General features: G+C 39.7%; 1 protein-coding gene across 1 annotated transcript; it reads right to left on the reverse strand.

Annotated features, from left to right (window-relative positions):
• Window positions 1–660: 660 nt before the first annotated feature.
• Window positions 661–107,647, reverse strand: Asxl3 (ASXL transcriptional regulator 3). The gene is made up of 10 exons (XM_048442660.3): window positions 107,539–107,647; window positions 105,561–105,669; window positions 88,306–88,427; window positions 78,543–78,660; window positions 77,403–77,522; window positions 66,433–66,596; window positions 17,660–17,756; window positions 14,464–14,569; window positions 7,766–9,713; window positions 661–4,424 (listed from the first exon to the last, which is right to left on the reverse strand). The coding sequence occupies exons 1-10, from the start codon at window positions 107,614–107,616 to the stop codon at window positions 678–680; spliced, it is 6,609 nt and encodes a 2,202-aa protein (XP_048298617.3). The 5' UTR covers window positions 107,617–107,647; the 3' UTR covers window positions 661–677.
• Window positions 107,648–144,179: the final 36,532 nt, after the last annotated feature.

The following is a 144,179-nucleotide window of genomic DNA, read 5'->3' on the forward strand; positions in this document are numbered from 1 at the left end:
CAATTCATATTCAGCCACAATTTGCAAACAAAATCCAAAGCCAATTCAGGCTTTGAGAAATACCAGTCTCTGAGAAAGAGTAAGAAAGGAGGAAAGAGCTGGGACAGTGGACTCCACCGACACATCCTTCCTGCACCTTCTGTCATCAGGGTAAATAGAAAGAATCTTTAGGCTCCTGTTCCTACTATGACTCGAGCCACTGGGTACAGGTCGGCCCCACAGAATCATGGAAGAAATGCTTGCTGTGACATCCAATCTATGGAAAGACACCTGGCCAACTTAGGTCATGCTTGTCATAGATTTTCAACATCTGCAAATGGGGTGATTAGACAACTCAGGATGCCCTTTCTGTCTAGGCCTGGATTGAGATAGAAAAAAAAAAAAAGAAAGAAAGGAAAAAAAAGAAAAAGACTGAGGCAGTGACCGGTATACACAGACAAAAACACATCAAAGCTGTGAGCAGAGACTGGACAGGCAAAAGCCATTTGTGTGTGCTGCATCCTCCCCTGTATGAGACATGTGAGAAACTAATCAGCGAGAAGAAACAGAGGACTGGCTCCTCAATGAAATATGTCAGCACAGAAGCCAATGCCTTATTTGACTCCTTACTAATCAGGCTTTTTTTTTTTTTCATGTTAAAAATGGGGGGTGGGGCGCTGCATCTTTCACTCAGCTCTTTATCGGACAACCAGGCAAGCTACACAAAGTTTGGAAGGCCCTATGCAGTCGTCGTGGCAGAAGGCCCCGCAGCCTTTGCACACAATCATGGCTTTGAGCCTGCAAGAGCATTTCAGCTCTAACTCATCTGTGTTGCTATTGTCTGCAAAGTTCTGAACTGGCATCTGTGTGTTCTGACCGGCCAGGCCTGTGGTGGTGGCAGGGCTCGAGCCACTTCCCAGAATCCCAATGGACTTCTCAATGGCAGACGCTGCCCTTTTGAAACTTGTGCTCCCAAAGTGTATGGTCGGGTAACTTCCACAGAGCGGTTGCTGCTGGGGTACTGGTATTTTTTGAGCAGCTAATTGGGTGAAAGGCTTCTGAGGCTCAGAGAGCAAATAGGAAGAGAAATCTGCATTCTTTAATGCAAATGCCTTCAGCTGCTCTTTGACTTCATTCTGGTCATAGGGAACCTGCTTCATGCCCAGCTCACAGCTGCTGCTTAAACCTTCCTCAAAAGAAGGAGGTTCTGATTTGATATTGCTACAGATGCCGGTGGACTGGGGCCAACTAAGTCGCTTAGCGGCTTCCATGGTAACTGGTGGTTGCTTTTGATCGGATGGGACTTCTACAGTAGGGTGAGGTGGAGGTAGCGGAGGTGGTGGAGGGGGTGGTGGGGGCAAGGCCAAGGGTGGAGGGGGTGGTGGAGGAGGGGGTGGTGGGAGTGGCAGTGGAGGATGGACCACTGCCTTGCTTGGCATCGTGTGTGTGGTGCCTCCCCCGTCCTCGCCTTCCTTTATGGGCATGCTGGGGGACAGCATATTGGCTAGTCTTAGCTGGTGAGGTGCTGAAGTAAGGTTAACGTCTCCCAGTGCCTTTTGCTCAAGGTGTCTATTGAAGGCAAACGTATTGCAGCCCACTGGGGTCTTGGGAGAGGTCTGTAACAGAGCAGCAGTGGGAAGGGGTCCCCTGGCAGCCATGGGCATTTGGTAGAACTGCTGTCTGTGTGAGGTACTCGTGTCAGCATGGAAGCCATCATTTTTGTTCACATGGAACAGACTTGGTTGGAAGCTACACGCAGGCAACAGGCGTTTTTGTTGTTTGACCTCGGGGCTGGGCATGATCCTGTTGGCCATGGAGGACTTGCTAAGCCGTTCTTGCTTAAATGGTTGGCTGTGTCCTAGCTGACTCATGCCTGGACTGATGACGCAGGGTACCGCCTTGACGTCTGGCTCCATCGCCATCTTCCCTGGCTCACATTTAACTTGAGTGTGTTCTCCCACGGTCCTGGCTGCTCTCTTTTTGGGATGGTTTTCTCGTTTTCTCATGTGGAGCGGTGCTAGAGTCCCTGCCAAATAGCCTTTGCCGTCCGGATTTGGAGAGCTGGACGGCATTTCCACCACACTTCTCTCCAGCCCTGCCTTACCCACTGAGGTAGTTTGAAGGGGCAAAGGGAGCCTGTTGATTTCAAGCTTGGCTCCCAATCTTGGCTGTGGTAACACCTTTTCCAGAGGCAGGTTGCCCTGCAGCAACTGCGTCACCAGCGGGTTATTGGCTTCCACGGAGGACAGGCGGCAGCTTGAGCTGCCTGCACTAGGAAGTCTTTTCAGGGTGTCTGTAGCCAAGGAAATGGCCTCTTCCGCGGGGCTCGTGGCGGAAGGCTTCATGGCCTGTGTCTGTGGTCCACTAGCACTGTTTGTCATGTCTGTGGCTGGAGGAGGACGCTCTGGGCCAGGGAAGTCCTCGGTGTCCATTCTAAAACTCTTGTCTACTTCATGAGGTTCGGGCTTCACAGGAAGACTGACATTCGTGATGAGTGTCCTAGGGTGGAGCTCTGACACGTGGGCATAGTTGGCGTGCTCAGATTTGGCAGCCTTCAGCCCACTCTGCTCTGAATAGTCTTTCTGTTTACTTGAACCTGAGTGACTAACCACCGGCTGGCCCGTGTTTCTCATGGGGTCTTCACTCCAGCAAATCCGGTTTCCTGGATTATACTGATTGCCACAGGTTGTGTCTGCTTCACTCTTGAACGTACTTGAGTTTCGTGCCTGCTCAGCAAAGCTATGACTAGATGCAGTCACTTCATTTAGTTTATCAGGTAGAGCGATGGGCAGGTCCCTAAGACTGGTGCAAGCGGCCTGCAGTGTCTTACCGTCCTGTTTGGCTGTAGGTGTAGCAATGAAAACGGAACCATGGTCAACACTGTCACCTGTGACCTGCTCAGGTCTACTAATGACAGACACCTGCGGACATGCCACAGGCTGGACGGCTATGTCTGTCCTCACTGGCCTACTCTGGGGATCCATGCTTGCTTCTGCATTTCCAATGGAGACAGTCAGAGACAAATTGGAGGTCAGTGTCATGCTGTGGTCCACAATGACTTTACAGGGAATTGATCTGTTTGTGGTTGCTGGGGCAAAGCCCCCTGGTGGCTGCTGAGGTTTTCCAGAGTTGTCCGTCCTATTTCGAGGCCCTGAATTTTTGTCCAAGCTCTCCCCACTTGGTTTGGGAGCACTATCATAAGAGTTGAGAGGGAGCATGCTTCCTGAAAACATTGCGATGGGTGGGCGTGAAACCAGTGGATCCGAGACAGCCACTGAATCGCCACAGCTGAGGGCTGCTCGCATGCTGGCACTAATGGACACAGTGGCCTGTTCTTCACTCCCAGACATGGCTATCTTCTCAGAAGCAAATCTGTTACTAATCCCCGTGGGGGGAATCAAGACAGAGCTAGTGCAGAGATGGTTTGGCAGATTACTTGTAACAGTGGGAGCTGGCACAGAAGTGTACTGACCGGACACTAAGTTAGCAGCCTTGCTGCTGGGTACAAGCAGGGTCTTACCATCCATGGAGTTAGACCGTCCAGTACCTTCTGGAGCAGCTGGTATAGGAGTCCTGTCGATACATTTTGGTACAAGGGTTATGCATGGAGTGTCAGATCCCTGGATGGATTTCAACATGCTTATATTACAAGCAGAAATCGTACTGTTTGCACCGTCAACAGACATGAGGACAGAAGATTTGTCAACAGGACTCATAAACGGATGCTCTTTAATTGCTCCCGACACAGCAGTGCTGCAGACAGACATGGGGATGGGGTTGATGGGATTTTTATTAAGAAGCATGGGTACACTGCTATTTTCAGAAGAGGTAGATGAGACAATTTTCTCAGTTAAATGTGACACAGGTACGCTGTCATCAGAACTATGCACAGACAAGTCAGTGGCAGTGTCTGGAATCTGAGGTGGGTTCAGAGGCTGCTGTAATACAGTGGTGGTCTCCCGGAGGTGTGCGGCCTTGTTGCTAGGAGATCTGCAGTTGGGATTGATGATGATGACACCAGTGGAACCTTCCATTTTTGTTTCAGGGGTAGGAGAGGCTTCCATATTGAGAGCTTCTTCCTTGGAGTTGAGAGGAGGCAACCGGGTCTCCTTGGAGGTCTGGAAGAGGTGAACTCGGGCCTGATGCTTCGCCAAGAGCTTAGCTTTGGTCTGCTCTTTGATGTGGGCCAGCGTTCTTGCCTTCCCACCCTCTCCTGGGCTTCCCATGGCTCCTGAGACAATGCTGGCTGCAGCCGCAACCGCAGCAGCTGCAGCAGCCTCTCGCTGGGCACGAGCTTGTTGGGCACGGGCCTTGATGTCTGCAAGGGTCCTGGCTCCTGTGTTTCTACCACTGCTGACTGATGTGCTAGTGGATGCTCGGGACTCTGCTTTGGAGACTGGCTGGCTCTTGATGATGAAAGGTGGCCCAATTTTAGAAAGCTGTATCTGAAAGAAGAATGGAATGATACATAGTATTAGTATGCAACCAGAGAGGAGGACTGTGGGGTATGGTAACTCAATGGGAGGATGAGGACCATGGAGGCAGCTCATTGGGTAGAGTTCTTGTCTAGCATGCATGGAGTCCTGTGTTATGTCTCTGTAGTCCTAGCATTCAAGAAACAGAAGCAGGTGATTTTCTGTGACCTTGGAGCCAGCCTGGTCTAGACAACTAGTTCTAGGCTACACAGCGAGATTCAATCTCATCCTAGGCTATATATTGAGCTTAAAGCAGTCCTGGCCTCTATGAGAACATCTGCCTTCTAAAAAAGGTAGTTAGTCGATGGGGGTAAGCTGCATTAATTCATAATTTGGATTGAAATTAATATCTCAATGTCTGAATGCACATTTAGGATATTAAAGAAATAGTAAATGCAGTCTGAATGTGACAATGAAATTTTCATCTATGAAGACATCAACGAGTGACTTCATTTAGCAGGACTTAAGGAATCTTCCTACAGTCATATGCCAATAGAGCATATACCATGCCTCTTAGCATAAGATTAGCTTATACATGGGGGAAGCACACTTGTAAACAGGAGGACTCTGAGAGTCTGAGGCTAGCCTATGCTACATAGTGAGACCTGGGCAACATAGGGAGACACTGCCTCAAAACATAGATGATAGATAAATATATAGACAGACAGACAGACAGATAGATAGATATGAATGAGATAGGAGAGAGAGAGAGAGAGAGAGAGAGAGAAAAGACTTAGAGATACTTACCTTTAAAATTAGCTTCCCTGCTAGAGAAAAGCAAACCATCTGAGATGTTTTAATCTCTCTTCATTTAGTTCCAAAGAAAACAGCTCTGCCTGAGAAGCCTGAAGCCCACAGTGCTCACTTGGCTTTGTGTAAAGGTGGCTGTCCCCTGGAGGGTCATTGTGTACCTCAGTGGTTCCGGGATCGAGGGTGGCATGGTTTTGATGGACTATTATAACAGCTGGCAGGCTGGCTAACATGTGTGTAATAAGCATGCTATGGGAGCTTTTATAAACCAGTTATTTCACACATTCTCTGTATATAGACAGAGGACGCTGGGCTTGAGCTCTGTGCTGCTGCGGCTGTTTCATAAATGCAGGGGTGGAAGACTGACCACTTTTGTGTTTCAAAGAGAATACGAGTTGGGTGATTTAACACTGATCATCTACAGGTACACTGTGCCTGGCCCACTCTGCATTGCTTACCTAGTTTTGTTATTTAATAGGCTAAACATCCATTAACTCATTTGGGAGACACAGGCACTAACACGCAGCATCCCATGGTAAGGCTGTGATCATTAAGAAAATTAATCGATCATTAAGAAAATTCTCAGAGTCACTGTATTGGGGCTAGAAGGGCTCTGGTTTTTGCCTTCTTTTCAAATGTGGATGTTATCTGTCCAGTTGGATATTATTTGCCTGGGGATTTGACAGACAGTGACAGGGAGTCTGTGGACTTCCAATTCTGTGGTTCATAGGTATCTGCTCTGTGTCTTTCCCTTCCTCATTCCAGCAAGATTTTCTTAGGAAACTTTTATCTTTCTCCCAAACAGAAGCATATTGACATGGTAACTGTCTTTGTTTTTGAATTAATGGGAACCCGGTTGAGCTCTGTAAAATGTTGCCTTGATAAGTCTATATTTATATTTATCAAATACAGGCACAGGATCTTCCTACCTGGGATGCATTTCTGGACTTCTAGTAAAACATCTCTTTTCTCTGAGCAATTTCTCCAATCCATAGCCAAGAATCACCTATTTTCCAGAGTGATTACATTTTTTCATTCTTAATATTTCCCTTATTCTAAATAATTAAATATATTAATTGCTTCATCAAGAGATCATAGTCAAATACTAAGTATATCTTTAGTTTGCCTTTTTGAAGACATATATCATCTATCATGAATCAATCATATACCTACCTACTTCATCAATATATATGTTTACATAGAGAACATAGCATTTAGTTTTGATTAGAAAAATAGTATGGGTATATCTAAAAAATAGTTCCTCCAAAAAGTATATCTATGTTTTCTTCTCTAAATTTTAGAAATTAAACCGCAGACTGATTCATTAAGTGGCATTTACAGTAGCCTTTTTAATGTTTAGAATCTTATTTAATAGACATAGCTCTATTAAGTAGAATAACAACAACCACACTCTTAAAACTCAGGCTTGTAAAGATCCTGAATCACCTATAAAATAAGGTGTAACAGAGCAAAATAGGAGACTGGTACTTTTTAAAAGCTTAAGATGTTCTTAATTCTATAGCTACATGTGATGAAAAAATTATCCACTGTATAAACATAAACTTATATAGAAAAAAGCCACAAATAAATATAGCAAAGCAGAACCAAATTTCTAACAAGAGATTTCTTTTGAATCATCCTCAATTTTCAGTTTCCTTGCACACCTACAACTTACTTAACATATGTATTTTCTTAGAAGATTAACTGATCCAGGATAAAACAAATGTATCCAAACTAGGTTATCTGTCCAAAAAGCTTTATAACTTGGTGATGTCTGATACTTCTTTAATATCTCAGAAACTAAATCTTGGATTTCTTGGCACATCTACTGCATTCTCTCTCAGTTAATAAAGAAATTTTGTTAATTCATTTAGGTAATATTCAAAAATGTCCCACAGGACATGTTCCTTATCCTTGACAGTTGGGTACTGAATGTTTGTTGGACCTTCATCTTAGTCCTGGCCTGGTTTCTAACCCCTTCCCCAAACCTGTGGAACTTTAACATATCTTTCATGCTTTTCCATGTGTATCTTGAAACCCTCAAAAGTCTAGAACTCTCTATGTTGTGTGCAATCTCCTATGTCCTGCTGTTCTCCATAATGTTCTTAAATCCTGTTGCAAAATCATATGGATGGTTGAGATCGTCTTGCATGGGCTTAATGCAGTCTTTTTATGATTTAAAAAATGTGTGTGTGTGTGTGTGTGTGTGTGTGTGTGTGTGTGTGTGTGTGTGCCATATTGTGCTTGCAAGTACCATGAAGAGCAGAAGGCATTGGAGCCCCTGGAGCTAGAGCTATTGGGGATGTTGAGCTATCTAATACAGATTCTGGAACTGAACATGATGCTCTCTAAGAGCTGTAAGTGTTCTTAGCCACCAATCCATGTCCGAAGGATCCTCTATGCAGTTTTTAAAAGATAAGTTAATGTTGGAGTGGGTATGAATAGATTAGTTGAGTTTTCTATGTGAAGCCTAAAAAGGGAAATATCTAATTATTTTTTGAGAATTAGGTTTGTAAATAGGGGACCACATTTCCAGAACAGTCTGCTTTAAAATACCATACCTTGAGTGGGGGAACCCGAGGCTCCTCTCGTGGAGGCTGCTCCTTCTCAGGTGAACTGTTGGATGCTAGGCTTCGGGATGAGTGGTCCTCTTCTATCCTGGCTCTTTTCTCTTTACAGATTCCAAAGCTATGCTCCATCGTCTTCCTCTTTGATATCTCTGACTCTCTACTTTCCGTTCTTATCCCATCAGGTGACTTGGAGGGCTCTGATGTTTTGGAATTGTGTGAGGCCTCCAGTCTACTCAGTGTACTGGCCTGCTTATGTACTTTGCTTCTCGAGCCTTCTAAAAATGGAGTCTTATCTACTGATGGGACATACTGCTTATCCTGTAGTTTAGCTGGTGAAATCTCATTCCCCTTAGTCTCTGTCTCCTCAGGAAAGACAGGAACTTCTAACGGTGAGGACACCCCTTTCCTTTCAGTTCTTTGCAGGACACTGTGGTTTTTAATTTTCATCATTTCTGGAGAAGGAAGTTCTGGGATGGAAGGAGGGTAGAGCTTCTCCATTTCAATATGAGATTGACAAGGCGGCTGACTCAGAGGCTGGTTGTGCACCTCTTCAGGTGGAAGAGCTTCAGGCACGATGGAAGAACTCATGCTGATGGGTTCCAGGACGTTGGACAAAGGCGTAGGGTGGGAGATAACGTTCTCTCCCACGGGCTTGCTGGGGACAGAAGGTTCCTCCTTCTGTGGAGAGGGAGCTTCTTCAGATCCTGACGGTGACTTTCTCTGTTGATGCACTGCTCTTTCGTTCATGGAAGAGTTAGAAATTGGAGAAGTCTCTGCAGGAACAGGTAAACTGGATACAAAAGGCGTCTCAGAGGGAAGAAGCATGGAAGACACTGAAGAAGTTTCTGATGTCAGTGGCAAATCAGACATTGGAGATGCTTCTGATGTCAGAGGTAAGTTGGACACTGGGGAGGCCTCGGATGTCAGAGGCAAGTTCGACATAAGAGATGCTTCTGAGATTTCAGGTGAGGTGGCTAGTGGAGATGCTTCTGACATCAAAGACACATGAAGGCTTTCATCAGGAGGGTTTCTCTGGTTGTATTTATCTGTATTCTCAGTGCTGGACACCTCAGAACAGAACGTTGTTTCCAGAGAGGCTGGGGTGCATGACTCTTCAGACGCGGACTGTGTTTCCACACCTGGGGATGGAAGGCTGACACATGCTCCCTCCGGACTCTCAGAGGAGAAGGAAGTCTCAGAGACACAAGCGTTTTCTGAGAGCTGTTCTTCAGGGTCACTCTGGAGTTCCATGTCTACAGCAATTCCTTCATTTGGAAACTGGCTTTCCAGAGAAGATGGCCCTGCTCTCAGGGTTACAGTGCTGGTCTCTATGGCAGTCTCTTGTTCCTTCTGCTCAGGATCAAGGATATGAGGGATGGATGAAGTGCAAGGAACAAGAGAGTCACAGATTTCTAGTTGGTCAATAACAACTGACATTTCTTCCTGGGGACATTCCAATTTCTCATCTATCTTCACTTCAATATGAGGTAAAGCTTCTAAAATATCATTCATTACAACACAGGACTCCAAGTTATCTTCAGGGGCTGCCAACCGAGGCTCCTCACAAGAGGTGGCTGGACTTTCAGACTCCTCCGAAAACTCCGGCATGCTCTTAGGATTTTCATCTTGGCATTCACAGATACTTGTCTCTACCTCTTCTGCCACTTCCTCCTGAATCACAGACTCCTCGGGGATAAAGATGTCTTCCGCTTCTGTGATTACGTCCTTCCCTGGAACCTCTCGCAGCGGACAAACGGCAGTGCAGAAGCCAGGCTCCGAGGAAGCCGACCCTTTCATGATTTGGGGCTGCTGTTCTTCTAATGCAGTCTGTGCAGAAGCACCCGGAATACCAGAGTTCCCATGTGAGGAACACCCTTCAGCTCCATCATGGTTTGGTCCAGAAGTGAGCTTTATGGATTCTTCTCTGGACATGCCCAATCTGAGCAGAAATTAGAGATATCATTATACAGCCACAAAGCAAATGGCTTAGTCTGTAACTCTTATAAGTTCAGTATTCAATAAAGGTAAATGTGTCAACTTAATCATAAAACCACCTAGTCATATGATTAACTTATGGTAAAAAGTTCCTGACATAGCCTCAGTACTGCCTTTATAACTAAAAGAAGCTTCAGCAAACTAAGAAACGTAATTTCTGTTTTATAAGCAAAGAGTTATAAATCTTACCAAGTATCAATAAAGGGAATTTCAATGTTGCAAATAAAAATGAACCAGAAAATATGTACAGAGACTCAAAGAATAAATAAAAAACTAAGTGTTTTGAAGTCAGAAAGTAAAAAGATGTCTTTATAATAAAAAATTATAGAGACTTTAATGAATGTAATAGAAATAGTTAATATGAATGGGAGTTTAATGAAATATATCAAATTTTCAAATCAAAATTACTTTTAAAGATTAGATATCTTTAAAAATCTAAAGGGGAAGAGGAAGAGGAAGAAAGAAAAGGAGGGGAGAGGAGAACTTGAGGGAATGGGATGGTCGAGATGGAGGAAGGACAGAGATGAGAGCAAGGAAAGAGATATCTTGAATAAGGGAGCCATTATGGGGCTAGCAAGAAACCTGACATTGGAGAAATTTCCAAGAATCTACAAGGATGACCCTAGCTAAGACTCTAAGCAATAGAGAAGAGGGTGCTCATATTGACCTTGTATGTAGTCAGATTGATGGATATCTTAAATGTTACCATAGAACCTTTATCCAGCAACTGATGGAAACAGAGGCAGAGACCCACAGTGGAACACTGGGCCGAGCTCCCAAAGTCCAGTTGAAGAGTGGGAGGAATGAGAATATGAGGAGAGGTCAAGACCATGATGGGTACACCCACTGAAACAGTCTACCTGAGCTACTGGGAGTTCACCAACTCCAGTTTTACAGGCAAGGAATCATTATGGTACCAAACTGGACCCTCTGAATGTAGGTGGCAGTTGTATGTCTAGGGCAGACTATGGGGCCACTGACAATGGCACCAGGATTTATCCCTACTGCTTGTACTGGCTTTTGGGGAACCCAGTTTCTTTGGATGGATACCTTACTCAGCCTAGATACACTAGAGAGGGCCTTGGACCCTTCCCAGAGCAATATGCCTTACTCTCTCTGAGGAGTGGATGTGGTATGGTGTGGAAGGAGAGGTGAAGGATATGGGAGGAGGGGAGGGAACTGGAACTGGTATGTAAAATGAAAAAAGATGGTTTGTTTTCATTTTTTAAAATAAAATAAAATAAAGCAAAAAAATCTAAGAAATGCTACATGTTTCATTTCTATCCACGGGAGGTTTCCTCTCCTCTGAATAGAAATGGAGGAGGAGTGGATGCGGGTGACAGAGGGAGGCTGGAGGGAGAGGGGATGAAAGAGTGGAAGGAGGAGAAACAACAGTCAGGTTATAAAAAAATAAACAAAATAAAAAATGTTACCCAATGTTTATCTTAGCATCTAATCACATAATTAAATATGAAGAATAATAAAACATGGAGTTATTACAGATATTTTACCCAATGATACTTATGTCAATCAAGTGTGTGTGAATGCCGTACTATGAGCTATTCCATACAGGATAGAAGAGAAAAATCCCAAGATAACCAATCCTAACACTTGTTCCCAAGTCAAAGCTAAGTGGAATTCTAGTGAAGTTTGCAATGAGTCACTGTTTTCCTCATTTTAAAATGCAGCATCAGCAGCAGATGTTAGAGAAAGGCATTATAAATGAAACCAAATCGGGGTACAGGCAATGAAAAGGTTTGGATAGCAATATTCTCAGAAAAACTTAGGCCAATGAAAAGACAAACAGTGTCAGTCAACTGAAACGGGTCTGGTGTGACTGCAGATCTCTTTTACAGCAAGGAGCCTAAGGAGTGTAGGGATAATGAAATAAAAGAGGAAGCTTATGACATGTGTCAGTTATCCAAGATAAAATTAAGACACTAAAGAGCAAAGAACAAGCCAAGTGAGGTCATGGTGGAGGGAGTGAGGTCAACCAGCTGTTGCTCTACAGCAGTGGTTCTCAGCCTTCCCATTGCTACAACCCTTTCATGCAGTTCTTCATGTTGTGGTGACCTCAAACATAAAATTATTTTCATTACTGCTTCATAACTGTAATTTTGTTAATGTTATGAATAGTAATGTCAATATCTAAAATGCACACTATTTGATATGGAACCCTGTGAAAGGGTCATGCCCCACAGGTTGAGAACCACTAGTCTAGGGAAAGACCTTGTATTTCAGAGCATGATAAAGGCTCTGGGAAGTTGTTACTCGTGGTATGGCAATTGTTGACTTCGGCCTCTTCATCCATTGTTCTCGGGAATCTGGGAAGTACCAAAACTTCTTGGGGAAAAACGTGTATGTTTGTGAATTTTTATGAGAATTATTTATGGAATTCAACTTATGGAACTTTACTATATAAACTATAGTCTTACTTAGCTTCACTTTCCCTGCTATCTATCTAAGCTTTTATAATAACGACAAAGTAGAAGGTGGACTTCAGTCTTTTCCTTCACTTTTTTTAATGCTGACATCCTTTGGTATGACCTAGTTTCTAATACTGTGAATTTCTAGGTTCAACTCCTAGAGATGCTATATCAATCTATCTCAAGTGGATCTTGTAATCTGTGTGTATGTTTAAATTTTTCATTGCAGATTCTAATGTAGTTGGCTTAAGTGATTCTGTTGGTGATAACATATTAAGACATAGTGTTAGCCTGCCTCATTTTTGAGTTCTGAGAAAATATATTAATTATCTCTATTTAGTTTTGCTTGTTTGTATGTGAATCTAGGAATCCTTCTAGAGCAATCAAAGAAAGAGTCTTCATTAAGAATATTACTATTGAGGACAATTCACCAAAGCTGGCTCATGCTAAATTAGAAGCCATTTGTGTGTATATGAACATGTATATGTGTATGCTATGTTTCATGTAGGTGCAGTTGCATGTGTATACATGAGCACATCAGTGTGTGTGTGTTTGCAGAGATTACAGATCAAGCACCAGCATTATTCCTTAGATATTATTCACATTGGCATTATACTATTTACTTATTTATTTATTTAATTGTGTGTGTCTACATGTGAGTATGTATGTATACAGACATATGCGTAGAAGCCATATAACAGCACCTGATCTCTTGAAGCTGGAGCTATAGGTATTTTCAGGATGTTAAGATTGTCATGTGGGTATTAGGAGCCTCATGATTATACAGCAAATGCCCTTAAATGCTATCATCTATCTGCCTCCTGCCATTCATGTGTGTTTGTGTGTGTGTGTGTGTGTATGCATGCTACATGGTTTTTGATACAGGTCCTGTCACTAACCTTTGAGCTGATGAAACAGGTAAGGTCAGCTGACAAACTACCCCACCTTCCAGGTGCTGAGGTTGTAAATGTGCCATCATGCACACCTTCCACATTGGTTCACCTTTCACAGAGCTCGGTTGAGCCCCTCATGTTTGCCCAGGAAGCGCTTTATGATCAGGCCACCCACTTTGCACAGACACAGACCCTTTAAAGAGATTTCTTATGCAGAAAAGCTCAAGTGAGATTCCTAGGTTATTTTATTCACTGACTAGAGAAATTTATGAAATGAAATGGCACAGAAGACATTACCTGTGACCATCTCTCGCCTTTTATACAAGCATTAGTCAGCACAAGTTCCTCTACAAAGACCTGCAGCTACTACCAACAGCTTTTGGACCTCCTTTCCTTGAAACATGATTGTCTGAAACAGAGATTCTTCCCAAAGAATGTCTCTCTGCTAAGCAGGATGCAGAGGGGAAACTGTTTTTAGGTTAGTTCAGTTGCTACCATATATAAATGTGGTTACTACTGTGCATTTTTATAAAGAAGAGTGGCCAGGAAGATGATTCAGCAGAAAAAAGTCCTAGCCATACAACCACAATGACCAAAGATTGATCTTCAGAACCCATGCAAAAATCTGGGTAGAATGGGGTGCACATGTAATCCCTGAACTCCTACAGTGAGATGGGAGACAGACAGGAGACTCAACTGAAGGCTTTAGGCAGACTAGCCAGCCTGGAGTACATAATGCAATGGCAGAGACCCTAGGTCAACAAGCTGGAAAGTAAAAGCTAACTCTTGACAGAGGTTCTCTGACCTCTACACAGGTGTTATGCATGAAATTCCTGCATGCACACACACATCATACACAAATACATACAAAGTTTAAAAAATTAAATCAACTCACACACATATTCAAAATATCAAATAAAACCAGGCTACACAGATAAAGTAGAATATAATCCTTCAGGTTATTTCTAGCACAGACATACCACAATGGACATATAAAGTCAATATTTAGAAGGGACAAGTCTGAGAAGTAAATGTGTCTAAAATTACTTGTCTTTCCAATACTCATTAGTGAAAATATGTCGATAAAAACTAAGAGAATTTGATCAAAACCCACTTAAGACTTCTTTAGGATTCTATATATAATTTTTGGTATAAGATGAATTTTCATGAACATGCTATAAACCTTGAAAACCCATTTTTAAAATTTAAGTGCTGATATGCCACTATAATTTTACCTGCAATTTCATACACTGGGGGACCATTGCCTTTTATCACAGGTTTATTAAGTTTTACAGCGTATGGGGGTGCCATGTGAAGCAGAGAATTACATTTTCATTTCTTCTAAAAGAAATGAGAGAAAAGCTCTAGTACTTACCTTTCTCCATAAAACCTCTCAAAGAATTTTTCTTTCCAAGGTTCTGTTTTCTTTTCCTTCTCAATTTCTTGTCTTATTCGTAATTGCATTTCTGGGGTAAACTCTCCTGGTAAGAAATTGGCAATAAATTGAATTAAAATGATTACGTCTTCTGCCAATTCAAAAAGATCTCGTATCATTCATTTGAGTAAACTTCACTGAATATCAAAGGTAAGAAGTGCAGTGATCACATTTCTAATACTGTCCCTTTTATGAACATTGTACAAATGGTCATTTCACATTAGACCAGCTCCTAAATATTACATGCTATGGGCTGAAAATGTACACTGTCCTGAAGGAAATCATCTTGATGGAAGTAGAAGAGACATAATTGACTTTGAAATATTGTCAAAAGCCCTGTACAGGCCATAAGAATAATATATGCATTGGAAGCAGAGATAGGGCAGCACTTAATTTTTCCTAAGACAATTAAAGAGGATTACACTTAGAAGTTGATTTTTGAGTTCACTTGTAAAGGATGATCAGGCTTATGCAAGTGATTAGATCACAAGGCATGGAGACATGAATATGCATATTTATGTCCTTTCAAGTGGCCAATTCTGAGCAGAATATTGGATGATATTAAATAAGAAAGGAAGACTGGAGTCAATTACCCAATGCACATTCTAAAGGGGGAATCTGCATTTACCTCAGGAGACAGGAGCTCCTGATGGCATCCCAGGGCGGAAGAGCGCAGCCAGGTAAACAGGGTGGAAAGACAGGTGATAGGAAGGTGGGAAAATTGTAGGACTCCTGCCTGAACAGTATGGAGGGATCGATGCATGCCGGAAGTGGGCCAGCAATGGCCAGGATACCAATAGGTATGAGATGAAAAGTAGAGTTGCAGATACTATTAGAGTACCCAAGTGTGAGGGTGGGGGTGACAGTTTGGAGAGAGCAGAAGGAAAACCAGAAAAGTAAAGGGGAAACCCTAGGTTTATTACAGAGCATTTGGGCTGGGACCTAAGAGTGTGAGAAGCAAGCAAGCATGATCTGCAAATACTGGAAAACGATAAGGGTGAGGGACAGGGACCCATAAGAACTGGATGCTTACAGACAGTAGCATAAACCTAGGTGGTGAACAAGGCTGCCCGGAGGAAAGGTACTGCTCAAAAGAAAACCTTAGGTTGGAGGTCATCATTTCTTAGGAAAAAGGAGATTCAGATGGAAAGTGTGAGAGCGGGAAAATACAGGACCAGGAACAGTTTGAAATATACTATGAATACATAAGGTATGTTGCTTGATATGAAATAGGGTAAAAGTGTAAATTAAGGAGATTCAAATGCAGTTTGAAGAAATGAAGTGACACACGAGGACTGGGAGGAGGGTGTGAACTACAGCAATCAGAATTTGCTAGAAGTAGTGTGGGTATTCAAGAAGGCCAGCAACTGGGAGTGAGGGGCGTGAAGTGCTGCATTTCATGCTTTTAGTCTTTCCAAAACCCTGGGTTGACCTTAAAGGAAGGAAATGATGACAGAACCTTCAGGAAAAGGAATGTTAGTTTCCTTAGAATCCTGGAGATTTAGAAAATAAAATGGATTAAACTATGTCATAATTTCAAAGATATTATGTATCAAAATGAATATGAAATGTCTCTGATATATTACACATTATTTAAAAAATGCCTGATAATAAAAATGGCCAGTATCAATGAATTAGTGAACTTTAGAAAAGGGTGAAATTGCACTAAGTGAAAATGTATTTGCATTTCGGGGGGGAATAGGGGAACCATGGAAGTCAGAGAAAGACACAAAGCTCAGTACAGCATGTGAAGGTTCACTCTACAGTGTGTACTCTACAGAGTGTGTGTGCTCTACAGTGTATGCATGTTCTACAGAGTATACACTCTATAGTGTGTATACTCCAGAGTGTGTGCACTCACAGTGTGTGTAGTCTACAACGAGTTTATGCTATAGAGTGTACTGTACAGAGTGTGCTCTATGGAGTGTTTGCACTTACAGTGTGTGTACTCTACTGAGTATAGGTACTCTATAATCTATAAATTCTACATAGTGTGAGTACTCTACACAGTGTAATGTACAGAGTGTGCTCTACAGAGTGTGTGTGCACTCTACAGTGTGTGTATATTCTACAGTGTATGCTCTACTTAATATATGTACTCTATAGTCTGTAAATTCTACATAGTGTGTGTACTCTACACAGTGTACTGCACAGAGTGTGCTCTACAGAGTGTGTGCACTCTACAGTATGTATAATATGTGTACTCTACAGTTTGTATATTCCACATAGTATGTGTACTTTACACAGTGTACTCTAGAGTATTTTGCTTTTCAGAGTGTGTAAACTCTTGTATAGCATGCGATTTTTACCACAGTGTGTGTACTCTAGCCCAGTGTGTGTACTCTACTCTAAAACAGCATGTGTGCTCTAGTGTGTGTGTGTACTCTAACAGTGCACTACTAGCATGCGTGCTCTCATAGTGCATGTGCACTTTAGCATAGTATGTGTGCTCCAGTAGGGAACATATATTACATTCTAGCCTAGTGCATGTACTTCAACATAATCCATGTGCTCTAGCAGTGTGTTTGTGTGTGCATGTGTATTCTGACACAGTATATGCAGAACAGCACAGGAGTGTACTCTAACATAGTACATGTGCTCTAACAGAGCATGAGCACTCATGTGTATTCTAGTAGAACATGTCCACTGCAGCATAGTACAGGTGCTCTAGCAATGTGTGCACCCTAACACAGTGCATGTGTTTTAGCAGAGCGTGTGCACTCTAACACAGTACCTGTGCCCTAGCAGAGCATGTGTGCTCTAATATAGTACATGTGCCCTAGCAGAGCGTGTGCACTCTAACACAGTACATGTGCCTAGCAGAACGTGTGCACTCTAACACAGTACCTACACTCTAACACAGTACATGTGCCTAGCAGAACGTGTGCACTCTAACACAGCACCTACACTCTAACACAGTACATGTGCTAGCAGAACGTGTGCACTCTAACACAGCACCTACACTCTAACACAGAGCATGTGCCCCAGCAGAGCATGTGCGCTTTAGCACAGCACCTACAGTTTAACACAGTACATGTGCTCTAGCATCCACGTGAGGGCTGAAACATAGTACCTGTATCCTAACACAGTACAACTGCTATAGCATGTTGCATAATAATAAGATACTAAAATTTACCTTCTGCCAGTCGCTGTTTCCACCCTTGTGCTGCGTATGCAAAGAATTCATTATTTAGAGCTGAAGTACTGAGGCGTAAAATTCCATCACTTCCCATCTAGGAAATAAGTGGACAAAACAATAGTCCATCAGAAATAATTCAAAGTGAAAGCATGCAAAAGAGAAACAAAAACTGAGTAGTACTAAGAGGACATGTGTGTGTGTGTGTGTGTGTGTGTGTGTGTGTGTGTGTGTGTGTGTTAGTATTAATGACTGATGTAGGAGGGAGGAAGGAAAGGAAAAGGAACGCAACAAAAGATGACTCCGGGGCATCAGTCACATGCACTCTGCTTGCTGACTTCCAGCACAGAGACAATTAGTTCTGTCCCTGACTGTAACTGGGAATTGCCTACAGAAGATAAAAAGACGAAGCAGAGCCAAGCAGCTCAGCATTAAGTGATGGGGAATGAAGGAGGTTGAAAGACAAAGGCTAAGGGAATGCATAGGAGGGTATGAGCAGTGACAGGCAAATCTATGCAAAAAGTAGACATGGTGTGGTATGAAGAACATAAGAACAGGGTAATTTTCCATTTTGTTAGCACCCATATGAAGAGCAAGCATGTAAATTCATATAGCTGATACAACAAGGATCTGTTAAATAATTTGCATGCATGTATGTGTGTATGCACGTATGTGTGAGAGAATGCATATATGTGTACACATGTGTACACTATGTGCATACTGTGGTATGAATATAGAGGTTAGCAGATGCCTTGCTGAGTTGTTTCTCTCCTTCCACCTTGTGGCTCCTGGTGATCAAACCCAGGGCATCAGGCATGGCAGCAAGTATGGGCCATCTTGACAGCCCACAATTGCATATCATATATACATATTTTTATTGTTTTTCTATACTCTATCTTCATCCATTGAAATGATAACAATCTTAAATATTTAATACAATGACTGCATGAATAAAACAAGGTATTATTCAGGAGAAAAGAGGAATGTGGATTCTCAAAACACATACTGTCTCTCCAAGTTTGGATAATTGAAAATCTAACTGAGAGAAGGCAGAATGAGGAACACAAGAGTGCTGGTGACTAACAAGGCCATCTCCATCTTAGCAGGAACTGGCAGTCACTAAAATATTCACAAATGCAGTATTTCATCCACTCCTTGTCTACTCTCCATTTTTACCATTATTTAACAGATAGTTTTTAGGTCACTAGTATAAACTTACATACCTTGTATGGGTGTTAGCAATGAAGAAAAACTCCTCTCCTTAAGTTTTAATACAGTTTTCATAGAGCAAATGATTTTTCTTCTATAACCCTTCCCTTTATTTGGACTCTGTGTGGTTGGAATGATTAATACTGTCACACAATCCAGAATCATCCAGGATACAAACCTCTGGGAAACCCTGTGAAGGAGTTTCTAGATTGGGCTAATTAATAAAGAAGACCCTCTCTAATTGTGTGTGACACCACTCCATAGGTTGGGAGCCAGAATGTAGAGAAGAAAACAAACCAGGAGCCAAAATTAATCTCTGCCTCGTTCTTAGCTCAGAGGATTTCTAATCAGATGCCGCTGACTGCCACCGTCACGATGTCTCTCCCGTGAGGAACTGTCTGCTCAAGCTATGATTCCAAGATGAAGGCTTTGTTTCCTAAGTTGCTTCCTATAGGGTATTTGATTATAGGGACTTGTGAAATAAGTAATATAGTAGCTGTGGGATAGCTTCACAATCAGCATGACAAGGTCCTACCTTTTGTGAAAACATCCATCATTCTATCTTTTGACTGGATAATTTTAGAATAGCAGTTTTGGAGTTTATTCTAACCACAGAAAAATTGGGTGCCACTTGGTGATAAGTCACCAATGGCTAGAATGCACGGATCTGAGAACTAAGAATAAGTTGGATGAGCTAGTGCCAGGATCCAGTTGCCTGTTTCATGCATCTTGTTATCTAAATTTCAGATTGAGTGAGATTAGAAGTTCCCCCCTTCTAGGTGAATCGCTTCTACTGGGATGTGTTACTTACTTTGGTACTACTCCTATATGGGGTCATGAATGCTCTGTGCATTGTTGGAAAATTAAGAGCACGTCTGATGCATGAGTTATAAGCAGCAACCCCTCTCTAAGATGCAGTATCTGAAAGTGTCTCCAAATACTCCTAAATTCAATATGGAGGCACAACCATCTCTACGTTAGTAATAGTCTACTGATAGACAAAGTTATGAGTTAAGATTTGCCTGGATACCTTGCATCTCTCATGTGGTGGGACCACAAGGCAAAGAAGATCTACTATACAGATGGAATCATCCAGAGGCAGAGTGCTGCTATTCCAGGGAGGACAAGTAAGAGGAGCATTCACTGGTATATCTTGGTGCATGCAAAGTAGGATCACAGCAATGATTAGTGCCAAGATGGCCACAGGCTCTGACGCCTCACGAGTGATGTCTGGGTCCTGCTACCAGGTCTACCAGCAGAAGAGCTGGCCTAAGGATAGTCACAAATGGGTTTAAGGGCAGATGGAAGGAATATTAAACATAGATTAAAGTCCAGCTTAAGACTAGTGTAGACTGCAGCTAACCCATCAGTTATCAGCCTTCTTCTTTCTTCCCCCTACTTCCTTCCATTCCTTTATCCCCCTCTATGATACGTGACTAAGTAGTCTTCATCTGACACACTAAAGGTACTACCAGTGTTAGAATGAGTGAGCAATGGTGAAACTCCATCTGTGTCAACAAACCCGTGAAATACATACAAGCCAGGATAATAATTGCATGCCCTAGTCCCACCCATGTCTGCACAGTTGTGGACTTCTGCTCAAGATCAGAGATTTTGAGGCAATCTGTAGGAACATCCTTGGAACAACTCAGATCCATGGGAAACAGGAATCATTTGAAGTAAGACAAAATCCAAGGAATTTAGGCTTTAAATTCTACCTGGAACCAACCTACTCAGTGTTTCTCAAGTAGATGTAAAGTTCCAGGTAAAAGGTTTCCAGGTCTAAGTTTCACCGTCAATTTACTTCTATATTTCATGACCCTTTTCAGCCTGAGTCACAATCTATGAAACCTGTGCACTGTAAACTAGGTAACAGAAAACTCCAAAATGTTAAAGACTCAAAATGCCTAAAAGATCTATGCCTGCAAAGACGACTTTAGGAATGCGGGAAGATGAGAAAGAAAGGTGCAGCAGATATGGAGATATCACTAGAATGCCATTGGAGGACTTAGGGGACAGATGATCAAAGGAAGGTAGAACTTGGATGCGTGAAGGTCTGCAGGATTAAAGAGGCAAACACACTGTGAGCATTTTAGAGGAAGATCAGAAACACCAAGCATCACCCTGGCAAGAGTAAGTTAATGTCTATCCTTGAAGACAAGCAGGCCACCCAGGAATGTTACCAAGTATGTTAGGGATATGCCTCTAAGCCTAAAATATGGACAGAGGCTGCATGTGGACCTCGGTGGTGAAGGAGAAAAGCTAATCCACCGAGAGACATGAAAATAGATTCAGATCCTTGTTTCAAAGGTGGGTTTAAAATAAGATTAGCAGGCGCAGGGCAAGTGCCCCACAGAGCAAAGGAACCTGTGCACTGAGGAGTACATGTGCATGAGGCACAGAAGGAAAGGTCTGACTTGTTCTGCATTTGGGGATATGTATGGAGCTGATGCATCTTCAGCCACCTATGTGATGTTCAGAATCTCTAATGTTCTCCATAATGGTTTTCTTGCTACCCTTATTTTGGTTAGTGAAAGATCTGGAATTTATCTCTGGCAGCTCACATACAGAATTTCTGTTTCACAGATTCTTCCAGGCTGGGGGCTTGGCTACTAATTTTGAGACACAAAGACCAGATTAGCTCTGACAGATTCTCAAGAGCTGAGCACAGGAAAAAGCAAGTGTGATATAAACACATTCTAGAACATGGAAGCTAGCCCTGGAGGAAAATCATTTTCTTTTCAAATAGAAAGTACATGAAAAGTAAGGTTCCTGGCCTATGTAAGACAGCACAATTAACCACCACAGCTGAAACAGGCTTAGGAAGTGTGTGCCAATAAAACTTTTAAAATGCACTATTAATTTTATGGTCTTTAAAAATACTGTCTGGAAGAAATAGCACTTTAATGAACTAGAACAATAAACATTTCTGAAAGGTTAGTTATTTATTGATGAACTATAAATTCTGTGTTTTTATTAAGCATGATAGAAACACTCATTCTGAAAAAAAATCTTCCCTCATGATGAAGTGTCTAGCTAAACTATTGATCAGCTATTCTTCCTTTTAAATTAGCAAGGAAAAAATTGACTAATATGATTTCTCTAGGGAAAATAATAAGAGTAGAGAGAAATATGTTCATATACAGATCCTGGCATGATGTAAAGACTTAAACTTTCTTGATGAATTTATCACCTGTTTTTGACATTGCTTATTAAAACATTTTATCTGGTTGTATTAACACATATCTGTAATCATATTCTTCTGATGTTTAGGCAGGAGGGTTGCTCTGAGTTTTTGATGAGAGCCTGGGTACATAGTAACTTTTATATCATCCTGGTCTCCAGAGTGAGATTCTATTAATCCCCCCTTTAAAAACAATGAAAAAAACATTTAGGAATAGATGGATGTCAAATGTAATTCAAAGCAATAAACAAACACTGTTATTTAAACACTATGCAATAATATCTAATATCTGAACTCACATTGAATAAAATAATCTTTTAAATCATTTCTGTGTGAGAAACAGGGTGTGGGGTGGGTAGCATTCATACAGCCCAGGATGGCCTTTCCTTGTCAATAATGATGAAATTAAAGCTCTTCTTCGTCCTCCATCACCCCTAAGCGCTGACATAACAGGCCACCAAGCTAGAGACAACCTTTAACACTATTTTTCTCTGTCTTATTTTGTTTCCCTTCCAGGTGATTTCCCAACACAGAGAGAACACTTACTAGAGGAGCAGTGAAAAGAAAGCTGGCAAACAACAGCTCACATCTAGGAACATATGAAACTTAGTTTTCATTCGTAAAGCAAAAACCTGATGAAAAGAAGCAAGTTAGTGTACGCAGCCAAGCAGAGGGCCGGCTTAAACAGTGCAGGGAGGCCCTTCTCATACTCACTGTTACTAAGAGACTAACTGTCGCCACATTTGGAAGAAGTGGAAAGAGCAAGGAGAGAAATAAAAACAGAGTACTGAGGTGAGGGTGAGGGAAAGAGAGGAAGCGAGATAGTCAATACCATGGGCAGAATGGCCAGCAACAGGACCTCCTGAGCCCTGGACTCCATATAGCATTCAGGCCCCAGCCCAATGGAGCCCAGTGGCCATAGTCCAGTGGAATTAAGTCTTGGGATCTTCAGCCAGTCATGATAACATCTGGTATTTGGATGAGACAGTTCCGACTTCTATGTGTGAACATACTGTAAAACAGAGCTATGTGGCAGCAGGATAACAACATTCATGTGTACATTTAAATTTTTGTCTCTACATTGCAAAAGAAAAAGGAAACATGAAACTATTTTTAAGAACGCATTTTATTCAATTTGACCTTCTTAAAATTTTACTTCAACATGTAATTATTTTTAATATTGTTTGTGAGATATTTTATATTATCTTTGAAAATTATTTGTTATTCAGTTGTAATTCTGTTCATGGTATCTTAACACAAAGCAGCCATATCTCCAGTAATGAGCAGTTGTGTGGCTGGCTACTGGCTACCATATTGAGCAGTATAGTTTCATACTACCCACAATCATTAATATGTTGTGGTGTTGTGATTGCTGTATTCCATGAGAAACATGAGAGGAGCTGGGACAGGCAGTGATGAATAGTAGAGTGGTCCTCACCTGTTACCCTCCCTCCTCCCAGACAAAAGGATCACGAGGGCTTATTCTCAACCTAAGTGACCCCAGGTTCAGTCAGTGAGTTTTTTCTCAGAAAAAAGGAAGCACACACACACACACACACACACACACACACACACACACAAACACACACAAAGGTAAAGAACTCAGTGGTAAGAGAATAACAAGAACAATCAGGGATTATTTGCAGAGTAGGCTTAATTATAAACATGTGTGCAATGTGTGTATGAAACTACCCAAGGAATATGACCGAATCATAAGAGGGCTTCAGGTGGGATGCTGAAGAGTGTTTATGATAGAAAGTGTGTGGGTGAAGGAGACAGCTCTTAGAGAATTAAACAAAGCCACAAAAGCAGGTAGAAAAATAGAGGACGCAGCATCACAGGTGTGACGGGAAGGAGTGTTGGAGATGATGAGTTAGCACAGGTGTGAGGGGAGGGAGTGGGGGGTGATGTGCTAGCACAGGTGTGTGGGGAGGGAGTGTTGGAGATGATGAGCTAGCACAAGTGTGAGAGGAGGGAGGGGGGGGGGGGTGATGTGCTAGCACAGATGTGAGAGGAGGGAGGGGGGGTGATGTGCTAGCACAGGTGTGTGGGGAGGGAGTGGGGGGGTGATGTGCTAGCACAGGTGTAAGGGAGGGAGTGCTGGAGATGATGAGCTGGCACAAGTGTGAGAGGAGGGAGTGGGGGGGTGATGTGCTAGCACAGGTGTGTGGGGAGGGAGTGTTGGAGATGATGAGCTAGCACAAGTGTGAGAGGAGGGAGTGGGGGGGTGATGTGCTAGCACAGATGTGAGAGGAGGGAGGGGGGGTGATGTGCTAGCACAGGTGTGTGGGGAGGGAGTGGGGGGGTGATGTGCTAGCACAGGTGTAAGGGAGGGAGTGCTGGAGATGATGAGCTAGCACAGGTGTGTGGGGAGGGAGTGGAGGGGTGATGTGCTAGCACAGGTGTAAGGGAGAGAGTGGGGGTGATGAGCTAGCACAGGTGTAAGGGAGTGGATAGTGTATATCATGCATGTGCTAACACCCATCAAACCATTTAGCATTATTTAGGTTAATACAGTATACAGAGCACTGTGTAAGCTGTTGTTCCACTAAAAATAATCAATATGATCTTTAGAAGAAAGGCAACTTAGACAGTGGGACACTAAGCAGGGCACTGATTCTCACAGTGTCATGCTGGAGAGCAATGAGCTCTGAACTCTTGTCACTGAGTCACTTACATCCTATTTGGTCAAGAACTCTGGTGTGAATTAAAGTGAGAACACTCTTCCCCTAAAGAGCAAGTTTTCATTTTTATACCCGATCACTCAGTGGGATGTAGACAGCTCAGGAGACTGACTATATATGTTCAGGTTTCACTTGCAGGAAGGAATTTCTTTCTTCAGAAATACATGAAGCATGAAAGACACTAGTAAGAGAGAGAAAAGGCATCACCAGAAGAAATAGGATTACAGAAATAGGATAAGAATGTGCTAAAGAATGTTTTGCAAGTGATGTTTGATAATTATTTTTGAATATAGAGAAAGCCAATATTCCCCAAACTGTGCTTTCCAAAACAGCTGATAGAGTTGATAACTTTAGGTAAATGCATCTAAGAGAAAATTTTCTTCCAACAGGTATTGTTTGTGTCTACTATTAAATGTAGCTATTTATTTATTTTCTTACTATACGCATTCTCTAGTATGCTGGAATTTTTATGGATTCTTACACATAAGAATGAGGCACACTCTGTCTACAAAACACAACAGCTTGGAATCCTTTCTCAGAGCAATTATCAGTATCTTCTGGGACAACTGCTTTCTGAGAGTACAGTCAGGAAAATTACACACAGAAATGGGGAAGGTCAGGAGCAGACAAACCGTTTAAATCAAATGACCATTTTTGTGCTTCTTATGAAATCCCTGTTTAACCAAAAAATGAAAACATCCTAAGATCTGGACTTGGAATAATTTCTTAAGATATTTCCAGAATGGCAGAATTAAACATTCACTGTAATCATATGGAATGAAAGAAAAACTTGGAAAAAATGGTATCATAACTCTTACTCCTTGAAGGGCATCAGGCTGAAACCCCGCTGCAGTCAGCAGCTGACACAGCCACAGTTGGCCAGAGCACCACACCGAGTGCTCATCTTTCTCCTGCTCCCACCTTCCCAAGGCTCAGGGAACGATATAGAAAGACTGCAAGAAACAGAAGTGTGGGGACTGATGAGAAATAGTGTTTCCTGGATATGGCAGGACTGTCACACTTATACACTCTTGGTAGCTGTGCTTCTTTGCATAAGACTTGCAGAAGATAAATTTGATCAGCATTCTAGTGTGGATAGGGGAAGAGGTCATGAAGAAGCCCCTATCTAGAAAGTTATTGACAGCTGATGGGTGTTGGGAATGGAGCGTCAGATTTCGTCAGTGATGTGAGCCCTCATAGGCTGTCCCTACTCTACTGGGTAGTCCCATACTCATGCACATATTGACAGCAGTAATTGGAGTCAGCAGGTTATGCCAAAAGAGGACATGCAGTTGGAAGGGAGGTACATTTGAGAGAGGGCCATGGGTGAGTTGGAAGGTGGGAATAGGAGGGAGACATGAAAAAAGACATTGTACATATGGATGAAATTCTCAACAAATAAATTAAAATATTATTTAAATGCATTGCAGGCAGTCTCATTGTTTTCTATTCTTTTTTAATCTTTACATGTACAAGCAACTTTTTAAAAATGAGATTTTCATTATGCAGACATAAAGACATACAGGAATTTTTTAAAGTTATGTCATTTTCATCCTTTCACCCAATTTAAAAAATGCACAAAATCAAAGTAAAATGAACAAAAGAGAAACTTTGGAGAGAAAATATTATGAAGAAAATCAACATTTAGATGGAAAAGTGGAAGGCTTTTGTGTCATAATTGTTATGACAGAGTTTCAGAGCTGATTTTCATAATAAAAGCCTCCCCTGTTCTTTGCTCAGATGATTGCCTGTCTTCCCACTGCCTGCTGCCTTTGTGATAGGCACTCAACACCAGGACGAACTCAGGAGGTACAAAGTTCAGCAGAGAAGGTTGGAGCTAGATCCGCTGTGCCCAGGAGGAGGTTAGCTGTCATTGTGAACTAAAAGGATTCTGGCTGAGGCATGGCCAGCAGTATAGAACATCTGTTTATTGAGATCTGAATATATGCATTGAACGGAGCTCCAAAAAGCAAAAAGGGTTGTCAGTTCTCAGGTGGCATAATAGGAAATAGACTTGTAGGAAATTATTCTCTCTCCTCACAAAAATTGAAAAAATATTGTGTGTGTGTGCATGTGTGCTAGATGTACATATGTATAAATTCCTATGGGTATTTATTCTCTGTATGTATGCATTAATAAGTATATATTATACACAGACACACATACTTGTTTTCCCTGTGAAAATTCACATTGTCAACAATTTAAGCATCTAGCTAAAATGACAGCTTCCAGCCCAAGCATTCAACTTTGTTAAGATGATCAGTCAGCTGTCAGGAAGGCCATTCCTTAGGACAAAACACATAGGAAAGGAATTTTGTAGGCTTCCGCGACCAAGAAAATAATTTTTTTCTTAGCAGGAATATTCAAAATTCTTTTCATAATTTTACCTTTGAATTTTAGCACACACAATGAGGACAAGAGTCTTAAAGACTTCTAGAAGGCCCTAGAAAAGGAGAAACTCAAATTTGAGCTATGAATGGGCTCAGTTACCAGGTTTCCACTAGGAAATATGCCCGGGTTTTTAGGGACTCTCCCCAGCTGCTTTATCAGAAACAAGAATTACTGTCCAGTGACATTGCTCTTCACTTTTAATATTCTGAGCCCCCTTTAAATAAGTAGTCTGCCCTCATTGGCCACACACCATGGGCTGATTTCAGTAGTGTTTCATTAGCTAGTTCAGAAGAAAGACAGCCTAGGGTAGAATCAGAAGGAACAAATAAAGACATCCAAAGATAAACACAAGCCCTCTGAAAGGTGAGCCTAATGTTAGAATAGTTTGCTTTGCTACTCATGGAACATCTATTTCAGGGCATGTCAGTAAACACGGCTGGCCACACCTCGAGGCCATCTGAGAGACATTTATGAGAAGCGGTGCTTTTAAACTGACGCAAGGGCAGACAATAAGATCTGAACAATCTTAGCAAATATGAAAATGTGTACATATAACTTTTGCTTGTTTTCTGAGATTAGATCTCTGATGTAGTCCAGGCTGGCCTTGAATCCCATGTGTAACCAAGGACGAACTTGATCCCCTGATACTGCGACCTCTCTCTCCAGAGTTCTAGGATCACAGGTCTGCACACCCACCCTCAGCCTGTGCATATGTATTAAAGGGCAACATCTTTTAATTTTTTTCCAGGGTTCCCTCTGTGGGAGGGGAAGGGTTTGGAAAAGCAGGCTTTCAATGTACACAGCCATTAAACAGAACATGAATGTTCTAGTTGGTGAAACTTAAGCTCATGTTCTCACAGAGATAAAATAAGGTTATGGTATAATGTAGTGAGAACCAGTGAGTCACTGTTTCTATTTGAAATACTCTGAACAGCTGTGTTTAAATGACTAGCTATTAGTCACCCATTTCTTTAACAAACACTTCACAAGCATCAACTATGCGCCAGGAACCATGAAATGGACAGACGGCTCCTGTTTCCACAAGCGCCTGGGCCCGACAGTTAGGAAAGGAAAGGATACAGTGTTGGCAAAGCAGGAGAAATCCTCAGAGCAGAACGGACATTAGGAGAAACGCCCGACTCTGGCATTGGTTTAGTTTTATTTCCTTCTTTGTGTCTTATTAAATACTTTCTCCCTACTTCACATGCTCCCCCCATCTTCATTTTAGTAATGGCCCCTTCCCTTTACTGTGCAATAAAGGGAATCAATGAGAATAACAACTGCCATTAATTTAGTGCTTGCAACAACCTTGGCCTCATTTTGTATTCAAGGCTATAACAAAATTCCACAAACAGGAAGCTGATAAACAGTCAAAACTGATATTTTTGATTTTGGAGACTAGAGGGTCTAATATCATAATATATGTAGATTTGGGGTCTGGAAAGGCTCATATCTTGGTTCACAGATTGGGTCATTTTGCTATCTACCTTTAAACAAGCTAACATCAATCATTCTATCATGCTCCCAAAGGTCACAACTAATGCCATCATCATGGGTGCTAGGACTTCAACATATGCGTATTATGTATAATATTGATATATAAAATATTATATTATTCCATATAATGTGTAATACAATATATATTATATAACATAATTGTGTAGGAGGGACACTAACATTCAGACCAACTATCAAGGCAGAATCTAGCCCCTCAAGCCTTCCTTTCATAAGGTGCTAAAGTGCTTTCCTTTAACATAAAAGTGTTCTAGCTCTTCCTGTTGGCCAAGGCTGATTTTCTAGGAGCTGGGAATAACACCAAAAAGTCAGGAAAGTGAGGACTCTGTGTGGTAGAGGAGGGAACGCATGGCAGCAAGGTCATCCTTGCTGCCACTATGGCTTTAATAATGTTTGGCTGGAAAATTGTAGCCCACCAACTTCATCTCGTTGCAGTTCAATTCCATCATCAGTTAACTTGGAATACCTAGCAATTTACTTCAGAGTTTTAGTGATGGATAAGTGAAAAAATACACACAAAATACACCCAAATGGCCCTGGTCTGGACAGCAGTCTCAGGAAGGTAATGAAGGGCTAATGACATGAAAGCCTCGGGTGGAATAAGAAGCTCTGGACAGAAAAACTGACTTCACTGATAAACCTGTGGACTGTTGGGACGCAGCGGGCATCCCTCCAGTGTACACCTGTAGACTGTTAGGATGCAGCGGGCATCCCTCCAGTGTGCACCTGTGGACTGTTGGGATGCAGCGGGCATCCCTCCAGTGTACACCTGTGGACTGTTGGGATGCAGTGGGCATCCCTTCAGTGTACACCTGTGAACTGTTAAGATGCAGCATGCATCCCTTCAGTGTGCACCTGTGGACTGTTGGGATGCAGTGGGCATCCCTCCAGTGTACACCTGTGGACTGTTAAGATGCAGCGGGCATCCCTCCAGTGCAAACCTGTGGACTGTTAGGATGCAGCAGGCATCCCTCCAGTGTATACCTGTGGACTGTTAAGATGCAGCGGGCATCCCTCCAGTGCAAACCTGTGGACTGTTAGGATGCAGTGGGCATCCCTCCAGTGTACACCTGTGGACTGTTAGGATGCAGCGGGCATCCCTCCAGTGCAAACCTGTGGACTGTTAGGATGCAGCAGGCATCCCTCCAGTGTATACCTGTGGACTGTTAAGATGCAGCGGGCATCCCTCCAGTGCAAACCTGTGGACTGTTAGGATGCAGTGGGCATCCCTCCAGTGTACACCTGTGGACTGTTAGGATGCAGCGGGCATCCCTCCAGTGTACACCTGTGGACTGTTAGGATGCAGTGGACATCCCTCCAGTGTGCACCTGTGGACTGTTAGGATGCAGTGGGCATCCCTCCAGTGTGCACCTGTGAACTGTTAGGATGCAGTGGGCATCCCTCCAGTGTACACCTGTGGACTGTTAGGATGCAGTGGGCATCCCTCCAGTGTGCACCTGTGAACTGTTAGGATGCAGTGGGCATCCCTCCAGTGTACACCTGTGGACTGTTAGGATGCAGTGGGCATCCCTCCAGTGTGCACCTGTGGACTGTTAGGAAACAGCAGGCATCCCTCCATTGTATCTATCACTTCACAACTGCAGAGGAGCTAACTTGTAGTGGAATTTCGATTTGAATTTAATAATTAAAGACTGCCTGAGATCTGAGAGTAAAACAGTACTACTGGTAAGCCTCACAGACAAGGTTATGGTAACACACACCTTTAATCGCACTAGCCATAGTGATACACACCTTGAATCCCAGTAGCTACACTTGTTGGCATAAAAAAATGGGCAGTGCATGCCTTAATCACAGTGGTACAGGTTTTAATCCCAGCCCTAGAGAAGATTATAAAACAGGAGGAAACAGCTCTCAACACACAGTCTCATTCTGGGATTCCTTAGGTAGGATCGCCATTTCAGACTGAGGTCCAGGTAAGAGCCAGGGGCTGGTTGTTTTGCTTTTCGGATCTTCAGGTTGAACCCCAATTTCTGACCCTGTGCTTTTATTAATCATGCTTCACTAACTGAGGGACTCTTCCATCCCAACTCTTCTGCACCATAAGCCCTAAGTCCCCTGAGCCCCACGGACACAGTCACTACACCTGAGGAGAAACTAGTGCCCTTCACTGTTCTGATTAAAGGGCAGTCTACCCTCTGGAGATGCCTGTCTGCTTTCTTTTACGTCCATCTGAACTCTATCCATCTTGATCTAACAATTCAGGGCAATAATAACTATTTAGTTGGAAGCTGTGACAGAAAAATGTGAGTTTGAGGCAACCAGCTACATAGTGAGATCTTTTCCTCAAAAAAAAAATTACATAAAAAATAAAACGATTTGTTAGAGAGTATGGCAGACCCTCCATACGACTATAAAGTGCCTCTAGTGGTCCTCAATTTCCTAATGCTGTGGCCCTTTAATAAGTTCTTGTTGTGGTAACCCCCAACCATAAAATTATTTTTGCTGCTACTTCAAAACTGTAATTTTGCGACTATTATGAATCATAATATGTATTTTTCAATTGTCTACATAAGCCCTGTGCAAGGGTCGTTAAACCCCAAAGAGGTCACAAACCACAGATTGAGAACCACTTATCTAATGGGTCAAAAGCTTGTATAATTCCTTTTTGTATAATTCAGTTTTTGTGCATGAAGGAACTATAATTTGCTTCTAACTGACACAAAATGGGAGTGACAATGGTTACATGAAGTGAGAGCCATCCCAGGATGATGGCAAGCCCCAGCATCCCAGATGCTCTGGATGCTGAGGCAGATTGACCTAATTCAAGTGGTCTTGTACTTGCGATACAGATTAAGTTGACAACCAGATTAAGATACCCTGAAAAGACTTCATCTCAAAGTAAGAAGTAAACACTGGGCTGACCATGCAGCTCAGAGATGGAGTACAGCACAGTATGTGAAAGTCTATAGGTGTCAAGGAGAAGAAAGAGAAGAAACACTTGGGGGGGAGGACAAGTGGAAGGAGGAGAAGGAGGAAGGAAAGGGGGAGGATAGGGAGGAGGAGGAAGAGGAGGGAAGGGAGAAAAAGGAGTCATTTAAGAAAAGGAATACCCACACTATTATTTCGCTAGAAAGAATAGCCCTTTAAGAGCTGCAGGCTTCAAAGACTCAGAAAAACAAACACTTCATCTGGCAACATATAAGAAACCTAGATATTTGTGTGTGTGTGTGTGTGTGTGAGAGAGAGAGAGAGAGAGAGAGAGAGAGAGAGAGAGAGAGAGAGAGAGAGAGAGAGGAGACTAGAAAGGTGATCATGAAAAGCCAGAGTGAGATCTTGGGAGAGGAAGAAAACAGGGTAAATTCCAGCAATAGGAAGGCTGAAAGAGGAGACAAAGCAGACAAACTCAGGGCCAGGAGGGAACAAACTGAGAGGGCAAAAAGTTGACCTGACAGAGAGTGTTCGGAGGTGTCCGTTCCCCCCGAGCCATGAGAACATGAGAAGAAGCCTATGTCTGAGTCTGGATGTCTGCACTCACTTAAGCTGAAGAACTGGAGGCAGGCTCTGGTGGGGACAACTCAGGGCAGGCAAGGAAAACTTACTTGAGTACTTCTCCTTTATCAGGCCTCAGACACTATTTGCTGAAAGCCTGGCTGTTTTGGGGTGTGTGTGCTTGACATTTAAAGAATACTGGGAGAGAATAGAGCTATTCAAGACCTATGGCAAACGTACCAAAGATGGGCATTATAAAACAGCAGGTTTTAATCTCTAGGAGGCTAGGAGCTTTTAAAAAAAACATTCAATAAACTCACTTTATGTGTATCTAAAATGTGCCATTATCTGATACATCATGAAACACTATCCAGTGTTTGGATAATCCTGCCTACCGGGTACCTTAGTTAAATGATCCTATAAAAAACATCTAGATACCAGAAGCTACTATTACCACTGTCCTTTCTGAGGAGTAAGAAGGAGAAAACGGGAAGAAATGAGTTCCAGTGTCTGGGTCTGTCACCAACATTCACTGCTGTTGCTGCATATAACAGACCACCATGGACCAACTGTGTATTCCAATTAAGTCAACCAGCTACAGGTAATTTTGAAATTGAAAAGCAACCTTCCTTCTAAAAAACCTAGGACAATTTAAAGACTCAGGTCTTTCTTCTCTTAAAGCACAATGAAAACAGTGTCATGGTTAGCATGTATCCCAGGATAGTTTTGAATTCACCTTGTAGCTTGGACTAGCCACAATCTCCCAACAGCTATCTAGTGTCAGAGTCTAATGTGCCAATATCACAGGTGTGTACCACCACACCAAGCTAGCTTGTGATTTCTTCAGTGCCAGTGCTCTCAACTCTGTCTCTGAATCTTAATGGAGACGAGAAACAATCTAAATAAACTCCATCTGAAGGAACTATAAGGTGTGGATGCAGATAACACAGTCAGAGTGCCTATCAGATGTTTCTAACATTGACATTGATATATTCTCATGCACAAAGTTCACATGTGGGAACTGTACAGCTGAGTAACAAAAAGATTCTTTAAAAAAAAAAAACAATGTAAGTGAATTTACTTTGTAGCCTGCTGTCGCTGTGGGTTGACTTCCTCCATAAACTCTAATAGACGTACTGCTCCCTGGTCACATGATCTCTATTGCTAGATCTTTTGAATTTCTGGTCCTTAACCTTGAGAACTCTGCCCCAGACCACGAGGGCTGGATCTGAGATCCGTGCTCAGGTCACTAGCTATTCTAGAGAGGAATTATATAACATAAGATGACCAGGCAGTTACCTCTTCCATGTGCAGGAGAAATAGACAGGGTCTAAAGACCACAAGAGGAGTCAGGGGAGAAACAGCAATGTCCTAGCATTACATAGCTGTAGAGCAGAGGCCAATACATTTCTAAAACTCGACAAACAATCAGATATGGTCCCCTCCCACCCAGAAAATCTCAATTTATTGCAATTGGGCCAGGCCAAAGTAACACAACCAGAAAGTGGTACACAAAATTATCTATCACACGCCTACCACTTTAAAGATAGCGTGAAGTTTACTGGAGCAAGAAATTCCATTTGCAAAGAAAACTCAAAACTACGAAGAAAGTCAGACTGCAAACTAACAGCAAACTAAGGGCTCAAGTGTAAGAATCTTACAGAGGTGAGCAAGTCAGACCATTGTTTCTCCAGTTCCCCATTCCTCCAAATGGATCCTAGAACAGCATGTTTGTGAGATGCTCTGAGAGGAGAATGGGCTTCCATGAGACTACAAGTTTCAAAGCTGAGGCCAAGCAGATGCCTTAGCAGACATATAAATAACCTGTGTATAATCCTAGCCATGGAAACAGACAAGAAGGTACATGAGGCTTTCTGGCCAGACAGCCCAGGCAAATGGGTGAGTTCCAGGCACAGTGAGAGACCCTGTTTCAAAAATCAGGAGCAGAACAATTGAGGAAAACATATGAAGTCAATGTCTGGCTTCCTCAAGAGCACATGCGAACACACACACACACACACACACACATATACACATACACACATCAGTGGCTTTCCCTAGGCAAATGAACACAGCATTTCCCAAACTCCAGGGTGTTCTGAAGAGGTTTTCCCTTGAATAAGCTTCAGCAATGAGAGGCTCACTGTAGGAAATGTTACCTTAAAACTGCCAAACTAGGCCCGCGTTGGAGCACCGAACTGAGCCCCCCAAGATCCAAACGAGGAGCAAAAGGAGGAAGAAAATGACGAAGGACTGCGAGGGATACTATCACCCACTGATACAAGGGGTCGGATCTAATGAGAGTTTACCAAGGCCAGATGGACCGTGACTGAACGAGCATGTGATCCAACCAGATTCTCTGAATGTGGCTGGATTTTCTGAATGTGGCTGGCCTGCAGTCTTTCCGAGAAGCCATTGACAATGACACTGGGACTGGTTTCCTCTGCTTATACTGGATTTTTGGGATCCAGTCTGTTTGGATGCTCACCTTCCTGGACCTGGAGTGAGGGGGGAGGAACTTGGACTTCCCACAGGGCAGGAGACCCTGACTTCCCTTGGGGACAAAGAGGGAGGAGGAGAGGGAGGGGGGGAGTGGGAGGGCGTTGGGAGGAGGGGCGTAAATGGAAACTTTTTATAATTTAATAAAATTACTTAAAAAAAAAAAACTGCCAAACTAGCAGGTTGGAGCACCAGAGAATTACAGACCTAGAACAGACGTTATCAGTCAAGCACTAAATGCATGCATCTCTATAAACAATAATTTAATGAGTATCTTACTATTGATAATGGTGAAATTAAAATCAGTCCTTATGGATAGTCCTTGAATATTTACAGAATTATCACTGAAGCATTATTCAAGCGTCTGCATCCTGATGTGCAAACTAATGTTTCATTTTAAGAGAAGATGAGGTCTCTGGGAGAAAAGAAAAGATGCAGTTTTGTTAGTTGTTTTCACTTGTTTGGAACCTCTGCAGGAAGTGTGCTCTCACATGCAGCAGGGTTCATCCAAAGCACCCCTGGCACAGAGGCTGCACCTGGCCCCTCTTCTTTATGACCTGACAGTGCTCTCTTTACCAATTTCTTAAAGTTCTATAGTTAAATATATATATATATATTAAAATATATAAAAATTTAAATATAAGTAAATTATTGGCAAGACAAATTTTAACAGTCAAGGTTGTCTGAGAATAATTAATTAAAAATTATTGTTGTTAAAACTAAACGTAACAATAGCAACTTCTTTTTTTTTTGGTCACACAAAAATGAGCAATGTCAAAATCCGATTGAGTTTTTCAGTTAATGACAAGTCAGCCCTGGGCCTACCTCCTCTAGCAAACACCCTTCCATCCAGCTGCTGTGGCTTCAAGTCTAACCGAAGGCTGCATATAATGTGAGAAGTCTATAAATGCCATTTACATACGGTAACATAACAAGGGAAGGGTGGGCAGGCGGCAGCACAGCACGCTCCCCAGTGTGGTGGAACTGTGCAAGCCCAGATGTCTGAAGATTAGGGAGAACCTTTGGGAAACTTGAAGCTTCAAAAGCAGGAGAAAGAACAAAATTCCTTTAAGAAAAATGAGCTTAGAGGATTTTTTTTGTCCTCCTTTCTCCTTCTAACAAACAAGTTCTATGAAAACTCCTCTTAAAGCAGTATAGTGGTATATACCTGTATTCCCAGTAGCTGCAGGACAGAGGGAGGCAGGAGGCTCATACCGAGTCTATCCTTGGGCAGGCACAGAGGGAGGCAGAGGGAAGTGAACTGCTGTGAATTCAAAGCTAACTTGACATACCTAGCAGTGAGTTCCAGCCCATCCAGAGCTGCAGAGCGGATACCTAGTTTCAGAACAACTTGGGTTACCTGAGACCTTTTCCAAAGAATTCGTTTATAATAATAATAATAATAATAATAATAATAATAATAACAAGAGCTTAAGAAATCTCTGTAGGTGCATATAGACCCAGGACAAATAAAAACACATTCAGACATAGGGGATGTGCAAGCTACTCATGTGTTCATGCTCAGCTGATGATGGAGGAGGGTTATCTGTCTATTGTGTTATTTTCATTGGTCAATAAAGAGACTGCCTTGGCCCCTTGATAGGACAGAAAGTTAGGTAGGCGGAGTAAACAGAACAGAATGCTGGGAAGAGGGAATTGAGCCAGACACCATGGAGCCAGCCACCAGATCAGACATGCTGAATCTTTCCCGGTAAGCCACCACCTCGTGGTGCTATCACGAGATTATTAGAAATGGGTTAATATCAAGATATGAGAGTTAGTCAGTAACTAACTCTCTAGAGATAATGGGCCAGGCAGTGCTTAAATGAATACAATTTGTGTGTTGTTATTTCTGGGACTAAGCTAGCCATGCAGGAGCTGGGTGAGGCGAAAAGCAGGCCTGCCTATAGCCCCTTACTACAGATGGCGCCCACGTGGATAACTGAATCCACAGAAAGCCTGAGAAAGCTTGGGAAAGAATAGAGTAAAGCATGTTTTCTTGGTAGCAGCAATTTCTCGGGTCTGCTCTGCTTGCTAGAGGCAAGCAAATGCTCTCATCTAAGAGAGGCTTCCTGACTCAGCTTTAGCTGCAAAACTTTGTAGCTCATTAAGAGGTCCTGCCACGAAACACTTAAACAGTGTTGGTGAAAAACTGAATGCATGCTTTTCGGTTTTCAGCCATAGCAGGAAAAGAGCTGCGCTGTTTTAAAATGCTGGTTTTCTGGGCTGCCCTGCCAGGGCAATCTCTGACTCTTTCAGGCAGGCAGTCCGACTGAGTGTGGTCTGTGAGCAGAATGCTGCAGCTTGCTTGCTGGCAGGGACCTTGAAATGCCACAGAGTTGTGGCAATAAAAATGGCTTCAGCAGTACCTCTACCATGAGGCTGAAAAGCTAAGAAATGGCCTAGATCCAGCCGTCAAAGCCACGGTTTTAGGCTCATGTGGTCAGAAAAAAGGAGAGATATACAGTAAAGAGAGATTCAAAGACAAAAAAAAAACCTCTAAATGGTTTATAGTGTGTTACAAATAAATGCAGGATAAAAGTTAAAGTTCTTAAAGTAAAAAGAGAGTAGTTATGTGTGGTGGTACACACCTTTAATCCCAATGCCCGGAAGGTAGAGGCATATTGACCTCTGTGACTTCAAGGTGTGGTAGACACACCTTTAATCCCAATGCCTGGGAGGCAGAGACAGAAGGATCTCTGAGTTCAAGGTGTGGTAGCACACGCCTTTAATCCCAGCACTGGGGAGCAAAGACAGACAGATCTCTGTGAGTTCAAGGACAGCCTGGTCTACAGAGTTATTCCAGGACAAAGATATACAGAGAACCTGTGTCAAAAAGTAAAAGTAAAAATAAAAGAAATAGAGGTAAAAAATAAAGCTGCATAAAGATGAAAAATACACAGAGAATCTTGTTACTGTATGCTATTATGCTCTCTTTGAATTGTTTGAATGCTGAGGAAGGAGCAACAGCCGCTAAAAGATATTTGTTTATAAATGCTGCTGAACTAATCCAAGATAGATATGTTGAAAATACCTTGACTTCTGAATTTGTATCTAAGGATATGATACTTTGGAAAGGAGGTTCTTCTTTTGTTTTCACAGAGGATGAGACCCTGTGGATTGTTTCTATCCCAATATGGTATGACAGACCACGCCCTCCTGAAAGATTTCTGTGAACACCCTCAAAAAATTTCTTCACTCAATTGCCAACTGCCGACTGAGATGAACCTGGCAGACAGGTTATACCATGAAAGACCTGATTAACTGCGCCCCTATACAGCAGGAAGAAGTTTGGAGAGAAATAACTACGTCCATATTCCCAAATATTGTTTATAAATGTTCTTTTACATTTAAAGGGGGATATGATATAGATATGAATAATTTCACTGGTATGGATTTTAAGGTCAATTTTGTTATATGTATATATATTTCTGTTCTTGATTGAGGTATTGTGATTGTGTAGTTCATTTAAAAATGTAATGTATAATTAAAAATATAGGTTGTTAATGGATAATCATTGATAAAAGTCAAGCTTGTAGTAATGTTAGTTTGATTTTCTAGATTTGCATAGATATATTTCAGATACGCATTCTTCATATCTTTCAAAGACTACAGAACATGGCATTTAATGTTTTAATAACTTAGGACTTTTCATAACAATGAGACACGTCTGCTCCTGGCAGCACCAGCTACTTCAAGAGGAAGATGGGCATCGAAGAGGCTCCTTAAGGAGTTTGATAGCCATTTTGGGCAAGAAACTGCTCTTGCCTGGACTGTTGTATAAACTGGACACAGAACCTGCAGAGAGAGGACTGCTGAACTTGCCTAAAGGTGAGATGATATTTCGGAGTTCCTGATTCATGAAAGAGTCTGCGAGACATTCTGCAGGACACAACAGATAGTGACTGAATTGCCTTTGAAATTTCCTGCTTCGTGAAAATGTCTGGATATTATGGGCCTGAAGGCTGAAGATGGGTGCCCCAACAATACAGAGGAACTTTGGGTGACTGTCCAGGCAGGGAGATGTCTCTGTAATTTCTAGAGTTTTGGAAGTTCTTACTTCTTGCTTACTTAGGTAATATATCCTTCTGGAGTCTTTGATGGAGTTGAAGAATGGATAGTCATAGTTTTCCATTATTATGATAAAGATATAGTTATAAATATTGTGACTGTAATTCTTGCTTGATAACTGTTTTGTTATATGTAATTTTACTATGTTAAAATGAAAGCCTTTCTTTTTTGTTTAAACAGAAAAAGGGGAAATGATGGAGGAGGGTTATCTGTCTATTGTGTTATTTTCATTGGTCAATAAAGAGACTGCCTTGGCCCCTTGATAGGACAGAAAGTTAGGTAGGCGGAGTAAACAGAACAGAATGCTGGGAAGAGGGAATTGAGCCAGACACCATGGAGCCAGCCACCAGATCAGACATGCTGAATCTTTCCCGGTAAGCCACCACCTCGTGGTGCTATCACGAGATTATTAGAAATGGGTTAATATCAAGATATGAGAGTTAGTCAGTAACTAACTCTCTAGAGATAATGGGCCAGGCAGTGCTTAAATGAATACAATTTGTGTGTTGTTATTTCTGGGACTAAGCTAGCCATGCAGGAGCTGGGTGAGGCGAAAAGCAGGCCTGCCTATAGCCCCTTACTACAAGCTGACGTGAAGGCAGACTTGACATCACATGACCCTCACTCTCACATGGGTCATTTACTGAAAAGTTGCGGTAGGAACTGTAAAGGACTCCAAGAGTGAGAACTCCCCTCCTTTATTTTATTGGCTTCACTCAACCTGTTTCTAAGTTTGATAATCACGTTTTATCTAAACATGGTCTCAAAACATGGACCAGAGACTCAAAAAGGTTCCAACTTTCTCAGAATAAAATTGTCTCAAGGCAACATTAACAAGACAACAGAAATAAACAGGGGTAGGTCCTCTGAGTCCACTGTGTATCATATGGGTAGAAAGGCCAGTAAAAAGGAGGTAAGAGAAGAGTGAAGAGGGGCCAGGGACATGTCTGTCATGCTTCCAGAGACGACTCGTGACGCAGAAGAAAAGGCAGGGGTCTACAGCTGACTGGGAAGGAACTTGGACACAGTAAAAATATTTGTCTGTTTTTCAAGGGAAATATTGGGGTAATAAGAGAGACACTTGGACTATTTGGGGGCTAGCACCAACCACATGTCCTCAGGCATGTTGTTTTGACCATATGGAAGCAATTAAAATACAACGTTTCTAATGTTTCCTGCAGATCCAATGTTCTAAAATGGGAGTAAAACTGAAGAAAGGACAGTGAGAGTCACTGGGTTCAAAGAGGCACCATTTATTGGAAATGGTGAAGAAACTAGGTGTACACAGGCTCAGTGCCAAGTGCATAACTGGGGTGATTCTGTGACCTGCTGACAAGGGCAGTAATCTGAGCTGGGTGTTGCACTAAAACATGCAAAGGATGCTAAAATGTGAGGCTCCAGAGTGAGCTCCTACGGAAAACCCAGAAGGCAATAATTTTCAAAGAGAAAAACTTTAGAACAATAAAAAATGCCACTTGGAAATATTCGTGGGCTTAGTTTCTAGAACAGTTAAGGTGGGCAAAGAGAAGGGAGAGCAAAGACCTGCTTTGAGTACACAGTCACACATCAGGGGGAACTGGCTCATGCGCCATATGCCTTCCAAATGACTCAGGGGATATGCATGCAAGGAAAATGCCTGCTGTGGTCAGAAACTAGAATAGAAACTAGAGTTCTGCATGGTTTGATATATACTGAATTTTAATGTTAGGAGAATGAATGTAATCTGTATTTTAAAAAAAACAAAACAAAACTGTACTTTGCCATATGTTCAGAAACGTTTGCAAAACTTCATGGGTAATAATGATACTGCAATAAACACCACTGTAGCATTATGTGTATATATGACTGTGTGTGTTATATGAATTCATGTGTATGCATGTGTCCAAGTATACTTATCTATGTATGCACATGTGGAGTCCAGATGTCAACACTGAATGTCCCTATCTATCTTTCTCCACCTTAATTTTTGAGATAGGGTCTCTTACCAATTTTGAGTCTTCAAGTTCAGATAACTATCTGGCCAACAAACCCCATGGACTTGTCTGCCTCTCCCTCCCTAGTACAGCAATTATACATCTTTGTTACTACACCCAGCATTTACATTGGTAGATGGAGTCCAAACTCAGGCTTCCTGTTTTTGAAGCAGGCACTTTCCCCACTAAACTAGCTCTCTCGCCTCAACTTCGGCATTTCTTATAGAAGTGAGGACAACAGTGTAGCCAGTGATGACCAAGAGGAGAGAAGACTCAGAAACTCATGTTCCAACAGGAAAAAAAAATAGCCAACCACCATGGTAACACTGTCTACTTGTGGGCTAATATGAGAGGAAAATTGCCACCATGTTTTACACAACATTTGAGGGAACTCTTTGTTACAGCAATGAAACAAATCAATAAGCAAATGTACAACTACGCATGCACACCTCCTATTTACCCCCTTACCCCCGCTACAAGACTGGCTACTGTATTAGAAGTTTCTTAAAGCTCTGAATCATTTCTTAACACTCAGAGATAAACATTTTGTGATAATCTGAAGCAGTCGGGATGTTTGGGAGAACTAGCTAAAGAGACACCAGGGAGGCTTTTGTCTTGGAGCACTCACAAGGAACCTCATTTTGCCAGCTAAGACTGAAGCACACAGGTGGAATGGGAGAGCACTGTGCAGTACAGAACATGATTCAATGATTGGCTTTTCCCCCAGTGACCTAAATTCTCCCATATCTCATCTCCGTTCTCAGGCCTGCAAGCAAGCAATCTTAATGAATGTCAAAACTTATTTAAGTGTGTCACTGTAAATACCAGGGGCAATAATCATTTAGACTCTAAAACTACAATGCTATTTGCCTTTAAATGGAAAGAAATCATTAAACACTATTATTCAAGTTCTATTTCTGTCAGTAATTAAAAGGTAGATTTCTAAAGCCAACATTTTTACAATAAATGGATGATCTGTAAAACAAAGAGACACAATCATTCTTTATGATGAAGTACCATGAAAAATATGTCTAAGGAATATAAAAATTCTAGGAAGAGAACAGCAACTGTAGGCTTAAAAATGAGTCTCATGTTCCAGCCAAAATATTTTGCATTTTCATTTTAATTCAATATCTCACTTTAATAAGCAAAAATGATACCTAAAGAATCATCTATCACATAAACTAGAAATCTGAGACGTAGGGAGAGCTCCTTTATTTCACACAGAATTAAAATATAGGGATGTTGGGCTGTCACAAGCTATAGATCCATTGCCATTTTTTTCAGCAACTGCAGGGATGTGTAGAATGTTAAGCTTTCTGACAGAAGTTTTGTACTGCAAATGTGTTAGTGTGAGCCCTCAGAGGACCTCCTGGGGCAGGGGTATGAAGCAACACAGTGTGGTTCAACCTGGATATCCATGCTGCTTCCTGACTGAGATCCAGCTGTCTAACCACACCATGTGCTCTCACCCACAGGACACGTGCAACAATCTGACAACGCGAGGAATCAGGCAACATCTAATTTTGTTCAAACAATAAAGGGGAGGAAGAGATGTGAGAATTCAAGCTGTTTAAAAATCAGTTACCAGGCCACAATTCATTATCACAATAACTGAAATCTGCTTCCATTTAATTAAATAATAACCATATTCTGACAAGCGGAGAATTCATCATTTGGGAATTTGAATTATCCATGGTATGGTACTCACATTATAATATGAATATAATGCAATTTATATAAACAGTATGCATAACTGGGAAGCTAATCCAATTTTAGGAGATTGTGCATATTCTAAAAGCACATTTTAAACATATGGCACATCATCAAATAAAAAAATATAATGAAAATATATTCATCAAATTTGCATATAAAGAAGAAAAAAGATATCAACCATAATCGCCTGTTGTGGACATTAGAAATAAAAACTAATTTATGTCTTCAAAAGTAGTAGAGAAGTCATATCAATAAAACAAATATAAACATCTGTTAACAAAATAAAATATAATTTAGCTTATTTAGAAATCAATTAGAGGGAAACCATGATATCTGCATTCATTCCACACTGACACAATTGCTCTATCAGGTAAAAACAAAAATGGAAGATCTAAATGAAATAAAACTTGAGACTTTTTAAAGAAGCTATTTTAACCATATGGCTGCTGAAATAGGACCTGAAGAAGCACAGTATCAACAGACATGCTAAAATAGAAAGGGGGAATATCAGGGGTCCCCATCCCTAGCCAAAGAACTACAGTCAACTAAGGAATCCCTGTAGAGGGAGAGCAGTCTTCTCCAGAGATGAGTACCTAGTTCACTATCTAATACCAAATGGTTTGTCCTGAAATCACATAAACATAACTAACATTAAACAGATTGAGCAGGTAGCATTTTTTATATTTAAACACACATATATGTTTTGTTTCCTTGTTTTCCTCAGCAAAATAAAATTACGTGGTGCATGGGTTTTCAGAACCAACATTTATGCCACCATTGTGTTTATGTGATGCCTCCATATTGCTACAAAGTTGAGCCTGCTCATTGCTTCTGTGGTTAATGTAAATAGAGGAATACTCTGTAGAATGTGTTTTATCTAATCTGATGCTCATGGGCATTTAGGAACCCTCAAGTTTTGGCTATGGCAGTGGTATATCTGCTGCAATGTGGCTTGACTCTTTTGATGCATATGATTTGTGTGGCCATGAGAACACAAATGTAGGATCAACTATAGTAAATGCTGTCAAACCATTTTCAAAACACACTATTACTCTGACCAAGAAGAGAGTTCTGTTTCTCTTACTGCCATCCCCACAATGGTTTTGTGTTTTCATAACATCCATCTCCCTTTATGGTCCTTCACATTGTGATTTCATTTGAGAAATGTCAACATCCAAGGGAAATAAAATTTTAGAAAGATGTTACATATAATAGTACAAAATAACTTTGAATGAATAAATTTAAACAAAAAATAAGATATAAGTACCCATGAGCAATTCACAACCTCTCAGCTTTGAGAATTTGTCCCCAAAGGCCATGTGGCAATGTTTAGGGCACATGTTTGACTGTTAGGGATGGAGGAAGGGATGCTAGTGACATCTGGTGGGTAGCAACCAACTATGCTAGTATGTATCCTACTATACACAGAAGAGTGAGTTGAATCCCACATCAAAGGAATATCTAGAACAAAATGTTAGCGCTGAGGCTGAGAATCCTCTAGTAACCATAAAACTATAAAATGTAGTCATAAGTAGATGGGAATGTAGGCTCTCTGATGATTCTGGTCTGGAATTCGGTATAGATGTCAGATGTCAAGATATCTGTGAGACAGAAACATTCATTATTCTGACTGTGGTAATGGTTCCATGAGTGGAGTTCTGGGTCACCATTAACTGACTCATACATTTTCAAATGTTTGGTTTATTTTATTTCAGCTATTTATCAATAAAGCTACTTTTAAATTCCTCAAAATTATTTTCAAATGAACTGAATTTAACAAAAGATATCCAAGTTCTACAAGTACTGACAGAACTGAATCTCCAAGTTTTCTGAAAATCTCTTGGCCTTGGTGATGCTTCAAGTGATTTTTTTTTTCTAAAATTCTGAAGTGCTATAATATAAATATTCTACAAACCTCAGCATCAAATATAATTTTTATACAATTTTGGTGACCTAGGCCTGTAATCTCAGCACTTGGGAGGCCAAAGCAGGAAGACAGAAAATTCAGGGGAGTTCTAAGCCAACCTACATTAACTTAGCAAAATTCTGTTTCAAGGTAAAAAGTACAAAGAGTAAAGTTTGCAGATCACTGGTACAAAACCTGCCTAGCATTCTTTGTTAATCCTCAATACCTAGAAGCTAATAGGAAAGGGAAAGAGGTCAACATTTTCACTACCAGAACCCATAAAGGACACGAAAAACTATACAGGGTAATTTCTCTTCTATTAAAAATGTGAAAACCATAAACAAATATCAACTTGCACATAAATGCAGATCACACTTTATTCTAGGAACTAGAAGGTTCTTCAATATCTAAGAAACAATCAGTCCTTCTTACTGTTTATATAACAAAGGATAAAAAACTATCCAAATAGATGCATAAAATATTTATGATTGAATATGGAAAAAGGACTAGGAATGGAAGAAAAGTTTCATAATATAAAGAATTAACAGAACTCGTTTCATGAGCCATGTGTTCAGATAATAATAAGACTCCTTATTCCAGAGACGAAGGCTCAGCAGGTAAGGTCCCTGGTGGCCAAGGCTGAAAGCATGAGTTAAATCCCCAGGATCCATAAGGTGGAAGGAAAAACTCACTAGCTGCCCTCTGATGTCCACATAGATGCACTGTCATTCCTGAACCTGTAATCACGCACACACACACATACAAACAAACAGCAATAACAATACAATTTTTAAATATGTGGGGGAATTTAGGTATCAATACTTCTACTTAAAACTATTTTGAATATAGTGAAATAAAGTGCAAGAACTTAAAATAATCAATAAAAGTCCAATTATCATAGTGACAATGATCTCTTGAGAGAATCTCCAACCAACATGTGTGCTATTAGAGTAGATGAATTAAAAATGCCCTAGAAAATAATAAGTGGACAAAAGCTAATGTCGACAGTAACAAAACCCAGAAACAACTTAGACTAACAAGGACTCAACAAATCCATAGGGACAGATGTTAAAATATTCCAAGACCTACCTCAAGGGAACTATGGAATATCACTGAGAGAAATGACAGAAAATCTAAATATTCAATCCATGGCTTCTCAGATGCACCATGGTTAAGTTTAAATTCTCCCCTAGCTTGGTCTATGGTATATGGCTTCTCTAACAGAAATATGCTTGAGAGAAAAATTCTACGCTTCTTCCAAAGTGTCTATGAAGACTCTAAGGATCACAGACAAGGGAAGTGAACAGAGCAGGTGAGCTGCCTGTATGTGACAAGCTCACAAGAAGGAACGGACTGCTTTGGGAGCAGCATAGATGGTGTCTGCAAATGGCAGTGGTTGTGTTTTGACAGGAGTGACAGAATGTTCTGGTGGTGAAAATGGACCACAATTCTAGAAGGAGGAGAAGGTTTTAGTTTTACAGAACTTATATTAAATAATAATGTATTTCTGTCGCTGGAGAGAAAACTCTGTGGTTAAGAGCTCTTGTTTCTCTTCCTGAGTTTGGTTCCCAGCACCCAGGTCAGGTGGCTTGCAAACCCCCTGTAAGTCTAATGTCAGTGGATCTGATGGCCCTTACATATGCTCTCACCCATGGGGCACACACCCAAGCAGACATACTAGTATTTACATGGATAAACAAAAATAAGTCTTAAGTTTCTTTTAATATGTATACATTTATCTGTTCTCTGGTAGCAAGCTAAACATCTAGAGTTTAAAACTGTTCTGGTGTATAATAAGTCATTTGTATAAATTAAAAGTTTATAGAACTCGATCATGATTTAAATTCAATGAAATTATCATACATATTAGGTACATAGAAAATATTTCCTTTTGGTGGTTGTTATTTGTTTGTGTTGAGACAGAATCTCACTACGTATCCTTGGCTGTCTCCTGGAACTCACTATGTACATCAGGGTGACCTTAAACTCACAAAAATCCGTCTGCCTACCTCCTGGGTTTAAATTAAATGTGTGTATCATCATGCTCAGCACAAAAGTATTTTCAATTAAATAAAAACTATTGTAACATATTCTCTAGATTGGAACACAATCCTGTCTAAAGTTGGCATATGATATCCTAGAATCCTTTTTTCTTAAAGAAATATATCTAAAACAGACATCTCAATCAATAAAACTAATATCATTGTTATTAGCTTACTTCATTTTCTGTGATAGAAAAGTTTCACAGGTATCACAAAAATCCAGAAATCAAAAAGTGTGTATTTTTAAGAATCACATGTACTTGTACGTAATAATAAGTTAATTTTATAGATATAATAGAAGCCACAAACCTCACCAAGTATACTCAACATCATAACAGATTAGTTCATTTTATTCTGCTTTAATAGATTTTTGTTTTCTTTCCTTTTCTTTCTTTTATTTTTAAATTTTCTTTTCTTTCAAAAGAATTTCTAAATGGAGAGAGCATTAGAGGAAGAATTTAAACGAGAACGCAGAGTACAGAAAGCGCCATTTTGGAAACGCTCCCAAGAAGAGATTTGTAGAAGTGGGAAATCTCAGTACTGGAAGCTTCTCCTCGGTCTTCCATCAAGACGCCCTTCCTTACATTCACTTAGCCTTTATTTAACTCCTCTAATAACAACACACAGGCTTCGGCATGAATACACATGTAAGGAGGTGAATCTGTCAAGCCCAGAGGCAAGCTTGCTCTATGTAAAAAAAACTTCCCTGGACCACTAAGCTTTCTGATGTGGTTCATCGCCGGTGGCAGCAAGCTTTCCTCTCATAAGCTACTCTGCCAATTTCTGACTCTCCTTCCAGATGTGTTCAGGCACTGCTCTGTTTATTAATTTTGTCCCCATTGAGAGCAAAGAAAACACAAAACTAATAGGCTCAAGAATTAACATTAACAAAGTGCAATTATGGTGTGCCTACTGAAAATGTAATAAAAATATCATGTTGTCAGAAAGAAAAAATTAGAAAATCATTGCCACTGATGATACAATAAATATACAACTGGAAAAAAATGTTCTCAGAGCAAAACAGCACAGTATTCATATATATACTTACTATGGGAAGTCATATTCCTGAGCTTGTTTTTAGATTATCTATCCTTTAATATCCCATCTTAGAAGTTTCTATGGCATAAAATATACCAGCAAAACTGAAATGTTCTTTTGTGACATCTGAATGAAAACTATAAACTAATAAGATGTAGAGAAGAATATAAAGCAGTTTGGGGTGGATTTATTTAGAAATAAGATGCTATTCTGAGTCTCTTTATAAACATTAATATTGAACACCAACTACATAACTGCACATATAGAAAATAAGCATGCATTATTAAGTTGCTTTTGAGAAAAGGGTGGTTTATTTAACAAATGGCTTTGGCATCCTATTAGGAGAAATAAACCAAGATTTGATACTGAAAATAAAATGTGACATGAAAAATCCAAAGGCAGTGGATTTGACTTGCAGATTGTTGGCATGAGGAACACTAGGTGGGGTGACAACTATCTTAAGAGACGGTCACCTAGAGGCTACATACAGCAAGTAAAGAAGGAGAGGCAGTCAAGAAACCTGCCATAGCTTGGTAACCACCAGGATCTGCATCCAGAAGTCCTCGTCCACACCCTTTACCACGCAGATTCCCATGGGCTAGACTCCACTGTAGGCGACCTTGGCTCAGAGTCCTTGGGTCATTTACAATGCAGAGAGAGGGCAAGGGAATGAGAGAAGCCTTCCAATCATCCTTCTCATTCAAACTCCAACTCATGGGCATGGAAGCTAAGGTGCTGGCTATTTCATTCAAGTGGCACGGAGTTCCTTTAGTTCTGGGGTCCTAGATACCACTGTTCACTTAGTGGAGACACCAACCAAACAGGAAGTCACACTGAGCAAACTCAAGGCTGTCTCCCCCAGGGAAAGCCCTACTCTAAGTGTCGGTGTCACTTCTTGCCTAGCTCTACAGCAGTGACCCGCGCGGAAAGAAAATCTCCTTAATTATAGCTCCTAAAGTCCCCTGAAAAGCTAGTTCTTGGTATTCAGGAGGGTGAAAGCTGAGCTTGTGCTCTACAGTGGAGGCTGGGCTTGCGCTCTACAGTGGAGGTTGAGCCTCTGCCCAATATAGTGGAGGCTGGGCTTGCACTGTGTGCAGGGGAGGCTGAGCTTGCGCTCTATGCAGTGGAGGCTGAGCCTCTGCCCTATAGAGTGGAGGCTGAGCTTGCAGACTATACAATAAGACTGTAGTGAGGAACATCCAGCAGGAGACTGATAGCACCTGATAGCAGCAATCTAAACTACAGATTAGATAAAAGAATCTAATCTAATTCTTTTAGAGATGACCAAGAAGAGGACTTTTGGCATCTGAGCCACCACAAGGTGGACCCCAGAATCATCAAGCAAAAGAGTCCAAATTTACTTAAATAGAGTGTGAACCCCAGCACTGTTGAAAACAAAAAAGTAATTGGGCAGCAATTAATGGACCCTAAGAACTGTGTATAATATCAAAGAGGACTGTAAAATCTGGAGCACAGTCCTATCAATCCCTTAATTTTATTCCCACTGCTTGCCAAGGAAAGAGAATGATTGATAGCATTACAATGTGTGTGAATGGCAGAGGAAACAACGCTGGAACTACTGACAACCTCATACAAACTAACTGTTATTACCTCTCCACACAAATATAATCAATCTCCTGAAAGGTCTTTTTACATAAAGATAAAATAAAGTTAAAAGCAAAAGGAACATTTTCCTTTTGTGAGGATAGAAGGTTTTAGGTAGTCACTATGTCTACCATAGTTGTTTATTATTATTTAACCGGGCAACAGATACAAGCACAAAGAAAGCGCTAGGGTGACCATGCTAAAGGCCACAGCTCTGCACTTTCTAAGAAGCAAAGGCGAGTTGGGTGGTGGCAGCACAATTTCAGCACTCAAGAGGCAGAGACAGGTGGATCTCTGTGAGTTCAAGGCCAGCCTGGAAGCAGAAGAAGAAAAAAAAGAAGCAAAGGCCAAGCCTGTACACAGCGAAGAAACCCACGGTACTAAAATAGTCCAAGGAAGTCTCCAGAAAATAATAAGAAATGGGCTGAAGAGGTTGCTCAGTGGCTAATGGCAATTGCTGCTCCTGGAGAGCACCAGAGCGCAATCCCCAACACCCATACAGGGTAGATTACGACTGCCTATAACACCTACTCTAGGGAGCCTGGGCCTCTCTGCTGTCTTCTGTCAGCATCTGTGCACAGGTGTCAAACTTTCACACAGACACATATATACACATAAACAAAATTAAGCTAAACTGAAATTAATAAGAAAATAGCAACGACCACAGTCCTGGGTATGGGGTCAGGCATCAATATATAGTGGGCTATATGGCATAATGTTAAATGCTTCCTTTTAAAAACAAAAATGGAGACAGAAAGATAAAGAAGTGGGGGGGGGGGTGGATGAGGGTTGAGGACCTGGGTTCTGGTTCCGGCACCAACATGGTAGCTCACAACCATCTGAAACTTCATTTCCAGGGTCATGGATTCCTCTTCTAGCTTCTGCACACACTAGGTATACATGTGGTGCACATACATGTAGGTGAAACATCATACATATAAAAAGATTTTAAATAACTAAAATAAGACAAGTCAGTCATAATAATGGTAGCCCATGAAGTATATAAAGCAGCGACACTGAGGTAGCAGCTATAATGAACAAGCAGATAGAAATCCTAGATTGGAAAGTAAGATAATCAAAATGAAATCTTCTAGAGGAGCTGGATACTAAATCGGAGCAGTCAAATGGAAGAAACAATAACACACTGACGGCAGATCAGCGGGCACTATACACCTGCTATAGTTTGACCATTTCCCAAACAAAAATAAAACAATAAATCCTAAGGCTGAACCTTAATTGTTGCAGTGATACTAAGAAGTGGTGTCTTTTTTAAATTTAAATTTAAAATTTTATGTGTATGAGTGCTTTAGAGCATGTATATCTGTGAACCCATATGTGCAGCGCCCCTTGGAGGCCAGAAGAGGGCACTGCCTGGGACTGGAGTTATGGACAGGTGTGAGTTACCACGTGGGTGCTGGGAATAGAACCGTGAGCCTCGGGAAGCACAGCCAACTCTCTCTAACACCTGAGAGGTGGTATTCTGAAAAGGTGATTAGTCAAGAGGATCCACCCTTAAGAGTGGATTAGTGTCTTTCTTATCGAATGCTCATGTGAATTCTCTCCTATAAAATAAAGAGGTTTTCAAAGAGTACACAAATTAGAAAGAAATACATATAAGTTATAATTCTTAGTAAGTGATATGTTACTTATTTATCTGGAAAGCTTAGACATGTAAAATAAAAAGCAGGGAAGAACTATCAGTGGCACAGTAAAATGTGTAAAAGAGGGCATTTTTATATACGTCAAATATAACTAATATATTGTGGAAGAGGCGACCCCTTTATAATAGCAATTATTAAAACAACACCCCGAATGTACCTAATAAGAAACCCAGAGACTATTATTTCATCCCCCATGCTTTTTCAGAGTAATGAGTTCTATTCAAAGTACTCTTGCTGTTTTCTTTCATAATAGCTCTCCATCGTTCTTGCTAGTTCAGATCACCAGCCAACTGTGTTGGGAGGTGACTGCTAGTTCTTGGGCCTTGCCTTGCTCAATCCACACTTTGCATATGAACGAGGGCATGCCCCTCTGGAGCCACATCACCCCTCTTGGCCTCAGCCATGCCTCTTTGGTTTTCCTCTACCCCACTTACCTGGCTGCTGCTGTTCAGTAGTCTTTGAAAAACCATTTACCTTTATGTAGTCATTAAGATGTAGAAGGCTCAAGTTTTAGTCACCCATCTTCTTACTTTATAACCCATGCCTCTTATATCCAAATGTTTCTGTGTAGTTCTGGGGACTGAACTCAAAACCTCACAGAGGTGAGGCAAGTGTTCTACCACCGAATCACAGTCCCAGGCTTCATCTATGATATTAACTCACGTACCTATATAAGTGGCACCCATTATTTTAAATTCTACCTAGAACAGAAGTTCAACATCCAAACTGCTACAGCTAACATGTGAAGCATGATTAATATAACTCCAGAGACAGAAATTGGGGTTCAACCTGAAGGTCAGAAGAGCAAAGCAGTCAGCTACTGGCTCTGATCTTGACCTCAGTCCCAAATGGTGACCCTGCCTCCAGGAATCTTAGAATGAGACTGTGTGTGAGAGCTGTCTCCTCCCATTTTTATAATCCTCTCTAGCTCTGGGATTAATGGTGTGCACCACCACTGCCTGCTATTGAAATTAAAGATGTGTGTCATTGTTGCCTGGCCTATAAGGCTGGCCAATATGGCTGTTTTACTTTTCTGTTCCTCAGACGAGCTTTGTTTATTAAAATACAAGTGAAATGCCGCTACAAACGTGTTTTTCTTAGACTTCTAAAATGCAAGTCATATATATGTTGAAATTTAAAAACCTTCTGTCTTCATCCATTTGTGTTGCTGCAACAAACTACCGGAGACAAGGTAATCGATAGTGAACATAAATGTACTTGTAGTTATGGGATCTAGACGTGGAGCTCCAGGCACCAGTGAAGACAGAGTCTGATGAAAGCTGTTCTCTTCCAGGAAGACACTGCATTGCTCTGTTGTCACTTGGTAGAGTAGGTCCAAGGGTGGAGGAGGTTTGTGGCTTCAGTTACAAGGACACTAATCCCACTGACAAGGGCAGGATCCTTGGGATTTAATCACTTCCTTGAAAGCTTTTACTCTTAATACTGTCATCACAGGTTTAGGTTAAATGCATGGATTTGGATGCATTTACACATACATTCCAAATACAGCGCACATTCTCCTCCCAGCTTTACCCAGCTCAGAAAGCAGCATCATTCGTTCACTGTGACCAAATGAAGCATGAAGGTGAGTGTTGGGTTACCAACATTCACAGAAGGAGGAGATAGCTCTGGAGGGAAAATTCATGAGTTCTTCAGCTGAATGCTGAAGGAATTTCCCTCTTGCAATATGTTTGCAGAGTTTTATTTATGAGAAAGCTAGTGTTCTTAGAATTGAAATAATCTTTCTTTGCTCCTTATTGTATGTTATTGAGATTTCGAGATAAAATGATATGTAGAATATCCAGAAAAAGACTGGGCAAGAATTGCCTGAAATGGATAGTTAGCAGTGACCTTTGCTCATACAGAATTCTGAACGATGCCTGTTCCCATTCAGACTGGAAAAGCGTGTGTCCTTGTGGTTAAGTATGATTTACTGTGGATGAAGTGCTATTATGTTTGCTTTGGGGATCTTAAGCTTCCAAAATATCAAAGCTGCTTCCAGATAAATATATCATTCTCACTTTTGTTCTCTTTCAATCTCTCTCTTATTCTTCCCCTCCTTACTCTAATTTATATTCCAAAGGAACTCAGTGCACTTCTGCTAATCCTAGTGTATATTTTCTGCTAGGCTGTGAAGTCATGACCAGCTCATAAAACAGAATATCCCCATGTCTAGCACATTGCTCAGCCCACGATGGTAGAACTGATTTGTAAAATAAATGAATTCTCCGGATGATATTCAGTGTGTGAATGGATACCATTGAGAACATTTTCAGTAGATGCTGAATCAGACATTGCTATGGAAGTGGCTTTTGTCAGGAAATCTGCTGGACCCCACAAGAGTCATTCTAGTCAGTTCAGGAAAGAGTACATGTTTACCAAGTTCATGTTTGACCAAGGAGGAGCCAGGCACTTGTGAATAGGAGAGACTATTTCTTTAACAAGAGACATCTTAATCATATACTTAGTGACACATCAATGGGTATGGGTTTCCTTCAACTCACAAAATAGTCTCTTTAGACCACAAGGCAACCGCAGAATAAACACTTCCCAGGAACATTTTCTGCAATGGGCTCCTATTATAGATACTACATCCCGAGGCACATTCCAGAAAGCAGAAGTTGTATTTAAGTGTTTAATGATGGCCCCCATCACTCAAAGCTAATTTTATACAGGACAAACAGACAATCCACTGACAGTTTTCTGCTGGAGATACAACCTTTCATTAGAGCAAATTACCTTAGGTTACTCCCGTAACTGCCTTCAGATATTAGAAATATGAAAAGTATTAAATATGTACAGTAATGTAGAGATCCAAACACCATTCCTCTTTATCCCTTCCTTATTTTTAAGTCTTTATTTTTCATGTCATTTTCAATGTATTGAATTAGAGTGTTTTTATAGAAGTATTTATTTTTTAAGAAGGACTGAATAATCACTAGAGATTTAAAGGTGATTTCGTAAGTTTAATTAATTTTTTCTTCTGTCATCCTTAATTTAGAAGTTTCTATACATAATAGCCCATGGTTGCCTTGATATGAAAATGTTCCTTACCATTAAAACAGCAGGTGCCCAGCCGTCTGAATTAGCTCTCACCATCTAACCAAACCTGCTGTTCCTTTCCACTTCTGTAGCAAAGCCAGTGGAAATCTGCTCTTTATACAAGACTCTCATTTCCCTGCCTGAAAAAAGCTGGAAGTTTTACATAAATATTTTATTAAATGAATTAGATATCAAAGGGTAACTATACAAATATCACTTGGTAGCATAATGTATCCATAATAAAATAGTGGTAGTGGATGAGACACAGTTGAGGATGCCCTTGCATGCTGTGCAATTACCACACAATGTCTGCATGTCTGATGCAGAACGGGTTTTGTCATAAGAAATGGTGTTTTCCAGGCTGAATGTGTTTGTGTTCCCCTGTTAACCGCACCGTGCACGGGAACAAAAGGAGCTCCCTTTTTTTTGACTTGTCCATTATTTATAACTCAGTCTAATCTGTACATCATCTGACATAAGTTGAAGCTAGATACTGCTTAATAAAATTGGATGCTAACCTCAAGTGAGCAAAGAAGTCAATAATGTAGATAAAAATCAGTTGTTTCCATAAGTCATTTCCATATTATTAAATAAGCTATGTATACCTACATGCTTCCCTTACAGTCTGAATTGCAAGAATGGGAATAGCAAGTCTCAGATTGCAAGGATATCATTGGCTACATATGATTTAGTATCACCGGTAAGTGACTTAGGCAAGAAGGAATAATGGATTTTCTAAGTACCTTAAGATATGCTTTCAGAAGCAGGGGAAAAGCCAATGTGTCCATTCCATTAAAATAATTACATTTCAAGTATACAGTTACTTTTACCTAAAGGCTCAAGATACTAGTACTTTTCATATCTTTAATACATTTGAATTTTATAATCTTTTAGGTAAATTGACATTTCCTTATATATGCTATTTGTAGAATAAAATAACAGTATAATTTTTAAATCAATATATACAGTATGTGGAGCGATCTCTAATAGGAGCCTGGCTTATTGAAAATGTATGAGCTATTTCCATAGAGGAAAAAGAACGAAAAGCCCTTTCCCATTTGCATTTATAAAGGCTTCTTTAAATATATACGCTGATGCCAACATAGCCATCAGAAATCAATAAATCACATTCTCGGCTGCAGTAAATACTTGACATACACATTCATTTTCCTGGCCCAAAATTCTCTGTAAAAGGACTGTGTAAATGTTCCATTTTAGTTTCATGACATTCTCCACAGTTAGAATTATGTGCATTACTGTTAGTAAGTGCAGATAGGATTTTAAAGTGCCTAACTGTACATGTCTTTCAGAAGCTAACCATTTAACAGACCACAGACACTTCGATACAGACCCAGAACAAACAACAACAACAGCAGCAGAGCAGACTGAAATGCCGCAATTACCATTTGGTCAAAAATAAAAGCTATCATTTATTGGGATGTTGTTGGGGGATGGTCTAATCAAGATTTACAGACAGCCCTTTGTGCCCCGATGCCATCAAATGGAGATGGTGAAGATCATCACTTAAAAATGAGTCAGGTGACAGGAATGACAACAACCTATTCATCAGTAAGCTTCAATTTGAAAGTGTAATAAAAGGCTAAATATGACTCCACTTTAGGTGACATTTATTCCACCAGCTGTCATATATTTTTAAAAGGTCACAAAATTGTTCTATGTAGACACATTGATAAAGTGCACATTCTTAAAGGAAGATTTGCCATGCATCATCAGGGAGTCTCTAAAAAGTCTCCCACACATCTGCAGAGAGAGAGAGGGAGGGAGGGAGGGATAGAGGGAGGAATGGAGGGAAGAAAGGAGAGAGAGAGAGAGCGAGAGAGAGAGAGAGAGAGAGAGAGAGAGAGAGAGAGAGAGAGAGAGGCACTGTTTGTCAAAGAGTCAAGCACTGAGATTGTGGAGACTTTTCTTTTTATGTGGGGACTGGATGAAGGGTGGGTAACTTACTTCTACTTCTATTTTCCATGGTCAATACTACCCTGACTCTCTGGGGTTTTCTCCCTTGATGTCAGAATCAACGTTAATGTGACTGAAGAGAAGAATTGTGATTTATGTTTATCTAGCTGATCATGTTCAAACTGTGCTGTTCTGCACTTCGACACTTCGCAGTTAATATACTTTTCTTCCTCAAACCTACAATTTCTTCTTCCCACGCTTCCATTTGGTGCAGTCCCACCCTTTTAACCTTGCTAACCTGAGCCCCATAGTCACTCAGGAATCTCACAAACTGCCCCCTTTCCACCGCAATTGTATTAGTCTGGAGAAACCCAAGTTCTGGCACATCTGTTACCAAGGTAACTGCAAAGAAATTATTAGCATTGTTGGGTGAAAACGGGTAAGGAGAAGAGCTTTGCCAATCACCATTTGACCTCATCATCAACGCTACTCAGTTGTCAGTTCCTTTGGGACACTAAATCCTTATGCTGGTCCACCATGCTGTCTCACCACACATCTTCATGCTGTGAGAAGTCAGAATCACTTTGCACTGCACTTCTATACTTAGTTATGTCATCACTGTTTTCCTGATCCTCTTTGATCTCAGGAATCAGCACATGCATGCATTATGCATGTTCATGCAAGAACATGCGTGTGAATACACATGTAAACATACACACACTCACACAATACAAACATACTTTCCTTAACATCCTTCTCTTTAGCTGCCCTTGTGTTACAAGCTATAATCTCAGCTACCACTGGGAGGCTGATCAGAAAGATCACAAATTCAAAATCAGTCTGAATGACCAAATCCAGGCTGTCTTAAGATAAATAAATAAAAGAAGCCTGGAGAAAGCACATGAAGAATTATAGAACAGGGCTTTTCTAATACCTGTTGAGATCTAGGTTTACTCATACATATAGGATTTATTTTCCTTTCTATTATAATCCCCCCTCTTTGAATTCTGAAACTTTGGTCAATAAATATAAACATCTCTTCTATTTTTAATTTCCCTCATCAGTAATCTCACTATTTAGACCAAAACATGTTGAAGCCTACTTTCTCAATTATATAAGAAGTCGTATCTGATATACTTAAACTTTTCTTCTCTAAATCCAATTAGTAAATGTTCAAAATTTTATTTCTAAAATTGTCGAGGTTGTAATCACAATGTGACTAATGTTTAATTAAAGATTTTTATTTGAATTTATGCATTTGTATATCTGTGCCTGTCTTGTGTGTGCAGCTGCTTGCAGAGGAGAAGAAAGAAGGCACTGGATGCCCTGGATCTGGAATTATTTCCCAGTGTGAGTGTTGGATTCTGAACTCAACTCCTCTGGTGGTACAACAAGTACTCAGAACCACTGAGTCATCTCTCCAGCCCCACAATATGTCTATTATTTGAGACCAGTCTTTCAGTGTTGTTGAGGTCACCAAGAATATTTTTCTAGTCTAGTATCACTGCACCTATAGAAGCAGAAGGAATGCTGGAGAGCACTCTCACCATGTAGGCTGATCTGTGCACCAAGGGCAGTAAGAGGCATGGGAGAGTCATACCAGCTCTTCCAGCCTCCAGAACTATGAGAAAAGATTTTCTTTTGATTCTTTGAGACTCTTAGTCTGTTATAGTATGTTACAGCAGATCAGCTAATCTAATTCTTTACCTTATTAATCTAGTTATTTTTAAATTCTGTAATATCTTTGGTCAAAGTTCTTCATTTCATTCCTTCATCTAGTTATTCATTAATCCACCCATTCACACATCTAGTTGTTCCCATATTAATTCATGTAGTTCATTAGTTCATTAATCTACCCACACATTCATCAATCTATTCTTCCTTTAGTTCATTTACCCATCCATCCATCCTTATTTACTGACCCTCTTCATAAGTGCCACACATATTGAACATATAAAGACACTATTTTGAAATCTTTATGCAAATGAAGCCATACAATGTACATTTGGAAGGAAATAAACAGAAACACATGACAGAACTTAAGAGGTCACCTTAAAGGGCAGATGAATCAAAAAAGTGATGTATATGCAAAATTTTACCTTCTAACCATAATATAACCATTGCAATCACAAAGTCACAGCAACTGTGGTTGCTTATATCAGGTCTGCTCAAGGTTAAACTGCTCAAAGTTAACAGCCAGCTGTGGATAAAGGCAGGGCTTATAGTGATAAATCTTTACCTGCTAAATTGTTAGCTACTCATGGATTCCTGGGGAGAGGAGTCATAATCCCTAGATATTCACCCACTGAGAATAGCTCCATACTTATGGTCACTCAGATGGCCCTAAGGAAATTTAATGGGTTGAGTCAGCAAGCAAGGCAAAATTCATGAACATGGGGAAAGAAGCTGTAGGACAGACAGGGGTAACAGATATGAAAGAGGTAAGAAAAATGTGGGGTGACCAGACTGTATTATGTAGATGTGTGGAATTGTTAAAGAACAAATTTAGTTTAAAAAAGAAAGGCCTTTGGAAATCGGTAACTTTGGGTTCTGATGGGTGAGAGTGAGCTGGCGTGATCACAGAGGACAGCAAAGGCATAAGAGAGAGCACGAGCTTACTGCCTGAGCAACAACAGGGAGATGGCCTAACACAATAATGGTTGGGGACCTCAATCCTCTATTCCCTTGCTTCTCTTCCAAAGCTCTAAATGTAAATCTATTCATGCCATGCCTCATGAAAAAAATCCTGGTTTAATTTAATCTGTTTAGGGACTCCTACATCTTTCTGAAGACATTCTTTCAACTTAACTTCATAGACTCAAGGTCCTCACCCGATCTCCCCACCTTCCCAGGTACAGCTAGACCTCATTACCTTCCATGTTTTATTTACTGGGGACAAGGATGATCCCGAGGGGAAATATCATGAACTTGGGGTTGGATTATCTGGTTTTCAGAGTCTGACTCCCATAATTGTACTTAGAAGAAGTTAAATTGTTCTGGTTCTTGCCTTTGACCCTTGAGTTTTAAGTATAGGAGCTGGGGCTAAAAGACACTGTGTAAAGCTTTATTGTAAGGGCTAATGATTGCATATATGGAAAGCTGAGCAATGAAGTGCTCAATACTATTGCTGACATATATTGTTGTCTCTGGTTGGGCCTTTCTCCATGATACATACAGATCTCTGATTCTTCCTAGGTCTCTCTACCCACAGATTAGGTCCTTTAGGTCCCCATTGCAGAATGCATTCAACACCAATGTAGCCTAAGTTCATGATAACAGACTTTTCCATCTCTCTCAGGACAGGAAATATGACTTTTAAACATTGAATCATCAGTGCTTAGCAGAGCCTCAAAATAAATAAATATCAAATTAACATTGGTTGAATAATTATTTGAATTATATATAACCTATTCCTACTCTAAAAGTTAGGATTGGCTTACGGCAAAATAATTCAACTTCACAAAAAAAGCCTGTCAAGTACCTGAAAATACAGCTCAGTGTAGCACATCTGCCTTGCATGTGTGAGGCCCTGGGCTCAGCAGCCAGCAACCCATACACCTAAGAGGTCTATCCACCCAGAGTACCAGCAAGCACAGATAGTTCATTTCATTCAAGGTTGAACCATAGATGAGAGAATACTGAATCCAAGGTTTATAGAGTCACAGACAAGAGACAGAAAACTCACAGAAGACAATACAGTAAGCCAGGACTAATTGTATGCCATGGTAGCTTGATGTGGTTGGAGGAGATGCTTCCAGAAATCTGCAGAGAGAAGGGTCTGTGGTGAGGACCTACCTTCAGGGATGAACAAAGAATACCACCTGTACTGGTTACACAGGGAAGGTATGGGAATTAGATTCACTCTTTTTTCTTTACTTACTTCACTACTGTGGCTCCCAAACAACCAGGAAGCAGAGGGCCTCTTCTTTTACCTTCTCAATAATTCTGGCCTGATGTTTAGATTGATATACCCCCCCTCTATGTGTCTATGTGTATATGAGTGAGTGAGTGTGTGTGTGTGTGTGTGTGTGTGTGTGTGTGTGTGTGTGTGTGTGTGTGTATAGTAAGGTGAGGGTCCAGTGTGACAACAGAACAGAACATAATGCAGTGGGGTGGGGACAGGTCAGTAAAGGATGCACTTGGACAGAAGTTCCAAATTTGAGGATGGTGAGGAAGTACCTGCATGGAGCAGTGTCCTGACATGTAGTTGGTTAGGACAGAGAAGGAGCTAAACTGAGGTGGCTGAATAGGTGGTAAGGCTTGTCCTCAAGTCAAGGTCTTACTGTGACAAGGACTGATCCACATGGGAAGGTAACCTGGTTAATGTAGAGCAATGGCTGCCTATATGAAGATGACATCAAGTATTTAAATATATTAAGTATAACAGAAGCCACTTTCTCATTGTCAGAGAAGAGAGACGGCTTGAAAGAGTACCACTAGAAAGAACCAGTTTAAATTAGATCAGTTTGAATTCATGCTTTACAAGATAGAATGCTACATCTGGAGAGAGATGTAGATGTGGATTTTGTACTCATCACGTAGCAGACTCACACTTCTCTACATGATGCTCCTTGAAGTCAATGCAGAGTTAAAGAGATGTTCCCACACGTGTGTAGATACATATATATTTTGTGTCTAGTTGTATTTCCCTAATCTGTCCCAGATCTGGGAGAAGAAATACCCCATCTGTGAAGAACACACAAGTGATGAAATCTGTATTTCTGGATTCCAGCTTGCACTAAAGGAAAGCGTGGTTTTCTGGTGGTAGCGTTCATCCTGGATGGGTACCAAGAATGTACAAAATGAAACTGGACCACCTTGACCTTGGTATGCTTCATAGTAAGGAAGAGATCAGATAATAACAGGGACAGGTCTGTGAGCACAGAATCCCTTTAATGGCCTTCTACTCCCCGGACGTGGGATAATTTAAGCATAATAACCTATTAAAAACAGAAAGCCACAAAATTGTACAAGTAAGAATTAGTAAGTGGGATGTTTGAAGAGCAACAGGATATTTACATGGCTAAAATTAACTTCCTCAAAAATACTATTTAATTTCAAATAGGGAAGCAGTAAGTTTTTCATTAGGGAAACTGGGAAGCAGTATGCAAGAACCCAGATTCATTTATTGCCTGTTTCCAAAGTCTGTAATCTGAATCTCATCACAAGGAAATACTATACCAGTTCAGAATGGCTTACAGTCTTCAAAGGTATCATGGGAAGACTAAAATCAACTGCAGACAGAGGAGAGCAACAACTACACTCAATATAGTTATGGGTCTGTATGCCATCTTGTAGATCAAAAAGATCTACAATCCTGGCTAAATTTGACTGGAATTCAAATCACAAAGAAATCATCGCTTCTAATCCTCTGATCTCCACTGCTTACACTAGGTCTACAGTAAGGAAGGGCTCATTTCTGTATTTTTATCATACATATATGCCACTGTATTTTTGGTCCAGCCCCCACTGGTCTCATCTCTTCTCTTCCTCATCTCTCACTACTCATCTTCCTCTGCCTAAACAGTCCTCTTTCTGCTTTGCTGTCACATAGACTCCACTAACTCCAATATCCTAACATATTGGGTGGGAGGAAGAGTAAGTCGCCAGCGCAGAAACACTCTGAAATGTACCTTCTAAGAGTTTGCGGCTATTTTAGAAATTAGAGGGGGAGGAATGGAAGGAGAAAGAGAAGAAGGAAGAAAGGAAGGAAGAGAATGAAAAAAAGAGGAAGATGCAGAGGGGTATAAAGGAGAAGACAGAGAAGAGGGCAAGGAGGAAAGGAAGGAAGGGAATGTAACAACCCTGGGAGGACTGCAGTGTTTGTTCTAAGATTTACTTACGGGGAAAATTAGAAAAAATTAGGGTGAAGGCATGGGTCTGAAGGACAAACCAAGAGTCCCCCTTCTTGGTCCCGAGAGAGGATAGAAAGTCATGAAAATTCCAAGGGTATGAGAAGGACCAAGACTGGGCTCATTTGGGGTGGTATGGCTATAAACTTCATATGAGAAGGGGAAGGAACCTCCTTAACCCAGAATCCAATATAAGCCTCTCCCCAGATCAAACAAGAACTCTAGCACAATTAAAGCCTGTTTCAAAGACTTCCAACACAGAGTTAATATTTCCATAAAATATAGATATTATTTTTAGCTGGCAATGACCCCCAGCCTTAAGTCTTGAAGTTATATGATCTTGGGTGGGGCCCCATTCCTCCACAGAGGTGACCAAATTTTGTTTACATTAAAGATATACCACTTTCCAGTATCCATTTTAAGTTATCAAATATCCAGGAATTCACCACAATCCTATATATTCCTATGTATGACAAGTAAAAATAATGGGAAGAAAATCTCCTTCAATTCCTGCTTTATTCTGATCACAGTTTTTCCTCCTCATCCTCCTTCTGCACCCTATATTCTGGTATCTTTGATACAATCCCAAATCTTCTTCATAAACCAGATAGTTCTGACATCTTTTCAGAATTCCAGTCACAAATCCTAATTTGTTTGGAATCAAGGTCTGTAAAAGTCTAGGGAGAATTCTTCAGGTTTCTGGGTGTAACAGAGGGGAGCCTCCTTTACCTGTACTTCAAAATGTTAACAGTCTCCTACCTCTTACCCTCCTTCCCTCCATCTAACTATAACTTCTACATTGAAGAGGTTCTCCGTGCTCCATGCCTTCCCTTACTCTTTCTATGAACACCCTTCAACGGGTAGTTTCCCCTGTGGAGACTAAGATACTTCCCATTCTCATCACATCTCAGAGCTTACATAAATAATTCTGTCAACCCAATTCATCACCTAGAGTTTCAAGCTAAAGACAGAACCCCTTTCATATAGAGGACAAGTCAGTTTAGATGGATTTTCTGTTACTTGCAGTATACCATATGAAGAGTAAATTCAAATGTCAACTAGATGTAACAAGGTAATAAAACAATTAGAAGTGATTAAATTACGATCAGAGACAAACAGGTCTATGAACAGGGTGGGGGACGCAGAAGGGCATGGGGATGGAGAGGTGACTTCATGGCAGCTGGCAGTGGCAAGACAGAAAGGGATACCCAGCTTTTTGTATTTAAGGATGCAATCAGGTAATGGACTCCAAGGTTAGGGATCCTACAGGGTTGCTTTAGATTGGTAATGAGGCAGAAATTTGGAATATTCAGGGAAGCAAAACATGAGAGTTAGGAATTTCAAGCTTTGGGTAGGAGTCTTTATCGAATAAAACTCCAAGGGATTTCATATAATTATAGAATCTTCCATGGGCTCAAGTAAACTGACACAATCAGATTGCACTCCTCTGCCATCCCCACTCATTCTAGTCCAGGTTGTAGCAATTTTGAAACTTTAAAACTAAACTCAGAGAACAGTACCATAGGTATCTTGTCTCCAGTTAGCCACCCATCATTCTTCCAGTGGCCGCAAGCCCACTTCGTTTAGAGGACAGGAGCCACTTTTACAGTGTGATAGACGAAGAGGAAGGGAAGGAAGGAAGAGGAAGAAAGAAGGGGAGAAAAGAGAAAATATGGTCCAAATTTCTCTCTTCCAAATGCTGATAAGGCCAACAGGAGGCTACATCCTTCCAAATTCCTGCAGATAAAAATCTCAGTTCTTTTCTACCCCTTCAAGAACTCTACAGGCCATTCAAACTGACATTTGGACCTACCCATTCTGTAGTGAAAGGAAGTATAGAATTCTGTCCTTCCTTTATTTTCCAGGGCTAATGCCCAAGGTCAGACCACCATCTCTGATCTCAACAACTGCACTGTCTGCACCCAGCCGCCATTTGTCTCACCTGTCCTCAATCCATCACTCAGAGGGCTACTGACTCCTGAGAGAAAATAACCATTGTATGTTGATCAACCCTCTTTCTCCTTGTATGGGTAGGCACTAAAATATCTATATAAGTGTATGTGTGTGTCACTTCTCATTTGAAAAATCTTTGATGGCTACCACTGGTTTCACACAAAGTTCCAAAAATCTATTTAGCCTGCAACCAGGACTTAAAGTTTGCAGGGGAAGGTGTCCTTTTTTATGGTAGCTTCAATTCAGTCACACAGAAGGACAGAATCTACTGGAAAGTCAGTAGATTTGCAATTTGCAAATGCCACGTTCTCCTTCTGGAAGATGCATGTTACTTTAAAAAGTGCTTTCCAGTGCTTTAGACTTAACCTCATCGCTTGTCCCTACTAAAGAGTGCATTTGGGTTAACTGTTTTCATTTTCAATGACTTTAGAGGACTTTATGCTTTTGTTTTGACACTTATGTGCCCCAGTCATCTTGCTAAATTTGGTGTAGACCTATACATCCATTAATCTTTTTCCTTAATTATAAAGAAAGGGCATTGCATTACATTGTGAGGTTTTCTGCTCTGTTACGCCAACCCACACAAATAAATCACATATAGTTTCTTCATTCATCAAGTAAGCAACACTGAATGCATGCTCTGTAAATATTTCTGAATAAATAATCTCCCAAAGGGCTAAACGTTATTCACGAATGGGTATTGTGCCAAATTCATCTATATTTCTTTCTTACAGTAACTAGGAAATAAATGGAGAAAGAGAAACTAGTGTAGCTTGAATAAAATATCAGGCTCACACCATGGTCTCTTGGGTTAGTGCGTCCTTGGTTAAATCTAAGACAATTTGTTATGTATTCATTTCACCAGTACTTACTGTGGATGTGGTGTATATTACACCTTACTGTAAAAAAGATAAGTCGCAACCATGACCAAATGGAGAAAATAACTATATATGCTAATAAATAAATTTCCAAAGTTTTTCTTGACTCCTGAATCCTATTCCCAAACAAATAAATAAAATGACTATCCATGGTTCCTCCCTAAAACTTCCTTCAAAGGTTATGAATCAAAACTGAAATTATATATTTTTGAAGAGGTAGAGGAAGAGGTCAAGAAAGAGGAGGAGGGAGAGGAGAAGGGGAAGGAGGAGGGAAAGAACAAGAATAACTATGATTATAGTTTCTTCATTTTTAATTTCAGTGCCAATCCCCCTCAAACTCTCCATTCTTCCACTTTGGGAACTAAAATCGTGTACTGATTATTTCTGCTCTCATGTTTCCCATGCTTGGCATTCCTTTGCAGTACTGAGAAATTACTTTCTTAAAAACTAGTGCTCTTAGAACTGCATGCGATAGAAGGGAGACTCTTTGAGAACAGGAAGCCGGTCAGCAAGAGGTCTGACAGATGACAGGAGCATATTATGATAAATGACATTATACACATATGTGGAGATTTAATAAGGAAAATCATCATTTTGTACAATCAGTATACACTAATAATGAGGGGAGAAATGTTATCTAACAAAGAAAATTACATAGGAAAGTCTTCAAAAGCAATGGTATCATTAGATTACACTCTACTCAAAAGACTTCAAGGTATCTGATGACAGATACTAGAGGAATTTTCCACACTCTATTTCTAGTGTCTTTGTACAACCATTTCTACTGTTCTTCTTATAAGACTCCCAGAAATCAACTCTTGATTTTGTAATTCTGGATTTTTGTTCTCCCTAATTTTCTACCCATTTTATTGCAATTCTGTCTGTATTTGCAGGTTAAAGAAGACGATTAAGCTTGCATCTGCACTTAGAAAAGCTCTACGAGCTTCCTTGAGTCTAAGCTTATCCATTTCTCCTCCTGCTTTGGCAATTCATAAAAGAACATGTTCCCAAGTAGAGTGCATTTAATCATTCAGGACATGAGCACGGATTAAGCATTTACCGTCTACTACCTTAAAGCATCTAAAATATATCAGAGTCACAATAAAAGATTATGCTTTTTTTTTGTTCGACAGTGGCAACCCCCAATAAAATGTAGCTGAAGTCAAATAAATCTTTCTGAAAAGATGAATATATCAAAGAAATATGTAGGAATTTGAACAAGCTATTAGTTACCAAACTAAAATTTATATGAAAAGAAGTGGTCAAGTTAGTGCAAAACTAAACCATATAGAAAGCTATCGAAGTTACTCAGAGAGGAATGGAAGTATGGAACCAAAGGTGCCTAATTCAGCTCACGGATGGATGTATCTATTCAACATGTAAATTCATAATTACCCATATATTATAAAATATATGAAATTAAAAATATATTGTCAGGATTTACTGAAATAAGAATTATAGAAAAATGACTATATTATGCCATAAGAAGATCACGGAAAAATGTCTTCAAGATAGCATTTAATAACTTTTGTGACATTTAATAAAAACTATGTGAAGATTTTTTCCCCTTCTCTTCCCTAACAGAACAGCTTAGAAGTTGATTGATGCCTCTTTTTACATGTCTATATTTGTATTTCTTTACTTTAGAAGCTTTCTAAAAATATATTTAGGACATCTCTAGTTATAGCAAAAAGATAAAAGGTGATTATTTATAGGCACCATATTCTTGATGATAGGCTCTCAGAAGAAAATGCAAACAGAAATTTTAAATGCCGTTTGGAAAGAGTCTGAATAAAAACATTAACGTAATTTCTCAGAAACCCTGTTTTTTTATTACTAAATTTCATTATTCTCTCTTGGCAAAGGAGCAGCTACTTCAAAGATTTATTTGCTAGTGGGATGCTTGATTTTTCTCTTTTCCTTTCCCAGTGTGGGTAGGCCAAGGTTTCATTCTACTATAGTATACTGTGATTTAAATTTTGAGTAGGCTCATTACTAAAAATTTTAAAAATAATAGTTCTGTTTTAGAAGACTAAAGAATTAAACCAACAGCAGCAGTAACTAAACAGAACAAATAAATTATGCACTTCATTTTGTAAAGCCGTCCAATCAGACCCAGTCACGTTGACAACAGATAACCGTTGCACTGTATGATGGGGACCTGAACGAAACGTGTAGAACTCCACTTACCTGCCTGTCCACTTCTGGGAGCAGAAGCAGGAGATACTGCTGAAAATGCTGGGGAAAAGAAGCAAAGGTGTGCTTGTTTATTAAAGCCCTCAGGTTAGTATTGACGAGGATGGATCCAGGGGTCTCGATGTCAATGTCCTCAGCTTTGGTCCATTTCAAGTGTCCTGTGAAGGGTAAAGCACGAGGTATGACTTGATCACAGAGTGAAGAAACACACGTACATCAACACATGTCTACACATACTCACTGAATATGAGTATATCCAGGAATATGTTTATTTCTATTGCTTCTAAAATGATTTCCAGAGACCAAATCAGAAAACAAAACCCTTATTATTATGGATTATATCTACCTCAGTCATATTTCAATCAATATTTAGTTAATTAAAATTAGGTCCAATTAAAAATCCTTGCAATTATGAATGTCTTATTTTTCATTTGGTTTTGTTTTCCTGAAGCAAGGAAGGTCTTACAATGCAATCCAGCCATGCCTGGAGCTCATTACAAATTCAAACGGGCCTTAAACTTGTGGCGATCCTCATATCTAAGGCTTCTAAGTATGTGGGTACAGGTGATTGTAAATTGCAAATTGACATAATTTTCAATATATTTATATGAATAAACAAAAATTTATGTATCTTCTCTAAAACTTCACTCCAATGATAGCAAGACCTCATCAATTTAAATTTATTTATTTATTTATTTTGAAGTACTAGGCATTGAACACAGGAGCCTTGAACATGCTCAACAAATGTTCTCCCCCTGAGCTGTATCCCTGCTCAGTACTTCTAATTTTAATAAGCTATGACAGTCATAGCTGTTATGTGTGCCCACCATGCATCAAGAAGTCAGTGCAGATAATTTTACAAGATTTCTATTCAAGGTGCTTTTGGAAATAATTTAAGAAGCAGTGTTGATTAAATATTTCAGCTGTTCCTGGTGGTGGTGGCACACACATTTAATCCCAGCACTCAGGAGGCAGAAGCAGGGGGATCTTTGTGAGTTCAAGTCCAGCCTGGTTTACATAGTGAGTTCCAGGTCTGGTTCTACTGAAAAACCCTGTCTTGCAAAACAAAACAAAACAAACAAAAAAAAATTCAGATGCAAGATCTGAAGGGCAAATATACTTTTCCAGATCAAGCCACAATTCAAGGCTCTCTGATGTCTTGTGGCATCTGTGTATAGACTGCATAATTGGAAATCACAACAAACTAAACAACAATCCATTATAAGGTACTGTGAGCTGGTCTATACAACAGAAGAAGGACAATTGTTGGGTACTTGAAATACCTGTGATTATAGGGTGCACATTGAATCAGAGGTCGGGACACTCTGTTCTCTAAGCTACCTTTAGTTCCATGTCTGTTCTGCCGAATAAAGCTCTGCTAGGACACAATCATTGCTAGTAGTTTCTAGACTGTTTAGGTCTGCTTTTGCAACATGCTGCACAGTGAGAGAGCTGTAGCAGAAATCCAGTGCAGTGTAAAACATCTACTACTTATTCACTAGTCCTTTATAGAAAACAAATGCACAATGTGTTGATCTTTGTTTTACATGGTTAAACACAAAAGAAAGACTAAAGACAAAAATACAAGGCACGTTGGTCAGCTGTGAGCCTCCGTGTTAATCACTCCTGCAAAAAGAGCTTCTCTGAACAGAGCTGGGAAGAGAAGTAATCTATGAGTATAAAGGCAGGCATTCAGGAGGCAGTATAATATTATGTTCATTTAGCAGAAGAATGGTAGGACGTTCTCCCCAGAGCCTATGACTACTCAGCCATGGGGGACTGGACCAACTGACAATACTAGCTGGGAATTCTGTCTTGTGGAGTGGGCTGAGAAGTTATCGGCAATTAAGGCTCTTGGGGAGAAAGTTGTTTGGTTTGACTTTGCTCTGTTTTATTCATGGTTGGAGCCACTGATAGGCTTCCCATGTGTCCATGGATGGTCCTACATCTGTGCATATAGGCAGCAGAAGAGCACATGAGTTTGAGAAGGAAAAGTGATGGTGCTGGTATACGGGGCAAGTTGGAGGAAGGGATCTGGATGGATTTGATCCGACTATAATACACATACTGAAATTAACAAAAAATAAATTAAAAACAAAGAACTACAGGGACTACTCTACGTAGTCAGAATGCCTATCTGCAGTTGTTTCAGAATGGGAAAGGCAGAGGATGGCAGAAAGTGGTGCCTGAAATCTTTGAGTGAGATATTTTTAAAAGAAGGGCTCTCAGCTAAAGCAGAACACCAAATCTCACGAAGACTGTGTACTCATTCCCATTGCCATTTAAGTTGAAATCTGTCCAAACATCAAAAATAAAAGTTCTTTGCAGCCATTTCATACAAGAAGTAATCATCAGAATCAGTGATGAAATGAACAGAAACTTTCTAATAGATAAAAGATAGAATGGAAATAAAGATCAACTTAGAACTTCATCTGTAGCCATGCATTTCAGCATGGCGGCATTCAAGAACATTTACATATCCTGTACAGAAATTCCGTTCCTAAGAAAAAGAAAATCTTGCTGACAGATATTATTGACCAATAATTTCTACCAAAGAACAGAATACACAACTGTAGCAGAAATGGTGAATTAAAAGTTAAATAGTCATAGTGCTTCTATATATACTAATTTTAAGAAATAACACTAATGACTAACAAAAGTTAAATCAGAGTGGAAATAAAATTATGTATAGAAAAATAAGGTACATATGAAATGAGAATATCTATAAACATGGGCACTGAGAATAAGTTTTATTAAAAATCTACAAGAAGCCTCAGAAGAACAGAAAAGAACAAAATTCCAAATTAATTAACATAAGGAAAACATCAGTCAAAGAGAAGGCATTGAAGAGGAGGAAGAAAAACCAAAATTAAGTCTAAGAAAATCACAACAAACATAACCAAATTTTCCTATTAGATTTAAAATGTAAAAAAAGTCCATATATCTATTGCTTTCAAGAGATAGTTAAAAAATCACCTAGATAAACTGAAAAATACTAATAATGAATTTAAAACAGCAAAACTGAAACAACACAATATTGATTTAGTCAAGATAAAACAAATGTAGAAAACATCGCTGAGAATGAAACAGAACATCCATTGCATGTGTAAGGAATAATGACCTGAGTCTCTGAATAAACAGGACAGCAGAAAGGGGAGAGAAATAAGAAAACAAACTGTCATTACAAACGTAACAGAAGTCTCAACACACATGGACAAAAACTAACATATCAAATTTAAAAAGTGACTCTGAAAACAGAAAGCTTTCATAAATCAACACCTATGCTCATGCAATGAATTGAAGACAGCAAACTGCACTAAGCTATTAGGGGCAGGCATCGCGCTATTCGTCACTCGAGGAATAGCAAGGAAATACACTACAACTGCTTAGTGAGTCTCAATACATACTGAAGCATTACCCTAAAACCGCATCACTCAGTCCAAAGGGAAAGGTTTGCTTTAAGCTTCACAATCCAAGGCCAGTCACCCTTCAAGCCTCCCCACATCTAGTACGTGGTTGGACATTCCAAAGGGTCTATAGAAGATAGAGAAAAGCCATGCCAGTATGTATAAAATTCTATGCTAATTGATTTTAAAATTAAATTCCTAATTTTAGAGTGGGAGGGTAAAAGTTTCAAAATTCAATAGTTAGAATCATGAATTTAATAAAATAAACACTGAAAAATTCTTTTGTTGCATAACAAAGGAGTTAATCACATAAAAATAAGAGTGGAGAGCCATGTGTAGAAAAGAATAATGATGGCTATCAATACTAAAAGGCTGTATTTTTTTAAAATGAAGCTAATGAGAGTAAAAATTCCTGAGAAGAAACTGCATAAACATAAATAATAATGAAAAACAAGGACACAGTTCTAGACACAGGATCGATTTAATAGACAGACATAATTGAAAATAGACTTTTTAAATGACCAATACAGCATTGTGGATTTTTAACAACAATGCTAAATGAAGATAAACTGATTTTATTGTATGCACATATTGATATATGTGGGGGTAGGCATGTATGTGGGTACACATGTACATGTATGTACATTTGAGGGGAAACAAGAACTGACACAGGATGTCTTTCTCAATTGCTCTCCACCTCATATTTTGGGGATAGTCTCTCACTGACTGTAGGGAATCAGGAATTGGGAGGCTACATGACAGTGAACCCCACAGATCCTTATGGGAAATGGGATTCTAAGCGTATGCCTTCATGGCCAGCTTTTTACATGAGTGTTAGAGGGCATACTTAAGTCCTCAGGCTGGTACATGAGACACTTTATCAACTCAGTCACAACCCCAAGCACTAAACTATTTTAAGTGTATACACTTCCTAAGTTAACTTTAAGATAGAAAATAGTTAAACATAAAAGTTATCAGTAGGCTTTCTCTCGCATACATATAGTGAGCAAAATATAAATAGCTTAATAATTAATGTAATGGAGGTAACTTTATTTTTATGCCAAACTCTCCTAATGAAAGGTGAGAAGGAGGAGGAAGAAGGGAGAGGAGGAGAAATGATGGAAAGGGGAAGGAGGAGGAAGAAGAGGAGGAAGAGGAGAATCACCACTACCCTTCTCTCCCAAGTGGCACACAGTCATTTATGACTAAACCAAATAAAAATGTATGCTCAAAATGTCCACCTAAGGGAAACTATGTTTTATAATTCTGGAAAAAGGACAGAACAGCTTAACCAAATTTGCTCTTATAGAGAACGCTTAATTCCATTTTAACTATCCTCACACATGTATTCTTAATTGGCTTAAGAACAATCCAATTATATATGATTGTCTTAGCTCATTAAAGCTGGCATTGCACATCTCGCTACAGTGCCCACAGAAGGAAAAGTATGAAGTCCCTTTAGTGTCTAATGCCCAGACACTTTACCTAGATTGTTGTGGCAGCCGAGGCAGGCAGAGAAGACAGAAGAAGAAAGACTCAGCGCTATATGAGAGGGTCCATTTTGTGATAAAAATTAGGAGCATGTATCCAGCCAAGACCCTGGTATTTAATCCCCTGCTGTAACATTCTCAGGGAGTTCTGCAGTCACATCCCACTTGGACACCTGCATTTGTAGATCAGGCGGAGTGTATTGGTTTAGATTCATACTTCCCGATGCAACATATGCAAGAAGTAGGTGTCAAATGTTCCACGAGAAAGACCCAGAAGGAACTCTCTCTCTCTCTCTCTCTCTCTCTCTCTCTCTCTCTCTCTCTCTCTCTCTCTCTCTCACACACACACACACACACACACACACACACACACACACACACACACTTCACACTAGGTAAACAAGGGGAAAGGCCCAATCCAAACAAATAAGTGTACCCCATGCCTAAAGAAACTCCAAAACAGGCTTGGTAACAGGCATCTTTACCTGCTCAGCCATCTTGATGGCATGGCCATGGTTGTCACAGCTTTATCGACTTTAGAGAGCTATGGACAGAACTTAAGGCAGTACTTAACATGTTGAGGTTTTCAGCTTTGTATGTTCTCTACTTCATCTCTCTCTCAAAATACATGTGATTGATAATTGCGGGGATATGAATCACTTAAGACCCATGCCCAGCAGTAGATGCAGCACAAAACAAACTTACTGGCAGGTTCTTTGTTTCATCAGGTTTTGACATTGCTCTGTGAATATATATATATATATATATATATATATATATATATATATATATATATATATTCCCTTGCATATATATTATGGCATTCGTTCTAATGTGCTGTGGGGGTTCCTGTGTGTGAGAATCTGCGTCTCTGGTCGTTTCCATGTGGTGTGGGGATTCCTATGTGTAAGAACCTGCATCTCTGCATCTACATGTGTATCTTGTGCTTCTTCTTGGGTCTTTTTCTTCCCTTTGTTTGTTTGTTTGCCTTGTCTTATTCCAATTTGTTCTATTTTCTTGTTATTCTTTAAATGTCTATATGTTTTCTAAGGAGAAACAGAAAGGGTGTTGATCCTGATGAGATGGGAGGTGGAAGAAAACTTGGAGGAGTTGAGAAAGGGAAAATCATAATCAGGATATAATGTATGAAAGAAATCTATTTTCAATAAAAAAGAAGATTTCATTTATCCAAATTTAATTAAACTTAGTAATTTAATTAAAATAGAGCCCTGGTATATATAATCTCTGAGAAAATATGTAACATTAAGGAATGCCAAACAATATTCAGAAAACACTGAGGATATCTGAATGAGATATCGAGTTATTATCCAATTTTCATTTCTATTTTTCTGCATAAATTTTTTCAAAATAATGAACATCTTTAAAGCCAGCAGAGTTTTGATTATTTATTACAAAAAGATTAAACAACAAAAATTAATATTGGAATGAATCCCAGAAGTTGGGTTCAACGAGGACATTATTAAAACTCCCTCAGAGACATCCATTAAAAGCTTAGAATTATTTAGCAAACACTTTTAAACTCCTACTGTGTGTCTGGGTAGAAGGTACAACTAAAAAATGGTTTAGGTCAGTGTCCACGACTTTAAGTCACTTATATTGTATCTAGGGGGTAAGATATATGAAATTAGGAATCACAAAAGAGAGCAGGGGGAAGAAACAACAAAAAAGATATTTAAGTCAACTGATGTATAACACAGAAGCTAACATTGGTAGATGAATGTAATTTCATATTGTGGTACCGTGAAAATGTCCAGCAAGCTATCTGGATGACAGACACCCTTGATCCAGGTTCACTGATTGCTATGATACATGCTGTCAATCCTGAAGAAGGCTGTGCATACGTGGGTAGAGGGAGAGTAAGTGCAAGGGGATAATTAGAAGTGACTTCTTATTCCTCTAGGGGAATCTTAACACAAAAAAATAAAATTTAAGCTTCCACTTTGAAGCCCAATTTTGACTGCATTTTGTTTTATCATCACTAATTTAAATTAGAAGAAACTTATGGTATAAGCTCTAATTTAGAATAGTTTCAGCACAGGAGGACTTCACCCATACTGAAAGGAGATAACACAGGTTCAAGCCAGTTCTGAGACTGCAGTGCATCTGAGTCAGGAGGGAGAAGTGGGTAAGAGTGGTGCTCCAGGCTGACTGGCCAACGGCTTGGCGGGGGCATACCTTCCTCTGATTCTCCACTTACACATGAGTTTATTTAGGATGTTCTTCCTCGAGGACACAGATTCATCCAGGGAGATAGAAGACAATTATCACATGTACTCACTCATAGGTGGTTTTTAAACATAAAGCAAGAAAACCAGCCTACAAACCACAATTCCAGAGAACTTAGACAACGATGAGGACACTAAGAGAGACTTACTTACATAGATCCAATCTACATGGGAAGTAGAAAAAGATAAGATCTCCTGAGTAAATTGGGAGCATGGGGACCTTGGGGGAAGGTTGAAGGGGGAGGGGAAGGTAGGGTGGGGAGCAGAGAAAAATGTGGAGCTCAATGAAAATCAATAAAAATAAAGGAGTCATTGAAAACTTGCTCCTCATTTATCTGGACTCACTCATGAGCACAATCAGTTGGCATACTCACTCATTCATCAGTCCAATATTCTCACAGAAAGGATAAAAAGGTGTGCAGGGATGACAGGGAAGGCTGGGACAATCTCTCTCTGTTCTCACAGAGCCAACAGTACTATGAGAAGGAGAACACCGAACATCCTAACTCTAATTAAAATCATGGTGTGGGCTGGGAAAATGATTCAGCAGGTCAGGATGCTTGTCACCATCCCGGAAGACCTGCGCTCCACCCTCAGGAAGTGAATGATAGAAGGAGAGAACCAACTACCAGAAGTTGTCCTCTCACCTCCACATGCATGCCACTCACCCACCACTACCCAGCAAATAAATGTAATTTAAAAAATTTAAAAATAATTTTAAAATCTGGATGAGATGGTTTTCTGAAGATGGTCAGCCTGAGGGTTCTTTCCTCTATGTCTCCTCATTTTTCATTTATACTTTGGTGTATAATAGGAGGTTAGTGAGCACTGCCAACTTCATTTGCACGAAACAAGCCACTATGTTCAGAGGCTTGATAGCTTAGGCAATCACAGTTGCTTCCCTGGTGATCACAGGCTGTTGGCATTTGCCCAGTTTCTACTTGAGCAGACCTATTTTCAATCCCACCAGTTTCTTCTTTTGGTTGAAACAGGGCATGCCAAGAGCTCTTAGAAGAGCTATCTCTGTCTACAGGCAGCTAGAGTGCCTGCACTTTAACTTAGTCAGACTCTTCAGGTTATACAGAAGGGGGTGGTTCCCCAGTCATGACTACAGCCACTGGATGCAGGGTACACCTGCCATTCAAAGTCTGTCTGTCAAACACGAATTGTTCAGATTGTAGATGCACATGCCTTAGCCTTCTTAACATTCTGGTTCTGAGGTTGTTTTTTCTTTTCTTTTCTTTTCTTTTCTTTTCTTTTCTTTTTACTGAGAATGGAAATCATTTTATTGTATAAAACAAAAGAATTAAATGAGACAAATCATCAAAAGTTAAGCAGATGAATCTAGCCAACAGGTCCGGAATAGCTTTCAATGGAGCAACATATACAATAATAAAGTTAATTAAAATATTATGAACACAGTTCTTAAGTGTAAACTTTATAGAGGACAATGCCCTGTCCCAGCCTTAAAAGGTAGACACATTTGGTCAACCAATCCATTAATATGGACTATGACTCTCTGCAGCCTTCCTAGAGAACAGCATCACTATTTCTATTATTTTGTCTTTGCATGAAGCTAAATCATCTAGGCAACTACTCCAGCATAAGTTCAAACATGAGAGATGGCCAGTGATGTGCATGATTACTTAGAGAAGCTGCCTGCCACCCCATATTTCAGTTGTCCCTCAAAGTAAAAGAGAAACAATTAAGCAACAAACCCCAAAGCAATTCTGATTCTACATCAAGGTGATGACCACAACACACAAGTTCCTGATGAAAAATATCCAAGCCCTGGCTGGGGCTTCTGATAACACAGCATGACCAAATTTAGGCATGCCAAGAAAGATAGTGCTACATACTGTTCTTGTATCTCATTTATTTTGCTTAAGTTGTAGTGGATTATTAATCAATTAATTAATTGTGAGGCTATGAACTCACAAAGATCTGCTTGTTTCTACTTCCTGAGTACTGGAATCAAAGTCCTTCACCACCCACCCAACTTTGTTTTGCCTTGAAAGATCGTCTTGCTATGTAATCATGGCTGGTTAGGTTTTCACTTAGACTTGAAATGCTGACAAAGCTCCAGGCTTGAACTCCCAAGTGCTAGGATTACAGAGGTGTGCTACTGTTCATGGATAGCACACTCTTTTTAATTAAAGTCATTGATCTTTAAATCATTCCTGGGTTGGTCATGAGAATACATTAATACACATTATCTGTGTAGATGTGGCTCAGATGTCATTCTGTACATATTCAGAATTTCCAAATTTAGGAGTTACTTAAACTATTCAGACTAGAAAAAAACTATCAGTGTGTACATATGCATGGTGGTTACTCAACACACAGAGTCATACTTCGGGTTATAGGAAATAACCACAAAAACCTTAGAAATGATAGAGAATACATAACCATGCCATATTAAAGAGTTAAATTAAAAATCCCTACTCCTTTCCCACAATCTTTTATGTAAAGATCCACCGGTCCTATCCCAATGTCTTTTAGTAAAAGCATGTCCCAGGAGTTAGTAAATTTTCTAGCATACAGTAGGCAATAAATAAAACTATCAAACCAATCAATCAACCAGTTACAATCTGGCTGTAATTAACCAAAGAGAAAAATTCTGCAAATCAAATGAGTCCTACACTGCCAAGAAGGTGGCAGAGTTAATGTTTCTACTGATCACCATATCAAATATCCCTGTGTGCACAGGGCAGTCGTGGCAACAGGAGTGACTGAAACAGCATGTGGGCACGCGCACACATGCACACCCTCACATGTCATATGGGCATGCATACATGTGGAGCTAGAGGCACACATGCAATGTCTTCTTTTTTCCTCACTGTATCTTTTAAGGATAAGGTCTCTCTGAAGACATGAACATGAGCTGCTGCTCACTGACTGGTTAGACTGAATGACCAGCAAGTTTATGATGTGCCTGTCTTTACCTACCCTCCCCATTAGAGCTAGGGTTACAGACATGCAAGACCATGACCAGACCTCCTGCATCCTCTGTGGATCTGAACTCAGATCCTTACTCTTGTGTGGAAGGCACTAATCCACCAAGATATTTGAGCACAATAATATCTCAGTATTCTTTCAAACATTCTAATGCTCTAACTAGGTTACATCATTATTGTATCCAAATATGAAAGCAGTGGGCCTAGGTTGCTCAACAAGGAGTGTGCATGGCATGAGCTGCAATAGTCAGCCAGGGAACACTCATATTTGTCTTAATTCTCACACTTCAGTGCACTTATTGTAGGTTTTGATTAAAGCAAAAACAAGCATTCAGGACAAAATCCATTGTTAAAAGCAAGACTCTTGGACAGTGTCCCCCATACCTCTCAGAGATTGTACATCATTTCCATTTTGTAGATAGGTACTACTGAATATTTCAAGCATCTCAAATAAAAACCAAGGCATGGCAGCCCTACTGTAGCAGACCCCATGACAACACATCCTTCAATTCAATGCATCCTTCTGAAGAGCCTCCTTTTTCTCAGTCTAGAATAGCCTAATAAAAGGAGGCCACAATACAACACTGCACACTAGAGAAAATCCAGACTACACAGGTAATTACTTGAATACACATTTCACATTAATTTTGCTATCTTTATCCTCTGCTTTATCCAATAACATCACATTTTGCTACAAGCCTGAGACTCAACTGAAACTACAATACTTCCCACTTTAGCATATTTTTTGGTTTAAATGAATGAATGATATTTTCAGTTTCCTGTTTAACAACTAAAAAAAGTTCTACTTTTTTTTCTTTTTTTTTTTTACAAACACACATCTCTAAAATGTGAACTGGTACTCACCTAAACCAGACTTCTTTAAGCGTTTTAAGTGCTGGCTTGTTTGTTTTCCAGTAGGAGATTTTTGCCCATGTTTCATTTCTTTATCTGAACTGTCTGCTTCCCCATTTTTAGACTCCGATCCTAAAAAAGGAAATAGTTATTATGCCATTATCTTTCTCTCCATGTCCTTGACAAGAAGCATCTAAAATTGTTTTAAGAACCACAGATATAATCTCCTTTTTCTTTTCCTGAGTTAATATACTACCTTAGCTACAATCTGATTCCCCTATTGGATAGAAAGAGAATAGGCCAATCAATCAATCAGCCTGGACAAAAAGCAGGAGCAGATGGCCTAATAGCAGCATTTGACATACACTCACTGATCAAATAGCTTTTAAACAAAAGAGTCAGATATTTGTAAAAATACTCAAATAAGCTTCAACACTCTGATGTCATTTAGAGGTGATATCAGACAGAGAGGAGAATGAAGAAAGAAGGAAGTGGAAGAAAAGGAAGAAGCAGACCCTAATCAACAGCTCTATGCTGAAGCAGGAACAGAAATCGCAAACGTTAGTCCATAATGGATGCAAGCGTTCACAGCTGATAAAGCCTCAGAGACAAATGAGAGGCACGGGTCAGGGCTTCATGGGGGTGAAAAGGATGCTGCAAGAACGCAGAAACTCATGAAGGCTCCTAGGCTCTGCGGCAAGCATGAGAAACAAATTCACACTCCGAGAAAAACTCCTTTCCATGGTGTTGCGCGCCAGCATGTGGTCCAGAACTCAAGCTCAACATTCAAGAGGAAGCTAATGGAAGCACAGCAAACCCACCAGCATCAGGACCCACTTGCTCACACCTACCGACATTAGCAAATTAAGTCATTTGGTGACAAATAGGCTGGTGGTTTTCAGACACCACAATTGGGAAATGTTCCACATTTTTAAATCAATGAGAGAGTCAAATATGTACACATTTATAACACAGATATATGTTATAGATATATGTATAAAACTGACCCTTACATGAAAGTATCTTTTCAATTTCAAAAGAAAAACAAAACAAAACAAAACAAAACAAAAAAAACAAAAAACAAGCCATCTCTCTCCGTCAGGAAGTCTCCCGGGAGGAACTGGTCAAGCATACGATATTTTAGCTCTTTACCTGAAGGCGAATCCGACTGCTCATCAGACACCTTTAATGGTGTCAAAACAACACGAGGAACAGTCTTGTTCACCATCATTGAGACTCCATTTCTTCTTTTCTGCTGCTGCCTCAAAGCCTATAAAACACGATAATAAAATATAGCATAAAAATGTATCCACAGTGATTTCTGGTTATTGAATTACATGATCCACTTGCTCATGACTGTCTTCAGTGCCACAGAGCCCCTGACTTGTCAGAATCCTTAGGAATCACCTTTGTCCATTTTCCCTCCAAAGCAGAAAATTGAGCTTTGGCAAAGGAGTTTAAGCCTGAGGCCATTTCCGGTCTAATTCTGATAACAAAACACCACGAAATGGTTTATTCTACCTTAGAAGTGTGGCTTGAAAGCTGACAGAACTTGATACTAGGGCTCCCAAGTAAAATAAACGTAAAATAAATGTTTCGAAACCAGGATAAAAATATATGTGTCTGCACGTCTACTGCAGGTGCTTCGTCTCCAGCGCTGCTCAGTCAATCAGTTAACACCGGGTGTCATCAGTATGTACGGCATGTAAGGACTACTGTATTGATGCATTCACTCAGCCGTGGGGAGCGCTGCACAAAATCAGCGAACATGGCAGGAATCATTTATTTCTGTGAAGGGAATCAGTCCTAATCTTGGAAAGCTTGCAGCCCTTGGCTTCTGTCTGCTTGACTTTGGCATTAACCTTCAGAACACGAACATGACGGGGTTTGGGCAAATCCAAGAAAAAAAATAGATAGGAGAATAAGTCTCTTCAAAATGGGAAAGCTTTGTGATTCATAAATGAATCCACCATGGTGATGGTAATATAATAAAAGGCATTTAAAAGTTTTGAAATACAGCTTTATCTAGCAGATCGCTTTATGCAGAAAATTACCTGTAATAAAAAGGGTTTTAAGCACGCCAAACAGGAAAAGCCATTAAAACCTGAAGCCGTAGGAATCTTGAAATTCCTCAAAAGGTTAAAAGGCTGGCCACGAACTGGTCTCAAATCTTTTTATTCCTGGTTTCTGTGCAATTTCTACTAATTTTACAATGTCTCAGTTAAATGATTAATGTACTTTGACAGAGTTGTTATAATCTCCTGAAATACTGCCTTGACTACTATATATTCCTGGCTGTCAAAAATAATGTGATCTTATTTACACAGAGTATGAGATGTATGTTTGACTTGTTGACCATAAGATTAAGCAATCACATACTTAAAAAAATGAAAAATTAAACAATACTTAGAGGCAAATTCAGATAAGATTTAAAGACACATGACAGAAGGAAGAGTTGGAGAATTTATTATAAATGATATATTTACTAAAGATAACCCCCTAGGATTCTTATATTTATAGTTTTTGTGACATCCCAGGCACTGGTGAAGAACCTGAGATACAAAGATTCATATTATACCATAATAATAGATTTAATGAGGCCACATGTGCTATAAAGTATTTAAGGATTTACTCTTCAAGCTGTGGATATAACTGGACATAAATTGCATAACATACTTGCATAAATCTTTCTTGTCCTTTATATAAGCACACAAAGCACTCTATAGACATTAACCTAACAATACAAAAGAATTAGGAAAATCAGTGCTTCCAATTACAATTGAAGTCTTTTTCACCCACGGAGGCAATCTCCATAAGAGAATAATGGCAGTCAGTAAATATAGCAATGAATCTCTATGAGTCCAGGTATCAATTTCAAGTTCTCCTGGAGGAATATTAACCTTCTAAAAATATCCTCTCTGTGTGTGCATGTGACTATAGGGGATTATATTATGGAAAGTGTTGATTAACTATTTTAAAAAAATCAACTAACTAATTGCCTAGATCTCTGTACAGAACGTCAAAGATGCTATGTTTCTTTTACAATCTGTGATCAGTAATAATAAAAACATAGAAAAACTTACACTTTTAGTTTCTAGAGCTGAGTGGATTCTACAACCAAAGATTTAACTGGATAGAAACCAGGGCAGACGGAATGCAAGAAAAAAAGCTATGGGTACTGTGAATTACTGTCAGGTGGGATAAAGAAATGCTAACATGGTGTTTATTCAAATGACATTTCATAAACATGGAAGCTTAAACAATACCTCCCAAAACAATATTTTAAAAAAATGATGAAATGCCTCACTCAGTACTCTAGATAACACAAAGTACATCCATATCATAAAAAACAAAATAGTTTTAAGTTCATGAGAAGCATACATAGTTTTTTGCTATGCCCTTACAAAATAAGTACTGATGCTGGAGAAATGGCTCAGTGACTAGGAGTACTTATTATGCAAGGGTAAAGTCCTGAGTTTGAATCCTCAAACACCCATGTAAAAGCCATACACAGCCACACATCATTATTGTGTGATACAGAATAAAGCAGATAGCAATAGAGGAAGACACCTAGCATCCTCCTCTGACCTTAATATGTATGCACATAGGCACATGACCCTGGAAACACACACACACACACACACACACACACACACACTATACAACACACATTATTTTAAATTTCAAACAGCACCCAGAGTGTAGACAACAAAAAAGAGATTGAAGGGATTGTGTCTGTTTTCTATGGCATCCGGTTGTAAAGGGGGGTCCTGATGTCACACACTACAATGCATCTCTTTAGACTCCAACTGTCCTGTTCAACTCTTTCCAGGACAACACATACAACATGCAACATAATGAGGAATACTGGGCTCCCTACACACACAACATAACATTAACAGAAGGAAAAACAATGCTGTTTTCATTGAGAGCCATCAGATAGCCCAGATATCTCTTAGGAATTTAGACACGCTTCTGCCTACTAGGTACTTGGGCCTTTGGTGGAGGGAGACGCTGAGCACTGGCGGTGTGGGGAGGACAGAGGAGATCAGGGGGAGACACTGAGCACTGGCGGTGTGGGGAGGACAGAGGAGAGCAGGGGGAGACACTGAGCACTGGTGGTTTGGGGAGGACAGAGGAGAGCAGGGAGAGACACTGAGCACTGGTGGTTTGGGGAGGACAGAGGAGAGCAGGGGAGACACTGAGCACTGGTGGTTTGGGGAGGACAGAAGAGAATGGGGGAGACACTGAGCACTGGCAGTGTGGGGAGGATAGAGGAGAGCAGGGGAGACACTGAGCACTGGTGGTGTGGGGAGGACAGAGGAGAGCAGGAGAGACGCTGAGCACTGGTGGTGTGGGGAGGACACAGGAGAGCAGGGGAGACATTGAGCACTGGTGGTTTGGAGAGGACAGAAGAGAATGGGGGAGACACTGAGCACTGGCAGTGTGGGGAGGACAGAGGAGAGCAGGGGAGACACTGAGCACTGGTGGTTTGGGGAGAACAGAGGAGAGCAGGAGAGACACTGAGGTTAGCAAGTGCCCATACACCCCCTTAGAGGGCCAGCAGCTGCTTCAGCACATCTAATCCTTGTTTGCTTATTTCTATTAGTAATGGGATTAAACCCAGGGTCTTGCACACTCTATGTAAGTACTCTAACAATGAAGCTACATTTCAGCCTTTTGTATTTTTTTTTGATACAATGTGTGACCACATTTCCCAGTCTGACCTCAGACCTGCAATCCCCCCACCCCACTTACCACATCTGACTCAAATCTAATTTTTTAGGTCTGTTTTCATGTTTATGAATAATGTGGTTTTCTTTTTAAAAAAAATGTAACTACAGATCATAATATGTGCTATCTACTAAGTACCACCATGAACTTGCCTTTATATCAAGGACAGTTAAATACATCCAGACTCCTCCCACTGACTCCTCTGGGTTCTTAGTTCTTACTCGCTCTCTTTCAAATTAGGAGTGCTTTTTTCATAGTACCTGTCCCTTAGAGTATTTGATACACACACACACACACACACACACACACACACACACACACACACACACACAATCTGTATGTGTGTTTTATGTACATGTGTGTGTATATATATACATATATATGAAGAGTCCTAGCATAAAGATATAATAGAATATTTTCCTTAGAATGGATTTTTCTTAACTTAAAAATACATCTATGTGACAGATTTAAAAAAAAAAAGCGGTAAGGAAAACCTGTTTTGATACCCATGGGGGGTGGATACAAGTGTTCCCTAAAAGAGAGAAAATGTTTTTCCATTGTGACATCTTGGGGGCGCTGTTTTATTCTCTAGTGGTGGCCCTCATTATTCACCTACACTGACTCTGACCTTAGAATTAGCTACTTGGTTTTCCACATTAGTCATATTCACTTTAGGAGTACAATGCCACTGAGGTACCTTTAATTGTCAGGCTAACCTCTATTCTGAAATGCAAATAGACTGTTGGATTGAACAACTCTACATCCAATCATTTTAAACCCAGAAGAAAGCAAAGCTAAGATCTAAATTAATAAGCAGATGGGGAGTAGAGGAACTCTGAAATGGTCACCCATACAAAGTTGTACATTTACCAGTGTCCATGATAGGAGGAGCAGAGGTTTGAATGAGAACTGACTCTAGTGGACATCTGAACACATGGTCAACATCTGGTGACAACATTTGGGGAGGCTTCAATGGTGCAACCGTGTTTGGGGAATTGTGTTACTGGAAACCTCACAGTGTGTCTAGGTGACTTTCTCTGCTTCACGCTTTTGGTTCAGGATATGAGCTCTCAGGCCACAGAAATGAATCACTGGTTAAGACCACTTGCTACTCTTTCAGGAAACCCAGGTTCAATTCCCAGGCTCCACATGGTGGCTCACAGCCATCTGTAACTCCAATTGCAGGGTATCTTATGCCTTCTGTTGAACTTCAGAGGTGCCAGGCATACGACTAGAGCACATACAATGTGGGGAAAACAGCCATGCATATAAATATAAAATTAATTAAAAGTGCCTCTGAACACAGTAAAAATAACTCAGCACTCACTTCAAGTTAGTTGTGTCTTTCTGTGAAAGGGAAGGGAAACTGCCAGCTGAATATACTTTCTTTACAGAAATATAGTGATTTTTTTTAGAAAACAACAGAAAAAAAACTTTTAGATAAACATTTCATTTTAGATATAAAGATTTCTAGATAATACTCCAGAAAAAAAAAGAAAGATGAAAGAAAAGGAAATAGAAAGAAAGAAAAAAGAAAGACAGAAAACCACTGTCATGTCTACTCTAATGGGGGTAAATGAAATAAAGCTGAATAGCAGAAGCTGTGGTGTTGACTTGGCACTGTAAACAATGAATGTTCACTGTATTCTAATAGGAAAACAACACCAACAATGTAACTTAAGAATGTGCAGAATGCAGTAAGCCCTTTATTGAAAATCTGAAACTATCACAGGCAATGAACGCTAACACGAAAGTAACTAGAAATGCACACATGGAAACCGCTGTCTGTGCTAGGCACAACAGCAAGCACTGTCTGGTGCGAGCAAACCACTGCTGCCACCACAACACAGCAAAATAGCAGCACTGTATCTGCTCTGCCATGGCACAAGGATGAAGGATCTGCAGCTTCTACCATCCTAAGAAAGCGAGGGAAGTCAGATTAACAGAGGCACCACATTGTGACTGTCATTACCACACCATTGCCAGAACACAGTGCACCCTCTTCTCATTCGTCCTATCATGTCTTTTGCTGGTTAAGATTCCAAAATACAATCTTGCTTCGCTTCTTTAAAAGATCAGATATCTAATCATTTCACAGTGTCTAAGAATCTTACAAACTAAATACCACAGCAGAGCGGAAACAGGAAACCAGGGCATAGTGGAGAACTCTGAGAATGCTTCCACGTGGTAATAACAACAAAACTGTAGGGGAATAAAATGGTATCCATGCAATAAGGTCCATCGCATTCACTAACCCCATGATAATTTGAAGGTAAAAGGAATTTAGATATTTTGGAACAATGAAACTAGGCTATGCAATAGCCAAGGCTCTCCAGCTTCTATACGGTCCAGCCTACAATTACATTGTGATCAGCAGTTTGAGGTCAGAGAACCTGCTTGTTAAAATGGCATCCTGTATCAAACAGTGAGGAGATTAGACCTGGGACATTGTGATTTATACATTTGTGATGCAAAGCCTCCTGAGCTTGTAGGAATTTGTTTTCACCTACTTCTTTGCATCACAGATCTATTGAGTCACAGCACACACACACACCTTAAGAAGAGGCTTATTAAGCAAAGCAAAGTGCACTCAAATACCCAAAGAGCTCATATACTGAGCATGCTGACCCAAAAGGGCACTAGCAACACATTGGGTTCTCTAGTGTGGGACTTTTTGTTAAGTTTGTATAAATATTTATGAAGTGGGCTGACATTCATGGGGATAAGGTGATCTTCTCTCCTCAGTTATGGTAGATCAGATTCTCTATTTTAGGGCATTTTATCCCATTATCCTTTCGAAAAGCCTGCGAGAAGACCTAAATCATAATGCAAATGACATTATAATGAAGCCGGGGTCCTCTGAGGATTCAGACTGTTCATTGGTGCATATGTGTGCTGATGGAGGAAGTCCCCTGGCACCTGGGTTTCTCATAAAGCTCGAGAAAAAAAAATCTAACTGGAGCTTCAAAGATGTTTAACCATGGGAGGGTAAGAATGAGAATGTATTTTTCATAAATTTGTAGTGTTTAATGTAGCCGAGTGCGGGACATCACTATGTGCGGGTAGACATCATACACAGGTCAGTTTGTTTGAGGAAATGCTATTTCTAGTGACCCCACTGTGCTGATCTTCTGATGCAATACAGAAACTTAAGTATGGATATTTCCATAGGTAATTTCAAAACCAGAATTTGCCCAATGACACACCATATGTTGATAGGAGGTATTGATGGTGAGGATAGAATTTGAAACTGCAATTTTAGATTCAAATATTGTCTCGGAGAGTTATAGACGTGATGGTCTTGAAAAACTTAGGTTACTTCTCTGGACCTCGGTTTATCTGAAAAGCAGGTATATGGCTGGGGATGGTGATACACGTAGGACATGGAAGTGGGAGAATGGGGAATTCAAGGGCATCCTCAGGTACATGCTAAGTTCAAGACCAGTTTGGGCTACATGAGACCATCTCTTAGACAACAGCAACACAGAAAAATAAAAATGGGCTTAAAACTGTTTGCATACTTCAAAGGGTAAGTAATAATGTAAATAGCAGTTAACGCAATCATCACTAAAGTGATTTAACTGTCTTCCATGCAATGGTTATGATTTGTGACTGTATACAAACACATGGATCATATATTCACACACATGGAATTATGTTCAGACACATACGTACATGTTTACACTGTAGACATCGATAAAAATTCTATAATCTTTCAACTGTCCAAAGTAAATGAAAGGCACATATTGTCTGGGGTTAAACAATGTAAGTGCTGCAAGTTCAGTCAAGTTTTAAATGCCATTTTAAGGCATTCAGCAATTACAGAGATCTCAGAAAAAGTCTACCCAGGGAGTTTTTCTTTCAAATGTTATTTATAATACAAATTAGTTATTAATGGAACATTAGCATATCTGACCTATATTGAGCCACAGCTATTTGGTTGCTAATTTGCTACTTGATTATAAGATAGACATTCTAAGATAGGGATAAACAACTCTTTCCAATAATTGAGAAACTCATAACACACTTCTAAAGACAAAGTTTAAACTATAAGCAAGTTGTGCTTCTCATGAAGACATAATCTACTACAAAAAAGGGAAAGAAAAAACAGAAGGAAAGAGTAACCAGCAACAACAACATACAACATCAATAACTATAAAAATTCAAATGACATGAAGCTGAAACAATGGAAGTGAGGAAAAATGACACCAAACATTACAAAGGGATGATTTGTTCTCTTCCCACTCATGCCCAGCAGGACTCACAGTGTGCACATCCTCCAGACCACTTTGGATTCATGCGTTTCATTTATGATCCAATTTGTGTTTCTTAAATGCCACAGCCACAAGTGTCCAATTTTGCACTCTTTGTTTTGTGCTGTTTAGTATTTTATTGCCTACATTCTATTTCCTATTTGCTGCTTGAATGGGCATTTGCTTGGGCTTGCCTACCTACTCTAGCCTTTATTTCACAAATTAAAAAGGAGTATCAATGCTGATCACAGTTTTGCTCTGCAGCATCTGAAAAATGTCTCACAGAATTCATGATATGAACAACAAGTTACCCCAAGAAGATTATCTGTCTGAAGGAAAAATACTATCAGAACCTTAAATATGGATGGAAGGACCACAATTTCAATAATTAATACAGAATAGAAAAGCAACATAACTCAATATTAAAATGCTCAGTTTTTTTATTTCTTCCTGTATTTCCTTCTTTGAGGCAGAGAAGGTAGTAGAAGCATCTCAAGTAAATATTAGCTGGTATGGTAAGCCCCATGTGGCATATCAGCAGGAGAAGTGGGGCTGCTGAGAGCTAAAGACTAGCCCAGTATAAATAGGGAGAGAGTTAGGAGCTCTGCCTGCTCTTTTCAAAGGTCCTGAATTCAGTTCCCAGCAACCACATGGTGACTCACAGCCATCTCTGAGATCTGGTGCCCTCTTGAGGAAGAGACCTGGTCAGTTTTCCTTATCAACGTAGACCATGAAACCCAATATGGACAAGTTCAAGTTCAACAGAACCTGTCATATACGAGCTACCCATGCATGTTTCAGCATTGCCAGGGTATACATTTCATTTCAAATTTCATTTTCATCTTAACAACAACAACAAAATCAACCACGCTGGGGAGGACAGGAAGATAAGAAAAAGGAGGAAGACGCTTCAAGAGCATTAAGGAAAACCTGTCTGTTGGTTTTGGAAAACACAGTTTCTCTTTTCCTAGTTATACACACATTACAGGAACCGGAACTCTGTTCCTGAGTTGGTGGAACTGCAGGAGGAGTGCACTAAACACTGGTGGGCAGGAGAGCAGGATGAAGCTTACATACTCAGTGTAACCACTACTGCACAGCCTATCTAGCCATGGCTCGCACACTCAGTGTAACCACTACTGCACAGCGTATCTAAGCATGGTACCTTTCTTTTTTCTCACAGTTAAGCATTTGATGATGTGGGACTGAAGCTGACACTCACCCAGTGGGGATCATGGGACAACCAAGCTCCATCACAGCTTCCTACACAACATCTTGACTATTCCTCAGCTCAATCTATGTGAAAAGTACTCTCACTGCTCCCAGATTTGATGGGACATAAGTGATTCAGAGAGGAAACTGGGTTTCCCAGATTCCCAGAACAAAAGTGATTTAAAGCAGGCTGTGTGAGTGTCCAGAAACCACTATCACAGTGACTACCTTGACCACCATCAAAGCATAGGCCGTACGGGTCAAGGCCACCAAGGTCAGGGATAAACAGATGAGACTCCACCCAGTATCAAATAATACCCCTTACTGTGGCAATGGCTAGCTAAACAGGATGATCATAAACAAATATAATTTCCAATTTATATAACACAATTATGAACCCAAGTAGATTTACTATAAATCACACACACACACACACACACACACACACACACACACACACACGTTCTTACATGACTCCAAAAATCATTTTCTATTCTGTTTTATATCAGAGTTCTTAGTCAAATCCTCACCTAATTTTTTAATATACAGTAAGATTATTAGATTTAATATTATAGAATATTACAGAAACATCCAAATCCAGAGAACTTCTGTTACTTCCTGATTTTAGGTTCCTAGTTACCTTATTTTGTCTGCGTCACAACCATAACCTTCTGTGGGCAGAACTGAAGGGCTACACACAGAAGATGGCCTCTTACCTGTTTCAGAGCCTTTTTGGTGTGCTGCTGGAAGGAAGACACCAGCTTGCTCTGCACCGCCGTGTTCGTAAGGCTGCAGTCTCGAGTGGAAGATACTTCATCCGTTACCTGCTTCGTACACACTAGAAGCAGAGAGAGATAATGATATTACTAATTTGAATTCCTTTTTTTACACCCACTGTAATTAACTCACTTGGAGCTTTCTCTAGTTGAAAATGGATACTTAAAATACAGCAAAATAGCACAGTACGAGGAGACGAATCTGGATTCAAATAGAAGGGATCGTTTAGTAACGGTGGCCACAGTTCCACTTAACTGTTTAGGCGGCCGGGCTTTGGTTCCCACTGGCAATTGTGTCTGTGTCATGACATACACACAGTCACATACCTGCCTTACAATGTGGGGGTCAATGCGTCCTACGTCTGTCTTCATACACAGATCCTACATTGGAAACATCTCAGTGAGAGAAGTTGTTTTCAACAAACTCAGGTCTACAGATTAAAACTCTCATTCTTCTGCCCAATAGCTACCCCCTGGAGAATCCATGGTGGCCCAGGCTGTTCTTCTCTTCCTATGGGATAAGATCTATGATGCTTACTATGAATTCAATTTACCCTCTGCAGATAACAAATGAGTTCTGCCCATCTTTGTTAGGTTCAGGCCTTCACTTGGCCTATCCCACATGTGGAATTTTCTCTCTGAACACTGCTATTGGCAACTGGTGTCCTTCTGAAGTGGGTGATCATGGGACATACAGGGCCCACTGCTCTGTAAACTATTTGCTTAGGAACTCTTCCTTCAGCCGTCCTCCACGTGAGAGGGTCTGGGCAGGAGCCCAGGGCAGGACCCCACTATCCATGGACGAGAGGAAGGGGAGAGATTAGCAGAATCAAAGTGGGAAAGTGGTAGGGTAGGTGGCAGAATAGAGGCATATGTCAAAGGCAGGAGGCAAGAGGAAGTTGCAGGGAATAAAATAACTCGAGAACATATTGTCAAAGCTCAAAACAAGGCTTTTTAAGGGCACCGGGTAAAAGAAAAGTCAAGATTATTTTCCAAGCGATGGCAACTTGGGGGAGGAGGTGTGGTACAGACTTTTTAAGAAAACTATAGAATAAAGACTGTTTAGTTAACAATAAACAGCACATACCCTCGGTAAGAGGAAAAATAGTTATTGTAGTCCAAAATGGATACACTCTTTACGTAAGATTTGCTTTTCAAAGACTAGCATATCCTACCTAGAATTGAGCATGTAATTAATTAAAAAGTTTTGCTGAAACCAGAGTTAATTGAGTTTTGTTTTAATACAGAAAGTAATTAGGAAGCCAAAATGAACATACTTAGCAAAATATGTTAATTACTGTTAATTACATTTTGAGAAACTTTTCATATGGAAGCTCAGTTAGTTTTTAGAGTTTGTTTGTTATAAGAAAAATGTGTCATTTCCATATAGGGCAGAGAGAAAACCAGAGCTCAGAAAAGCAAAGAAAGGCATCTGCTGTTACAGAAGTGAGCTCATACCTGAGACCCCAGTCTAGACCAGTCCCGTGAGGTCATACCTGGGATCCCAGGCTAGACCAGTCCCATTGCTGACTGCTTGATACCAAAAGTCCTGCCTCCCAAAGCAAAGTACTGATGCAGAAAATCCCACATTGTAAGAATTATAATTTAGCTGCTTGATATTGGATGTACTAAGTGGAAAGTTAATCGGGCTTAGAGGATTAGGCTACTGAGTGGGGGAGTACCTTATCCGGGAAGCACTATAGCAAACACATTTTGGTATCTGCTTCTGGAAAGGTGGTTCAGGGTTAAAAGGGCTTTTAAAAATTCTTCTACAGCACACAGGCTTGGTTCCCAGTACCTGTGTGGGTTGGAGCACAACTGTGAATAATCCCAATTCTATGGGGTCTGATGGCCCTTTTTGAACTCTTCAGGCAAGTGCTCACATACATTCACACATGAGAGAGAGAGAGAGAGAGAGAGAGAGAGAGAGAGAGAGAGAGAGAGAGAGAGAGATAAAAATAAAATCTTTTAAAACGATTTGGATGTACATATAGAGACAGAAGTCTTTAAATTACAGATCAGACTTTATTTTACTTGATACAGTAAGACAGTTTTCACGAAGGCAGACTGGATGTTCTAGTAAAGACTCCATTAAAACACATCCTGAGTAAACACCGGGTACCAGGCTGCTTTCCTTGAAATGACTACTGTACTGGTATGGTTGCTGGCACTTCACCAAAACTTCTTTACCAATAAATACCTATCAGATCACAGCTAAAAGACAGATCCATACAGATGCTGCTCTTAATATTCTGAAGCCTCTACAATGGGTGGCCAATGAAGGAGGTGGCAGACAGGATGTGTCATTCTAGTTGGACCAACTAACTGCCATAGACATAATAAAAGTCCAGCTAAAAATAAAGTAGGCATTAGCAAATATGCTTTATGGCTTCAACATTCTGGGTGCCGTCTCCACTCAGGAAACTGAAAATTTACTGACTGGATTAATGGGGAACCAAATGCAGGTAATGAGAACCTCACAGAATAAGTAAAATTACTTTAGTGCAATGAACATATAAATTCAAATTTACTATCAATTTGTTTAGGAAATACTTTTACTAATAAGTCTTTCGAAAAAAAACTATAAAATCTTTCTTGTTTTACTCTGTCTATATGTATATGACTGCAAGCGCTTCACAGTCTTTGTGTGGAGGTCACAGGATAACTAGCAAGAGTCAGTTCTCGCCTACCAGATGGGTGGATCCAACCCAGGACCTCAGACTTGCTAATACACGTCTTTACTGGTGAACCATCTCGCTGGCCCAGAATCGTCAGTCTTCCAGATGTAAACTTTAATGCAGAGGGATCAAACAATAACAAGTTCTGACTGAATGCCCCTAAACTTTCGTGTCATTTCCATTATCTAAGTGCTGTGAGAGCAGAGTGCACCCGTGTGTCCTTCCGGAAGAGAGCAGCTGTGGCTGTTGGCATCCTCCGTCTTGCCCTCTGACCTAGGATGCCCCCAATATCAGGAAATCTACTTTAGGGTCAACGAGTATGTCTCAGCTCTGCTATTGTCCTGTATGTATTTGCAGTTGTTCATAGCCATTTACAAGAGGATGTTCAGTGCAGAGCCCCAAAATGAAAGAGGTTGTGTTGCAGGGGGGGAAGTTGAGCCCTATAAATATCATGACATGCATTCTCAAACTGGACCTTCCCTGAGCCCACACTACTAGCCTTTTCCTTCCCCTTCCTTCAAAATGCAATGCAGCACCACCAATAACCCTGTTTCAGCTACAGCCCGTTCATATCTCCCATTGATCTTGACAGGATTCCCAGGGTCAAAATGGTTTTCTCTAAATATTTGCTTCGGATAAAAAATACACTATTAAGGGGAAAGGAAGTGCATTCAACAATAAAATCTATAAATGATTGTGCCTTGGTATTGGGTATAGATGTAAACCTAGATCCCAAGTGGTGGCAAATGACGAACATGCATCAGTTTAAAGTCCCAACAAATGTCAACCTAAAGTTTACTATGAACATCTGAGTTAATGTCTTTGTTCTTTTGCCAAACATATAACAGGAGGTTAGCAGAATGGAAAGAGCCCCATCCACCGAGGAAACCGGTTATGCAGACTCATATTCTGAAAACACACAAGGCTTTTTCCTTTTTCTACTTATTTTGCAGCTGTCTTAGAATAGATGTAATAAATAAATAATTGGAGGTCTGAGTATTCATCTAAGAGGTGGAGCTTGATTTCTGAAATGGAACCTGAAGATAAATTAATGTTGGAGAGAGGTCAGAGGAAATTCCCTGGGAGTGAAATTACAACAGGGGCCAGGAAATCCAACAATGGGGACAAACGTTTTATCCAATAAACATCAAACCTTGACATGTAGCTTAGAACCTGATATCCTGTTGACATTTAAGATAGAATGAGAGCTGGGATTTTTCTTTACTATTAAACTATGTCAGTATGATCAAAGAATTAATGACAGGTCTTTGCATATTAAAAATCCATAAAATTTTGAAAAAGATAGCTTATCCTTCTCATAGATGAAATAGATGAACACACTGAGAATCAGAAAACAAAAACAAGGATGTACCTAGAACCTTCATCCAGCAACTGGATGAAACAGAGGCAAAGACCCACATGGGGGCATTGGATTGAGTTCCCAAAGTCCAGTTGAAGAGTGGGACAAGTCAGAATATGAGCAAAGGGATCAAGACCATGATGGGTTCACACAGTGAAACAGTCTACCTGAGCAAATAGAAGCTCACCAACTCCAGCCGGACTGGGAAGGAACCAGCATAGGACCAAACTGAATGTGGTTGACAGTTGCATGGCTGGGGCAGACTGAGGAGTCACTGGTAGTGGCACCAGGATTTATCCCTGCTTGTACTGGCTTTTTGGGAACCTAGTCTCTTTGGATGATACCTTGTTCAGCCAATATATAGTGGGGAGTGCCTTGGGCCTTCCCCAAAGCAATGTGCCTTACCCTCTCTGAGGATTGGATGGGGGTGGGATGGGAGGGTAGGTGGAGAAAAGGGAGGAGGGGAGGGAGTGGGAACTTGGATTGATATGTATAATAAAAAAGGATAGCTTGTTTTCTTTAAAAAAAAATAAAAATAAAGAAACAAACAAGAATGTGGATTTTAGCTGGCTGACTTGGTGTTCAGTATTTCTTAAAAGGCACAGCGATACCATTTCATCCTACATTTTGCTTGTCTTTCCAAATAAGGCAAACTGAAAGCATAGTTTAAATTAATCTTCCAGTTTTAAACTTGCCTCTCAGCTATCACTTCACACATGTGCTACTCACTCACTCAAAAGGGCTGAGAGCACAGGTTATAGGCAGCCATGAAGAATTCTTAACAACCAGAGACAAGGTGACAGTGTCGCAGCAAACCGAGGTCTTTTGTTCTATGTGTCCCCAAGTTGTCCTCTGGCCTCTTTTTTATTCCATTGACCTTGAACATCAATGTATGGCATGTATGGCAATCATCAATGCCATACAACCTGCACGTGGCTAAAGTGGAATGGTACCATGAAGATCCTCTCCTAATCCACTTAGTAGTTCACTGGCAGAAGAACAAATGTCCCATGAATCTAGTTGTAATTTTCAACTAGATTAAATGAGGGAAGGATCAAACAGTAGACGCAATCGATCTGCATTTATTTCTGCTGTATTTCTGGGCTCATATTGTGCTGGCTTCTACAGCTCCCACCACATCTGATGTAGCCAAGAAGGCATCTGATGACACTGGAGCACAAAGTCCTGCTGTCTTCTGCACTGGCTCTCGCTGGATCCTTCTCAAAAAGGCATCGCCATCACTCAATCTTGCAAACTTTCCTCAGAAGATCAGACTCAAACAGCTTCTCCGAAAGCTTCCCTAAATGTCTCTGCAGAAGCCGCGCTTCCTTCTAATCTACAGCCTTGGAAATTAGTGGATATACTACCGATTGTCCCTGCAGTGATGAGATACGCTCTTGCCCCAGCAGCCCTAGGCCAAGCAACTCAGGACTTCTTTGCAAAGACAAGCTGTTCTATGCTCATTACACTGCATTTTTAAATCTGACTTTCATTGAATTAATTTAAAGTATCTGTCATTGAAGTTAATTTTTAATTACTGCCTTTATCAAGAACTGAAGAAAGAGGAGAAAAACAGATGTAGTTTGTATTATGGAAAAGCATACATAAAAGTTCTTAAAATTAGGAAAAAATGCAAACTTTTGAAAAATTAAAACATACATATATCCTAAAGTCAATTTAGTCAAACAGGAAAGCAAACTTAAAGAACATTTTCCCCACACACAAAGAGGTGGGGAGTTACATGAATGGGAACTAAGCATAGATATATTTCTCTGTGTCACCTTACTCATTGTCTTACTTTATGAGAAAAGCCACAATTTTATGGCTTTTGCATAAGGAAATAAAAACAATTCTTCAAAGTCAAAGCTAAAAGTCATTAAGCTACATAAAATGGCAGGGGCCATGTAGGCACAAACCACAGTGCATGCCAGGGCCTGGCTCGTACTCAGGCACTGCCATAAAGCCTTTTCACTCTGTTCATTGCTGTGTATCCCACTGAGCCACCCACGTAAGCAGCAGCTGTTGGAGAGAGCTCTACCTCAAGTGCCTCCTGAGGGAAAGGATATGGACTTCAGCCATTTTCATTTCTATCAATTTTCTTCTAATTCTCACTATTAGTTTCCTAAAATAATCACATATGATGCTCTCAAACACTAACAGATTCTTATAGAAATGCCACTACTATTATCTAAAAGCTGAGAAACTTCACAATGAGTGGACATCATATCAGAGGACTGGGGACAACACTGTAGCCACCCATTAGGGCTCATTAGTACTCCAAAAGTGGGCTGGGCTTTCTTGTTTATTTATCAATCACTAGTTCAGTCACATAACTTTTACTAAATAGGATATTGTCATATATATGCACTACACATTGAGCAGATCCCCTTCAGTCCCTCCTCTATTTTCCTCTGTTCTTAAAAAACAGCTTTGTTTATATGTTTATGACACAGCAACATACATATACATATGTATGTATGAATATATGTATGTATAATAGGATTGAAAATTGAGAGAACATATATGACATTTGTTTTATCTGAATAGAAGCTGCTTGCTATGATAATCTGAAATTAGAACTGTAGACCATCCTCAAACAATGAAGAACAAAGAGTTAAAAACATACAAAAATGCCCCTGATTCAACTGTGGGGCCATGAGACTTATCTTTGTTTAACTCCCCATATTATGTGTTAGATGCCATCATGACATTTTGATTAAAGTATGCTTTAGTGTGTCCTTTCCATATCCTTCCCTCCCTGTACCCATCTTCCACTCTTCGCTCCTCAGAGATATATACTTTTCCTCCTTCATGTCTGACACACCCTGGGCCACTCCACCCTTCCTTATTACTTAATATTGCCCTCTCTTGATCTTCTTCATTCTGGATTTTTAGATATTATTCATACTTAAAGGTGATCACACGTATATGTATACATTGTAAAACAATAAGGCTTAAAATTTATCCCCTTTTTCAAAGCTCAATGGTGTAGAACAATTAAATCCAAAGAAAACTACGCCAATGGAAACATAATAGTGATAACTCTACTTTGTTTTGAAAGATCGATAAGCAAGTGATTCCAGAGTAAAGCCCACATGGGAAATTGTCCAAAGGTTTCAGCTTGGATTACAACGTGTTTTGTGTATAGTACTTACATTTGAAATTGTGTAAACAGATCTTCTGGATCAATGCAGCAACTAAATGCATGCCAAGAAGTATAAAAACTGACATAAAAAAGAACAGGAAAGCCATTTGACCCCAATTAAAATTTTCCTGGACTCCAATTCTATCAGAGAAAGGTAACTCCTTAGTCCTTTTTGGATACTATGGAGAGATGTTTTCTCTAAAATGATTCCTGGGTCAAGGTGGGTACGATCAACTCAGCCAAAGGAAGCTCTCTTGTAGCATTAAAAAAAAAAAAAACAAAAAAAACCCTCCAAGGGTATGATATGCCAAAACAAACTAGCAACAGAGCACTGTTAGCAATAAAATAACGGAAATAGCAATTTTCCCAAGAAAACGTTAAAGAACAGAGTCTTGACATTTTAACCACTGAGGTTCTTGATATTATTTAACATAATAATATGTATGAATAAAATACAGCTGAGAGAATGAAATTGTTATTATGTTTACAAAATCTGCTTCATTAGCTCTGTGTAGCCTTATTTCAGAAAAAAAAGTAAAAGAAAAAAAAAGAAATAGTTAAAAAGGACGCTACTGTTATATTTTACTAGTTTGCTTCTCTATGGCAATGACCTGAGGAGGTAAAAATAACCTGAGGAGGTAAAGGTTTTATCTTACACATCCAGGTCATGGTCCATCAGTGAGGGAAATCAAGGCAGGAATCTGGAGCAACAACCCTAAGGAAAGTTTCTTTATCTGCCTCAGATAGCTTTCTTATGCAGGTTAAGACCACCTGCCTAGGAATGGCACCACCCACAGTGGTCTGGGCTCCCCTATATCAATTAGCAAACAAGACATGTCCCACAGACATGCTCAGAGGCCAATCCAAAAGAGGCCAATTGTTCAACTGGTGCTCCTTTTTCCCAAGTGTGCCAAATTGACAATAAAAACTAATCATCACATACATGTATGCATGTATGTATGCATATGTGCATGTGCACACGTGAGTATGTTGTGTTTATGTATGTACATGAACTTATTTCATAAAGCACAATGTTATGAATCTCCTTAATGATTTTATGGCTGATACAGATTAGCAAATTGCAGTTGCCTATCATAGAACTGGGTATACCACAACTGATTTAGAATGTCAACAAATGGTTAATGAACATTTTGGTTTGTACTGGATAAAACACTGAAGCTGCAAAGGTAACTGAGAACATTTCCCGCATGGAAGATGTACTCCTTAGACGTCTTGATTAATCAGCCATTCCAATTTAGCTCACCATGCCCTTTCAAAGCCTCTCTTTGAATTAGACATGGAGAAAGCACCAAACTAAAATGACATATTTAACAAGGAAAGCATACCTAAGGAGTTCTACTTCCTAGCTGCCTGACCCCCATCCTATCATAGACACAGTAAGGTCTTCTCAGAAAAAAGGAAATGAAGAAAAGCAGATTCTGTTTGTATGAGGGAAACTACACCATAGGCATTTGTGGGGTGCGGGGGGCAGGCAATGTGGGAACCTAGTGCAGTGGAAACCACTTGGAACCTGTGGGGTGACCCTAGGGAGGACTCCTAGTAATGAGGGATATGGAGTCTGAACCAGCCATTTTCTGTAACTAGAAAAGGTTTTTAGTGATGGGACTGGGACACCAAACCAGTCACAAAACCTTCCACCTTCAACACGTCCTGCCTGCAAGATGTACTGAGGTAATGGTGGCACAGAACTGTGGGAGTCGCTGACTAATGACTTGTTCAACTTGAGGCCTATGTCATGAGAGGGAGCCCATGCCCAGCACAGCCTGGAGGGCCAGATACCAGAGGCTGGATCGTCCAGAGACCTAGAACAGAACCAAACACAACTGGAAAAAAGTGAGTGAAATGATTTTTAATGATATTCTGCTCTAGCTTTAGATCAGTCATCTAGTCAGCAGGCTTCATCCAGCAACTGTTGGAAGTAAATGCAGAGACCCACTGCCAAACACCAGGTGGAGCTCTGGAACCCCAAGGAAGATGGAAGGAAGGATTGTAGGAGCTATGGGGAGGACACCAGAACATGGCCCACAGAATCAAGCAGTGCTCATAGCAGCTCACAGAAACTGATGCAGCCTTCATGGAGCCTGTATGGGTCTCACTCATACATGGGTCTGTATGGGTGTAGACCTTCAGCATATAGGTTGTTGCTGTGTAGCTTGGTGTTCTTGGGGAACTTCTAACAGTGGGAGTGGGAGGGTTCTGCCTCTTTTGCCTACTCTTGCAACCGTTTTCCTATTATTGGGTTGCTTTGTCCAACCTTGATAGGATGGTTTGTGCCTAGTCTTATTGTAACTTGTCCTGCAGAGTTGCGTTGACATCCCTGGGAGGCCTGTTATTTTTTGAAGGGAAACAGAGGAGAAATAGATCTAAGGGAGGAGAGAGGTGGGGGGTGGCTGGGAGAAGTGAGGGGAGGGGAAACTATGATCCAGATGTATTGGATGAGAGGAGATAAAATAAAAGCAACGATAAACAACAACAATGCATTGCAAATTGCTGTGTGTGCACATATGTTTGTATTTACATTAACTTATGTGTATATGTATGTGCATGTGGAGAGCAGAAATCAACTTCTAATGTCTTCAGAAAGTGCACGCCTGTTTCTTGAGCCAAGAATCTCACTAGGACATGGGAGTCACTGATTCTGCTAGGCAGACTGGCCAGTGAACCACAATGATCTGTGATCTGCCTGTCTTTACCTTCCCAGTGCTGGGATTACACATGTGTGCCACACACCCATCTTTTCATGTGGGCAATGGATATTAAACCCAGGTCTTCGTGCTTGTGGGGCAAGCAACTCACCACCTGATTTGGCACTCCAGCTAGAAAATTATTTCTCTTATACTGGCAGAACACCCCCAATCTTTAATGCTACTTTATTTCCTGAAATAGCTACAGAGAAATAGAGCGATAGACCCAGAAAATGAAACATAGAAATGTCCAGGAAAAAAAAAATGTAAGAGCAAAAGGCTAGTGAGGGCCAAGGGTAAGAGCTTCACTAATGGGCTTATTGCTAATCACTTCATATGTCAGGATGTAAAGTATCAGGCAAAGTACACAGATAGCTGTTTGAGAAAAGTTGTAAAGAGTTACTTTGCAGACAGGGAAAATGGATTATCTGGCAGCAGCGAGAACGTGCAGTTTTTAAAGAACATGTCTGCCTTGTTCCGATGTCCACGTCTCTGACGATATAAATCAAAATTAGCTCGTTAAGATGAATAATTGGGGGAATACCTTTAATTATATTTTTATTTGAGAGTGAGCTTGTTTTTCTTAAGAGATCACACTCTTTCTCGTCTTTATCATTATTATGGAATTTTGCTCTTGTAACACAAGAGCACTTAAGAAATGATATGTAGCGGGGGAGATTTATCTGCCCTGCAAAGCAAACTTTCCTTTCCCCCATGGCTCCAAGCTGCTAAAACTGACTAAAACCCATTTATACATGAACCGGGTTCACAGTTCAAGGAGGGAGATGCAAGAAAAAGAGGCCCCTGGTGGATAAAAGCAATGGAAGTAATATCTAAGTCATGTTTGAAGGAGTGGGAGTGAGTCATTTGGAGAAGGCGAAGGGGGTGGTCAGGCGATGGTGACCAGCTGTTCTCCATCATGGGGCCACAGAAGAAAGGAGAAAATTGTTTTAATTAAAAGCACAAAGACTCAACATAAGGAAATCCTTCTTTGCTATAAAGGTTATCAAAAACACAGAGGGGAAAAAAGTAAGAGGGCTGGATTTAAAGATTCCTACTCTCCCTGGACATGTTGTTAGGGAGAATATCTCCTTAAATGGATCGAGTACAAGAAAAGTCAGAGCAGAACGATCTTTTGAAATCTCTTTTATTTCTCATGAACTGTGAAACCGTGGGCAGGGATGAAAGTGTGAGGAATGGGAAGGAGTGGGCAGAGGAAGTCTGACACCCCACCAGTGGCCATTGCTCTGAGGAGTGTTCACTTCCCTCTGTACCTGAAACAACACTGTCCTCACATACTTACATTTCTTCAGCCCACCAGAGTAGAGCAGGTGCCTCCACTGGCTAACAAGCTCTTAACTAAAATGTAGATATGTGGGCTAAGGGACAAGTTTGTTTAACTCAAGGAAACCAGGTGGCCTGGTACAAACCCTGAAGGAATTTCTTTCTCGTGCTCACAGAAGTTTCAGGAAGGGTTGCCAAGTATACAGTGGCAATGTCATGTCTTCTTTAGTGAGCAACTGGGAGCTTTCAAGCAACACCCTGCAGGTCCCCTCCCCATAAAAAAAACCCACATGTGTGTGGACATATAGCATCATGTAATGCATCTCAGTGGGGGATCACAGTCAAATAGAAAAACAAGACCCGATAGGGTGGTTAATCTGTATTGTTAGCCTGATTCATTTGGATTCACTTGGACTCACACATGTGGGTGTGTCTTGTAAGGGTGTCTCCATAGGGATTTAACTAAGGAAGAGTACCTGCCTTAAATGTGGGCTGCACCAGCCCATGGACTGAGATCTGGAGGGAATTAGAAATAAAATGAGCTGAGCCCCAGCCCTCATCTTCATCTTCCTGTCAGTGAGAGCGAAGTGAGCCACTGCCTTGTGCTAAACCTGAGAGCAGGACTGACCCTTCTTTCCTAAGCTGCCTTCTTCAGGTATTTTGTCACATCAAGAGGAAAAGGGAACTAATGCAGCGGGTATAGTCTTGTTACTCAAGGCATTCTCCTGGGAACCATGCCACCCTCTGTCCTCCCCATCCCAGAGGGAGTAGGCACATAAGTATATACTCCACCAGGGGTCCTGAGCCTTCCTTAGAAACTCCTCACTATCTCCATGAAACTCCTGGTCTCTGCGTAATTGATGCATCAGTAGAGACTGTACCCATACACTTGAGCCATCTTAAAGCAACTTTCACTTTTGATACATAAAAAACTACCCCCTCTAACTGTAACCTCTGAGCCAAAGAAAATAAAGAGTGAGCTGAATAATGTTTCATTAAGTTAACACAACTCTGCCAAGAATCACACAATCAGAAACCCACTTATAAAACTGGCTACAAAGAAGAATGAAAAGGGGTCAAATAAAATTCTTGAAATGTTGCAATCATTATACATACTGGGATTTCAGGTCTAAATAACATTGGATACGTGTTCCTGTTTCTCCCTCCCTCCCATTGTTCTTCTCTCCTTCCTCCCTCCCTCCCATTGCTCCTCTCTCCCTTCCCCCTCTCTGCCCTCTCCTGCCTTCCCCTCTCCCTCTCTGTAAAAGTAGACTTTAAAAATACTAATTCCCTGGCCTTAGTGTGGCTTCCTCCCTGAATCCATTAGGGCTAATAGCAAGCAGAACTTTTTTTGATCTCTAGATGAAAATTATACATTCTCCAGTTTCCTCATTAAAAGGGAGGAGGTGGTTTTCTGTTTATCTTAAGCATTAAGTACATTACAGATAAAAAAGAGACACTTTATTTTTTATTAATAACAACTATTAAGTAGAGGATGAAGAGGGTAAAGATTGTCTACTAGTGATATTATTTAATATAAAAATTGTGGGTTATATAAGAGAGCAATGCATTGTAAACCAACTTAACATGTGAGGAAAGCCATAATATGCGCGAAAAACAACTCATATACAAGCACACACATAAATCTGTGCTTAAAATAGGTCATAAAATTCATAATATTTTCTTTGTGTGTCACAGATCTATACTTATATAGGTATAACTTGTCATGGCTTGTCAACACAGATGTATCAACCGATTCACCTAAATCACTCTTTGATCTCCAGAGCTTAGCTTATAGAGTTTGAGCCGTTTACTTTCTCAATTCTGTGTGTTCAATATTTGTTCATGTGGGAGACTGCTCTGAAGTCAAAGAGACATGGACACAGTCATAGTTCTTTGTCCCATAAATGTCACCATCAAAAATATACCACTTTCCCCACAGTGGATTGTTTCAAGTGAACTTTAATAAAAGTATCTTGGCAGAGTGGTGGCCATTTTCTAAGACTCTGTTTAGTGGTCAGCTGAGTCCAAGAGAAGGGCTAAGGCAGGACTTCATTGATAGGAACTTTATCACAGGGACTGGCATTCAGATACTATAGACTGTTGCTTAGTAGAGTTTTATCAATAAGATGTATTTTTAAGTTGAGTATATATGTATGTGTCTGTTCACATTAGTATAGGCAAGAAGAGGGTGTTGCAGCCCCTGCAGCTGAGAAGTGAACTCTACAACATCATTCGGCACTCCTTAGTGAGCCCCTCTCCAGTTCCTACAGGATCAGTCAGCACTCCTAAGCAGTGAGCCCTCTCTCCAACCCCAGTTTGCTGTCAGCCAAGGTAAGGCATTTTTTCCCTATATATCTTTGTTCCCCTCTTTGATGGTGAAACAATTAATCTTTATTAATTTTAAATAACTTGTGATTCCAGAGTGATTCTTTCAATTGTGCCAAAGGTATCTTACCAGTCGCTGGTTATTATTCACCTAGATACTTCCCAGGCTATACTCCAAAGAAACAATAGTGGGGGCTCCATCAGGTCCACATGCACATGTGTGGAAAACTTTCTCGTGAAGATGTTGAGAACACTGAGGGCTCACATTGGAAGGGCAAATCACCTCTACCACTAGGCAACAGCTGTTCTCTACTGTTCCCAGGCGGTGTATCAGAATAGTTAGAACCTGGTTTTTGGTGTCAGATACACACCTGGGTTTGCATACTACCTGAGAGGTCCAGAAGACTATTCTTTGTGATCAGATCAAGCAACAAAACCGATAAATCCCATCTGCACCAGAGGAATGCTATGAATATCAAAGTGTGCGCAATGCAGGCTGTTTGCAAAGGCTGGTACCGACAGCCCTCAGTAGATTTTCACTCTCTAGGTTTTCCAGGCTACATGGGGCACTTTTGTGGATAGGAAATATGCTTGTCCTGCAAGAAGCAATTATGGCTTGCAATAAGATACAAAGGTGGGTGAGCCAAGGAGTACTCAAGGAAATAAGCTATTTACTATTCTTTCAGTGATTTCCCCAAAGCAATTTCCCTAATGCAACATCAAAGGAGAGGCCAGGAAATCTAATTTGGGTCACATTAGCTAGATATGTGCGGGTCTGAGTTATTCTGTGAAGTACCTAATCACATGTCAAATTAGGGGAGTCTGCTTATCCCTGCTTTGACTTAATTGCTGGTTGAGGTCTCCTCCCCTATTTCTGTCCCTGTCCAATCACTAAAATCCTTGTCTCCCCCGGAATTCAGGGTCAGTCATTAGCAAAACTTTTGCAATCTCAACATTTTCTCCCAGCCATTACTCTGCTTCTTGATTGACAAACCTCGGCTCTCTCCCATGTACACCAGACCCCCAGATTTTGCCACATGGCAGGCTTTTGTCTTTGTTACATGTCTTGTACCGCTGGGCCTGTAAATCAGGTAAGTAACCCATGCAACCCTCACTGTTCTGCTGGACCATTCTTCCTCCCTGTTCCTTTCTTGCCCCCAGCACTGTATACTGTGTCATCAAAGCATATGTATGTATCTTGTGTATCTTGTGTGACTCACTCTGGGTGCATAGAAAGGTTCATTTATTCACAGATCTGCCCAAGTCCAACCTGATGAACCCTAAGTTTACTGGAACTAACTACAAGGACACGGATGACTCAAAGGTAGTTAGAGCACAGGGTAAGCCCTTCATTGCCAGCCACTCAGCTCTTTTTTGTTCTTTTTTTAGAGCTTAATATGCTTTTTAAAAATACATATTTTATTGTATTTTTCTATTCATTTTATATATTAACCATAGTCCCCCTTTCGTCCATTCCTCCCTCTCCCTCCTCACCTCTTATAGAGTGACTGCCAGACTCTTAGAGAGAGAAGGGACACCACTGGCCTCCCTCTCTGCTCTTACTGGCTTGATAGGATTAGAGTCAGGGTTAGAGTTAGAGTTAGGATAGCATAGGCACTGCTTGTGGGTTAACACAGCCATTCTACTTCAATGTAGCCCTGTCCGTGGACAGTTCAGGTGAAATAGGTATGCTAGGATCACCAACTCCTACTACTCTTACCTATATGTTCTGATGAACTCCTGAGTTACCCTCCATTTCTGGACAATTTTAGTTCTTATTTGGTACACCTTATCCATACTATTTCTACTATTTTTTTGGCTTTAATACTCAAGGTTACTCTTGAACCCTATAATCAAGGCCTTTATCAGTTTTTATGTGCTTATTTTAATTTTAAAAAGGTTATCTTTCCTCTAAGTAGACCTAGCTAGCCATCCATTTGGCTTAAACACTATGGAAACTGTAAATCTCTCCTCCATCCCTTCATTTCTATGCTGTACCACGTGTGGCAAGACCTCAATGGCAGACAAAATCAGTGACCCAGAACACAACTGTGAGAGATCACAGTAGAACTGCCGTCTAGTACATCCATCATTGATAAGCGTAGCAATGGGGCCTTAATGCTTTCAGATGCATCGGCAGAACTCGGGAGACCTAGGTATTCTTCTCCTTAAGTCTCCGAGAGTACTTCCACCATCCAAACATTGGCTGCTAAGTTGATGTGCTTTACTTAGAAAAAGTGGAAGCAGGTAGGGCCAACTCCTTCAGGCCCCTTCCACTTCTCTGTACTCACCCACCTTGCTTCTACTCCAACAGCTTCAGGTCTCTACTGACTGTTTTCCATCCTATCTGTGTCCTTAGCTAAAATCAGCCTTTTAACCACACAGATGCTCATCTTCAGCAACATTCTCTAGTGTTATTAAGCACACGGCAGTCTAACATTTTCTCTCACTAGATCCATTTCTCCTCCACTGGAATTTTCCTACCAGTAAACAATGACTCTAATATATTTTTCTCCATTAAGCAAAAAAAAAGTATTCATTATATCCCCTTTTAAGTATTTTACCATTCTCTTTTTCTCCACCTTAAAAATTCTTGAATCCTTGGCATTGTCTGTACTACGTCCTGATTTCTTTCTCACTCTCGTGGCTCCGTCACATGCACGCTGTGATCAACTGTGATCAACATTCTCGTGGCCCAGTCACATGTAGGCTGTCATCAACAGTCTCATGGCCAAGTCACATTCAGGCTATGATCAAAATCCCCAGATCTGCTTCTGTCCTCGCCATGTGCATCAATGAAGCATAAATCCAAGAGAAATGGATTCTTCCCTTTCTTCTCCATGGTTCTCATCCTTCTCTCACCTTCCTCCTCCCCATTTCTGCCCATCTCAAGGTTTCCAGCCCAGACTGGCATCAAGCACCTTGTGTAGCTAAGGACGACAGTGTACCTGATCTTGTCTCAGTCCGAAGCTAAGCAGGGTTAGTGGTTAGTGCTTATATGGGAGGAAGAATGGTCATTTTTGAATCTCTGCCTTCTAAAAAACATATTGTTTCGGCTTCCCATACAGAAAGCATGAACCATATCTCTTTATCTGCAATCTTATTCACCTGTTTCTCAAGTTTCTCCAATCTCTTGAAATTCCGGTGCCCACAAGATCAGTCTTTGATCTTTTCTTTGTGATTTGCCCTTGGTGACCTCAACCAATTCCATGTCTACAAATGAATCCAGGCAATGGAAAATCTCCAGGTGTCCATTCTCCACCCAATCTTGCTCTTGCATTTTGATGATCATTTAACACATTTTAACATCTTGATTCATCAAGGAAAAGAGACACTAGCCCTAACTTACGAGAAACAAGGCAATAACAAAAATTAGACCCATCTGTCATAAGACACTGTCAATCTTAGTCCCGTCATAGAAATAAAGTAGAAACACCAACCAGGAACCCCCTCTCACTGTGTGGGAGGAATATAAAGATCCTGATATCATCCAAGAAAGTTATTCAGGGAAATATCCCATTGAATAAAAAAGAAGAGTTTTCTTCAGTGCTAAGATTTTTCAATCAAAAATGATAGATGATAAATCTTAAGCAATAAAAATGTAGCAGAAAATGGTGAAGAAAGCAAATAGTGACTGAACACTTAACTGGAATAACTTTGAAGAGAGCAAGAGTGTGTCTGCTGGAGTCACTCACCCCTGTTCTCCTCTCCGTGGGCACCGCTTTCCGCCATCTCTGTACCATCCAGGTCTGCGTCACAGACTAGATCCAATGCTCCATCCACTGGACATGATGACTCTTCTTTCTATATTATTTTGAAAACAAACAAACAACAAAAGATTTATAGAGATATATCAGCAACTGAATAATATTTTTAGAATCCTGATGTATTATCAGAGTTATATGATGCAGAATTGTAATACTGACTGACTTTTAATATAGAAGTTACTCCTTTGCATGGAAGAAGGAAAAAAAAATTAAAACATTGAGAAAAGATCACAACCGTGGTTGGTATCTGTGGACAGCTTCTAAAATCTATACACAGGCCTGGAGGGATAGATGTCCCTGTGGTTAAGAGCACTGGCTCCTCTCCCAGAGTTCATGATTTCAATTCCCAGCAAACACATGTTGGCTCAAAACCATCTACAACTAACTCTGAGATCAAACAATCTCTTCTAGTGGGTTCTGGAAAACAAAACACCCATATATATAAAGTACATAAATAAACTTTCAATAAAACTATTCATAAACCGGGTGGTGGTGGTGTATGCCTTTAATCCCAACACTTGAGAGGCAGAGGCAGGTGGATCTCTATAAGTTCAAGGCCAGCCTGGCCTACAAGAGCTAGTTTCAGGACAGGCTCCAAAGCTACAGAGAAACCCTGTCTCAAAAACAAATAACAACAACAACAAAATAAATAAATAAAATAACCTATACACAATTATTTCCTTTTGACATTTACAGATTGCATTCTTTACAATTCTGTTCCTTCCAATATAAAGAAAGAACAAAGGACTGACAACTCAGATTTTGACCAATAAATGAAACATCCAGGACTATCAAAAACAAATGAAGAAATACAAGTAATCTTAACGAACTTGTGCTATTTTCTACAGCACATAATGTAACAAGAATAGAAGAAATTCTTATTTATGAAGGAATTTCTTTGTCAGGTATGACTCTTGGCCTTAAAAACAAACATATCAAAGGCAGTTGATGAACTTTAAAAACAATCCACCACTTACTAAAGCAATAATTTCTTTTTATCTTGGGTAATCTACTAAAACACACTGACTTCAATGATTCTAGTCAGTTATAATTATTCTGGTAGAGCATATTCTCAGTCGCTTTAGCAAAAGCTCTGGTCCTGATGAACTTTCTATTTCAGATGTCAGTTCCCATTCTCAAGAGCAATGAGGAGTCCACAAAGTAATTAAGATTCTTTCATCCAAAACTTCCTCTAACATTTTATCTAGCTCAGATTTTTAATTTTTCTTTTATCTTTTTTAAGACAGGGTTTCTCTGTATAGCCGTGGCTGCCCCAGAACTCACTCTGTATGTCAGGCTCATCTCGAACTCACAGAGACCCAGCGGCCTCTGTCTCCTGACTGCTGGGATTAAAGGAGTGCACTACCACTGCTGAACAAATTTTTATTTTCTATAGATATATTTTGCTTATATAGCTATAAAACATATTTATCATTGCTTTCAAAAACCAATGTCTTGAGCATTTTGCTACCCCACTGACTGTCTGATTTAAACCAGTGCAATTTCATGCAGAAGGCAAGATTTCCTTCTTTTTATAGAAGGCACACTGGGGCAGAGTGTACCTAACCAACTGCAGTAGAGTCCCAAAGTAGACGGCAACTGTGCTCACCCAAAGGTCCCTGCTGATGCACTGTGCCACGCCTCCCTATAAATCTCTAAGAATCAAGAAGTTCCAAGGAACCCACAGCTAGTTTTCATTACCCCATGTTATGAAGGAAAACCATGGCTTTTACTTAAAGAAATCCATCACTGTTTATTCTCCACACAAAACCATCTGTGCGGGAAATGAAAACCCTTCATGTGCACAGAAGTCGTTCACAAAACTCGTGTGCTTACCGTTGTATATTTAAAACTATGTGTGACCCACAGCAAGAATACACACAGTATGCAAAACCGTCCAACTTACTTTGAGAGCATAGAGGCCTGACTTTCCAGGGATTTTGAAGAATGTTCCATCCCCTATTCGAGTGTTAGTGTGAAGCATGGCATTCAGACAGGCTAAGGGAGAGGTTCCACTAAAAAAAGAAAAGTGTGCAAGAAATGAGCCCAGCTGAGACACAACGGATTAAGCCAAACCATTCTGTGAGTCTGAGAAGAAAACAAAAAACAAAACCCACCTCCTTACATGCCTTTTAAAATACATCGCCACCCTTGAAAACATCTACATTACAATAAAGGGCCAGTTCAGCCTCCCTGAAGTTAATCAGATTCATCTGTTTTACAGGCTTCAGGCAAAAAGTCTCCCAAACACAAATTATGCTTTTATTCACAAAGCGACCAACACTGCACTTTAAGGAAACCAAAGCTCAAACTTTTATGTGGTGTTATTTTGTAAGATAACACGATGAAGCCTCAGTTTTAAAATATTACAGAAAACTTGGTGGTTGCACTTGAATGATCAAAAAAAAAAAAAAAAGTTCAAGGCCTGCTCTATCTCATAGGTTGAAAGCAACAAAAGAATAATAAAAAACCAAGGGAGAACTGATTTGAAATTATAAGTATTTAGGCAGATCCTGGTGTTGAATCGCTCACACAGCAGATCAAGGACCTCCATCTAGGTTCATATCTCTGCTATGGCTTCTACATTGTCAACCTTTCCTTGGATATGTGAAAAGAAAAGTGTGTTGGAGCATTCTTCCCAGATAACAATTACATCTGTAGTAAAGATGTAATGAAGTAAAATGTTAAAGCAGTATTTTTTAAAAAGCAAACTACATTTAATTAAAGGAAAATATAAGAGCACACATGTACAAACATTTGTGAATTATATGCAAACCCTTACAAAGTTGATAATAAAATGTACACTGTGTATACTGCAGTTTGCTAGCAGGTTAATAGTTATGCAAGCTAGAATTTAGACATCTAAATATTGCTTGAGTTAATTTTGTTTCCATGTGCATTTTACTTTCTACTATTCCCCCCCCAAAAAAATCAGTATTTGGCCAAATCAGTGTTTATTAGAAGCCCTGCCCCACACCACCAATCCCTGAAGCGTTACAAGGGTTTAACCCCCAATTTTTTAAACAAAGAAGCCTTTAAGATATGAGACTTTCAATTTTTGAATTTTAGATAAAACTACAAGTTTATGGTACTAATTTTTCTAAAAGCCAAGGCTATCAAATCTCTTATTTACTATGAAAGCTTTCTGGTGAAATTAAAAAGACAAAATTGCTGAACTGCAGAAATATACTCTCACAAGTCAGCATGGATATGCATCGTGGTCCTGAAGGTTTGGGAGCCCTGTAATAATGTGAGTATTCTTTATTATTTTAGGAAGCAGCTTTTCTGTGCCAACATATAAATATAATTCCATTGGGTTTGACAGGAAACAAGAGTCCTAATATAAATTTGGTCAGAGAACAATGTAACTGTAACATTGTGACTCACGTGGGAACAATGCTATGGCCTGATGTAACATCTTTCCTCATGGAGATCCTACAAGCAGCTCACTGGCCTGATTTCATTATTTTGCCTCATGAAAAATGTTTGCTCATATGTAAGTGGGCCCAGCCGTAGCTATAAAGAAAAATAGATTCATCTCCCCAGAACTATCTCTCTACAAATGAATTCCAGATAAATAATGCAACACATGTTATACTGAACACTGCAAAAATATGTAATTTTTATAGTCTACTCTCTAGACAAAAAGCACAGAAAATTTGAAGCTGGAAATGACTGTGCCAGATTTGGGGAGTTTTAAATTAGTAAAACTGTCAGAAATGCAGACTTTCTGCAGGGATCTGACAAGATGTTAACGTGACAAGACACAAAGAATCAAACCCATAAAAATTACACAATGTGGATCTTTAAAACCATAACTTACTAAACTGTCCCCCTAACATGAAACCTTACAATACTGCTCCCATCCTTCATACTACATCCCTAATGTACATATTTCCAAGTACGTAGATTTAGGATGTGTAAGAGGAATGTAGATTTAAAGGGAACAAAGAATACAGATTAAATAAATATAACACCACTCTAGCTTATATTTTCTAAGGTACACATGATACTAGCTGGCTGCTGTGATTTGATGCTATGGCTAATGTCAGCATAGACACTACGGACTTCATCTCCTACAAGTGATAAGCTCTAGTGAATACAAGTACATTATTAACTTATACTGTTTACTAACTTAATAAGCTCAAGATTTACCATGGAAAAAATCTTAAAATATATAATTTACAATTGTAAGATAATATAGCTCTAAAGGTCTACACAACTAAATTAATTTTTCTAAATATTTTCCAAAAAGCATATAAAAATTGTTTTGACTAAAAATAACATTATATTCATATTTTTGAAAAAATATAAAATATTCTTACAGCTCAAATCACTCTGATTAACCACCAAGATTTAAGGCATTAGTTGCATTTCTATACAAAAAAATATTATTTTGGTCTATCTCATTTAAAAATCAATAAAATGTTTTCCTCTAAAGATACCAATGCTTCTTCAAAGGAGCCGATTAGCCCAAATTAATATACACAATATGAAAATACACCTTAAAAATGGTCTAACCGTCATCTTTACTTGGGGCTATTAAATCTCGATTCCATAGTCTAGATAATGTAACCTTCTTTTCTTGAAAACCAAGTGTGGGATCTCACTTAACTGATCTACAAAAAGTATAAGTGAAAGCCTTCTTTGTGCAATTTTATTATTTTATATTTATAAAACACAAGACATTGTACACACATCTGTGGTTATGAAGGAGGGTGATGCAAATGCACTTTCCACGTCTGCATCCTCAGACATGTAAAGCTGATACAAAGATTAGTCTTGTGCAACATAACTGGATGCACAAGCTCTGAGTGGAAGCATGCACTGTGGGTAGAACCATAAAACATCAATGTCTTAACAAACCATCTCAGTAATTTCAGGAGCTACTTACTTTCTAACAGGATGGGTTGGAAGAACGGTGACATCCATTCGTAAAAGGGAAACAAAGGACAAAGAAGAAAACAAAGTTAGTTTTCTCATATAAAGAACAAATTATTTCACCATGTCAACAAACAAGGCAATGTTCAAGAATGGGACTAAAATCCTGGATTTGACTGCCTGTGGGAGGTTGGGAAGGAAAGGGGGACATTAGGCTATAGGGTGACTGTGACTCCTTCTCTAACACTAGATGTTGTCATTTGTTGGCAATGTGTATGCATTTCCATAGGGAAAATACAAGAAGAAATAAATGTGCAGGGTATTGCTCCATTCCTCTTTTTTTACAGTCCCTGTAACTGTACCGTTTCCTATACACCTGCCAGGGTAGACCTATTCTATGTGGTTACCTTTCCCCCTGGACTCTTGGATTGTGGAACCCTTCTGGTTTGTTTCATTTCCCACAACCCCTGAAGAAGAACAGGGGTGGAATTTGGAGTCAGAGAGCAGGCATAATTTAAACCGTCTAGACATCAAAGGACCCCCAGAGACACTTTGCAGAGCCCCAATGCTACATGAAATACAGAAAAAATCATTTCTTTCTATCATCAAATTGCTGATGGAACACATAAAATTTACTAACAGGGAAGGCTGAGTGCAGAGAATGGACAGCTTGTCTTCTTAAGTAATGTGAAAACTAGGAAAGATGCTGAGAAATGTGATTGAAAGAATATTCACTGACTGACAAAGACTATCTCAATCACAGGTGTCCATTCCTTCACATTTAAAAATAGTCTTTCAGAAGAATATTCAAGTCACATAGATCTTAAACTACTTTAATTTCGTCAATGTGGTTTTTGATAAACTGTTAGAGCCTATTTCTGGTAAATGTTTTTAAAATCTCATTTTCAAATATATGAATATGAAAAATTAATGCTATGTGACCTAAGCCGAAAACTCAACACGTTCAATAAGCAATTATGAAGAACCCTTATAAGAAAGTATGCTAAGTGCTATTAGTATAAATAATTATATGCTCACTCTCCTTTTAGAAAGGAATTAATAATAGCTTCTCACAAATATTTTCACTGTAAGCTTTGAAATATATACTCATTTTATAAAGAACATTTTAAAGAATAATTTATGCTAGATCTGCTAATAGAAGTAAGAGTTTAAATGCAGACAGAGGATTCTTCTGCTAACTTTATGAAAACTGAACTGTTTATACTCAGAAAGTGTACACTTAACTCTATGTTGCATTTTACAAATTATGTTCTTGAAATATTAAAGAATGAATAATGTATCCTTGGTTACTTGGCTATTTGTATATTTTCTAGGCATAGGCCTGCCAATGGAGAAGAATTAGACACATTACTGGTGAATGTGGTGCCTTCTAGGCACACTGAGTAACAGAGTCCATGTTGACTGATAAATCTATAACTTAGATGATTGAAAACACCCTGGAAAATCAAGAACACACTAACTTGCTGCTGTGAAAGATTACTGGCAGTAGGAACTGAAATATTTTCAAAACTGGATACCTGTGAATACATTATATGAATAATCTATGCATGTAAAATATCTAGGAAATGACAGACGAATAATCCCAGCACAGACTGTGCATTTCACAGAACTGCAATAACTCTGACATTTTATTTTTGAGAACATCATCATGATTTGTGGAAGAAATTCTCTAGAGAGTTCAATAAAATCTGAGAGGTGGGGAATAACAAGATTGGAATTCAGAAAAATATAAAATAAATAGGGACCAAGTGACTCAATAAGTGATGGCTCAAAGAAAGACATTTTATAAATTTATATGTGAACATAGCTACATCGTACTTTTCAGTGCTAGATATCAAGCCCAGGGATCTGTATGTTAGGCCAGTATTCCACCACTGAGTTACATCCCCAGCCCTTCCAAGCCTTTTAGGATTCAGTCTATCTCTAAGGGAAAGTTAGAAATGTAGTCTGAACGCTCCATTACCAAGGACAGCCACCAGGGAAGGGACAGTTTGCAAGTAACATGATTATTATTTCAACTTCATGCATAAATTTCAAGAAAAGGTTTCAGATTTAAAAACTTTAACACATATCTCTGTCTGCCCTGACTTATACAGACATTCTTAGAATATTTGGTATTCTTAGATATTTGAGACTAGAATTTTATTTTATAAAGACTATCAAGTCACTGCCCAATGGACTGCAGAAATCCATATAGACACTTACTATACTAATAGTTCATCTTGGAAAGTAAAACTTCTACGGAAGGACAAGAGTTTATTTATTGTTTTAACTTAGTATCTATGCGGACAGCACATAATCTTTTAAATCTATTCTAAGTATAAAAAAGATAAAATCTATATTACATAAATTTTCAAAGACTGTCAAACAGAAGACAAGATTGTCCCTGTCCATTACAGATACCCTGCAGGCTATATGCCACATGTGCCAATTGATTCTGGCAACTGTTCCATACAACTATGCATGCCATGCACTGTCGTGGCACTTGGACTAGTAAGGAAGGCAGTAGGATGCATGGAAGGCTCTGGACTTAGGAGATAGTCAGTCTAAGCAGAACTGAGACTGGACTTTTTATTAAATGTATCACATTTAATTGGTCCATCCTGATCTTGATTCTTCAAATACAAACTTGATAAGCAGAAATTATTATGTCATATAGGACTATGCTGAGACTGAGCTAAAGCAAAGAGAGAATTGAAGACTATGTTTGGCATTTTGCAGGGGTTCAAGGACTTTCTAAACTATGAATACAAGTCCTATCATTACTACTCAAAGTAAGCAATAGCTTGGTGTCCAAATACTGTCAGCTGGGAAGAAATTGGCATTTCAGAGTTCATTGGAAAACTTGGCAGGGTGCAATTTTATTTAGCTTCTAATTTTATTTTTATCTCATAGTAAAAATTAAGAGAACACATGCCCATGGGAACACATGGAGAATAGCCTATTTTATGTGATTTAGAAAATAAGTGAGGAAAAAGATAGCAATGGCTCGCTATTATTCTGGCTGTCTTTTATTCAGAGCATCTTTTGCATGTCCAGGCTTTTGCAGTCTCCATATTCCTTACAGCCACCTTAGAGTGTCAGCATCATTCTCATGTCTATAGCTGTACATGAGGCCCAGAGACTAAAAGCACAACCCATAACAACCAAGCACTAGGCCAAACTCTAACTTCATTCCCAAGCCCATGATCTCTGCACCATCTGACACTCGAGGCACAGAAATGCTCCTTCCCCTGAATACTAGACAGAGGGAGGAAAGACACAAACTAAAGCCAGATACTGTAAATGTGAAGGTAGCTGAGCCCATATTCACCTAATACTGCATATGATAACCACGTCCTGAGGGTGGATTTCAGATGTAATAAAGACCTGGACCGTAGAAGGTAATGGTTGCTTTTCTTCAGGTAGAAAATCATGAAAATTAAGAGAGAAAGAACTCCCAGAAAACAGAGCAGAAAATTCAGACCCATAATTGAGACGCCTCTGTAGAACTAGATCATTAAAGGAAAAAAAAATTCTATTCATTGAACAAACATTTACGCAAACCCTATATAAGTCAAGCTAATCCTCAAATAAATTTGCACTCTGCCAGTCCTTTGCACATAATAGAAATGTATGCTGAGCTGAGACGAATTTCCTGAGTGCATATGAAAGGACAAGGGACTGAAGAGAAAGGCAGCCTTGAGGCATGTTTCAAACCAGAGTAAAATCATTTGGAATTAAATACTGTCTTTAGTAGAGTCCAAGGGGATGACTCCATCAATTACATACAGCAACAGCTAACCCACGGACACTCTGTGCCATCCTCCACCCATGAAAGGTCAAAGGACATATTTCTAAAAATTGGTCTTCCAAAAGTAAAATATTAAATTTCATAGGCCAATGAGCAGACATTAAAAGCAGCATGGTGGATTAGTGTCATGCTAAACGGTAAGCACATGTTGGCTCCACCCAGAGCTGACCTCCTCTAATGCCATGGAAGAGATGGTTACAACAGCAGCAGTGCCACGCTCACTTATGGGATGTTACACAAAGGGATGCTGTTGCTTTAAAATACCATAAAATGACTTTAGAGAACACAATACTCTTCATGTTGCTTCCTCCACATTCACCAAATATAACAACAATACATGTTAGAATTACAAAAAATGCATTCTAACTATGTTTCCTATCCATATACTAAAAGAATACACATCTCTGAGAGCTATGTCCTATTGTGTTATGCCAGAAGTTGTCATTGAACAATCCCATCTATATTTACAGGAGTGGAATCACCAGGAAAAGCACGAAGACATATTCATGCCCAGAGACATTTAATTTGTTGCCCAAATGATAAAATTATTTTTAAACATACAAGACATCTACCTTTTAAAACTTTTTATTCTTTTCTTTTCTTTTTTTTTTTTAGCTTTGTGTATGAGTGTTTTGCCTGCAAGTATGTATATGCACATGTGTTTCTGGTGCCTATGGAGACCAGAGAAAGATGCCAGTTCTATTAGAACTAGAGTTTAGGAGAGTTGTGAAGCTCTCTATCAGTCCTGGGAGCCAAACTTGGGTCCTCTGTAAGGGCAGCAAGTGTTCTTAACCACTGAGCAGTCTCCCCATTTCTTAAATATCAGTTTTGTCACATAAACATGATATAATGCAATGGTTTCTCCCTTATACAAATTTTAAAAAATCAAAATACAAAGCCAAGAACTTTAGGTAGCACTGAAAAATGTTCCTATGTAAAACTGAGAATGGTGTGTTTTCAAAACTGCATTAGCAGGGAATACACTGGACAAAGAAAATGCCTTTCTCCTGTTCACTGTTGGCTCCTCCTCACCACTTCTAACTAAAGTACCTTAGATTATTCCATTTCTTTTCCTGTACAAACCACATGACACCTCACATTAGATTCACATCTTCTACTTCCAATCATTCTAATTCACTCTATCCCTTACTCACAAGAGGAACATTCCATTGTCTCTAAGTGTCCTCCCTAACTTCAGTACCTCCTGTTTCAATTTGCTCTCCATACTTGGCCAAGAAATTTTGCTTCTTTAAAATGAATGTATATATTCTCCTCCAGCTACACAATCAGGGACTGTTTTTGTTAACTAATGACTTTCCCTTCACTACCAAACAAAGTGCATGGGCAATCGAGTTTCATAGAATCCACCTGGCACCTATCTCAGCGTCACGTGCTCCAACTCTCAGACTTTACTCAGGAAGTTGCCACCGTCTGCATTCTCAGTGTTCTGCCTTGGCCCACGGGAAACCATGAAGCTGGAATTACCATTCTCACCAACAGTGCTCCATTTTTGCATTTAAAACACAAGTTCTAAAAGAGATTTTGACAACCATGCACATGGAGACAACTGTGGTTCCCAGGAGATTCCCCTCCTCTGGGACTTCATCTCTTCCTACGGCTTGGATTCAAAAGCAGTTTACACAGCTTGCCTTCCCACCCTGACCACTTCCAGCTAGTCTGAAAACTCCATAGGAAAAAACATGCCAATTTATCTTTATACTGTATGAGCAGAAACCTCAACGTACTCTGAAGGCGTTTATTACTCTATTACTGCTGCAATCACAGAAAGTTAGGCACAGAAAGCCTGAATGAATTTCACCAACATTCCTTTTTTAAATAACTACTATTAGGTTGGCCAGCTTTGTACATGCCTAGGCAGTCTAGGATGGACATGAGATGCTTGCAGTCCTTCCTTTTAGGCTCTCTCTTCCTTATTAATGATGCGATTCCAATATAAGGACTAATGAAACACTCTCCTTGTTAATGTGATTCCAATAAAACTATTGCTGAAGCAGTTCTGGTTCCCCATCAGGAATGAGAGCTAGCTGAAATCATCTCTGTCATCATAGTGTTTTCACGTTTTGCATACTTTGTGGAACGTGCATATACAAATACAGAAGCAAGGTATATACTTTTCAGTTGGAATATTAGCCGTGAAAACATAAATATGAATAGCTCGTATATACCTAGTCTCCACAAGGACAGAACTGGCTGAGAATAAACCTAGCCAGAGTAAAGGGGAGCCAATCATGGAGGGAGAAGAGGGAAGAAAACGAAGTCCCTGGAACACCTGGTCAAGTATTAAAGATGAACCATGGGATGCTTCAGTTAAATAAAGCAAAATTTCCCTGCTGACCTTCTTACTTGACTGACTCCTGTGACAGAATTACTAAATCCATCCGAGCTATGATCTCCTCCTCATTGGTCACATAGTAAGCTTAGGATTTAAAAAAATTATCTTATTATATTTACTTACTTATTCATTTTGTGTATGTATATGTGTGTGACTGTGTGTCGTTAAGCATGTGGAGCTTACAGGTTAACTGGTAATAGTGGGTTTTCTCTTTCCACCTCTTGAGTACTGAGAACTGAACTCAGGTAATCAGGTTTAGTTGCAAGTGCCTTTACCCACTGAGCCATCTCAATAGCCCAACACGGGGTGGGGGGTGTTTTATGGCTCCCCTAACGCATTTATAGCTAAGGTTTTAAGTTAATCTGTAATTGTTACACTACTAGCTTTTCAACATGTATTCCAATTGGGCACCTGTCTGCACACTTCTCTCATGTCAATGCTCACTGTTAGTGAAAAGCACCAGTGACTTTACCTGTGCCATCATGGCCATCCCCACCTACTACATACAAGCATTGCAGCTCACCCTGACTGACAGCGCTAGCCGCTAGCTAGTCTGACACCACAGTGTTGCTGCTGGCATTCTGGGTCTCTTAACCATTCTCTTTGCTCTCCCCACAGGCCCTGCCAGCCTTGAGTTTCAGGAACCATTCAGGCGTTGTTGATAAGCTACCATTTCATAATTCACAGAGAAAAATATAACTGGAAACCTGGCCATCCCAAGAATTGGGTGAGCTTCTCCAGACCTGGGGATTGTGAAATATTCTGAGAATGTAAGCCAACATAACCCAATCAGGAAAGCCATTTGGCAATAGCTAGGGAAAAGAAACTGCATGTTCTGTAGAGCAACAATTCTATGTTTTCCTATAAGCGCTAAAAAAATTATATTTTTACTGAGCGATACTAGCTGTAGAAAATTATAAATGATCGGCATAATTACTAAGATATATAGCTATGAATACAGATAAATATTTGTATAGGCAATCACAGCAAAATATGGAATCTAAAGTATAATAATACTCAGCTAATCTTCGATATTGGTTGCTTCTGAAGAGAAAGAGGAGTTCAAAGAGATCTCAACTTTTTTCTATTGGAATTTCTTTAAAATAAATGGGAGATAAATATGACAGCATGTCTCCAGGTTAATTACAAGTCAGATTTTTCTTTAGCATATAAGAATTCTACTTATTTTCATTTTTTTCAAACTTGAAAAAAGATTTACTGTTATTACTAGTTATTTACAATTCTGTGACTAGTTTTGTCACATTTTGTCCCTGGATTTTATTTTTAATGATTATTTTATACACGTAAATAAGTATTTATTAAGAAGGGAAGTATAAAGATACCTTATTATAAATGGTTTTAAAAGTCCTCCAAATTTCCCCTCCCCCAATTTCACAGACTGCATTAGGAAGAACAATGACCTTATCTGTATATTGAAATCGATACATTTAGTACTAAGGACTAGGTAAATGTTTTAGTTATTACATAAGATTGGCTTTTCTTTTTTCTGTGACTGAGACATTTTCCAATAGAATTTTTTTTATTTTTGGCTTTTAATAAGTGAAAGAATCTTAGATGGTTTTAAAAAAAAAAACCACTGTGTAACAATTTAAGTATTTATTACAGAACACTTAACCAGTGAAGTAATAAAGAACACTTAGTTGCATGCCATCCTAGCCGCTCATACAGTGAAGTCATACAGACTTGTATATATTGATTATTCTTATTATTGTCATCTTTCAGAAATAAATTTCAGAAGTTGAGATTTTAGTTTGAAGGGTCCCTTAAAAATGTTGAAAGATACCTTCTAACAAAAGTACCTAGTCAGTGATGGGTATTATGAGTCTTTAATCCTGTGCTAACCTAAAAAAGGCTGGGAGTAAAGGGCTTGCTCCAAATCGAGGGAAAACAATAAAGGAGAAACACACACCACACACACTACAAACTACTCAGTCTGTATGTTACTTTTGTGTATGTTTTCAAGGCTGACCACTTGGTATCGGATAACCAATCAGTGTGTTCTTCCCTAGGGATGACTATTTCTCCTACTCTTAGCCTCTGTTGTTGCTTGTAGGGTTGAGGTCCTAGGCTTTCCCTCCATCCACAAGAGCATGTCTATTGTTGTCCTTTCTCCGTTCCTGTTTAGACTGTCGCATTGCTGAGACTTTATGGGTGGTATAGCTTCTACGTTTCCAAGAGACACAACCTCACAGTTAACTCCCTGTTCCTCTGGCTCTTTCAATGCTTCCACCCCCTGTTCCGCAATATTCCCTAAGCCTCAGTTCAGTAGTTATTTTGTAGATGTAACTTGGGGCCTGAGCTCTGCAACTCTGCATTTTGAGAGTTGCCCTGGAACACATACTTTGGTGGTAACTATGAGCTCTCTAGTTGGACGTAAGACTCATTCAACATGAAGAAAATCATAACAGAACAGAGAACCTACACAACTATCAAGGGCTTGCAAAGACATGGTATAGTCATTTACTTTTGTATTTACTTTATTTTTTTTTTGTCAAAGACAGGGTTTGCCTGTGTAGCCCTGGCTATTCTGGACTTGCTTTATAGATTAGGGTGGTCTTGAACTCAGAGATTTACTTGCCTCTGCCTCCCAAGTGCTGGTATTACAGGCATGTGCCACGTCATCCAGTTAACATAGTATGCTCTTTTAAAATCACAGCAAACAGACTATTCTTCCTGCAGGTGACTACAGTTTGCCTGCAAGGATTTTCAACATCTATTAGCATAAGGATAGATTTCAACTTAGGTAAACCTAAAAGAACATAGACCAATGGGGACCCCATACTATTGGCATGCAGCAGAGATGGTAAGAACTTCACCAGCACAGCCACGGTAGAACTGTGTTAGGACAGGGATGTGAAGGACGAAGGAAAGCTCAAGACTCAGAGAGAACATTTAGCTCCATGGTATAGTGCTTACTTAGCAAAGGGGAAGTCCTGGGTTTTATCTCCTACCAAAAGTAAGTGAAAAGAGCACTGACTAGGGATGTCAGATAAATGTTGTGGGTGGGATTTATGATTGCTTCAGGGAATACAGATAAACTGCAGCATAATTAATTAAGTTGGACAACACAGAAGAGAAAGAGTTGGATGCAATAGGAAATTTACTTCTGAACTTCGAAGCCAAACAAAACTCATATTATCACATCGGAGTTAATGCTGGGATAGGAGAACACTGAGGACCATCAACATCCAGAAGACATTTACGGTGGAGACACCTAAGCCATGTCAGACAGAGGAAAAACAGGGAAAATTATTCGCTTGAGTTAATTCTATTCTCGACTTCAAAAAAACATCTTAAAAATATTCCTGGCATCAAAGAAATAGGAAAATATTATAAAGATTCCATTATATTATTAGATACACCCTAATCTAAGCACATGATCATTTTAGAAACCGGAATAACTCTCAATTTGCCAGTACAAATAACCTATGAATAGGAAGTAACCTAGAAGATCTTGCCAGAAAGATCTTAATATAATTTTCCCTTTGAAAAAAGTATAAGAACATAAGCAAATATTTGCCAGTGGATGAAAGAGAAAAAGCACTCCGGATCACAACTCCTCCAATATTTCCAACTTGGCATTTTATAAACTTTCTTCTAGCCTACTTTGCTTTCTCCTCTTTTAAAGTTATAATTCACCTAAGCACCATAACAAGAATATTTCATGTTTACAACACACTCTTTCTGATGCTGTTATAAAATCACCATAAATAAAATACTAAAATGTTGATTATTTAAATACCCTAGCTCCTTGCTTTATTCAGGGGTCGTAACCCTTCTGTACATTAGAATTTTAGGGGAATTTTATAAATGCAAATTTTCGGGGCTCTATACCTACTAAACATTGACGAGAACAAAATGTCATGGAAGTCCAAGCATTAACGTTTTCTATGACCTTTCTAAGTGACCTTGCTGGCAGTCAAGTGTCCCACTGATGCCACCTGTGGACATCTAAATTTATGCACAATTGAAATAAGTGATGATAGGAATCTCTCAATCTTTATTTTTGATTATAACTAAACATACGATCTTAGTGTATGTTTGTAGAGATGGAATAATTAACTCATAGGACATGGGTTAATGAAGACTTCTGTGAAAAATACCAAGGGGATTTGGAAAGAGTTGCTGTGGTTCACACCTTCAAGAGTAACAAATGACTGGGTAGAAATATCACGTGGAGATAAATCAAATGCATGGGTTGATGAATTAATTAGACAAACATGGAAACAGAGAAGTCACCAAGGGCAGGTTTATCTTATTTTTATTAGTGTTAGTAAGACCAAATGCTGACTCACATGCCTGTTTACTCCTTTGTTTTAGCCACTAGCACACCTCTGTGTATGTGCCTAGATCATGATGCTCCAAAACCATTATGCTTTTCTTTAGTATTTGAATAATGTCTTCTAAGGCATTTAATATACTCTCTAAAATATTTTCCTTGAGAGTTAATTGTCATTTGCTGTTATTCCTCAGCCCCCAGACGTTCAACCTCCCCTTTGTTCTTCACAGCTGCTAAAGGTCATCCATTCTTTATCTAGGAGGGATCTTATAATTCTTATCATTCTTCCCCAGTGGTACGAGTCTGGTATCTGAATTTTCTGCCATATCTATATCATTCTAAACATCAAATACACTAGCACAATAGTTCAATAAAAACTTATAATTTGCCATAGCTCCCCATAGTTCAGAAAGGAAGAAAGGCGCTCCCCTGGCCATTACTTCACTTCTATTCCCCCTCTCATTCTGTCTCTGGCTGTATTCATCTAAAATTCCTTGATCAGCAGAATGTCAGGAAAACTCAGCTCAGAATTTTGCTAGCTATGAGAAAATTTTTACCTTTAAATGTTTGATAAAGGAAACATCTAAAAATAATTAGAACAGTCATTGCTGTTTAAGATTGGTATTCATAACAATGATTTAACTTTTTAATTTTTAACCACTTATATTTTCAAGATACTTTTACTGTTATCATCTTTGAATGGACATATAAAGATACTTAATAAACACACTCTAATAAAATGCTTGTTGAAATTCAAATATTATAGTATTATGTGGGTATAAAATACGGTTAGAAATATATAGTTAAAAAACAAACAATTTTATAAAAGACCTAATTTTGATAAGGCTTCTTCTGGGAAATTAGATTTTGAAAAGGAAGTATTAATACAAAGACTTGTGCATTCATGTGTTCTTTCTCGTCCCCAAACTTAGTATGTGACACATAGAAACAGCAATCAAGTATCAGCAGCAGGTCTACATAGATGCAGTTCACATTATTCTTGTTTTAGTTTCATCATCATGGAAAGTGATGCAGAAAAGACAGAAGTTGACTGCAGGGATTTCAGAAGTGCTTAGGCATGGTACAAATGAACAGCGACAAATACTCTTAACTCTGGGGTGAGTTACCTAGTAAGACAAAGGAGGGGATGGATAAAAATCAGTGCAAATGTTTAAAGAGCATATACAGTAAATTGTGTGTGTGTGTGTGTATAAAGTTCTTTATTATAACAAAATATTCTTTAGGAAAATATGTATTTTGACAATCCCATGAAGAGAAATGTAGTTCGGGATAGAACAGGCTTTTGAACACTGAATTTGACAGCAATGCCAACGTTCCAACCAGGTCCACGAAGAATCCAGCCAGAGAACAACTAACTCCAGCCGGGATAAAGGAGAGACTGGAACATAATTATGATCAAGATAGAGAGCAGGAGAATGGCAAGTTAAGAAGAACGACCATTATAAACCTCTGCTTCCACGTCACTGACCGCACGGCAGCTGACTTACTAGCTGTGAACGCTGTGGAACACTATCTCTGTTTATGTGAAAGCAGAGACCTAGCCCACCCTCCAACGTGTAACATTCTCAACAATGGGGACATCACAGCTTGTGGGGATTTGTCAGAAATTGGGTAAGGAAAGCTCCAGTCCAGTCATTAAATGTGTATTAATATTCTGGAGGCTCCGTACAGTCACTTACTTAAGTTTTCAGAAAATAGTTCCTGAAGATACCTGCCACCCACTTCCATTGAATCAATATTTCAGCTAAGGCAGGTTATCTTTACATGCTGTGTTCCTCTCTAAACACTGCTTCATAGCAGTGAAGACAGTGTGGATGCTGAGCACAGCTCCAGCTAAAGTGTTTTTGGGTGAAGGCAGTGTGCCTTTAGTTGTCAGTAGTACAAGCAACGTCAGCGTACTGGGAGAGGCTAACCATCACAGTTTAAAGAGCCTACACACACCTCCTTTTTGACAAAGATGGCTTATAAACATATATCAGCTCTGGTTTAGTTGGGGGAAAAATTCATCTGATACTGATAGTTACCCAACCACATCAAAGAAAAAGGGCTCCAAACTCCAAGAGAATGGAAAGAGCCATTAGAACATCTGCGAGCAGAACACCTAAATTCTCTACATGTTGTTCCACACAGTTCCACATGGGGAAAAGAAGTGCAGATATGATTTTAAAAAACAAAAGCACATACTATTATAAACTATAAACACTTGGTGCTTGCCTTCTAGCACTGCATTTGCTTGAATAATGACCACCTGATCGGCTTCACACATTGATTTTTAAAGCAGTTCCCTTGGATACAACATAAGCTATCATTACTTCATTTTCAATACACACACAGTGAACAAATGTCAGAGCAAAGACATAAAATCCAAATTCTAAAAGGGTAAACATTTGCTGACCCTGAAATCCTTCCTTTTGTCACTGGGCTTGTCAAAGGGGAGTTTTAAGCAAACCCTGCAAGTTTTCAGAATAAACATTAAGCCAGTACATTCCTGTGTCTCCCATTTCCTCCTTGGTTTGTTCTTGCCTCCTAATAGGCATGTTTTTCTTCTTCTTTCTCCCCCTCTTCTCTCTGGGGACCCCCACTTCAAATCCAACATTTTCTTGTAGCCTATTGTAATGGAAAAACAAGCCAAGGCTCACATACCATCTCTTTCCCATTGGATTGTGGGAAGTTAGGCAACATACCCTACTTCGCTCAGCTTCAATTTCCTCATCTATAAAATGAAGAAACAGCATTCTCTTTCTCAATGCTTCTGTGAGAATTTAATGAACTAAAAACTAGAAAGTACTTGGCCCTGTGCCTGACACTGATCACTTAGTGCACAAATGTGAGCTTCCTGCCCTTTGCCAGGATGACATTCAACCAGCGGCTCTAATGATATTTACAGACACACACATCTGTGTTTCCTTTCAGGTCTCTACCTGAACTTCCTGTATGTTCAGCACTCAACACACTTCATTCCCTAATGAAAATAACTGCAATAATATCATATGATTAATTAGAAACCAAGAAGCACCAAATTCCTAAGGAATATATCCAAAATGGAAGAAATGCTAGCGAATTCTTTGTAAAATATTACAGTGCTTAAGCAGCACAAGAAAAATTAGAGGCAGTATGCATGCTCCTGTATTCCTTAGAAGTAGAACCCAGTGCAGTTCTTAGTACAACAGTCAGAATAATGAGGTGCTTTTCAGTAAAGACAAAACAACCCATTGACCCTTAGCCTCAAAGGTAATTATTCAAGTAGTCTGGCTACTTTCGTCAAAGAGTCTTAAATAAATGGGAATAAAAGACTACACCTTCCACCAAGACCATGGAGATATAGTCAGTATTCACAGGGAAGCAGCTTCAGAGATAATCCAGGGGGTAAAATAAATATTGCTATCCAATATTATCAGAGGAATTTTATGATTCTAGATAAATTCGTGTATATCATATGGCCACAGTTGACAAAGACTGATAATTCAAGGAGAAAAATTAAAAAGCACTCTATAGCCTTTCATATTTTCACTTCCCAACACTTCCCATTTTCTGAGTTTCCATTCTAGTCTGCATTGTCACACGAGAGCTGCCGAAATGACAGATGTGAGTGACTTCAATTGGGGACTCTCTCTCATCACCTTTGACCCAGTCATTCAGCTCACACTGCCTGGCCTTCAGGCATCCTGTAACTCTCTCATCATGTCCACTAAATATGAATAGAGGAATGAGCGACTGCTACGGGGTTCCGTACAGGAAGACCCCCAATGTCCATTTCACCCACAACACTAGCTGGTACCTACCCGGAAGGAATGAACGGAACCACTCCACTGCAATCCCAGCCACTCCTGCTAGTTCAAGCATTCGGTTCAGCATCACCTCATGACCACCACGAAAGCAGCTGAGGCTCTAATACAATCATCATGGAAAGGTGTCCCAAATCCTTCATTCGAGGAAGAGCCTTCATACACACCAACGCTGTCTCCAAGCCATGCCGGGGTCTGAAACCAGACTGGAAAATATTATATATGTGTATATATAGTAAAACTCCCACAAACCACTCTTCTACTATGTCATATTTATTTACAGCCACTGAATCCATCTCTATGTGTATCGCCTTTTCAGGGTGGAGATAAGAACACTCAGGGAAAGGTCCTTTTCAGTAGAAGGGACGCAGTAAAGCCAGGAAGACCTGGTGCTGCCCGGTAAGGCGGTTGAGGCGATCCCAAATGCAACATACTTTGTCCTGAAGGGAAGAGAGAAAACACAAGGTAGGTTTCCAAGCCTGATCATCTAAACTTGTTAAACAGGATCAAACTATGCTTGTATATCTATCTCTAAGGCATCTCAGGAAATAGCAGTGGCACATTAACTCTTGAAAGCTCCCTTTGGTTTTACTAAGCATCTCTTGACTTGCCCCAATCTCACTGTGTGGGCAACTCTTTCACAGTCGTCCCCGCCACAGCTTCCACCACACTCCTAGACTGCCCATTATGAAGAGTTCTAGACTTCTCATGGGCACAGGGCTCAGAAGCTTAGACTGCACAACAACTTCAGAAGTGGAAATGATCGAGAGCCACCGCACAAGCCTTAAAAAGTAAAAGAAAATTAAAACTAAAACAAAATCATTTTTTTCTCCTAACTGAATAGGTTTTTCAAGAACAATATGAAAGACATTGCAAGGAGTTGTCAAGAATTATCCAGAGAGTTCAATATTGTATTTTCTTGGGCCCTTTGTCAAAAGACTGAGACTGCCTCCTTTTCAGTATGTCCCATAGTGTAAAATCACTAAATGGTGACAACTAACTACAACTTTCAGTCCCACTACAAATTTCTCATAATTTCTCTGTTCCAAGGTTGTATTCAAAATAAAATTAAGTGACTTGGATCACCATAGCTTCATTGTCTATGCACTTACCCTAAATTATTGTTTTTTTTTTACATGAAGTGAACTGTAATGCACAGACTCTGTTATACTCAATTTCCTTTAAAGCTAATGGAATCCTGCCTCCCCATCTCTTCACTTCCTCTACTGGCCAGGCTCGGCTCATTCCTGTCAGTAACATTCAGTTTACATTAAAATAAAAGAGCTTTAAAATGACCATCTGCTATATTGCCTCTGCTGCCCACCTCATAGATACTTTCTCTCACAACACAATTATTCTGTAGATGTCAAATATCCAGAGATCTTTTAGACAGTCCTGGACATGAGATTTCTACCAAATATAGCACTCGTTATATTTGTAAGTGTGCTCTTCACAAACTTCATCTCTCATAGAAAGTGACATGTCTTTCACTAAGACTCATGCGAAGAAATACTGACTCCTCTAGATGGAAAAAAAATCCAGAAAATAATATGTTGAAGTTCATAAAAATATAGAAGCAAAAAGATAGCCTATTAGTGGCACATTCAAATTTATAATCAAATTGGAACTTTGCATTACACTACTCACACTGTAAGTTGTTATGTCTGACATATGACTGATTCTTGGCTGCACAACCCAAGGTTCTGACCACAGAAACACTCAAGGAATAAATCTTGTAAAACTCCTCTGTAGGCAGATACAAGCTATAGGTGTCTACAAGAATAGATATTTGATCAAATAAATGTCTGCTGTGATGTGGAGCATGATCTAGGAACTGCATGGAAAACTCAAATATGAAAAAGGTGTGTTAACAGCTTTCTAGAATATTAGCTGGGTTTAGAAAACATGTAAATGAGACAACGACAAGACTTTAAAGCTTTCCCATGGGACAGAAATAAAGGAAATTAGTTTCTGCCAAGGTACTGTGGAAAAGTTTCCCCAGGGAAGGTGACAACCTGGATCTTAAATGACAAACAGGCATTATGGTGACAGTAGTCATAACGACCAGCCCAAGCATTAGGATCTTATGCATCTTACCAGAACTTGAATAATTACTACTCCTAAGTAAAATATATTCCATGCTATATGCTATTAAGTAGGCAGTAAATCTATTTTGGTATAAAGGAAAACAACACATGATAAGCATCCAGTATATTAAAATGTGAGACTTAATGACAGAACACAAATAACTGCAAAGATTTACCAAGTAATTGTTCCCTATACATATATAGACTTCCTAAGATGGTGTTCTTATTCTCTTTTCAAATCCTTCCCCCAAAATTTCATTTTCTGTGTGTAAAGCTTAATGTTCACATTTTGAGCAAAACTTGGATGACTTCAAGAATCTGGTTAAATGAAGAAGGATGTACTTGCCACTGTGCTACACATCAGGAAAACCCCTTCTCTTAGAATCCAAAACACTTGGCTTCTGTTCCATGAAGAAACAGTTGTTTTAAATCTTGTTATTGAATCTTAGTTAAGAATACAAACTAACTATAATCCCCTTTTAAATTCTGATAAAATTTTATAGAAAATAAGAAGAAACTATCATATATTTCTTCTTGAAATTTCAAGCATTTGAAAGCAGTGTGCCAGATTGCTACTGTATATTATTTCAGAATACAAGTTGGATGCCATTCCATCATGATTAACTGCTTCCAAGTTACAAACAAAGGAGCCAACAGTAAAATTTTCTATACCAAATATCTTAAACTTGGCAGCACATTTTCCCAAAATTTCCAAATCACTTTATCTTTGTAACAACCTTATGATGCAAATAAAGTTGGATTTTCCCTATCTTACTGGAAAGACAAGAGAAAAAGACTGAGTAAGTTATCTAGGATAACACATTATGTTTAAAGCAGAAGAAGGGCTAGAATTTGCATTTCCATTCAGTCAATCAGAAAATTTCATCAGCTTATTATATGAAGGGAACCACAGGAGAAAGAAAAATCAATGAGACATAAATTCCACCATCAAAGGAATGGCAGTCCTATTACAACATGGTAAATTTAAGAGCTTATTAGACACCACAGCAAAGGAACACACACATCACATTACCATGCATTAGCAAGGATAAAATGATGAATGGAGGCTGGAGGAGGGAAACACCACATTTGGATTGGGGCTTGAAGGTAGAGATGAAAAGGGTTGGGTTCTCACAAGCTGAGTAGAGTCTGATAGACCTGAAATACGTGAAAAGTACATGCAATATGCAATAGCATTTTTTAAATGTAAAACTGCTGATACATGTCTAATGCAAACCAAGCACAAGAAATAAATTGAATGAAAAAAAATGTGATAGAGGCTGGCACCATTTCCACATTAGGGCCCCTCTTTAAGATTCCTCCTCTCTCCATTTCTTTCTGGGAACATCCCTATCTCCCTCAGGAGTGTGATAAAATATATCCCCCAGCTTCCCTTTCAGGTCACTACAAAGGTGCGCTTGGCTAATGGGGCACAGGTGCAATTGAAACATACTTCCAGAACAGTCTTTAAAGAGATCTCATGCACTTCTCTTTTCAGTTATAGGTTCTCTTGTCTGCTCGAATTAAAACAGATGAACAGAGATGCCGCAGGAACACAATGAGAGGACCTGGCTACATGAGTATGCTGAAAGAACAGAGATGTTTACCTCACTGTCCCTTCAATTCCCTCTACAGATGCTAACCTGAGAAGTGAACAGGAGTGTGACTAACCCATTTGTCCCAGTAGCCCACAACAGCATAGCAAACCTACACATTAGCTTAACATTGTAAGTTGTGACTTAAGGAGCAATTAGAAATCTTTTTGTTTGGTCTTAGTTTACAAAACCCTTAAAAAAACTATCTGGAAGTAGTAATTACAAATGGCTTCATAAACTCAGCAATAAACCTTTATAATGTACTTTAAATTTTGTTTTTAAATTTTAATTTATATTAATCACATATAATATAAAGGATAGCATCAATTTTATTCCACAGCTGAGGAACTATGCAGTATATGATAAATTAGTTATAAGTGAGATTTCATAGCCTCAAATGAAACTGAATTTAGCTTTATTTAATCAGATAAATTATATATATATTATATATATATAAAATCAGTGTGGTATGAGATATATATGTATATATACACATACACACATATACATATACACACACATATACACACATACTAACACATATACACGCATACTCACATGCATATACACACATAAACACACATACACACACATACTTACACATATACACACATACTCAAACACACACATACACACACACATATATATCCTATACCATGCTGATAACTAAAACTTCACTCATAAAAAGACTCAAATGATTGTTACTACCAGGAAGACCTGAGTAAGGATTTTGCTTCAATTTTCACTAGGTAACAAGTTTCCTTTTACCTTCTGGGCTCTTCCTGTCACAGATAAAAACAAATAGTTTTTTACTATTTTAATATTATATATAAATATATAATTGGTCTTCATTTATTTATATAGCAACAAGAACAATATAAGTACAAATAAAATAATACCATAATATGAAAAACATGAATACATAAAAATCATATACAGCTTCAGTGGGAAAATCTGAGAAAAAGAAGAAAATGTGGATGCATTAGGATGGTTTTGATTCAGTCTGTCTGAAGGTCAAAGTATTGGCCCATGCCTCATGTCTATATTCCTCATATGTCTTGAAAAATGAACCGGGCTAAAGATGGTCAGAAAAATGCTCTTTCAATTTGATAGGCTCACGAAGCCTGGCTGGGTTCAACTGAATTGACTCTCTGAATCAGTCCTTGCAGGAATCACCATTGTCTATTCTGGCCTTCCCTTGGGCAAGATCTCAAAGACAAAGAAGAGTCCACAAAACTAGAGCCAGAATGTTAGTTACATGTATGCATTTACAATGCGACATCTCATTGACCTTAGCTTCTACCAACCAGTTCACATGCAAATACCGCTGGAGTCCAATATAGTGAACACTGGACAAAACTGGTCTGCGGAAGGTCATCAGCGGAAGCATGAGAAAGACACATCCATCTGACCGGAGCTTAAACAAGACATTTATCTTTTCTTCCTCGGATAGTCTTACCATGTATCTACTATTAAGTTTTTGTATAATGTCCTCACATTCCAAACTGATTAGTCTCTCTGAGGTTGAGAGAAAAGCCAGATATTTGCCAGGTTTGCTAGTGGAGACAGAGCAAGTCCATTTACAAGCCCAAGTTTACTTGTCTTTAGACACAAGAGCCTATGGCTACACAATCTGCCAAGACTAGAAATAAGTCACATAACTCCAAGTGAAAATTCAGTCATAGCTTAGCCTATCCTAAAGCAGAAAGGGCTCTGAAAGGTCTGACTAAAGGAGAGTTTGCCCCCATCCTAAGTTCCCAAGCCATTTTCAAGTTGGAAAAGTACTGACCTCAGTCAGTGGGCTTCTCTAGAACTCAGTCCTGACCCTGTCACTTTAGCAAGGACAGAACTCTGTCTGATATTAAGAATTAGCCTCCCCTATGTTCTTCAAGCAAAGAAACGGTCTCTATCATAAAGGCTCGAAACTGCTTGGGTAGGTGGACAGAAGGGAAAGGAGAGAGTGGCTTTAAAATTTTTGGCACTTATCTGTTTCTAGTTGTTCAGAAGTGCCTCTGAGATTTCTTCCAAAATTCCTCATCCCTTTCTTTTACAAAAAGAAAGCACAACTAACCCAGCATACAAAGAAATTTATAAAATACTGAAAATGGAGTTACAGCGTTTTGTAATATAAGAAAAGTATGTCTAAATACAATAAATATATATTGATTTCAATCAAGTTAATGTCTCTAATACTAAGGTTAGACTTTTAATTGGGACCAGTAAGCTGGAAGTGGAGGGAAGGAGATGCAGAAGGAACAGGGGTGCAAGGCGACCTTGGTCTTGTCTAATGAACAGCTTTGATGCCAGCTTGGGCCCACGAGATCCTGTCTCAAAACAAACAAACAACAACAACAAAAAAAAAGCAGAAAGCCAAAATTAAAAGTGAGCAGTAATAACTGCGTTTAGAAACTCCTAACAGAACTGCTGTGTTCCTGACTCGTCATTTTTCTTCTTAGAAGATGGTGCTGAGGATTCCAAAGGAAGCTTCAATGCCAACTCCAGTACAGAACAAAATCAGATTTGAGGCATTCTCTTAACAACTCATTAATGACAAGGTGTTCCAGTGACTCTTAGTGAATGCTGCTATTCTGTTTCTAGCAGCCAGCAAGTCCCCTTCACTGAACACACATGAACTAGAAAACTAAACAAAATCCATTACATAAATTTTACATGGCTATGTTTCATGTAGGAATGGTGTAGAAGAACTCAAACATGAACCCTAGATAACCATAACTTGAAGATTCTGCATGTATCAGAAAGGAGAAGGCCTTGTTTCTGTGCCGCCTTGGAGAAAAGTAAATAGGTGACAGGAGGGCCATTGACAAGTGGTCCTATTAGAGACTATAAATAAAGAGAACATTACATGATGATTCTTTGAATACGGAGATGTCCTTAAGAAGGCAGAAGTGCCATTTCTAAGACTATACTCAGGTATTACTTGGCCCACCTTTAGTTTTCCTATCCACATCTCTTCAAGAAAAAAATCAAGATCCCAACCCTCACACTTCCACTTACATATGGTTCAAATAAACACCATCCATTTTCATTCATTTTTTCCCACAACTATCCAGACTACAGGCATCTAAAATCAGTTTTTCCATTATATACACATTTTGTTAGCAACCATGCTTTGACCATAATGAGTTCATTCCCTAGGACCAATTCTAAGATAACAGTAAAAATGTGGTAATTTTACAAAGTCCTAGATTTCTTTCCCCAAAGCACATTGTACACCTTTGTAGCACACTATGTTCTCAAACAAAAAGTAAGAAGTTGTATCTGAAGTGTGTATTCTGATGTTTGTAGCTCGGGTCCCCACTGCAAGTCACTGTGACTTCTGTATGCATCAAGCATGGCATTTAACCTATGCCCAAGGTTTGAGAATCCACGAAATCTATGTGACCTATGACATATCCTTCCCCCACCCATCTACCGTAGTTACAATGCAGCCATAACTTGTAAAGCTATATGAACATGACAGTCTTGTCTCAAGACAGTCTTGAAAATCAGTAATAAATATCAGTATTATATATAATCTAATACATAGAAGACACCAATCTAGCATCAAAACAGGTACCAAGGATGTATGTGGTGTGTGTGTGTGTGTGTGTGTGTGTGCATGCAGTCATGTGTACATGTGTGATAGGATCAAATCATTGGTAACTTTTGAATACATGCATGTGTGTTTACATGTGTGGACACATGTAGGTGTGGGTGTACTTGCAAACGTGTGTATGGTTCCTTGTTACTGAATGTATATTATCAAGTTACTTCATCTGTTTCATGTCTTTGTTGCCAAAATTGGAAGTGGCAGTGTATCTATCCCAATCAAAGCTTACTTTAAAAGCTATTAGTAACTGATATAAATTGCCCTTAGCAATAGGCATAGCAGGGAAAAAACAACAAATGCTAATATTCATTTTATGATCAAAACCCTCCCATTAATTTTCTTGACATAACTACATAAAATAGAGTTATTTCAACCCTATGCCAAAATAAAACGAAAGAAAAAAGAAAGTGGGTAGAAGCATGGGAGTGCCTTTCCTTAATAAACTAATAAATGCAGTACTTAGACAAATACTAACTAGCATACTCATACATGTACGAAGACTTTGAAAAATCAAAAATGTTCCCAAATACAAAAACCTAGAAGAGTCGGTATGCACTGTGTTTCAGATGTGTTTCCAAGAGATTTTCTTTACAAGGAAAACTCCCACCATTGACTCCCACAGAATAGACCAGAACTTTGCTCACCTGTTCACCACTACAACTAACTGTTAAGTCTCAAGAACACAGCAACATCCTAGGAAATGTGGGCAGAACCAACCTTTGTCTTTAAATGCCCTCCGAATTCTCCAGGCATTTAAAGTAACCACTGAGTAGGCTCTCAATTGAGTCCCCTTGTGTGATGATCTTTGTCTTGGAGAATTCATTTCCCTGACCCCTCTGATATTCCTCTCCTCTCTCATTTCTCTAATATTCTTTGAATCGAGATACTAAGCGCTGTTGCCACTCACAATGCAGACTGAAACCAGTTGAGGGTATGGCTATCGGCAGCTTGAAGTGCTCGAAAAGCAAATATGAAACTTTGCTCCCCATCACATGCAGAGCAGGCCTGTGTGGATAAATATCTCTATTATTCACACATGTGTGTTGATCTCCTGAATTTGAGACAGAACTGTAGACAACAATTATCAATTTGATTTTGCTTTAGTATGAAGGAGAAAGTATGCGATAATCATTTCTAACTAAGGGACTGAGACTGATTAGGAATCATTTACTGTAGCTTTTAGAAATCGTTGCTCCACAAAAATCTCTTCCTTTTTATTGCCTGTAAAAACAAATCAATGCTAAAAAGAAGTCCCTATGTCAGCATACCGAGTGTTTTGCATTTGAATTATACCATCAAGTTCAAAACACTGAGGCAGAACTGCAGCTCCTGTTGGTAGGTGACAGTTAATGCAGAGCAATGAAAGGAGATGAAGACAAAAGCACGCTGACAGAGAATTAGTAAGATCACCAGGTAAGCGCCATTCCCCCACAGACGTCTACCTGCACAGAGTACTTGGAAAGGCTTGGGCACAGAGTAATTTTACAGCCATTTCTGGCTCTATTTCCACACTGAAATATTTATAGGGTATTCAGTGTTTCTGGGGTAAATTATACCTAGATCTTGGTAAAGCTGAAATCACTTAAATTACCTTTTTTGTTCCATTACTTGGAAGAACGGAGAAAGAAAGCTTGACAGAATAAAAAGATGTATTAAGCAATGGCCATTTCGTAGCTGTAATTGCACAGCTTAGTGGATATTGATGCCCTCAGGGTTGTAGGCAGTCACCACAGCTATTTTTACCAAAGGTTTCAAATAAAATCCAAATCCATTCATATTACTTAAATATACATATTATGTTTGAACACGAACCTTCTTAAGCTGATTATCTCACTGGTTAGTATGTTAGGAATAACACAGGAAAACACGCATACTCAGTGCACTTGACAGAGACACAGCAATGAGCTTGAGTATATTGTTATACATACATCCTAACAAAAGCTGGACAGTCTGGTCCTAGAAAACAAATGGTCTTGCTGTTATCTCGGAGACTTTGGGAATATTCCAAATTCTGAATCACTGTCACTGACTGAGTGTTGCTGTCTCCCAGTTATCCACAGGATGAACCTGTAGCAGTCAGTGTGATGGCACCTCTATGAGATGACTGAGGCCAAAGGGTGGTGTTCTGATCTGAGAGGGTTGGCTGGTACCCTTGTAGGAAGTGACCGAAGAGTCTATGGCTACCCATGTGGCTATCGAAGAAAGGCTGGGTGAAGACTAGTAAAAGGGGAGAGATACAAGATGGAGAAGGCTCCAGAAAAGACACCACCAGACCTCAATTTGGGACTCGGCAGCAATGGCAGAGGCAGTTATTCTAGGTCAGACTCTAATTTTGGAACAGGAAGGTATTACTTTGAAAACTTACAGCATCAGTGTGGGGAACTGCCTGTGTCCAGTACTATAGCCCAACTACACAGCAATGAAGTGAAAAGCACCAGTAGAAGATGGGAGAGTGCATGTACACACACACATAAACATCACTTGCTCTCTTGCTCTCTCTCTCACACACAAATATATATACACACATGCACATAGTATACACACATAGTGCATACATATACTCATAAACACTGAACACATATTTATACATATGTATAAAAACAGATATACAAATGCATGCATGTACCACATACATTCAGACACATGACACATAGATATTCTTGAATGCCATGTTATACTCATACACAGATGAACATATACACACACAAGGACACACAGAACTTTATGAATGCCTTGTGGGTCCTATCCTTCACCATTAGTTAATTAATTAATTAGAGGAAGTTTCCCATTGTGTAGTCCAGGTTAGTCCTAGCATCTAATCCTACCTTCTAAGGAACACTGGGGAAAATTGCACAATGGAAGTTAGCCAACCAGCTATGGTAGTACCATCAGATGCCTGCTTTGAGGGCTTACTAGTGCCCAAGCCCAGCTTGGCTAGGAGTGTTCAAAGAAGCTCTGAGCTTCCAGGAAAACATTACACATAATCATGTGTTAACTTGAGAACTGCTTTACCAATAAGATGTAAAAGTGTCTTTCTCAGGGGTCATTTCAAGGGCAAGTGAGGTGCTCAGTGGGAAAAATCACTTGCTGCCAATCCCAAGACCTAAGTTTGGTTCCTGGGTTTCTCCTGGTGGACTCCACTGTTTCATGTGTAATCATACATCCTCTCTCTCTCACACACTCTAAATTAATAAAAATGCAAATAAATGTAATAAAAATTTAAAGAATCATTTCTACTAAGCAAATTTTTAAGTTTAATTTGACAGACTATAGTCATTTTCAAATAGTGATACTCATATTTAAGCTGAGTACATAATCCATATTATATCATTTAATAAAAACTAATTACAAACAGAAAACAAAATGCCAACAAAACATTTAAAATGATTATTTTGGGAGTAAAACATATAGATAATCATCCAAAATCCAAAATTTTACTTACTTATAAAGTATAAAACAAGCTTTCTTCTTTCATTTATAAGTTTGTATTATCAGAATGCTTTGGATTTATCCAAAAAACATATTATTAGCAATAAACTACTGTTCTAGTTTTATGTAATTTTCACAGAATAAACTTAGAACTCTTTTATTCATGAATTCACAGACTATCATATTGTCCCTAGAATATCTTGCAGTATCAGCTAAGAGATGCTACAATAGATGATAGTAGAGGGAAAATGGATTTGAAAGAGGGTTTCTCTGGGATCAGGCGCTCAGATAAGAAAATGGTACAATAACCTATATCAAAAATAAGTATCTAAATATGGGGGGGCAGTAGAATACAGACAAAGAGAGATGTAGTCAGATGTGAATCTGATATGCCTAAGGGGATGGGAGAAGAGCTAAGAATGACTCGTATGCAAATTCCCAGTTTGAGTAATGAGTAAGTAAAATTACACAGCAACTAAGAATCAGATTATATTCTAAGTGTTTGCCTATATACACGTGCCACACACATAACCATATGCAAATTGTCCTGGGTCTCTGTCTAATCATGCCATTGTCTCACACATCCCTCTCTCAGTGACTGGCTGTGCACAACATTTCCCCAATGAGAGAATTAGATGTTAACAAATGGCAGGGCTGACACCATGCACTAACACTGTAATTCTAAGAATGCTCCAGCACAAACAAACTATTCCACCATTTCAGCATGAAGGGAAGGCTGCTAACATGGACACTGGAGATAAGAATTGATTTTGTAATAGAAATCGTTTGTGTTTCTTATCTCTAGACAAAACATCTCAGCACCCAGGAAGAATCACCTCCTATAGTGCTAATTAGCAACGTAAATCTCACCAAGAGCAATGTCAAAAGACTTTATTGTTTGTCACTATATGTGGTAATTGAATTTCTGACAGTTTATCCTTTAAAATGCAAAACCTTTAATAAACCTCAATTTAAAGTGGGGATCCCAATTTCCACATATCATCACTAAGACTCACAGACAGAAAAACATAAATTGCATTAAGGCACAAGGTAAAAGTAAATTTATTCAGAAAATAATCAGTGACGATAAAAAGATTTTCATACATGTTAGAATAATCACAAAACCTTGGTTTCTCAGAGGAATATCTTACATTGCAATTTTTAAAGTGTGTCTGCCTTCTGGGTAACACGAAAACAAATAGAGATTACTTAGAAAACTGTTCAAGTGTCCCTACCAGGACTTATAATTGCAGGCTGCTACTCCGTAAAATTTTGATGAAAACTATAACATAATTTAAAATAGTAAGGCATCTATAGCATTGTAAAAACATATTCAGAAATACTGCCCTGTCTCTGATCCTTAAGAGATTGAGTTGATACTTTCTCTGTGTGGAAGTGTGTGTGTGTGTGTGTGTGTGTGTGTATGTATTTCCTAATGACCCTATTAGCTCTATTATAAACTATTTATCTATTCTCCAATAGTATCAAAACTACAAGAAGACTCATGTCACATTAATTACTGGTATTTTCTGATAGTGCATAAGTGGATGGCACTCACTTGTGACTGGTTGCTTGTTTTTGCTCTTATTGGGTGAGTGATACAAGTCTAAATCACTTTGAAGTGTCTAGCTATGCTCTGCTTACAGAATGTTTATTTACTTATAGAGCATCACCTTAAAAATTACAGGACACCAAGAAATACCCCATGGAGCCAAAACCACCACAGTGTTCCTCCTAGAGAGGCAAATCCTAAATAAGAAGTCAAATACAGAAAATCAACAGTGAGACAGCCTGCAACCTTCCAAAACTAGCGAACTGGGTACAGCTGTCATTTCTGACTGCAGGCCAGAGCCCATTCCGGCAACCTGGAAATGTCCAGCTGAGGCGCTCACAGTGTATCAAACATTCATCTACAACATAGCATGGCAGAATGTACCCACCGTCCCCTCTATCCAATCAGCATGACTATTTGATTGCAAGATTCTGACCATCTGAACAGTCTTCCAAACAATTGTGACTGATTAGTTGTGACAACCAATAGCCCTGAAAGACCTGAGTCTAAGTATCATCAGAATCAGAAAAGCATAAACACAGATGGACCAGATATTTTATATCACAAAACTACACTTATAAATTCCTTCATTCAAGTATATGAAGGGGGAGTAAAGTTTACCATAGATATTGAAAACAGAACCTGGTCTACAGAAACGGTACTGGGATTGCATTAATCAAATTTCTAATCACATTCCGACAATTTATTATATCCAGATATCTTTAGAAACTCATTCTGGCTTTTCCATATAAATTTTAATCATGGTTTAGATATTTCACAAATAACATGGAAATGACACATAAAATCTCTATTCTTTTTATCATGTCTACCTAAATATATATATATATATATATATAACTTAAAGTGTTACTTACAAAGAAGAAAAGTCAGTATAAAATGTCAAGAGTGTCAAAGTAACACTATTTCATCCGTTAACTCTATTCTAATATCCACATTAGCTGTGTCAAAATAATGGACATTGTGAACTTTTAGAATTACAAATTTAAATCAGCGGTCTTAAAGGATCTAGAATTAAGCCACAGAACCATGCTTCCCTTGTTCATAGGTAATCTTCTGTAGATGTATGCACAAGTATTTAATAGGGCTGCTGCAGACTAGTTAGTCCCTTTTTGATTTTAAAACAACAGTTAATGAATAGGATATTAACCACATTATGTTGGTTTGGCCTACATGACTGTAGGCCAAAGTCATCAATGGGAGCCAGAAAAAGAAAGAAGACTATCTACTCAACAACTATTTATTGAGTATCTTCTGAGTTCCAGGAGAGTTAGATGCTCTCTCTGCCCTAAGCAAGCTCATAGCACCTACTCAGAACACTGTGCAACACTGGAGTCCAGCTAGACGAACTACAGAGGTGACTCTGCATCACAGAAAAGGAAAGAAAGACCTCAGCTTTACAGGAATGCTCTTAGTTAAGAACCTAGAATACAGAGAGACTCTGCAGACACTTAGAAATGCTGGGGACAATGGAGGACTATAACTCTCAGAGTGTTACAGACACATCAGTCACCCCAGGATCACTATCCTGTACTTGATCAAGCATATCTAACCTGCTTGTATTTCATGGGAAACACAACGTTAATAAATAACAAGAGTTAATCATCCAGGGTTGACCTTCTGATGATGGAATTTGTAAACGTTACCTAAGAAAAATAGATACAGTTACAGTTCATTTGTTCAGCTACTTTAAATATTTGGAAACATCGAAGAACTTCAAAAGAAGCAAAACAGTGCATTAAGCAGGTAAAAGAAATGTCAGCACCTGTTCTCTAAAACAACACACAGACAGAATAAAATGGTTCCAAACTCACAAGGTGTCTGCGGAGGTTTGCATTAGAGGTAATTCTAACAGGCAAGCTACGACTAGAAATCAAAGGAAGAGTGAACAGAAACACACAGGCAGTAAATAACAGATCACAGCTGACCAAAGAGCAGAAAGTGAAAGATACAGAGAAAATAAATGAAAACATGAAATGCATGTCTGAGGCCATTCAGAACAGAACTGGCTTTACAGATGACCATGCAATAAGGAGTGGCAATGTCTCTCTCTCTGCCTTTCTCTTCACTCACGCACATGGGAACTGCCTGCCAGGGTTCTTTAAATAATAGTACCAGTCTATCTGCACTTGTAACACAATGATTTTCCACACAAAGGGATGTGCTAATGAGGCACTGAGAAGGGATGAATTTAGGGGCATACAGAGTTGTATATTCCTTTCCAGTGTTCTTAATTACTCTGTGAAGACATTTTGTTTTGGAGTTTTGACTGGCTTAGATAACAGCATAACTATAAGATACTTTAAAGCACAGCTCCGCAAAAGAGAACATTTTGAAAGCAAGATGTGGCACTGTGATCATAATGGCAATTCAAGTGTTGAGAACCACTTTTCAGGAACCGTATATAGCAAGCTAAAAACAATAGCGGTAGTCACTCCCTTGCATAAGAATATATGTGTGTATGTGGTGTTCATAAGTGTGCATGCTCATAAATGTGTGTGTGGGGGGGTAAGTGCATATGCATGTGGGATCCAGAGTCCAAATTTGGGTTTCTTTTATCACTCTCTACTTTATGTTTTGAGACAGAGTCTCTGTCTGAACTTATAGCTCATGGACTATGCTAAGCTATTTGACCAGTAAACTTTGGGGAGCCTCCTGTTTAGTTTCCCTAGCCTTAATATAATAGGCACATACCACCATTCCCAGGCACTTATGCATTTTGTGGGGAACAAACTCAGTTCTTTATGCTTGTGCCCCGAGCACTTTCCCCACTCAGCCATGGCCCCAGTCCTGAGACAGACAGCTTAATGAATGAGTTTCACGCATCTACTTCTAGGCAGACAATTCAGAACTGTGTTAGCAGATTGCCCTGGGACAAGGCTCGAGCCTTTGACATGTTTATATCGTGACTCCCTCTTCTCCTTTGATTTTGGCATGAACATTTTCAATGCTTTCTCAATAGAATAAATATTTTTAGGTTTATTGACAGGTTAGTAAAGAGAAAATTGTCAGTTTTCCCCATCATATTCCCTAATTTCTCCCGCTGACATCCGGCATAAACTAGGATCTCCTACTGTGGGGCTTTTGGGCACTATGAGCAAATGGTCTCCTACTGCTGCCACCACTGTGGCATCAGACTGATAAAATAGTGTAGTTATTTTATCTCCCTGTGTTTCTTCATGGGAACCAGGAAAAAGCTTCCCAAATGGAAATGAAAATATGAGCACCTATACCCCACTGATTGCGATGTCTATGGATCTAACTTGCAAAAGATGCCATTTAGACAGCTGCAGACTAATGGTACTTACACTTCAAATTCAACAGAAATCACAGGTGAAATTTAAGTCTAAGAAAAGCTGGGCCCAGGGATATTCATTCCTCACTGCCTGTCTATCTCAATATCAAAGTACTAAACGGTCTCTCAGTAGGTTTAATGTCTATCAAATTATAACCATTGTGACTATAATGTCGCTATTCCTACAACTTTCAGATATCCAACTTACACAAATTCTAATCGATATAACACAGCTAATAACAAAGATATATATCAACATGATTATTGTGCTATGTAAAAAATATGATTTTTCCCCTTAGGTGGTATCATCTGTGTGGTCCTAAACATCTGGCCAAAGCCAAAGCTGTAAAATTAATATGTAAATGTAAATGACCATCATGAGTAAACAAAATGTGGTATAGTTACACAACAGAAAATTATTTGACAACAAAAAGTAATGTACTCTTGGTGTATTTTACAACAACAATCATTACTGAAATCATAACACTGGAGGGGGAGCCAAAAGGCTATATTCACATGAATTCCATTTATAGATCATGTCAGAATAGAAAATCCATAGAGACAACAAAGATTAGTGGCTACAGTAAGGGGTGCCAACTGGAGACAAGTAAGTATAGGACTTCATTTTAGAGTGACTACAGAAGTGAGGGTGGCTGCAGATACAAGGCACCAAAGGGCAAACTTTATTATAGGTGAATCCTATCTTAATAAAGCCACTATTAAAAAATAAATAGAAAGTCTCACCATCTGATAAAAGTCACTCTGAGTTGAGGCCTTCAACATAAGACGACTGCATTTTCAGCCATATTTTATTGGCCCTTTGAATTTTATCAGTCTCCTCATCTTTATATCTCAGGTTCTATTAAGCCTATAAAAGTGTTTCTCTTGTGCTGCTTAATTTCAGAAACACTATCTTCTCTTGAGGGAAAGAGGAGTAACTCTGATGTGGGGTAAACCACAAAGCCTTTCTTTGTTACCAACAACTGCTCTGTATCAATCCACCAAAGGTGATGTATTAAGTTAACAGGTAGCTCTGGGGAAAGCTTGGGTCACCACAGCATTTTGTTGCAATCACAAGAGAATTTGTGGGTACTTATTTAATTCACCATCAACTATAGTGTTAACTAGAGATGTCCTTCTTGCTTCACTAGTGGCAACCATTGGTCAGCGAAAGAGAAAATGACTTAAAGATGGATACTGACCTTGTCTCTTTTAAGCCTTCTTTCTGAATGACCTCCAGAATCTGCTTTGCTGTCATTGGGGAGTTGGGATGTTTTTCTAGTGCCTAAAAAAGATAAAAATGAGCATAAGACATGAGACTCTAGATTACTGCGTGGAAGCATGCAGAATGGAAGTGTTACAGAACCCCGGGTTCTCTTCCTTAAGTTCTAAAGAGGAAGGGAATTTCAGGCCAAAATAAGTTCTCACTGTACAGCTTAGAAGACCAAAGGAAGAATTGTCCCCCACCCCCAAACAGCACTATGAAATCAACAACTTCTGCAAGATTGGAGGTTGGGGAATTCTTTTTAAAAAAAAGTCACAAAGGCATACATGTCACAGAAGATATGCAAACCCTGAAAAACAAGTCAATCAACACACGCAATGTTCTTCATTTGAATAAAACTGCTACTGTCCCTTAATATTAGCTGTGCATGGTTAAAGATACATCTTCAGGATGATAAAGAGTTTATTCCTAGAGCCATGGAACACACAGCCCAAATACAATAGCAACGAACAAAATCAGGTCAGAAACAACAATGTGAGATTCTGTTTGACAAACCTTGGTGGGATGTTTAAAAGGAAAAGATAAAATCTAACATTGAGAGAAACAGAGGTGCCCAAACTCCTCCTCGCCGTGTTCTTTGCTGGTTCAGCTCGGCTTCCTCGCCTTTGCCATTCCCAGTTAATGTCAAATGAGCTTCTCCCTCCTTTCATCAAACCCTTATGACCTTATGAACTCAGCCCCATTTCCCTTCCCTCCTCTTCCACCATACTCAATCTTTGGGAAGATGTCTGTCTTAAGCAAGGAGCCAGAGCACCCATGAGGCCACTGATTACTTTGCAGACAACAGCATCAGCGTGTGAAACAAGTTCATCTACTTATTCAGGGCTTCGGATCCACATGGGGGAGGTTGTGATGCATCAGAAGAAATGTTGCTCACCCTCAACAACCCCTGGGGCCACATTTGGAAATGCACAAGTTTACAGTGTCCTCCTCTCTTACAGTAGAGCATCATGCATAAGCTATGGCCCTGCACAACTTAATGGTACTAAAGTTCTCATTTTTCATTATTTAATAGAAAGATCACAGTTACTAAGAAAAATAGGGTCACACTAGTAGTCTTCCTAGTCTATTCAAAATAGGTCCGTGATGTCTTCTATTATCAATGACCACATTTCCATTATTCCACTAGCAAAGACCGATCACGAGGGTCTATCCATGAGTGGGGAACAGGTGGTCCCTCTTCACATCCAGTCCTCTCCTTGGTCTGCTGTTCACAGTTCTCAGGCAATTTTCCCATTGCCCCACTCTTGATCATCACCGTGCTAATAGCTAGGAGCCTTTTAAAGGGTGTTAGCTAAGCAAAGGCAACAGGGATGGCATGGAAAGGAATCGTCCTCATGGGGGATGGCACTGGAGAGTCAAACTGAAAATGGGAAAGGCATGGGGGAAAGTTTAGGGACAGCCGGACAGGGAGAAGAGTAAAGTACAAAAATATTGGGGGAAAGGGCAATAAGGAAACAACATGACAGAGGTGAAAAGGTAGACTCGATCTCACGGAGAAAGGAAAGAGAAAACAGGCACAAGAATGAAAAAGGTTGTAAGCAGGACAGTGGGTGATTGGGAATTCCTGAAAGGGCAGGCTGAGGTCATGGGAACTCTACGGGGCTTAGGGTCACCCCACGTGACAGGTGATGCTGGGACCCTAATGAGCTCTCACAGCGGATATGGGCAGAACATTAATCAAGAGTATTTGAAAGAATGATGGAAGACAGGATGGTGAGAAAGAAGGGCAAGACAGCAAGGTAGATGGGAAGAAAACTGAGCTGAACGGGTGCCGTCTAAAGGCAAACTCATCTGATCTAAACAGACTGAAGCAACAGAAATCTGGGTGCATTTGCAAGTGTGGTTTACTCACTGTGGAGGATCCCCTGTTTCTTTCCTGAGTACAGGCCCCTCAGCACACCAGGACAGCTCCTCCCAGCAACTGAGAAAAATTGGATGGCCCTGTTCCCTTCTCTATGATATCATTTCCTATCTACAAAGGAAGTAAAATGCCAAGAAATGCATCAGGAAACTGAAGAGAGGCAGGAAGGAGATGAAACCACTGAGAACAGCAGAAGCCATCCTCCATCCCTGAAAGACAGAAAAAAAAAAAGAGAGAGAATACAAGACCTGGCTGTGTATTACTAAATACCAAAACAAGATAGGGAAAAACTGTCTTCAGAGAATATAACATTGATACCATCAAAATGATGTATCACATGACAGAAATATGCTGAGACTTAGGCAAAGCATAGTGAACAGTGTTAGAGGTGGGGGAACCTCACTCAGAGAACATGTGCATCCCAAGCTCTCATGTCCACACATATCACTCCAGCAAGCTTTTAACCACTGGCATGCCTTGCCTTTGTATTGATTTATTTAAGACCTTTACACCATACATGCAAACTCTCCATTTTTAATTAAAGCTTCTTACATATGTATATTTTAATTCATAAAAATGTATTTTTACTAATTACATTTTAATAACCATTTTGAATAATCATTTGAAAATCCCACACAATGTAATTTGATCATATTAA

Source organism: Myodes glareolus, chromosome 13, assembly GCF_982192425.1.
Source record: "Myodes glareolus chromosome 13, mMyoGla1.1, whole genome shotgun sequence".
NCBI lineage: Eukaryota > Metazoa > Chordata > Mammalia > Rodentia > Cricetidae > Myodes > Myodes glareolus.

Coding starts and splice junctions, on each gene's coding strand:
- Asxl3 (XM_048442660.3), bottom strand. CDS start 107,616: ATGCTTCACACTAACACTCGAATAGGGGATGGAACATTCTTCAAAATC. Junction 77,523..78,542: donor GCAGTCGGATTCGCCTTCAG/GTAAAGAGCTAA, acceptor TTCCTTTTTTAG/GATCGGAGTCTAAAAATGGG. Junction 66,597..77,402: donor CTTAAAGAAGTCTGGTTTAG/GTGAGTACCAGT, acceptor TACCCTTCACAG/GACACTTGAAATGGACCAAA.